The 144,179-nt window shown below is 38.3% G+C and overlaps 1 protein-coding gene across 1 annotated transcript; it reads right to left on the bottom strand.

Moving 5' to 3' along the window:
• Nucleotides 1-72,456: 72,456 nt before the first annotated feature.
• On the bottom strand, nt 72,457-134,649 carry AHR (aryl hydrocarbon receptor). Its single transcript, XM_037383435.1, has 11 exons — nt 134,115-134,649; nt 126,167-126,354; nt 95,316-95,431; nt 91,555-91,644; nt 89,624-89,747; nt 84,472-84,602; nt 83,373-83,575; nt 81,579-81,688; nt 79,965-80,106; nt 77,869-79,147; nt 72,457-73,847 (listed from the first exon to the last, which is right to left on the bottom strand). Exons 1-11 carry the CDS (start codon nt 134,168-134,170, stop codon nt 73,692-73,694), a joined length of 2,595 nt encoding a protein of 864 aa, XP_037239332.1. The 5' UTR covers nt 134,171-134,649; the 3' UTR covers nt 72,457-73,691.
• Nucleotides 134,650-144,179: the final 9,530 nt, after the last annotated feature.

Below are 144,179 nucleotides of genomic sequence, written 5' to 3'. Positions count from 1 at the left end.
TTCAGAAAGGTCAAATCCCCTGAAAGCCGAAACAACTTTGATAAGGGAAAGGGTTTCACTGACAAGAAGGAGTCAAGTGGGCACAACTGAAGCAGATAAGACTTCCCGCTCCTCAGTGGGTTTCGCTTGGAAAAGGCATCTGGCCACATCTGTCTCCTTTTGCAAAACCACCATCAGAGTCAGAGGTGTTAGTCACAGGGAGACTTGTTGTGAAAGGCGCTTCCTCAGAGGATACCACTGCTGGGCCACTGGTTTAGTTTGTGCCACCGTCCTAAAAAACACCTCTTGTGCAACAGTAAAATTCACACTTTTTATGGTTTGAAAAATATTTTGACCTTCCAAAGACATTGATTTACCGGGTCTTGGCTGCTGCAGTGTGAATTATTTGCTCCCACTGGTGACTAGTAGCTGACCATGAGCACTGTGTTGGGTAAAGGAGTATTAGCTGAGTTTGGGAAGGCAGCTGTCTTTGAATGTCTTTACTGTCTGCATGTCCACTGGTGTGCGAGAAGGGTTACTGTCCTCATTTCACATATTAGGACCAAGTAATCTGCCCAGTGGCCACCTGGGGTAATGAGCAGAACAGATTTCCCACATCCTAAGTAAATTCCTTGCACACTGAACTGCCTTCTGTCAGAAGCGCCCTGGAAGGATTTGGTCAAGATGGACTTGAAAAGGAAAGGAGCTACTCAGCCTCACAGATGGTTGAAGTATTCATGGTCAATAACAGAAAAGAGGAAAAGAAAGACAAAAATCCAAACAAGAGGTCGTTAGGTAGTGGTGGTAGTGGTGCTCCTAGCCCACACTGCAGCAGTAATTCAAGAAATCTAAGTTGAAAAAAGCTATGTACATGAAAATATAATTTTCTTTGTAAGCACCTATGTTTAATTTTGTAGTATGGTTCTAAAACCTTGGGTTTTGCTGCTCAGAAATGCACCAAAATATATCTAATCAGGGAGACAGGTAATAAATAATTTAGCATAAAGCAATTTCTGCAGATTATTAAGATTTTAGTTTTCAAAACTATTCAAAGGAATTTTATTAAAATGTAATTAATGGTACAAGAATTATTTTACTTTTAAGTTGGTTTCTACTGTTAAAAATATACCTAGAAAGTGTTATTTGTAAACCATATTTTTTCAATCAATTTTTGGCAGGGGACTATAAATTTTAAATTGCTCTGTTTAAGGACTCACAGAAAACAGAGATGGAGTGAAAAATTAGGTGCTGAAGTCAGGCATGTTGAATGTTCAGCTTGTATCTGTTTTCAAGAATTAACAATGCCAAAGCCATTTCACTTGTGACTTATTTAACAGCTGTCTGCAATTGGAGATCCATATTTAGTCTCTTATCACATCTTTTACTTGTGGGACTATTTAGTCCCTTAAAGCAAAAGTGATCCAAGCCAACAATTTTTCCCAATAATAAAAAATTTTCTTTTTAGCTAAAGCAGGGACCTTGCTGGTATCCCTGCCAAACAAAAGTCATCTCTCTACCTCTCACCAATGTATCTGAAATTTCTTCAGTGGTTATAGCTCCAAGGATAAAGGGTTTATGGTCTTCATACTTGCAGGGCCTAATACAGATAGAGGTGCTGTTCTGTTTTCCTCCTCAGCTACTCAAATCATGGAAAAAGTCCCTTCAATCACTCTACACCTCCATCCCAGGCTGCTGTTTGGCATTTCCCTGTGGTGACTTTTACATATGACCCCAGGGAAGGCCTAAGTGCCCAGGATGTGGTACAGCTCTGTACTTCCTGGGGAATTTGCAGATGGAAGTTTAAATGTGCTTCACTGTGCAGGTCTCGCTTTACAGCCAGCCTACATCTCCTGTGCCCCTGCATCATCTTCTAGTTCAGCTTCATCAACAAGCAGCCCAGTTCACATACTCTGAACCCAATTTGCTCTGTGAGCCAAAGCACAAATAAATGGAAAACTGTATGAGTAATTTTAAAAGTGCACCCCTAATCTAAACTGGATTTGGTAAGCATTAGTTGTAGCTATAACCACATAGCCAACCTGAAAATAATGAATATTAAAGAGCTTGCTGGCAATTCTTTGGCTGAAATGCATTTGTATGGAGAAAGTCCTAAATGGAAAAACAAATCAATACAAATCTAGGTCTGTTTCTAAAGAATTTAAGGACACAAGCAGTACTAACTTGTTGGGTGTTGTACATGTGAGAAATCAATTCATTGTCATTAGCAGTTGGCATAACAATCCAAATGTCTTTCTTTCACTCACCTGGGAGATCCAGGTGAATATGTAGACCATTAATGTATAAATTATATAGCTCTAATGTCAACTCAACAAACCAGTTGCTAAAAACTGGCCACCTGAGAATGAAATCAGCATTTTTATGCAGGGAAGAAATCAAGTTTAAGCACTCCAAGACAGAGGGATTTGCTCCAATGTGAGTGTATACAGAGGAGTTTGCCTCTAAGTTAGAAAATACAGAGGGTTTCTGGAATCAGACATGTATTTAATAATTGTAATATGGTGTCATATTTCCGTAACAGCATATTAACCTGAACATATTACAGTCATACCTTTATTCTATGAACCTGGAAATACACTGATTTTTTTTTCAAGTGACATTTAAGAGAAAGGATCACTGAGGTTACCTGAGTGTTGCTCTTTCAGAACCACTTATTAGTTCTGTCTTTAAAGGTCACCAGTAAAGGGTAAAGTTCCTGGCTCTTTGCTTTTGAGAGTATTTTCCCCCTTATTTTCACTTAATGGAGGATGTTTTAAGTTTCTGTATCCAAAGACAGGAATTTAGAAAAGTACAGCAAGATAAGTGGCTGTCAAGCCCACCATGCGTTTTGTAGCAGTTGCCCATAAAGGACATGGTATTGAATGGTATTTTTTTCTGTTCAGTACTGGTATGTTCCATCTGTGCATCATACATCTCTATGGCTAGGCTGAATTAATTATCATTTCAGGCATAAGCTTATAGTAGGAAATATAGAATTAATTTGTGTCCACATGAGGACCACATTTAGTTTTCAAGTAACTACTTCATCTCTAACATTTGTTGATTTTTAATAGTAATCCAGTCTGGACAGAGAGAGAAAGCAGAGATCACAAAACATTGTGTAGCAGCATGCAGCAGTGTCTGATGTGCAAGGATAACAGCCCATTTGGGGAGTATTCCAGGAAAAAGGTAGAATGTAAGATGGTTCTGATGAATATTACAAAATTTTGGACCAAGCAGTAAGCTGTGGCTTTGAAACAAACAGGGATAACCCTGGAGGATGGGCAGCTGTAGAAACTTTCCATGTCTGTACACTTCTAGCCTAGGTCTCATTTGCATGTAATTGCTCCTTCCTGAACAATTTAAGCAGCTGCTTGTGGCTCTAAGTTACATTTTTAGTACTTAGAGACTGCTGAGTTGAGGAAGGACTTTGTTACCTCAGTGACAATGAGTTGGCCACTGGGAGAGCTGAGATGATAAAGAGGAGAATTCCAAATTTTGCTCTGAAGTCAAGTACAGCTGGGATAAATTTTGTCACTGATACTCGTCTCACCACCATTACATGCAAATGACACTATCAGAGTTTTAAAAATAACAAATGATAAATCAAGTCATAAAACAACCATTAAAATATCTGCCAGTTCCTCATCTGATCTACGGAAAACACTCTTTTGACCATCCACTTTCACCAAATAAATCTAACTGATAACAGTAATTCAGTTCTTTTCTATTTTTGGGATAGCTCATACCCCAGCAAGGCCCAGTTCCATAAATGCCTACATGTAAATACAACATATATAATGGCTTTCCATTAATGAGCAAATCTGTAGTGAAGCATACAAGAAAGATTCAACAGCTGGTTACTTGTTGGATACTTACTACAACCACACCATATAACACCAACAGATATATTGAACACCTTATATTACAGCAATTTGGACATGCCTAAAAGATTATCGCCTTTGCAATTAGGGTGTCAGATCAAGAGGCCATTAAACACCAAATTCTGAATAATATTGTTTATAACTATCTGACATGGACCTGTCTTTAAAGGTTTATGGAGTATATCACTAACCACATTCACTAAGCTCAAGCATCAAGTCTGTGAGCTGTGAACATGTAACCTGAAGTCAGCTTCTGCAACAAGTTTCATTTACAGGAGCTTTTAAGAGTCTGCCACATGTCTACTAATCAAAAATTTGAAATAAAAGGGTAAAAAGTGAATGCATGTGTGGAAAGAAAAAAATTACCCAGTCAGGTGATATCAAAATATTCAATACATTTATAGAGAAACATAAGAGGGCTTTGTTCTATGTTACCATACCTGAGATCCTTGGAATGCTTAAGAAAGGCTATTTTATCATTAAAAACAATTGGATAACTTTTCTTTTTCTAATAACTTGCTGCTTTTTTTGTTAATGTATTTGCATATTGTAGTCCCGTTTATTATGATAGCTATCACTAATAAAAGAAAAACAAATGGTCTTCAGCCTGCAGAAAAGCAATGTAAATTTACTGTAACCAACTTGCTTAGATAAAACAAATTCAATATATCTTAAAGATCAGCTGTTACTTTTTTAACTCCTTTTTATATGAGGACACACTTGTCTTCTAGATAATGACCTGTGAACTCAGAAATAAATATTTTTCCATTAGGTATTTCACTATGACATCTACATAAACTCATGTAGTTTTATATATATATATATAAATAAAGAAAGCATGTGTTGCAAGAAATATGCTACCATTAAAAAGTTTTCCCTTCTTGCCGTTCTCTTCCTCTTTCTTTCCTTCTACTGGACTTCTGTTTATAGTAGGGATATGCTTCTACATGATTTATGAACACTGTGCTAACAAGCAAGGTAAAATGTGCCATAATTAAAGAGGAAATTAAACTCATCCAAAAATGAAAGCCAATTAAAACCCCAAGTGCCTCAGTGGAAAAGATATGGTGGCTATCACTGGAAAAAGATAAGTGTATAAGAACTGGATATCTTGTCAAATGAAGGAAACAGGAATGCCTGTAAAATGTGACAGGTCAAATGTAAACAGAAAATTCAGAGAGAAAAAAAAAAAGAATTTGAAAAGGCTCTTTTAAAGGATGTTGAAAGTCTTAGCAAACTCTAATTATATCAGAAAAGAAAACCAGCTAGGGAATCAGTGGGACCATACAGTGAGAAAGATTAAAAACAAAGTACTTGGGGATGCTAAGACCATAATACAGAAACTCAGTGAATTTTTGAATCGGACCTAACTGCTGAACACTCTGAGGAGAAGCCTATATTTAATATTTCCTTTAGTAGCAGATGGGTCAGAAGAGTATGATGTACAGGAATTCTTAGGTGAAATAGACATTTTAGAAGTCATAAGCACTAAATGAATACTGCAGGAAATCAAATGTGAAATTTCAGACCTGCTGGCCAGGTTGTGCTATGTATCATCACAAACTGTTGCTCTGCTGAAAGGCTGGACATTTGCAGTGTGTTTGCTGTCTGGAAACAAGGCTGCAGGGAGATCCTGGAAACTGCAGACCAGTGAGTCCGTCTTCCTTCTATGATAAGATGGTACCATCTAGAACAAAGAATATGATGATGGAGCACATGAAGAATAGGTGCAGGTTGTTGGAAAGAAGTCAGCATGGCTTGTATAAAAGGCAACCTCACTAGATGGGGTCAGTTGGCCCTCTCTGAACGTGTTGATAAGCATGTGGGTAAAGAACAGCCACTGGAAATCTGAAACTTGGATATTCAAAGAGGTTCCACACCAAAAATTACTAAAGGAGCTTAAGTTGCCACAAGGTTGGAGCAAATATAACTTTCAGCCCAGGGGTTCACCTGCCTATGATTCGGATTTCATGCATCACTACATAGCTCAGTTTTGCTAAGGTTGTTGTTAAAAGTGAAGGCACATGAACTGAAGGTATTCAAGATAAGAAAAACAGAAACAACAAATGGACGAGATAGTAACTGCTGAGATAGTAACAATTAGGAACTCAAGAATTCAAGAGGAAAATTACTGACATGAAAAGGTATAACTTTTAAAGAAAAAAACCCCAGAGATTTGTAAGAGGGTAAAATTAGCAAGACTAAGGATCAGTGCATTCCAAGGGGGAGTGGAGACGTGAGTGGCACCATCTAGGCCAGGAGACGCTCAGTGGCTGTCTTGGTGCCTAGTGCTTAGCCTAGCAGTATTTATTTGCTGTGTGTATTAGCCAATAAAAAATTGGCACATACTCTCAAGTTTTGTGAAATTTCCTTGTGCATGGGAAAAGCTGTTAATGCCAAAGTGGCCAGAAGAGGAATGATTCTTTTATGGACTGAAAAAGGCTAAAGGACAGAAAGCAAAGGGGGTCTTAATGGTCTCTTCTCAGAAGAGTTACTAATGGAATCTACTATACTATTGATATTGGGACAAGTTTCATTCAACATCTTCATCAATACCTTGGGGGGGAATAGTAAGCTCTTCTGTGTAGTCAGATGCCATAATGCTCATGGTGATGAACTCCAGAAGGGCCTTGCTTGAATGAGCTGCTGAACAGAGAGTAGATGTAGATAAATGCAAGGAAATGCTTCTAAGGTTAGATATACAGTGCTGAATTTGGAAGAGGAAGTCACAACTGAGGAAAGAGGCTTTTGAGTCACAACTTAAAATTCTTAGCAACCTTTGCTCAATTTAAAATGGCAGTCAAAAAAGCCAAGAAGGCGTTGTTGAGTAGTGAGATGAAGACTGGAAAATTTTGCCATTGTACAAAAACATGCATACCCGGGTCTTGATTATTAAGTGCAGCTCTGGTCTTCAAGACACTGGGAGAGTGAAGTCAAAGGCACAGACTTCAGCTAAATCGCTTTAGGGATAAAGCAACTTGCCTTCTGTAGAGGGACTAAGCCAGCTGGGATTCCACCCTGCAGAGCAGAAGGCTGGGGCAGGATATGATCAAAGTTTACACAACTGTGAAAAGAGTGGATAAAGAAAATGTGGAACTCACAGTAAAAGGACAAGACAGAGTAGGAAACTAATAAAGGGAAGTGGATACCAAAAGAAAAACAGGCAGAGATACACATTAACATGACAATTCTGAATGCTGGGGGGAAATGAAAATGGTATGCCATAGAAAGTGTCCACACTAAGGTGCCTGATTCTCCACTCATTACAATTCCTGAGCCCCAGTAGGAGTGACCATAATGTTTTACAGGAATCCGGTTTGGGGAATCCGTTTGTAACGCTACCATGGGATTCACACAGTGAAGCTCTGTAGATGGCTCATTTCCATATTGTATCTCTATCACATTATGGTTTTCCGAGAGAAAATAGAGATGTCTAGGACCACTGTGATCCCAGACTTCTAATACAGTTGTCTAGTATGTGACTCCTCCTACCTTTTCTAACAAATTCAGCACTACTGAGTGCTGTTATGGAGATCTTCTACACTATTGGCTGCATTTTATCTTATGTAATATTCTTCAGAAAATCTGTATGAAAACTTATAAGCAATTATCTAGCAGAACCACAATAAGTTTCTTGTGACTTTACCTCGATGCCTATATGCAAAAAGAGAAATCAAAAAAGAAGAAGAAGGAAAAAAATCCTATGCCTGAAAGTTATTTGCACAGATTTTTGAGAGATTTATTGCAACACTACATAAAAGCCTAAGAATCATGTCTGCAGGAAATTAGCTATGCATTCCAAGGGACATTTTAAGTGGAAATTCAGAACTAACTCCTCTCTAATCTACTCTATGAGAATACAAGACTAGAGAAACTTCCTGTCTTTCATCCAGTGCATTTAAACAGAAAAAAAACTTGACAAAGAACATCCTATTTAATCTTCATATGTAGCAAAAGTTCTTTCAGTGTCTATCAAAGGTCTAATCAGCAGTCATTGTATCTCTGAATCTTTAGGATAGATTTATAATGGCACTTCTTAAAAAGGAGCATGGTGTAGTCCATCAGAGGTCTTTTTCTGTTTTTGAGGACACAAATGGACTCTAATAGCTCCTGTAATGCTCAACTGGAGTTGCAGCGCTTTGCAATAAAATAAATAAACATGTATCTTATTCATGTGTCCATAATGAATGGAAAAGGGGCAAAATGAAGTAAGAATAAGTTATGTTTGACGGTATGTCAGGTTGGGAGCATTGAAAAGGGAAAAATTTAGTGAGCCAGATCTAGCATAATTGTTTCACCTGGGTACTCACCGGTACCACCTCTCCATCTTACCCAGATGCTTTGGAAGAGCCCTGACCTAACCCCCACAGCCTGCAGCACCCCAGCCTCCACTGCCCCTGGCCCAGAGCAATGACAGGATTCTCTACACATTGCTCACCACCACCACGAGGCAGACCTCACACCCCCATGGCCTCCCCTGCTGCAAGGGACTCCTTTCCCTGCCCACCAAAGTGCTGGAGAGGACTAGCTCTCCTCTGCGTCTGGGATCACTGATGTCTGTGGGTCAGGGAAGAGAAGTGTGTGAGGGGAGGGAATTGTCATAAGGGAGGCAATTTTGTATGCTGTCACGCAGCTTGCAAAAGAAGCATGCAGCAGAGCTGAACAAATCTGTGAATGTGATTTAAAAAGAACGTTGTGTCTCTGCAATCTTCTGAAGCATCTCTCCTTCTGAAACATCTTCCTTTCTGCTCCCCAGATAATTTTCCAAAAGACTTAATATTGTCATAACAGATGATAGTACCGAGATGCTTTTTATAGATCTCAGAATTGGAGAAGTTTCATATGGCACTCCATACTAATTTTGATTACAGACTTGGCTGACTGACTATAAAATGAAGTAATATCTCCAATTTTTATTATTGTAAGGATCAGTTGTGGCTTTTACCTTGGGGATACAGAGGCCCATTTCCCACCAGAAATTTATAACATGGTAAAATCTTTCTGCATCTTATTTCCCTTTTCCCCTAAGTGCAGATGGTATGTATGCTTACATCAAGTCTGGCAGCACAACCCATGGAACCGGGAAGCATATTGCACCTGCTTGTCAGCCCTACACAGGTAGTTCCCCAGCTCACCTGAAATCAGAGACAGGCATGTGACATTGCTGGTTGCAGGTGGAAAAGGTCATGTAGGACACAGAATATCTTTTTTTCTGTTTTCTAACATATAAGATCTAAATATGCTTGACTTGCACTGTCTTGCTAATGCTTTGCTAATTGCTAATTGCTTTGCATGTTATTTTCCTCTTAAATTCTCATTAAATGATACACAGGCACACACTCTTCTATTACAGGTGGCATTTTTTTTTGAGAACCCTACCAGCTAGAAAGCATTTAGAGATGCCACAAGTAAAGTTTGTGTCCACTAAAAGTTAAACACACTAACTAGTGGGTTACATGTTACATTCACTGCAACTCAGCTCTTCTCCAGTATATTACCATAAACAGTTTCCTCTAATACTTCAGTGTTATCAATCTTCTTTAGTGTACATTGCACTGGGATAACTAAGATCAACATCAGTCAAGCAGCTTGCAAAAAAAGTTCAGTCTATTCTTCAGAGACCAGACTCCTGTAGCAGTGCAATGGAAGCAAAAGCAGTCTTTAACAAAGAAAATAGAAACTAGTTGCCACAAATGTATAAATTAAATTTTGTGTTCTCCATGAGTTGTTGAAATTGGTTTGGGGTGATTTCAAGCAACCATTGTCTTCTCTTTTGGGTTAATATATGTTGTTAAGACAGACTTAATTTGTTGTAGTCATTGTCACCAGTCTTGAGAGAGGACCACATAGTAATGTAGGCTCCAAAGCAACCTTGGCACGGCTTACTTGCCAGGGCACATATGTGGCAGGTTAAAATCAGAAGGTTTACATTTGCTACTGAAAAAACTTACAAGTTAGTTACCACTAATGAAGACCATTCCTGTTAACAGTGAGATTCCACAGATACATCCTGAGGCAGTCTGGGATGAGCTGGATGGATCCATATGAAACGATAGTCCAGGACTACTTCTGCAAAGCTGACTGTTATATGCTTACACCACATGTGCAGTGGTGGTATGTTATGAAGCACTAGCAGACATAGGAAAAGATTGGATCAGAAGGTTTATGATATAATACACGATTAAACAGAGCTGGCTATCATCCAGTTTTGTGTGCGACAATCAGTAGCAGGCTAGAATGGCTGAGTAACAGATGGCTGGTACGGATGTTAGAAAGGTTTGTGTTTAGGCACTCCATGCTAAGCCAGCTAATCTACTTCACAGATGTCCTTGCTTTTGCAGCTGTTTTCTTTAGATGTCCTTGAAAGTTCAAAGCCTGATCCAGGGCTACTCCTAGATACACCTGATATGACTTGTATTCCATGTTGTTTTCACAGAGTGATAAATCCAGTGTTCAGTACAAGCACTGTGAAGATGTGGTGTGATGGTCGTATTTGGCTAAAACTTATCACTGATCCTAGCATAAGGCCAGATTGTTCATCTCAGCAGATTATATCTGAGATGCTCTAACAGAGAATTTACGTAAGAAAGGGATTTTTTTCTACATAATGTTAAAGAAAGTGATATATTTAATCGGACAGTGTGAGACTAGCAGATTTGTTGGCTAAGGCAACTGCTATCAAATTCAGCATCCCATCAGGATCTCAGGGTTTCTGGGGTAAACAGAAATTAAACAAAGATTATAAGAAATAAGGCAAAATGGCAAACAGTAAGACAGACGATCAGGTAGTTGTATCCGAGATGCTGAAAAGGAATACACTTCCTAGGATGGCTCTAAAACATTTGAGTATTTCTAGATAAAAGACCTTGCCGAAACAAAGGAAAAATATCTATAGTGTATGAAGCCTACAGGTTCAGCTAGAGCTATGGGTGCAGGAGAGGCAGTGCTGCTTTGCCAAAGACGGTCTGTGTTAATGGAGAAGGGCCCCATATGCAGTGGTATTTTAAGAAGTTTCATTGCAACATGTAGCTGTCAAAGTGCTAAGGTATTTTTGATGAATGGCATGCCGGTCTGTAGCTACATGCAAATATTGGCTGCTACTTACCCATTCAGATACCAAAAGGCTGTGGAAATGGCATTGGCACTAGTGAATGAAAAATGCAGAGATTCTCATGTCAGTTAAATTTAAACACAGATCTGAAGATTGTGAGATTGCATGGATCCTGGATTTGCAAGGGTCTGCTTAGATAGTGGAAACATTAACCATAATAATAGAATTTTAAATACCTGTTAAGCATGGTGCTACTTTTTTCTAGATTACAGAAAAGAGGTCTTTGATATATGTATTGTAGTATACTTACTTTTGAGCATATGCTAAAAATATCTGTTTTATTTTCTGGAAAACCTCCAGAGAAACAAATCTAAAATTTAAGCAACTTGTAAGATAGGGCTTCTAGGCATTTTTTTTTTACCTTTTTCTCCACTGAAAATTGGAAGTGTTGCTGCATCATTTTCCAGTAAAGACAGAAAGTGTCATAAAATAGTGAATAGTAGGACAGAATACACTGCAGCCAGCAAATTTTACAGAAACTGTAGTTTCTTCTCAGAGCTACACTGAGCATGACCATTTTGTGGTAACTGAAAGAAAAACTACCATGGGACTTGGAACACACTCAAAAAAGTGATTTGGATAGGATTCGAATTATGGTAAGTTGAAACACTTCCAGAAGAGACTGCTTGTATATCAGCGCTTTATTTTTCATTATTGATAATCTATTAAGTTATTTCTCTCTCTCTCTCTTTTTTTTTTTTTTATTTTTAACAGAAGATTTAAGTGTGTCTCTTTTAGACCTATTGGAACAAAAAATTAAGCTACACTGGATTTATCTTTCACTAGAACTAATGAATTCAGCCTGCTTTTTAGGTAGCTGAAAGAGAGAGCTAAGGCTATGCTTGCACAAATAAACCCCCAAGTATAATTCCAATTCAGATGATCTGTGCAGAAGGATGTTGCTTAATGGTGTTTTACTGAACTGTATATGCAGAAAAGAAGTTCTCAGTTGGAGAACAGAGAAGCAGGGAATGGAGGGAGCTTCAGAAAAGCTTGCAAAAGCCTGTCTTGGAAACAGTAGGTTTTGGGGTGGAGGTGTTGGCTGAAGGCTAAGAAAGTGTTTGTTTCGTTGTATGTCCAAAAAAGAAGGATTTTGTACATTTTTGCCATATGCCTCAGCCTCAAAACTTGGTAGGAGGCAAGGACTTATTCTGCTGTTCCAACCACATTTCTGCTGCATTTGTGCTTTCCACTGCTAGAATTTAGCAGTATTGTTTTAATTCTAACTAGAGCTCCTTCAAAGACGCCCAAGTCTAATACCATTTTTTCTCCTAATTGAAATACCCCAGCAAAAACAACTATTGGTTAGCCACTCTGGCTAGAAGGGCTACTGCTCTAGCTTTATAATACCATTTTTGCACAACATCTTTCACCATGTGCCTAGAAAACTACATGCATCCTTGAAACTCTAAGAAAAGTGGCAGTTGCCTAAGCGTCTTTGAATAATCCACTACAGTTGTAGAAAGTAAATCACATTTTCTTTTTATTATGAGAATGTGGGATGGACAAATGAAATTCTGAGCCAAACCAGAAGACAGGCTTTGTATAAAGTAATGATTTAGCTGCTGGTCAGGATGAAACCATCACCCTTAGCTTAGAAAGGAACAGTCCAGATAATGGAGCCTTGACAACCGATACATTATTTCCTTTCATGGGTTTGTATTCTGCATGTCACTAAACTTCTGGACAGCTCAGTACACCTTTTCTAGTCTCCCTTCTTGTTGCCATTATGGCCCTGGTGAAGAGAAGTTCCTCAAAGTCTGCAAGGAGCCATGAGTTGTGTTCTGATGACTTAGCCACCAGTTGGTGCAGCATTGCAGAGCTGTAAATAGTCCAAATTACACCTCTTGTCCTGTGGAAAAATGCATGAAATTCCTGAAGTAAAGCATTGTTAGAGTGTCAGCTTAAAATCTCCTCTGAAAAAGTACAATATCCCCCAGTCAAGCTGGACAGATACAAAGGGGCTCCTGGAAAGGGTTGATACTAAATAGTCCTTAACACTGTTTTTTTGCAGAGTAGTTTTTATTCTTTCCTATTTCTAACAGAGACTGAAAACATAGGTAAGGTCTAAGTGTAGGAAATTTTTCTTCAAAAAGAGAAGAAAGCTCTATTGTGAGGATGAAAGAGATCTTAAATCTTTAGCATTTTTGATCCAGCATCCACGTGAAACTTTGTGGCAGAGCAAGGGGATGAATCCAGATTTCCTAACTATTGTCTAGGACCTCCAGTACCAAACCATCCATTCATCTTCTCATTTTTCTTGAAGCTATGGCCCTGCCAGATGCTGTTTGATATAGGAGAATCACAGGCAGAGGTGGTATGGCTCTTCTCAAGCAACCTACTTAAGCAGCTTGCAGACCAGGGTGGAGTGGGCTTAGCTTAAAGTCTTTGGAATTTTAGGGATAGACCAAAGAGAGCACAATTAGTGCAGCATTACTGGGACTCACTAGCATGCTGTGTTATTAACCTGCCAGGCATAAAATCCACTTTATTGTTGGGACTTCATAATTCCACAAAATCCTCAACAATTTTTGGTTTTAACATCTGAAGGAACCTTGATGTTTACAGCACAGGTACATTCAAGATTTACCGAGAAATTCACCCCCCCGAGATATGTTACTGGCAGGTATGACCTTTTGGGGAAGCTGGTAGTCTGGCTTAATGCTTTGTTTATTTCTTCTTCAAAGCTAAAAAGTAAGTAACACAGAAAGCAGTCTGCTTTCTCTGATAGTAGAAAAGGTTATTTTGATTCTGTAGCATGGACAGTTGATTTATGGCAACTCTCACAGCATTTGTCTTTCCAGCACATGTTTTCAGAAACTAGAGGGTTTTTTGCAGTACCTGAAATATAATGGGAAAACTATGGTGTTTACATCGCAAATTTTGTTCAGATTAGGATATTGAAGCCAGTCTCCTGATTGTCCCCTGTTGCTGTACTTCACTGAGCAATGTTTCTAGGGCTTCTGAAACTGGATTCCTTTTGGATGAAGCTAAACTATGACATGTTCCAGGAGTGGAGCTGATATTGTCCAGTCATCACTGGACATTCAGCCCACTGAACCAGGCTAGAGACAGGCTGAAATAAAAAGTCCCAAAACATGTAATGTGGTCATCAGGTCTTTAGCACTAGGTGAGGGGGCCAATTACTCAACTGATCCACTCCTATTGATCTGTGCTACTTCCTAATGTTGGCATAGTCAAAATGTCCCTTACAAGACTCTATTGTTTACCTGAAATGATGTAAAAAAAATTCAGAAATTCATAACTTTTACAGAAAAAGTGAGTTCCATTTTAGTTGTGTAGCAGAGTACATTTAGGATGCAGAAGCCTGAGTTTTGTTGAAGCATTTCATATATAAGAAGCACAGATCTGGGTCACAAAAAATAGTGAGTACCACTACATGATAAAAACTGTACATTAGACAGCTAGGCTATAGCACCGTAGAAGGGACTATGTCTATAGCTGAGAATATATAATAGCTCAGATACCTCCGATGTCATTTATGTACTTTAGGAAAGCTGTTGCACCTTCAAGTAGCATTGGAAGCACACAGTAGACAAATATGAATTAAAAATAAAGCCTCTTCCATTTCCTATGACCATCTTAACGTTTCTGGATTAATTTACCCTAGAATATGATATACTAGCCATACTTTTCTTTCTTTAAGACAAAACTGCAAGTATTTTAAAGGATTTGACATAGTTCAGATGATATACTTAATATTTTATTGGATACAGTTTGATACAGACAGAGGTACAGTGATACGCTGTTGGGAACAATTATTGAATACAAGTTGAAGACTTGTATTATGAGAGATTTTAGATGGTCCAAATGGTTCCTTGGAATGCTGGTACCCATGAAAATGTTTTCTAGTTTTCCACCAAGTGTGGAGGGCTCAAAACTTCATGCTATCTCATGCTGTCTGAAATTACAAGATTAAGATCAGTCAAGAGAAAGCCACGCTTACAAAACATACCAGCCTCCTTATCCTGTGTTTAGAAAATGGAAGAGAGAAAACTGACATAAACACTAGATGTAATGTATTTCTTCAAATGTACATTAGGAAAAGTTAAATATATTAAAATCTAATTTGCTTTTCTTCCCAGTGGTCTTTTTTACCAGCTAAGTAAGTTGTGCTTTATGTAGATACTTTTCTATCGGGTGGTAGTAATTCCTGGAGTTCCAGTAGTAATCAGGACCCCATGATTCAACAGCTCCTGCATCTGTATCTTCAGTCTAAAACTACTGGTGAAAAAAATCACAGCAGAAGAAAACAATGGGATGAAGTGATGTACACAGGATTACATAGATCTATATTGCAATCTTTACTATGCATGAAGTGCCTGTGGGACTATGAGAGACATTTCTTTTGACAGTAATATGTTTTAAAGAAAGCAAGATGGTATGAAATAGGATCTCTCTTAATTTCAACTCAAGAGTAGAGCTTCCACAATGCCCACCCCTGCCTTCTGGGAAAAAAAAAAAAGAATAAAAAAAATCAATATTGAGTACTACTGCTCATTTAAGATGTCTATGATCAAAGTTCTGAGAAGTGTTGCTTTTTCCCAGACCATAAAGTTTTGGTTTGAACCATATGAAAGCTAACAGAATGCAAATAAACACATTTACACTAATGAATAGGGATGGACTTGGAAAACTGTTTAATAAACTCTATGCAGTTGTCTACATAGTAGTAGTTGGAAGGAAAACTGTAATGTCTCTGCAGATGCAATACCAGCTGACCACAGTTTCTGCTCAACATGTCTTTCAGACACTTCAGTCCTATGCCCCATCAACATCTGCCTTAGACATATACTCCTTAGAAATAAAAGCTGTATTAAATGTTCGTTAGATCTGCCTCTGTACTCCTAGATTTTCTTGTAACATGGCAGGGTTGCACTATTTCTATACAACGGTGAGTGTTGAGCTTCTTAAAACATGAGATTGCATTTGAGTTGTATCAATTGTGCCTGACGTTCTTCAAGGACAATCTATTAATTTCATCATTACTCTTGTCCTCCCAGACTCCTATTTAGCCTGTCACTCCTCCAGGTTATGCATCCTATTTTGTGCCACTGAAAACAAGTTTGCTGCCTCAGAGAACCCACGATCAGACTTGTATGGTATTTGTACATACATATGCAGTGGATGTTTGCAGGATTTTCTTCTGGGTGCTCTGATGTAGCAGTGGCAAATCAGTCAAACCATCAGCGATTTATGTATCTACTGACCTATATTTTTGTCAGTCATTCCCAGTTCATTTGGACACTGATTGTTGACTGGAAATTCAGAGCACAAATATAACATCTCCTTTATCCTGAGAGCTGACAAAGTAACCAGATCACGTGGCAGCAGGTTACAATCAGGCCCTTCGTTAGAGAAAAATCTCTATACAAATGTCCAGGTAGCCACAGGATTTCAGGCCCAGGTAGTATCCCACCCTTCAAAACATGCAGAGGCAGGGTCTGGCTGATGCTACAGCCTCAGGGCCCCATCGTGCTCAGTGAGGATTTCATATCTCCACATGTTTGTTTATTCATCGTGCTCCTATTTTTGCTTCTCAGTATTTATGAAAATAGAGCTTAAAGCTACATTTCCAATGATAGTGCCTTCTCAGTTTTTTGGCACACATGGGTCATGACATTTGTGTTTATGTGTGATGCAAGGCTAACCAGCAATACGTGCAAAGCAACGGATAAGCTGCTAGAGCAGGGAGATCTATTATTAGCAAGCGATTGACTCAGCAAACGTATCTCTATTTTCTCTTTGTGAGTTACCTATTGGTCCCTGCTGGATGGTTCCCAAACCCACAGAAGTGTTTCTAATGACCACTACATACCTCTGGCATGAGCACTTCTGTAAGCACATAATCATGACAGCTTCTCATCTCATAAATAACTTTGCAGATAAAACGAATGTGAAGTTTCACAGGAAGTGAATGAAAAGCAACTTTCAGTCCAAATGACTCAATTGCAGCCTGTATCCAACCAAATTTCCACAACTGTTTATTTATGATGTTTGCTACCTACAGAACATTAAAATTATACAAGGATCATACAGAACTTGTTTACTTCTACAAGATCTGAACTGTTATGCAGTTGCAAATATCCATGTCTGCACACAGTACTGGAAAGTGCATTGGCTAATGTCCTTTTGTAATGTAGTAATGCAATTAAATGTTCTTATTGTAGCTAGATCTTACAAGGCATATTTTTAAAGCATATTTCAGGGTGGTTCTTTGATTTTTGAAACACAAAAACTGGTGTCAATGACACTGCCTTTACCTTCTGAGGTAGCACTGGACACAGTGGGCATACTTCAATGAAACATTAATGCTTGCACAAGGGAAAGCTTTTAATTTCTTAGCTGAGCTAAATTCCTTACTCTGTGCAACTCATATAGTAAAAAATAGTAGGTCTGTTTTCGGGATATGGTACCCATTCAGAGCTAAAGCTGTGGCATCAGGGAGCCCGGATTTCTGCAATATGTTATTGTCTATTTTTTGTCTCTCTCCCCTTTAACTCCATCCCTATCTCTCTCTCCCCCCCCCCCCCCACCCCCCCCCCCCGCCCATCTGTCTTATTAGGCGAGCAAAGATAATAAAAATAAATGGTAGGAAATGGAAACAGCTCAACTAACAACAAATGTGACTGATCAGAAAATTAGAGGAAAGTGTCCTACTCTCAGGAGAATTCTGTTCTTGGAAAACAGTGGGGAAGCAGGAGACTGTAGCATGTTTGTTATTCATTGTCTCCATTTATTACATTAAAATAACTATCCCATTTTTGTTTGTGCCTGAAGTCCAAATGGATAGCAGAGTACAGCAAATGAAACAGCCAATACACAATTAAATATATAAGCTAAGTCAGCCATTAATAGTTCACTCTCAAGCATCTGGATCCTGAATATACAGTTATACAAGTTGAATTAATATGGTTGTTTACTCACATTCTTCCGGAGCATTTCCAGTCATCAGCCCTTTGCAATAATATTACACCCAGCCAGGCTGGAGTCTGGTGAATGGTAATTCTTACACAGAGCCCTAAGCAAACTCCTGAATAAAAAAATTAAAATACAGTATCATTCCTCTACCTTCATCTGAGATGTAAGTAATATGATTTAAAGTCTATTTAACCTTGGGTTATCTGTGTCCTTGTTAGGTATACTAAATGTAGTAGAAAGATGTCTAGCACAGCAATGGCTTGAATGTATGTTGATATTTCTTCAATTTTTAACCCCATGGAATTTTCTAGATACAGCCTGTGTTCAAAATGTTAATTTTACTTGGAAGCAAAACTGAAGCTTATTCTCCACCTGTAGAACTTAAATTTGTTTTCTTGTATCTTTCAAAAGTACCGCTCTTACAGGGGAAATTCAATCAAGGCAGTGTCATCCAGCTTGAGGACTATGTTTGCAAAGCCTCTACATGAAAATTCAGCCAGTGATCCAGCCTTTTTTTATTTTACTATCCATTTTATCTCCAAATTTGAGAGCTTTCTACAAGGCTATGTACAAACTGTTATTTCACTGGGCTCTGCAACTACCAGTGAAGTGTCAGTTCAGGTGTTAGGAAGCCCTTACACTAATATCTTTCACATTCTTCTGGAAGATCCTATCCCCTGAAAGGAGTATTACAATTATTAAAAAAACCCCAGAAAATGGCAGGATCATGTTATTTACTTCCCAGTGGAATTTAAATCTGACATCCATAGCGATCATCTGAAGACCATCTATTTAGAATATCCAAATGCCACACTAAGTCAGTGTCACAGCATACACTTTGATCTATAAAAGGAGATGTTTCAATCAGCACTGAATAGCAGCTGTCTTTAATGGCTTTAAAGATAGAATAGACTATGTCAACTATTATATAGTATCATATTTTAACATCTCAGTATTACGAATGGTAAGCAGAGACTGAAGATACATAGTATGGTATGGGGTGAAGTTAAAACATTTCTCTCAATGCAGAAATGAAAATAGCCTATGAGACAAAGTTTGGAGGTTCTGAAATTAATATTCTGAAACAACCATTGTGAAAACTTGTTTCGGGTATTATTACTTCTCATGAAGCTTTAATTTTAAAATAAAAATTATGGAAACTTCAAAGTCTCCCATGAAATAAAAATTCCAAATTTTGACCAGATTTGCTTGGGAAACATGACAGATAGGCAGTTAAATGCCATCTCCCACTTCAACACTGCAGGTAAGAGCAGTCATGGACACATAGGCAAAGGAATATCAGGTTGCTGTGTTGTTAGGGGGATTAGGACTGCAGTGCTATAACCTTTGTTTGTATGTGTCTTACAAGACAGAGTTTGGATAAGTGCTTCTTGTGAGGACCATAAGGTTAACAATCTATTGATTTAGTTCAAAGCAAAGGTTAACATTTCATTTAGTTACACATATCAGTGAAAATCAGGTTTTACAGTATGGGGATCTCCAGTACAGCTGACGAAAGCTTATCAAAATCACATGGCTTCAAAGGGAAGCTTGAACAATTCAGAGATAAGGTGAAGAACTTTGTAGCTAAGACTAGTTATTTCACTGGTACAATTTCCTTTTTGGTGCAGCCCCAATAGACTTTAAAAAAGGTTTGGAAATCTTGAAAGAGATTCTGCACTCTCTGGGTACATTGCAGGCATACTGAGAGAAAGATGAGAGCCTTTGCTATCCTGATAATCCCAAAATTGACGAGGGATTTCAGATCACTCAGGGGATACTGGAGTGGTCACAGAAAGAATTTGTTTTCACTGGGGACTGCCTTGCACTATAGTTAGTGACAACAGAAATATCATGCTCTTCCCCTGCTTTGCTCTTCCATTTTTGTCCCTAAAGGAGGAAAACATACTTTTTCTCATCAGATTTGTTTACTGCCTTCCTATGTCATTTATGACGGGATTCAAATTTTAGGGCTTTTTTTTTCTTGAAAGCTCCCAGTTTCTACCCTCTTTCCCTCACACATCATACTTTTTGACAGCCCAAGCACTTCCTCTCACCTTCTCTTTCCTTTTCTCCTGTTCCATCTCTCTCTTTTTCTCCGTGTTTTCCTTTGTACTTGAAGAAGAAAACCCCACAAACACAAAGCTTCTTCCTGTTTGCAGCCACCTTCTTCAAAGTGAAGATTACGGCTATTTCAGGTTTTTTTGTGTGATTTATCGCAGCTCTGCACAGCTTTATGCATTTGTTACCTACGACAACTTCCTGAACAGAAACACACAGCAAGATAATTTTTTTTATGATACAAAGCATCATCCTAATGACATTTCTTCCCAGAAGGCGAGAGAGACAGAGGGAGAGAGGGAGAATTTTCTGTTTTCCTGCTTCCAGCTTTATCTACTTTAGGATCAACCATTCAATCCAAGCTTAATGAAGTAATTAGGTCAGTGTGAGGCAGTTTCCCAAGGGCAGAGCCTTTTGAAATTTTTTGTTCTTTCTTAAATGCAGAAATGTTACCCAATATAGCACGGTTTCTTCAAACAATGTTGTGTAATGCACATTTAATCTGTATATATAACACAGCACCACAGCAAGTCATGATTATTCAACCCAAACCTGGCAACATTTCAATGTCTCTCTCATTTTCCTTTTTCCTCTTAGTTTTTAGGATCCAAAGAGCTTCTTTTTCTTGTAAATATTCTTGTTCTTTATTGCTACCAGCAATCCATGGAACTTTTCTCAGTGATGAGGAGATTGTGTATTGCAGCTTAGTGAAGTACTCTTTCACTGTCTAAAAGAGTACATTGTGGTTAGCAAGCCCCCATACTGTCTACACAACAATGTGCAACAAGTTGTATCTGTACAGTATATGACAGAGGTCCATATGTAACTCACAGTGCCATCAATATATTTTCCTATAAATAGATGATGCGAATGTCCCATGATATTCTATACATTGCATTTTTTCTATATTTTTTTTGTTTTGTTGACATCGGTAGTAGCCAACTACTGCTTCTGCAAAAACAAGAAATTCTAGAGTGAAAAAGATACTCCTATGTAATTTTAGCTATAAAGATTAATTGCTGGAAAGCCATAAAATACTTCTTTGCTAATCAGTTTAAGTAGCAATAATCTCTTTCTGGAACTAAAAATTAATTAATCATCCCAACTGTAAATGCAGTCTAGGCAGAAAAATCAATAAACCCCCCAACCATTCTTACAAGTTCAGATGTTACCAACTAAAACTCTGCTGGTTTACTTATTTAGTGCTGCTCATCTAGTTAGAGATAAGGCAACCACTGCTGAAAAATCTTTGCATATGTGATGATGAATTGTCATAAAAGCTGGAAAAAAGTCTTTTCAGTTTTACTGAACTTGCTTTTCTCCTCATCCTTTTCACCCTGCCACTGCCTCATTTTTGCACTGCCTGTCCATAAGTAGAGAAGTAAGTAGGATTTTAATTTAGCTTAAGGTAAAAGGGTAGTTTTGATCATTATTGAATTCATAGTCTTAACAGTCATTATTCTATAGAAGGACCTGGAAGGTTTTCCTCAGTATGGATATAACTTCTAGATGGATAAAGTTTTACATATGTTCTGGAAATTCATGAATGATTGAGCAATAAATAATTCACAGTTTCTCATAAGAAAGGATGGGGTGGGGGAACTCAAAAGGTAATAGGTGTAGAAACAGCTAAAGACATTATTTTTCACATACATGATTATAGTGTGGTACTGAGAAACACAAGATGCATTGGTACTGAATCTTAAATTGTTACAAGATTTATGTAAATCAAAAATATTTATCCTATAGAAGAATTTGGAAAGAAAAATCCATCACGGACTATTAAGCAGTATTTGGTGCCTCAAAGGCAGACTGTTGCAGATACACGAGACGCATTCTTACAGTTTTCATGCATTCTTTCCCTAAATATCAGCTTCAGACCTTTGGCAGAGTCAGGATCTGTCTTTAACATGAGTATTTCTTATCTTCTGCCCTAGCTTTTGTATTGCATGACTCACTCATCTGTATTTCTGTCAGCAGATGGCATTACTCAATATGACCCATGAGTGTAAACAGAACAAAAGGGAGTTGATTGTTTCAGAAAAGGAAGTCTTCATCAGAGTACGATAACAAAGTAATCTGATCTATTTTCATTTTGGAAATCTCACTCTGAAAGTTATGCAAAAGAGAATAAAATGGTTCTCAAATATATCCCTTATAGCATTATGTAATGTGAAGCAAGAAACTGATTTTCTAGGAAAGATACAAATTGCAAGTGCAGCATTTAGCTCAGATCTGTCCTTGAAGTGTAAATTTAACAAAACCTCTCCAGATTCCATCTCTCAGGACTGTAATAAAAAATTTTGCTATTGAAATGAATATGCATTACCAAATAAAAGAGTCTATTCCATTAAAAATCTAATGATAAAGAATTCATTTTACCAGACTAATGCCTACTTTTGCCATCCTTACCCAAGTTACAAATATCTTGCTATATGAATACACCTGATGAAACGTATGTGACTACTTCTTCTCATAATGATGTGGGTAGAGTTCATTCTTTCTTCAAAAATTATCCTGATTCTCAATGAAGAATGACCACGTGAGGTTGGGAAGATAATCTTGGGGAGGGGGGTGGTTGTTCTTTTCAGCAATACTGTTAGAGGTTTTATGAATATGTTAATTCCCAAAAAGCAGAGCAAAGACCAGAAACAGAATGGCATTTAAACTGCATAAAAAATTGCATTTAAATCAGGATTCAAACAGTGTGGCTCACCTCTGCCTACACTGGATAAAATAACCTGTGGACTTTTAAAGAGAAAGGAAAACATATAGCTGACCAAATCACAGGTTACGTAGTTTACTCACCAAATGAAGTCATTACTCTGTGAATCATTCCTCAATGTTCTGGTCTCTTCCGGAAGGTCAGGAACTTTCTCGGCAAATGTGCAAGACACCTGCAAATCTGCAGAATCACAGAATGGTCAAGGTTGGAAGGGACCTCTGGAGATCATCTAGCCCAACCCCCTGTTAAAGCAGGTTCACCTTTTTTACAGGCTTTCACAAACTGCTTTTGGTTGATCACAATGTTCTCATAATAAAATTAAATTGGCTTTCATTCTGTGTTTCATGTTATTTAAATTGGGTATTTGGGAATATTTACAAATACAGGGAATGTGGTTGACATCATGTTGAACACTGGCACTGGTTAAATCATTTCAGACATCTAACTTAGGTACCACTTCTTTTCCTCCCCCTTTTCCTCTCCCCACCTTCTGAAGGTTTCCGCCATTCTCACTTTGACTATGAGAAAAGATAAGCCTCTCAGTTCATTGGAACATGCCTAAACACTACAACTAAAATGAGACAATGTAGATGGTGAAAATACCCATTGCTGTAGAATCAATGCAGAGCAAACCCTTTGGAAAAATGCACTACTAAGAATTTACACACATATCTCATGGGCTACTGAAAGAGAAGTCTTTCCCTGGATGAATGTTTCAAAGCAATATTTTTTTTTTCTTATAAAAAGACCTCACTGAAAATTTAATGGGAAACTTTTTAAAGAATTTACTTCATTTATGCTGTTTATCTTTCTGAATGTTTTCAGTGAATGAAGATGCTCAACAGCATAATGCCTACAAGGATAATTTAAAATGTACATTCATTAATGTACAGTTATGTTTAAAAGCAGAAAAACTCTGACAAGGTTGGGGTTTTTTTTTATCTTTGCCTTAAGCTGGAGTATTTCAGCTAAAGATACTATGCTATTCAGAATGTAATTTACATTGGTATTAAAATTCTGTTTACAAAACCGAATGTATTTAAGAATGCAGCTGGGCAGGATGATTTCAGAGTTCATTTATTCAACTCTGTAAAAATATGTAAGTCATATTCTTACTTCAGGAATTTCTTTCTGAAAAGTCTTTTTTCATTGACTGTGTCTACCAATGAGATAAATCCTCTTAGGTATAATGAAAAGAATTGCTGCAGTATGTTTATTTTTGCTTAAAAAAAAAGGCAGTTTATTTACACAATCTTTTTATGTAAGTTTTGCTAAAACTGAAAATGCATTGCAAACTTTTTTTGCTCCTACTTCTGTAAAGTTTTAGGGAAATAGTTTTATTGAAATCTTCCTTGTCAAGAAATACTCAAGAAAATGAATCCTATTCAAACACCTGCAGCTTTTTTTGTGTATTCCTAATTTGGCAGATCTTGCAGGTGTGATTTTCATAATGTGCTTAGCACCACCCTCAGGAAATCTTCAAGATGTCTCCCATAGAACTGGAGAAATATCTTATCACTACCTTTCAAAATACTTGTTTATTTCTTTCTACCAGGGAAAGCTAATTGTATGCAACATATGAACAAGCATGAGAACTCATGCATGTTCCAAGCTAAAAGAAACTTACAGCCTGAAAAAATCAAAAGAAGTATTTCCGTAACGGGTAAGATGAGCAGCAGGTGAGAAAAAGATGTATGGGGAAGAATTGCCTATTATAGCTACCCATAGCTAATTCCTGTTTAGATGAAACATGTGCATCTGTTTTCAGCAATTAGTGTGGAGATCAATAGAAAACATATATATTTAATTAGACATATGGTTCATTTTACTGTAATTGGAACACCATGTCACTTCTGGCTCTCCATATGCAGTATGGTCTAAATTGTTTTCTGGGGTGTATTTGCATCATATGGAAGGTGAAGTGCAGACACCAGCTGATACTCAGATCTCATTGTCTTGTGGTGCTGTTAAATGTAGGCATTTACGGTGATTTAACCAGACCAGAAACCAATAAAACTTTGATTTTGAATGTCATTTAACCCTTTCCCTGATGACTGACCACACTACATGTCTTGTAACAACCACAGTTGTTAACATCACATCTGTTCACCAGTGTTCAAGCTTACGAATACTTTGAAGAAAACTGTTTTCCAAAACTCTAAAAATTAAAGAAATTTTCATTTCAGCCCTTCTAAGAAACAGGTACATTCAGAATAGGGAAGAATGGTAGTGGAATTACATTATTTTACTAAATTAATGCCTCTTAATCACTGTTTTCAATTAAAAAACAAAAGGGGGGGGGGGATGATGGACGGACAGGGAGGGAATAAAAACAGAAGAAATTCTTCCAGTAGAGTCTGAATAGACTATCTCATCCCAGCTCCTCAGATTTTTTCCATTTATGTAATACCTGGTTACTGTAGGTCAACCTCATATATATTAAACTGTAAATGAGGGGAAGCTTCCTCTGCAGTGTTCAAGAGGAGATATAAAAAGCAAGAGGAGATATAAAAAGCAATAGAATTGAGGAGGGAATTAGTAAAGCTTCTTATTCTCAGTGTCCTAACTGCCTGTTTGTATATGTGTGATACTATAAAATGTGTTCATAAACATTTTTGAGTGTTTAACTCCCATGTCTAACTTAGACTATTTTATATGCTAATTAAAAGACTCCAATACTGCTTACTAGATGTTTTATTAATTCAGCAGATAGAAAATGAATGAAACAGGAACAATTTAATGAAATGCACAGCTTTCACAGAGTTCTTGCTGAGAATACTTCTCATTGTAAGCATCTGTCTGGTTCAGGCTAGTGGATCTATTTTAAGCAGAATGTCTAATTAATAGACAGCAAGAAAGCTCTGTTAGAAATGGTAAGAGAAATGGCAGAGGGAAAGTTGCCTCATCAGTAGCTGACAACTGTTTCTCAGACTTTCATGTTAAAATTTCTGTGCTCAGTCTAATAAAGGATGCAGACACCAAAAACCACAGAAGTGAAAGTATTCTTTTGAAAGGTGCCTTTGACCTGTTAAATGACTCTGTAGCTAAAGCTTGAAAACAGTAACTAAGAGCTGAAGTAAATCAGATCTTCTGTCTGGATTAAAGATTTCAAAACCACATATCAGGAGACCAAGTTTGGAACCAGATATGGGATATTCTGGGTGAGGGAACTCTCAAAAAGTGCTTTTGTTTTATGCTCCGATAATGTCAGGAAAGGATTTCTGTTTCATGGGGAGAAAAGAACAGCAAAATCATTAAAGTGCTGAATCTTACCTTTTGTTCCCTTCTATCTATCTATCTATCTATCTATCTATCTATCTATCTATCTATCTATCTATCTCTGCATATAGCATATATACATAGCTATATATATATATATTTTTATATATATATATATATATGCATATACATTTTCTAAAGTGAGATGTCCAATGTGCATGAATAGTCTGTATCCAGGATTATGTTTCAGGAATGGGAATCTTTGAACCAGACACTCTAAACACTGGACTCAAAACTGAATATTTCCTCTCAGTGCCCTTCACCAGAATGCTTGATCATATGCACTAAGAATGTCACTTTTCAGTCTACCCTCAGTGTAAGCTAGCCATGACTTCACTTTACCTTAATGTACTGGCCTAAAAGCTTTGAAGTCGCTGAGCAGCCTTTTTATAAGAGGTAGAAAGTACAGATTTGGCATTCCTCAAGTAGAGGAAAATTTTTAACCTTTCTTCCCACTTCTTAGGGAAACATTCTGAACTAATAGTAGTCACCATCACCACTATTTTTGTGAAGTCTGGTCCTGCCAGAGAAGATCTGGGGAATTCTTCTTCTCGGGTCTTTTATATGGAAAAATCTCTCCATATAATTATTATGGGGAAAAGGAGGCAAAACATTCTTCAAAACAAAGCAAGGCTCGATTTTGATTGCCTGAAGCACGTTAAAATTAAAGAGGAAAGGATTTGTGGACTTAGAAGCATTTATCAGGAAGTTTCTAGATTGCCATCTTGGGTATAGGTCCTGAAACTCTATCCATGCCCCTCAAAAATTTAAGTCCTTTTCTTAGACACATCCCTCTGTAACTGCACAAGCTTCCTAAGATGGCTTTGGGCTCCCTTTTCCCTGTCTTTGTTCACTCCATATCGGTAGAGTCCAATGACTCAAGAAACCTTTGGTAACAAGGCAACAGCTGTATAAAGACACACTTCCAGCAGACAAGTCAGCTGCATTAATTTGTTTTGTCAGAAAGTTGTTCTTTGTCTTAATTATACAAATGGGCTCAGAACAGAGCAGACAGGGAGCAAGTGTTAGAAATGCCAGAAAGCAGTGTGTAGTTCCTTTCTCATGCACTGCTTCTAAGATTCACTTTGTCCTGCCTAGTATTTTTCTTTCCATCCTGGCCCTTTAAACTGAAACTGTCCAGATCAAAAGTATTGTCCTTGGACTGATGACTATGAATATTGTCAGTAATTGCTCCAATTAATAGGAAATTCCTAACTATTATTGTCATTGAATAAATTGCCATCACTATCTGTTTTACAGGAGGAAATTTCTTTCACTGGTACCTGAATTTTTGCTCACCTTACCTCATGCTGCAGCCTCGGATATTGTTGCTGGACACAGGCCTGGCCATGGAGTGCACTGAAGGCTAAAATATTCTTTTTAAAAAAATTCTCACTAAAATCTATTGAAAGTGAAATTCTGTGTGTGAAGTTGTGAAGTTTGTTTTTTTTTTGCAGAGTGCAGCTTTTGGCCAGGGGACAGAGAGGGCTGTGCTGAATCCTATGTGATGCTCCATCTGTGACAAGAAGAAGGGGACAGCTCATGTGACAGTACCAGTCTGGTCTGCAAGAGATACTAACAGTGGATTTCCTCCTCTCCTACTCGGTTCAGAATGATTGTATAACTCATGATAGCATCAGCTTTGTGGCTGACAAGGCCAGGTTTATTACAAGGGCCACTCAGGCTACTTTTGCACCAAGTGCATGTCCCCACTCAGGATCTGCTGGGCTTCCCGACCACATCTTGGCTGCACAGCAGGATGCAACCCACAACTGATGGACATAAGAAAAAAGCGTACTTAGATCAAGATACATAAGTGAGGCTGGTGCTCCTAGCTCTCAGGCAGTGGCTAGCTCATTTGTGTTGATAAAAGCACTGTGAGACACTGGAGTTTGTTTCAGTAGCAGGCCATGGAGGAAGGCAGCGGAACACTGGCTGTGTGACAGTGCTGCCAGTGTCTGTCTTGTACTCATCAGAAGCCCTTGCCCTCCGACAAGGACTTAAGAACCAGACTGATCCAACACCTTCTGCGCATTTCTACCTATACAGAGATTATGCCTCTGTTCAGGCTGAAAGATTACTCTTTACCTCAGCCACTGCCACGGACAAATATTGGCAAATATTGACTTTCTCATGTTTAGCATTGCTTTTAAGGATCAAAGAAAAATTTAGTACAAATAAAAGGCTTTAGCGCCATCTTGGGATTTTTTACATGTGATGTGTAATTTTAACATTTTATGGGGAGTGATAAGCCTGTCCTCTTCTTTTTAAACTGATTTTAAAGTTCTTTTGGCATCAGGATAGGTGCAGACCAGGTAAATGTTTCTGGACATAACTGCATTGCCTAGGCATCAGAGATCCATGCTAGGAAATGCAAAATTATTCCTACCATCTCAGTGAAAAGCCCCCTGCTTGTAGTCATCTCACTAGCAGCTTCTCTAAAGACTTAGCTGCTCTGAAGAAACGGGAAAATGTCATGTCCTCCCAGCTTGAAGTTATTTAAATGCTCCAGTGTCAACCAATATTATTCTGCTTTTATGTTTTCTCCATTAGACAGCTGCTGGCTCTGCCTTTATGGGAAAGCCACCCTTGAAGTCACTTGACCTCTTGGTGCCTTAGTCAACACAGATGGAACATTGAATAAAACCAGGATGTTGCTAGAAATCATATGACTCATTTGAACTGGGGAGGGAGGGCATCTTGGGGAGTTGTTTCTCTTTGTGTAAATAAAACTTCGGCTTATCTAATCATGTGCAAAGGTGTACAGATTCTGTTTTGCAAGAATGTATTTTCACAGTCCATGAAAGGTCAACAGCAGTGTAAGAAAAAGTAGCATACATTTTGATCTGAAGCAATATCCTGGACTACTTGCATTTAGATATCAGGATCACTGTATGGGAAGCACTGGCATATAGGTACCGGCTTTATATATCAAGAATTTAATTTGTTTTATAATTCTATTTAGAAGTGTAACAGAATTCTTGTTACATGTAATACAATTTAATAAATTGAAAATACAGTATTTTCTGAGAGACAAAATATCACAACCTGCGGTAATGACTTTTTCACTGTCATGACCAAGCGGCCTTCCCAAAAGCTGCCAGCAATTGCTTGGAGGTCATGGGCTTGTTTCCTTCACTTTTTTCTGGCCTTCCGCCAAATCAGATTTGTTCAGACATTAAAACCAGCTCTACTTGCTGCTTCAATATACTAACAATGCCTGATCATCCTACTCTGACAGAGCATGGACTGGATGTACTGAAGTACCATGGGCAGTAAGCCTAAAGATACTGTGTTGCTTTAGGAGTGGGTTGAATGTAAAAAAACATGGAGCCACAAAATCAAGAACCAGGTGGAAACACAAGTGGAAGCAGTAAAGCTTGAAATCTCAAACTGTAAAAATGCATGTTATCTATTAATCTATGAGAAGGACAGTGTCTAATGGTTTTTCTCATTTCTGTTTGACTCATATTAATTAGGTTCTCCATTGTAAAGTATTATACCTAACTGAAAAGAAGTATTTAAATATTGAATTGGCGTGATGCTGTCAAATGTTAAGTGGTTCCAGAAGTCACCCTTTCATTTAGATGCTTATAAACAGGGTGAGAATTTCTGGAAGATCATGACAGGAATTCTATTACAACCTCATCGTTATGTATCTGGACACAGAAAATCTCTGCTCACAAGTGAAGACCAGAGTGGCTTTGATTGCAATGCAACCTGCTTCTACCATCATTTGTTACTGCAGTGCACTGCTAAACAGCGTGTGGTCAGAAGTTTTCCTTTCACGATCCCACACAAACCCTTTTTTTAGCTTTGGCAAAGGGAGCCTTCACCTCATCACTCCTGAGAGTTAATTTAGCTTTCACATTTGATTTCAAGATCAGAAAAGGTTACAGTGAAGCCATGCAATATTTACAGCTTCACATGACTTTTGGGACCACCAATACATTATGACAGGTTTGTGAGCTTTAGTGAGTGGGTCAGTTGACAGCCCTGGTCTGCACTATCTCCTGAAAAGATTGGATCGGGATTATCTCACAATCCTAAAATGCCTCTGACGCTGTGGCCCTCTCAAAATTCTGACATCCATTTATTGGGAAAAACAAACTCTAAAATTCATGGCTGCACACACAGTATGAGAAAACTGCATATACTGGATGACTTGAAAAGTCCATAAAAGCAGCACAGAAGAAACAGATGAGTCAGTGAATCAGGAAACAAAGGGCAATGGTTAATTCCAGAGGAAAGGATACATAAGCGGTTTAAAGTCATGGCTGGAAGCCCAAATTTTAAGAGAAAGCCATTATAGAAAGGGTGACATTAGTACGGCTAACTAAGTAGGGGCTGTGCTCAGTCTTGGGGTCTACTGGTTTCTGCTCACAGGTGTTGATGGTCTCACTGAGAAGGGACCAGCCCACTGAGAGGGACAAAGCACAGGTTTACAGCTGGTGCATATGCCAGGTTCACATCACAAGCTCAGGAGTCCTTCCTGGGAATTATTTTCACCTCTCCAGACTCCTTCAGGGAAGGTAAGACTCAAGATGGAGCTGTATGTAAACACCACAATTAATCTCCATGTTAATATGACAGATATGCTTCAAGTTAAATGTACTTAAAACCAAATTGTATTGGTAAGGCTGTTTGCTATTTACAGGGTACTCCACTGAATCCCAGCTTGTCTCAGTTAGTGTTGTGTCCTGTTAAGTACCCTATTCATAAGGCAAATAAAGTTATATTGACCGTGATCACATGTTTACTTAGTAACCCCTTGCCTATTGTGATATTCAGTGTAATTCAGAGACTTCTCTCCTGACCTACTTCAGTGATAACTGCTTTTTGCTCCATCCTTTGATAAACATCATTTCACATCTGGAAGACAGTCCCACATATCTGAATATCTGTAACAGATGTTCTGTATATAATTTAAAAATAGTTTTAAAGTGAAAGTTTAAAGAGTTGCTGCATATTACTTTTATTTTTGTTCTTATTGAAAACAAATAATTTGTAAGTTTGCTTCCTCCACGATTACAGCAATAGAAAAGCACAATGAACTCCAGTTAAGTAACAGGTTTACGCCCAGCAGAAGTAACTGTAATGAAGTTTCATAGAATAGCATTGCTATTAACCACCAATGCAAAATCCTGATAAATCCAGATATAGAACTGCCCCCCCACCCCATACTAGAGGCAAGAATTTCCCTGAAAGTTATTAAAAGTGTATATATTCCTCACAGACTGCAGGTAGACAAAAGTTATTGTTTATCAACAAACTTCATAAGTGGCTTAAACTTTGATACTAAGGCTGTTACAGCAAGGATTATTTTGTATGCAGAAATGCATTCCTAGGCATAAAACTTTGAGTAGACTTCACCCTTTTTCTTTCATTGATATTTTTCCCCACTAACTTTAAAATCTGTTTTCATGATTTCTCTTTAATTCCTAATGAGGCATAACAGAAATCAGTGCAGCAGATGATGCCAGTAGGCCTTTTATTTGATATCTTAAGGACAGGGTAAGCATGGGAACAGTGGTATTATCACAGACCTCTTCGACTCTCCACAATCCACAGCTCAATCACACTAGTCAGTGGCTCTGTTGCATCTGTTCTGTGCATTTAAGGAGTTTTAATCCTCAGTGTGCTCTAGATGGTACACACTGTAAGGGCACATGAATCCGTTGAGGAAATCCATTCTCACCCAATAGCATAAAAGTAAAGAAAAAAGCTGCACTGCTCAGTAAGTGTTAAAGTGGCTAAACTCTGTTACCTAAATATAAAATAGGTTTGTTCTCTTTACCTGCATCTCTGTTGCCACCCAAAAGTATGGCTTCATAAAGTTGCTGAATTGTTCATTAAATTAGCCAAAGAGTTGCTGAACTTTATTGTTATTGGGACTGAAATAGTTATTCACAATCCAAATATTCACTTCTTTAAAAACAATAAAGAAAAAGAAAAAAATCTTCATTTTGCAACAATAATAGCATGAATATGTACTGGAAAGTTTATTACATTATAAATCACTGTTATAAAAGAGTTTTCTTTGGAACAGTTATAAAATAAATTGATGAAAGAAGATAAATAGAATGATTCATATGTTCATGTGAACTCTGTTAAGCTACTTATAAAGTGAATGAGAATTAGTGGTTTATAAGAAGTCTCTGCTTTCTTAGCAATGAAGTTTTGGTGTTTGATGGAAGAGTCTGATTGAAAATAATGACCTCATCTACTGATTTACAATTGACCATTCTGTTATTAGGGATTTAATGAGGCTTTCTGCTAATTATAGCTTATTGAGGCTCATTATCTAGAGACTGACATTTCCCATAAAATGAGAGGGTATGCTGGAGACATGTATGTCTCAGCTATAGTCTGACATTGTGGTATCATTTGAGGACTGCAATTTTGAAAAATAACTGAAGACCTCATGGGCTGTGAAGAGGAGGAAGCAGACAGTATAAAGGCTGGGCACTGTGCCACTGTAAATACAGAAGTGTTTGCCATCCATCACATCACTGGTCTGGGCAATACCCAGAGTTATGCCTCCAGGCCAAACTCAAAATCAGGTTTTGTGGCTCTCAAAAACTATTAACTGATTCTGCTATTTGTTTAACCCCTTATTGCTTATGGAACTTAAATGAAATGTATCCATAGATCAACTGCATATACTGGCTGGCATTCATGTAAGCCTAAAGAAAGTAGGGTATAGAAAGTTCAGATAAAGAGCTTTCATGCAAAAAATTATTTCTTCCTAAATGTGGGATCATAGAGAGTTAAGAAATCAGTATTTGATCCTCAAATGTTGCAAAGAACCTTCTAGAATAAATATAAAAATGAGTTTTTTCTAGTTCTGCTTTTATAGGGTTTCCAAATGTTCTGCAAACCCAGTGAAGTTTCTTAGGTATAACTGAGGTGGAAGATATATCTTACTGAGCTTTGTCTTGCTTCCTCTTTTCAGAGTAAACGTAGACACCTGTAATTATGAAAAATTCCTGTCAAACCATTTGTATTTTCAAATGTTTTTGTAACATTTGCAAACAAATCTGTGCAGTTTTGGCCCTTACTCTGTTCTGATGCTTGAAGAGTGGTGCATACTTAAGGTACAAACGTATCTCTCGTGGCTTCCTTCTGAGCAAAACAATGATTAACCATACATTCCTTTTCCTAACTGTGTAGAATATCTTGGCAGATTTCCCACCTTTAAGTATTTGTATGTCTCAGTGGAGGCATGCAGTCTGACAGCACCTTTTAATATTAATACAAACCTTGCCATAGCAACATGAGTGTTACCACAAAAAGGTCACTCATGTCATTTAGAAAAATAATTTGAATTACTATGGGGAAAATTCCAGATTAAGCCCAGCTTCCCAAAATTGTTGTAAGACACACAATTGTTTCAGTCCCAGGCTCTGGCTCAGTTTTGCATTCCCTGTCCATTTGCAAGGAAACATGGCTTCATTTTTCATTACATCTTAATAGCAAGAAGTAAGAATAGAATCATAGAATCATTTAGGTTGGAAAAAACTTTTAAGATCATCAAGTCTAGCCAAAAATACACAGGACCGCAGCTTTAATTGCCAGTAATTTGCGGCACTTATGAGTGATTTATGGTGAACACATACAATCACCCCCCTTAACCAGACCCTCGTTACATGCTCTTTCACTTCATGGCAGCTCTCAGGGAAGAGTCTCTTTAAGGGTGATACACCTCCCCCAAGTGCTTTGGCGAGGGGATGGAGGGAAAGGACTCAGCCCTCAGAGCTACTTCAGGCAGTTGCAGGAACCAGCTGGTCCAACTGTCAGTACTTTAGCTGATCTGTCTGATACACTGTAGGACACAGAGGAGGGAACTAATAAGAAATATACCAAAATGTGCACTAAGAAATTACCAGTGCAGAGCTGAGATCTGAATCAGGCAACAGACAGTTTTTATAACTATAACTTCTGAGTGTACCTGACTTCCCGCTCAAATAAAAGCAGGGGACTGATGTTGTCCTATGTGAGTCTGACTAGCATTTTATTACAAGAGCATTTATTACAGCAGCAGAGGAGAGGCCGGGTACATAAACAGTTCACATGATATTTCTTTTAATCTGTCCCTTCACTTACTCTCTGTTCTGTGAATCACCAGCATGAGATTTTCCACAGGAAAAGTTGACGTTAATAGGTGAAACCCTTGATGTGAAGAAAATGTTGAAATCTTTCACCTCCAACCCCATGCTACATAACTCCTACGCCACTCTGTGGTTCCTGAATTCAGGCCAGAAGACAGCCAGAAATATCATGAGAAACCATCCCTGGTTAAGCCATGCTGCCATCCTGCTGCCCACACCGTAATACAGGCTAAGGTAAATTGTGAGGCAAGATTCACTGTGGCCTTGTCTTCAGTTTGCCCATGCATTAAAACCAGGAACAGAAGAGATGTCAAAAAACACAACCAGAGGAGGGAACTCCAGCTGTACTCTGAGCTCAGCTACCCTGAGGAAACAACTCTTTGCATGCTTCTTTGAGAACACTAAAGAAGCAACAGGCTTCTGCTTTTAAATGAGATGCACCATACAATTTAACTAGTCTTTTTTTAAGCTTTGTAAACACAAATGCCTTCAGAAAGATTTTTCGGAAAGAAACTGTGGGCTTTTCAGAGCATCTCTGCTTTGAATTGGTGCTTAAAGATGCAAAATCTCTTTGCCTTTTGAAGTCCACTCATCATTTGTCAAGAAAAGTACTGAGGAAAATTTATAGGATGTATCTGTATCTGTATGTTTGAGCAAACATGAAAAGATTTATCAGAAACAAAAGAAACCATAAAGTTTACTTTTAGCATGTGCTCAAGGATCAGAAAAAATATTTCACAAGAATCAAATAGCTGGATTGGGTGTGGTTGATCTGAAGCAGCATGAAAAGACAAGAAAATTCATCTGTGCTGGGATCTTAAGCTGCTGCTTGGTGAGTATTTTGTGTGATGATGACAGTTTCAGTGCTGAAGCTATGGAAGGTGCTACAAGTGGCTGCTACAAGATGATCACGTACAGAGTCTGTCACCATTGCTGTTGACAGCACCACAGAAGAACCAACTATGAAAGCATTATTATCCATGTGAAGTTGTGGAGACCACTCTCTTCAAGGGACCTTGGAGCTGAAAATTGTCCCAAAGGGATCCACAAATAGCTAAAAGAAGGCATCATCCTGGACCAGCTACATCTTAAAGTTTTGTCCTGAAAAACAAGCAAGCTAGAAAATTACTGATCTGTGATGCAGTTATTAAGGCTGCCAACTGAAGCATGGAAAAGAGTAATCTTAACAACCAGCACCACCCCATGTATGTATGGCAATAGGGATTTTAACTAACTAGTTTAATTGTTTCTAAGACCTGCTGACTTGTTAAGTGTACAGGATGGTGATGAAAGAGTACTACTGAAGAAGTCCAGGTCCTCCAGTATTGTTGTTGAGACTTGGAGGCACAATGCCAGGACCCACTGTGTGCTCCCAGATTCCACTGAGTTAGGAAGCACACAGACCCTATCCCACATAGGCACTGTGGTCCTGAGGATCACAGGAAAAAGCAAGGGGAAAAAAAAAATCTCTCTTGACTAGCTATCATGGTTTAACCCCAGCCAGCAGCTAAGTACCATGCAGCCACTCACTCCCCAGCCCCCTCCACTCCTGGTGGGATGGGGAAGAGAATTATAAAAAGGTAAAAACTGTGAGTTAAAGCTTAATAATTGAAATAAAGTTAATAACAACAACAACAATAATAATTGTAATGAAGTGGAGAGGGAGAGAGGGGAAAAAAACAAATAATGCACAATACAATTGCTCACCACCCACTGGCTGATACCCAGCCAGTCTCCAAGCAGTGATTGGCGGCCCCTAGCCAACTCCCCCCAGATTATATACTGAACATGATGTTCCACGGTATGGAATATCTAGTTCAGGTCAGCTGTCCTGGCTCTGCTCCCTCCCAGCTTCTTGTGCACCTGCTCGCTGGCAGAGCATGGGAAACTGAAAAGTCCTTAACTTAAAGTAAGCACTACGTAGCAACAACTAAAACATCAGTGTTACGAACATTACTCTCACAATAAATCCAAAACACAGCACTGTACCAGCTACTAAGAAGAAAATGAATTCTATCCCAGCTGAAACCAGGACACATGTTTAAACAGTTTGCAGTAAATATGGCTGGGGACCACACACTATAAACACACAGAGAAATCAGATTTTTGAATACCCGCTTATTAGAGACACCCCATCCACAATGAGCATTGGACAAGGCAAGGGTGATCTGGAATCCTACCTTAATGCATATGCACAAAACAGCTGGATTACTGTCACAAAGACAGCCCTTAAGTCTAACATTTCCTAACCTCTGAATTATGTGGCTTTTAATATTGTGTTTTTTCAAGATAGGCTGTGTGTGTATAGTTCTAACATACGGCAGCCAAAGAATTCAAATGAGGAGATCCGGCCTTTCTATAAACCTGCTGAGAACTTTTCTCTTCCTTGCAAACCACAAGAGTTCTTGCCAGGGGTTAAATGGATTTTTGTTTTAGTGTAGATTTCTCACTAGAGCAAGTGACTACAAATCAAGACATCTTCTGTTACAAATCCAAGCTAGGAATATTTGGAGAGATTGATTGAACTTACCTTCATGTTCGTTCAGCTCATACTACTTCCTAACTTACCTATGATGCTTAAAGTCTTCAGGGCCTTAATTCTTGCATGTTTCTGTCTAAATCCTGACATTATAAAACATATGTGTAACTCATGACTAAACTCTAGCACATTGCAGAAATATGTTAGCACGCCTTCCCTCTCAACTCCTTTTGGAAGACTATGTGATGCTTTTTAAGCACAACACTGATTAAAGCCCATGTCTTCCCCTGTTCTTCATCACTGAGAAGTAAATATTGAGAGGACTTAGGCAGGATGGGGATATCCAAGCGCAGATCTTTCCTCTGCCTGATTTGCGTGTGGGATTTAAACCTAGGTCCTTTAACCACTGCAAAGCTAGAGATGTTCAGTTCTGATATCCTCTCAGTCTCTCTTGTCCTACTGCACAAAAAATACTTAAATATTCATTGAGTTTGGACAGAGTGTTAAAATGACTATATTTAGATCCCAGCCTCTGCTCATACAGCTACTAATGTGTGTGTGTGTGAAGTGGACTACCTTCAACAAATAGAGACTTTGCTCAGCTTATTCTATGGTCTAAGTGTAAGGGAGATATCTTGGGAGGAAATCAATTTTATTTCAAAATGTTGCTTTAAATCAGATGTAAGGAGGACTTGAACATAAGGATTCAATGCTTTTATTTCAGCTACGATGACAGGCTTCCTCTCTTGGCTTTCTTTAACATTTTTGCATCTATCCTACTTCTGAAAATTATTTGTGTCTGTGAAATATACATTAAAGGAACCTTCTGTCTCCCAACTACAAAATTTGCAGATGAACCACCTTTTAGAAAAGAGCTAAATCCTGCTTTTGCCTGGGAATTCCCTGTTGGCCAGCTTAAGTTGCCTCACATGCATCTGGCTGTCTTTTCTGAGCCTCATGGGCTTCAGATATTTAAATGCACTCTGTCAGTTGCCTGGCACTAATCCGGCTGTTGAGGATTGCCCATTTGTGCGTCTGGGACTCAATTCCCCCATATGTGCTCGGGCCAGACAGGAGGCAGGGCAACAGCTCTAGTGGCTCTTTGGAGGTTGCAGGGACAGCAAGCCTGACACTGCCTCCTTGGTGGGGTACAGCACCTAAAAAGGAAAAATGCTGGGAGCCCCAGGGTCAGGGGGTGTCACCAGGTGGGGCACAGACCATCCCTCCCTCTGACAGCATCTGGGGCACAACCCAGCCCTGCAACATCAGGCAATTGTGCAAAAGCCAAGTAGAAAACATATGGAAAGAATGAAATCAGGGAACCTTGTAAAAAGACTGCATTTAGAAAGATGAAAAACATGGAGAACAACCTGAGAGGCTTAGCCTGAAGCCAAAAGCTATGGGTACTGCCAGCCTTTTTCTGTGCAAATAGAAACCTTTGGCTAAGATTTGAGGAATGAGGTAATTGTTAGCAATACCATGGCTAACCAATATCAGATTGGTACACTTGCAATATTTTCATTTTAGAAGGCCTGATTTTAAGAAACAGAGTGAAGCTAGAATTCCAGAACTTCTTGCACTTGACAAATGCAAAAGAAAATAGTTTTCGTTCCTCAAAATTGCTATTCACATTTTCCTCGCCAGTTCCCATACCTTCATGTTCCCATAAGAAAGTGTGGTGTCCTAGACTGTGTACCAAGAAGAAGCTTCAGCTCACCCCAGGTAAACTCTGTCAGGATATTGCCTCCCTGCTCCGTTTGCTATTGCTCATTCTCTTTATTTGAAAAGAGAGAGGTATGTGTCTTGCCCCAGTGAATCTCCTCACCATGGTACAGCAGAAACTCGAACCAGTGCAGCTAAGCTATTCTCAAAATACTTTGCTAAGCCATCAGCTATGGCAGCATGCCTTGCATCTTTCATGGTGATCACAACTGAAATAAAAGCTGGCAAAGGTAGCGTGCTGCTCATGGCACAGCTGTAAGCACAGCCACAAGTGTTCACAAATATTTTGTTTTGTGCATACTACAAAGATGAGTGAAGAAGTTTCTTTCTTCAAATCCAATTGTCAGTCACCCTTCAATGCATAAAAATGTTTTGGGACACAGTAAACTGTAAGCATTGAGTTATTTTTTGCAGTTGAGCTGCTTAGCAGATTTCATTTGTACTTATATTGCACAGGTTCTTTTATTTTGCTTACTGTTCTACGTTTGTTTTATGGTATGTAAATATATCACAGGAAGGTTATTGTTAAGTGATACATGAAACTAACATTTTCTAATTAATAAATCAAGAATCAATAGTGGATTGCACCTAATCCTTCTGAGAATCCATGTTGGAACTTTTAAAGCTGATAAGCGTACATCATAAGTGAATAAAGCTAGCAATGATCATTTTCCTTAAATAAACCATGTTTCCCTTCCACAGACAAATTTAAGAATCTTGCTTAAATAACCAGAAAAACTAAGAGAAATTATTTATGCAAAAAATGATTAGTGTTTGAAGAAGTACCACACACAAATTAAACAAATGAACTGATAAAAGAACATATGTTTAAAAAAAAAGACAGAGAAACCCCCAAAACTATCCAAATTGAAAAAAATTGAAAAGACTAGCTCATGTCAACATAAAGCTTTCAGCTAGTACACCTGAAATGCAGTGCATATGTTCTACTATTATCTGTACCTGTCTGAACTTGCTGTACTACTCCAGGGCTGCTTCTCCACACTAGCATGTCTAATGTCTTTGCTTTGAAATAACCAGCCTATATTGTGAGAAATAAACAGGTCTGTGGCACACCTACTTAATTATTTTGTTATGCCTGTGTTATCAGAGAAGGAATGTACACATTGCAACCTGTCCTGTTTTCTGTTAATGTAGAGTGACTATAGAATTCTTTCTGGATTACTCTGCAATCTGCAAAAACAAGCAATTACAGTAGGTACAAGGTATTACCTATCAAATCCAGTGTACTTATCGTGTAAGCAGTGAGTGCTTACATGATAGCTGTGCTCTGTAACTTAGTTATCTAAAACCCTGTTAAATGTTTTAAAGACCCTTTCACAGCATTCCCCACCAGTATCAAAAAGAAAAAAAATAAATAATGTCAGCAGATGATATGTAGCAGCTGTGTTTTTAGCAGGTCTGGGCACTGAAAAGCACAAAAGATAATGGTTTATGAGACCCAGACTAATTCTTCACTTAAAAGCACAGTGGGCATTCTATTACTCAATGCAACTAAGATGAAAACTTTTGCTTCAATAACATAATTGAAAACATCAGAAAAAATAAACAAGTTAGTCATCTAAAATGAATGCAAGCCATCTTTGATCCTCAGTTCGACAGTTCCAGGAGTACTTTTCATTCTGATCTAAATTACACTGAGACATCTAATTTTTTATACTGCAGTGTGTTTTCAGCTCATTAAAAATAGACATTAATAAGCATTTCCCATGTTGAAAGATATTTCTTCTGGCCTTATAGCCAAATCCTTACCCCATGGTAAAGCTGTGCCATCTATGCTGTCACCACTTTGTTGAATTAATATTACCTTATTACCTTTAATAAGAAGTATATTTCTTAATAGGCATTTGATTTTTTTATAGGCTATTCCAGGATTTCTATAAGCCAGTTATTCAGGAAACATTTCTGTGCATACACTGAGATAATTCTGATAAATTTAGCTTAATTTTCCACGTGTGGAAGAGTACTTCAACCACAGTGGACAGACACCAGGTGTACATGAGGATTCAGGCTCTTGTAAAATTACTTTTCAGCTCTCCTAGGAGTTGTCAGAGCCTCTTCCACTCACATTTGTAACCCTTTAGAGTTGGGATTAAATTCCACCAGTAGTAGTCAATTTCTTCACATAGGTGAGCCTGTGATTCCGCTGGCAGTGCTGTCCAATGAGTTCCACCAGGTCATCCTTTGCCAGCAGAGCACTGTGTAACCTACTTTCTTCCCCCTGTCAACTAGGCAAGAAGACTTACTCTCCCCTCTCCTAACTCCTACAGGTGTGCTCTTGGACTGGTGGGGGATTGAGTGCAGGGAGCTGAAAGATGTTCAGGCAGAGCAAAGAAAGCGGGGACAGTTTATCACATTGTCGGCTGCTGATGGAGAGCTTGTTCTTGCCCAAGAAGTTCTGTGTTCCCTGTAAAGTACATGCATATTACTGAATATAATGAAAAATAAAAATATATGTATCTTTGCAATGGCATATGATGCATAAAACACCTATTCTTGAGCCTCCATCACAAAAAATCTTAAGATCAGCATCTTCCCTGAGATAACATCTGTCCTTCATTATCTTCACATGCAGGCTTCTCTCTTGTGTTTGTGAATAGCTCTTTTTTTTCTGTGATAAGCCTGACATTACAGGAGTCTCACTTACAGTAGAAAACAAGGGTTCTTTTTGTTGTATTACTAGTACTGAGTCTTTCAGAGTTATGTTTTTAATGAAAGTTTCCATAGATTGTAGATTTTATTTGGATGGCATTATACTTCCATAAAAAAACAGTAGGTCTTTATTGTTTCCATATATACCTCTTACAGTTGTTTTTTGAGCTGGTCACAGGAAAAGCTGATGTCATGTAAAACTTCTATGAAGGGGCGTTCCAACATTTTTTGGACTAGAGAAGAAAAGTATCTGAAAGACCAGAGGAATTCTTACTAACTTACCTTTCTCATATTGAGGTACAAGGCTCAGCTTAGCTGTTCCTGGCCATGCTTACACTCACATGAGCCACAGAAAAACCAGTGAGTGTGGTGCTCTCTCTAGCCGTGGTTAATTTTAGTGCTAGGTTTTAATTTCACCTATAGTCTTTGCAGAACTCTACACATAAAACTTCTGTACACTTACATATAGTGAGTTCTAGGACAGTGTATAGCATGACACAAGTCCTATCTGCTTCCTGTTCTCTTGATTAAAACAAGGATGAACTGTGCCTGTAGTTTCAGCTTAGTTGTGTCAAGTACATAGGATCTCAAACTCCACGTATCTGTAGAAGATATGAAGGTGTTACTGTTTTCCAAACTTTCTGAAGATACTAAAATAGCTACATGAAATAATTTTGATGCTGTTAGGCAAGGGTAAGAATTTTCCATAGCAATTTAGGGAGGGGAGTGGATTAATCTCTTACGGTTTTACCCATGTAAGTAATAGTCGCTGTGTATAAGCCTAGGCTTCTTCTGCAGGTCCTAGAAAGAGATAAGAACATCTGTGGGGCAATTTATCTCATTTAACAGCCATCAGCAGCCTTTGGATCTATATAACTGCCACACTTTGGGGTATAAAACTGCACTAGGCACACTTAAAAATGTACCTATACCAACTATGTTGCCGCAAAGCTAGGGAGTCTGTGCTTACATGTACTTGAAAATCCATCCTTCTTATTGGAATCAGTGGACAAATAGCATAATTTGCAACATGATGGAATAAGTGACACAAATGAGGCAAGAACTGAAAGAAATGTTAAGCATATCTTCTCCCTATCCTTAAGACTGTTAGATATACATCAGCAGAAGTGTGCATGGTACTTTGCAGGCATAAGAGAGCTCCCAGGGAATTTACCATCTAAGGTTATTTGTCAGTGCTTTACATGAAACCAGTAAACTTGGCAGGATCCATATTCTTTTCTACTATTACGAGGGATAAAATAAGCAGCCAGGGATCCCACAGACTGAGTAATGTTAAAAGGAGGTGTTTTATACTGTAAATCTGGCACCCTCCACTTCTGTGTCTTGAAAGTCGAGATGCATCTGGTCTCAAGATGGCCTGGAGTGGAAGTGGACATCATGGTCATGTATAAAATTCCTCTATCTCAGCTTGAGAACTTGGCTGCTCCTGAGCCGCAGGTGGTCCTCTGCTGGGGACACCACCTCTTGCCAGGAGCCCTTAGCTGAGATGGGAGAAAGGAAAGCTCCAGAGTTTCCTGTTTTTTTGAACTGAAGTGTCAATGACCATTATTTATTAACTGACAAAGGGGCCTTTTTTCCTCTCTTTTAATTAGAAACTACAACAACTTGCTTTTCAAAGCTGAAAATACTTGAAATGATCCCAAGTAATATTCCAAAACCACTAGCCTAAAGCTGGCAGTTAGAAACCTAATGAAATCTGATCGACTGGCTGAGCCCTCCTTTTCCTACACACATACTCACATGCGCACACACACTCGCCTTGCCCCAGCACCACAAAAAAAGACCCCAGACAAGGCGACCACATTCCTTTTGAACATCCATCTACATTTGTTACACAGCGGATGACTTGGGATCTCTCCATGAGGGATTACACGTACTGCTTTGAGATGCAAAACCTCCTTCACAGAACCTCACAAAGCAGACTAAGAAAAGCACATTCATTTCACAGGCTATTTTTAATTTTATTCCAGGCTCATCCCAGGGCTTTAAAATCCTCTTCTGTGGGGAATATCTTCATGGTTTGCACTCCTCTTTAGTGGGGTAGATTTAGCATTTGCTGTGGGAGAGGGAGAAGCTAAATGAAGCTGTGCTGAGTTGCAGCAGCTGCTCCATCACAGGCTCTCTCCTTCCCTGTTTAGCATGATTGCTATTCTAGCATAGGCCTCTGCAGCACACACACACCCTGGCTCACAAGATGTGAGGGTTGGGGTTTTTTTTCATGGCAGAGTTTGACAGACAGCTTGCTGCTGAGTTTCAGCCAGATACAGCTGGTCAAAGCAACGCTGCTCATTTACATCTGTCTCCCATGTGCTGAATTCTGTCAGGTTTTATTTGTCATGGATGGAGTTAATTGCGAAATGCTTGATACTGAGAGAATATGGAAGATACAACATAAAACAAGCATCTGTTCTATGAGAAAAATGAAATGCTGACACAAAGCTGGCCTAAAGCTCAAGCAGTTTAAATGGCTGCACAGGCTCCATGCCTTTGAGTGCTCCAGGATTATGTAGTCTGTCCCATCCAGTCCTCTTCCTAGTAAGTTCCTCTGCTGTAGCCTGCCCATGGAAAGAGCTCCTGAGCCCCTTCTTGCACCAGGACATTGCAAGAGGTGCTTGAAGATTGTGGTAGGATACAGATAAGTAAGGCTATGCCACAGCTGTATAAACAGTGATAAGGTTAGAGCTGGTGTATGACTGAAAGAGGGACTTGTGGGGATGCAAAGTGGGAAAAAGTTGGGGAGGTTGGACATGTATCAGTCACGAGACAACATAGAAAAACACTTTCAAAACCTGAAGCAGCACCTCCTTGAATTTTGTTTAAGGCGTGGCCCCATCACCTCAAGCCTATCTGGTGTGGATGATCTATGCTCCTTCTGCACAAGAATGCCTGTCTGCAACGTGCTTCCTTGAACTGGGGTTAGATCATCTGTGTGTCATCCAGTTGTTCCTCTTCAGCAACAGCAGGATCACTGTTAGCTAGCCACAGAGCCTTCATGATATATTTACCCCCAAGTGGAAAATAATTTTTAAATTTTTCTGGAGATCGTATGTTTCCCAGAAGTTTCCACAAGGTTATTTAACCTCTCTCTGGAGGCGTGGAAAAAACTCTTCTCTGTAGACCTTCAGTCAATGACTGTCTCTAGGAAATGATGGTTTGTAGGAATATGTAAAACTGGCATGTGGCACTTCTCACACAGTATAAAGACCTTTTCCAAAAACACACTATTAGAAATCATGTTCTATTTCCGTTTGCACACAGTTTTACCATGTGTTGTTATATATATGCTTGATTATATCATGTTTGATGTCTGTCCCTGAAAGCAAATCTCAAATGAGAAACTTTCAAGGATACTCATACTCTACAGAGTTGGAGTATACTTTTTCCTATGTTAGCCTTTCTACATGCACAGAACCATCAACATTTGCAAAATATTCACAACATATCACGTAATGCATGTGCCAAGACATAGACTTAAACCCTATTGATTCAAGTGAAATTTCAGAATTTTAAGTTAAACACACACTTAAACTCTGCAAAATGGTACCTCAAATACCTGTTAAAGCCTACCTATTTCATACCAAAGCATCATCGTAATTTGGAGTTAGTGATGCCACTTCTAAGTACTTTGATCTGTGTAGCAGACTCCTCCTTGTTTTCTGCTGCACATCTGTTTATCTTCTCACCCCTGTTGCACTTCACAAGAGCCTGTGGGCTCATCAGAAAGGCTAAAAACATCGACACTCCTGAGTTGGGAATTAGAAAATGTACCAGCTGTGAAGAGAAACAAATCACAGCTAATTGCAAAAAACTGCCAGCAATCCACGGGAAGATGCAGAACTCAAACAGGAAATCCCACAAACTTCAGGAACAGAAAAAAATACCATCTAACCCATGGCGTCTTTACAGTCCTTCTTAAACCCAGCCTCTAGTGCTTTTAACGTCAAGTTAGCTATCCCTTTGATTCTTTTGTGTGTATCATTCTTTGCTCCTTTTTTTCACAATCCCTTTCCCATCCTCCTCCTTACCTCCAATAATATACAGGTAAATAAATAAGCAGTGACTGTGACCTCTCTCTGACTTTTTTCTGCTTTCAATAGAAACATGGTGCAGGTTGATGCTTGAGCAGAATTCATGATAATTTTAATCCTCCTGAAACAAATGTTTCCCTGCTTTTGTCACCTGGAGCCTTAGGATAAATATAGGAACAAGAATGTGCTGTCTGTATTTGTTTGCATTGTTTTCAAGATCTTTATCTGTATGTGGTTTTATTTGTATATAGTATATTGTCTACTACCAAAAAGAGAAGGGGGAGTCTCTGTGAGTCATGGATGTCTGTGGTAAATCATTAATTTGTCTGTGCTTCAGAAATTTTAAATTCTTTTCCATGTTTAGGGAGTCAAACCCCTTCAGCAGATCAGCTTCACCATCTTCCTGAACAGAAAAAGCAATATTAAACCTGTGCCAATCACTGTTTTTTTCCTTTGCTTTGAAGTGTGGAAAGCCTGTATGGAAGCCTGTACAAACAATAGATTTTTTCTTAATTTCCCTATCTTTTTATGTCAGCAATTCTCCACCTTTTCTGCTCATATTATTTCTCTCACACCAGCAGTTCCAGAATAAGAAAACCTGTCTTGTCTGTCAAAGATGTGTGAAACTCTGCCACATCAATAGAAAGGCAGCTTTTTCACATTGATAAAGCACTTGACACATAGTAAGTAGACCATGTGAAAGGTGTCACACACCAAAACTGTGTGACCAAGCACAGGGCTGTGAATATTTCTGTTCCACAGCTTTCACAAGTCCATTCTGAATGCAATAGGTAACTGGTTTTGGACATTTTGTAGGGTGTTTTTCCAAGGGACATATGGATTGCCTGGAATAAGTGAACTGGATTGCCAGACTGTGTCTGTGTCAGTTAGTGCTTTCTGATATTCTGTGCTGGGCTCCACATTGCAAGTGTGTGCTTGTGGGTTCCACTGTAAGATAATGCAAGGCCAGATCTCAGCTTGTCCAGCTGGCAAATGTCAATATTTACACTTCCTTGTCTACATTAGAAATTCATAACACATTAATTTAGAGCACTTTAATGTAGGTACCTAATGTGTATTGATTTCTTTGGGCCCATAAATACAGTTTCTTGTTTTTAAGAAATCAGAAGAAGGATTAAATAAATAAAAACTAACAAGTGTACTTCAAATTTGCCCATACTTTACTAGTTGAATAAAAAGCTTTAAATGTGTAGTTATTTCTAGGACTTCCAATACCAAGTCTGAGATATAGCAATTTAAAAGAACATAAAATTTATTGGAACCATGTTTAGCTTGTTCTTGAAAAGCAACATTTTGCCTTATAAGCTCAGATCATTTTCATAGTAAATTAATGTCTACTGCTAGTAGCTGGATTCAATTTCTAAGAAATTACTTCTGAAGGAATCTTCTGATAAACAGTTAAAGATCACTTGTGAATTTATCACATGGCCTAGATTTAAATTTCATCAGGTTCCCTAGTGTCTTCTTTTGTGTTAGTGAGAGCTAATTCCAGAATTAGGGGGCTTAGCTGGTTGCAGATTTTTCAAGGACAAGGATCATGTTGATTACTATATGAACAAAGCCTAGGAATTTTGAAGAACTTTGTGGAATTAAAGACCCAGCTTGTGGTGGAATGTAGACACCTAAAGCTTATTTATGTTATGACTGAAAGATGTTTTGTTACAGTTACCTTCTTCCAGAAATGTCACGCTAACTATTAATTAAGTCTTGACTAGAGACCTCTGTTGTAGGCAGCAACATGAGAAGTGCATGAGCCATATGCAGCACTGTCTTTCTAGGATCTCCAGCCACAACCCATTAACGAAAAAGCCAGGCATTAACCTGTGCCAGGGGAAAGCTTCTTATTTCACATCATACTGTCTTAATAGGTCGTGGATGTGAGCAAAACAGGGACAGCTGAGGAGATGCAAACTCAAGGTAATGGTCAATGAGTACACGTCAGCTTCTGCCACTCCAGTAATAGTTTAATGGTCTCAGCTATTAGAACATCATACTGATGTTGTTCTCATCCACCAAGAATTGCCTTAACAAAACTTCAGGAAGAGATGGGAATAAGAATAATAGTAGTTTAAACATGAGGGAGAATATAATAAAAATGTCTTCAACTTTATTTTTTCGTTTGACATGCCCTTGCTGAATCCTCAAGCTTTCCCTTAAAGTGTTCCTTTCAGTTGAAAACATGGCACTGCACAATCCTGTATTTTGGGTATAGAAAAAAAAAAGGTGTTTATTAATGCTAATTTCAGCCAGTTTTTGCAAATCAAGCTGTGGTGTTTCTACTTAGCATGTGACTGTCTGCAACAGAGCTCTGCACGCTAGTTTGTGATGCCATTCACAGCTCTAAAACATTCTCCTCAGCTGTGCTGGCTGGGGCAGTGGGAGCTGTAAGGTCAATTAGGCATCAGTATTCGAACCTGATGGCTGTTAGCAGTGCCCATGAATGAACAACACTAAAAGTACTAAGTAGTTCTTTCAGTTTCTCCCCCGAACCCTGGGTACCCAAGAACAGCAACTGCTTAGTGAAGTTCAAGATCAGGCAACATTTCAATCAAACACACCGATCTAAAGTAAGGGGGAAGATGTCTTTGGTGGGACAATAAGTTTGGTGATGGGAGACAGGAGTGTGAAATGAGTCTTTCCACTGCTGTATAGTACAATGATTTTTGAGATGGACAAGCTGTGTAATGCATAGCTTATTGCATTAATTTTATTGGTGAGGTATAATAGGACGTTATCTGTAGACTTATGGGATTTTTCTCTCCCATAAAAAGGGAACTTTTTTAGCTGTAACTAATAATTACAGAGCATTAACTTGGAGTTCTGGTCCAGCTCCCAAATAAATTGTTAATACAACATTCACCAGATGAGGGCAAGCTGAATGCCCATCTCGACTCGGCCACAGGTGATAGTCAGAAATCCTGACACTTCAGTGTTGCTATGTCCAAGGTGCAAATGTAGAACTGGGAATAAATGACACAGTCAAGGTGACTCTGGTTACTTTATATGTATCATCTCAGGCCAGGCTGCTGTGCCAACCACCATCACTGTATTTTCCCTTGACTTGGATTGCTAGCAGTAGCATCTTATGAACTGGTCTTGTCTGTGTTACTGACTGAAAAGGTGAATATGGACCACCAATATTTTAGACCCATTTTTAGATCACACTTGGAAAAACTCAAAATGGTTAACATACACACTCTCACTTCAAATTATGTTTCAAATTGAACTGACCTCTCTCTTTCCATTTACTTTAAAAACAAATAATAAATCATTGACATTCCCCAAACGAGCAGCTGGCTATCCCTATTATTTTTCTTGAGACGAAAAATACCCGCAAAACAAAACCTAATAACCAAAACAGAACTAGTTTACTTGCAACACAATAGACTAAGATTTTGGCTGTAAACCCTATTTGTGGTGTGCTATAATGTTAGCAATTCTTCTACCCTGTGGATAAGACAAAAATGAATATGGTTGTTCTAAAGCATATACACACAAAAAAAGCCCCGAACTTTATTCATTTTGGATGTGTTTGTGCTTATCTAACCATAATGGTTAAAACTATTTTGGCAGTGTAACAGTACATTATACAGTTTATTGCTTTTTGTTTTGGAAAATGAAAGCTGCTAAGATATTGTGGTTTGGAAGCTGTCTGCAGAGCGTGTACAGTGTTTCTCACAGGCATACACTTTCACTATGTTTTCGTTTTCTCAATGGATTACAGACATGTCATATAGTTAGACTTTTATGTACCTTTTCAAAGCCCCTTAAAAGGCGTAGGTAGACTCTCAGCTGGTTTGAGTCTCTCCTATGATATCAGGACAGCTATGTATTATACCACAATAAAATTAATAATAATGCATTATACCACCACAGGAGCTATTGGGTTTTTATGCATTATTATTACAGTATTTGGTTATTTTCTTTACTAAATCTGTACACCTCTTATCTTTCCTTAAAGAAGGTTTCCTATCTATAAAAAGATATTCCTTTCTGAGATTTATTGAATAAATAAAAGGAATTAAATTCCACTATTTTTTTTATTGTGTGTAGTGTCCGATGCCAAGACACATACAGAAGAGGTGAATAGAGCAACGAAATTCAAGGGGAAATGACATGAGGGGTGTGTGGTGGGAGCTGATTCTGATGGGATTGCAACAGCAACAACAAAACCACATTTCATACTGAGGAAGAATCACTATGTCTGTGGCACATGGCTTTTAGGTTATTTTTTCAGGGCACTGAATTTACAGAAAGATATGATGAGGGATACTGTCAGGATGGAGCAGGAGCTCAACACTTATTTGAGGTTGGAAAGGCTGTTGAGTAGCTTTACATGTATAGACACTGGGACCATCAGGGTCCTGCTTTGCCTGAAGACCTGGAAGGTGGCCTGGGGTAACCACTGGCGTGTCAATGGATCATATACATTGTTCTCACCAGTACTTTCAGCTCTTAACAGGAGTGTTTTAATTACCTCTCATGTCTTTAAATCAGGTTTTATCTTGCACTTAGTGTGCTGGATGGTGCTGGGGAGACTCCTTCTCTATTTTGCTCAAAATGAATTCAAGTGTGGTAAGATTCTGAGTATTACTAGGAGAAAACCAAGATGTTTCAGTCCAAAGATTATAGCAGAGGTGCAAACTCTGTCAGGTCTCCATGGACCAGACCTCTAAATTTCCCAGCATGGTCCTAGTGGTAATTCCTAGCTTGGGGTACATAAATATAGACTGAGGAATCTTTCACAGATTTCTGTGTTTCCTGGTCTTTACAAATGAAAAGGCAAGCTGGCATTTATGCCCATCTCAGCACCTTCTTCATCCTTTTTCCCTCCCACTTGTTTATCAACTGTCAGTGGAGCAGCAGCTTGAGCAAGAAATAACTGATAGGTTTTTAAAAGGATAAAAATGTTCTTTGTCTGCGTTTGTCTCAGGACAGAAAGACTGGTGAAAGTACAGGGAAATAAATGACTACCACTTCTCAAAGAGAATGGACTCCCATTCTGCATATTCTGACACGAGAGTTGAGAGGAAGTGGGGAAATATTTTTCTAGTGGAAAAATACTATCTCCAAGATAGTAATAAGAGTGAGCAGAGTCTGAGCATTGCAGGTGCCAGCCTCCTCCCACCGCAGCCATGTCTCACAGGCAGCTTGGCTGCTGGCTGTGCCTGGCAGCAAGGTAACCCCCAGCACTCTGGGGCAGGCACCCCAGGTTATGGGCTCCAGGTATGCCTGGGGTCATGTCTGCAGGCACACAGTACACGGAGAGGAGTCCGGACATGAAGAAAGCCTGGTCCAAGTGTGGTGGAGGCATGGCCAGAAATTCAGAGCTTGAGGTATCACCGTTTTTGAGTGAGAATATAGGTTTCAAAGACTACAACATGTGGGGAATACAGGCTGCATTTTATATCTGGTTAAGTAAAGCATGTACTTAATAACACAATCAAACAGCTACTGCAGTGACTATACCCACGGTGGTTGTTATAACACTATTCCTTTGTAGTTGCTTTCTGTTACTGTGGCCATGCATTGACATATGATAAAGATATGTGGGTTTAAAAAATATAAGGGTGCTCTCATCTATGGGCATGCTGCTGAGGGGAGTAAAATCAATAGTGATAGAAAAGGATGAGTCTTAGAGCATGAAGCTATAAATCAACATTGTGTAAAGTGTAAATCATGTTTATTTGGTGATTTTACTACAAAAATACATAGCAATAGGAATTGGCTTGCATGGGACACAATAGCAGGTAGGGCTCACAGCCCCACCTTTACGTTCACTGCCAAGGTCAGCCCCTGCCGACACAACTGATTTACTAAGGGTCTCCTTTTTTACGCTAATCTATCAGCACCCACGCATCTGCACAGGAGTCCCTGACAGGCATGTGGGCCAGCAGACACCTGGCGATGGGAGCCAGCATGGCTGGCAACCTGGAGAGACACTGATGTTGCAGCAGCACTCACAGGCGATGCTGCTGGGCTGATTCACCCCCTCTTTCACAAAAGCATCCTCTGGCCTGTCTCTGCCACAGTGCAGCCACGCGATTCCCCCAGATCTGTACAAGATACTAGTCCAGGTGGGGCCCACATACTCCTACAAACTGGATGCAAACTTATTTCCAACACCTCTTCCAGGGACCATAGCCTGCCTGCTGGCCCGACTACGAAAGATAAGTGTAGTTCTAGGCTCGGTTCCCAGATCCTGGAGAGAGCTGCTGGGGGAACAAAAGTGCTCTTCTGCAGCCCAGGCAAGTGCTTAAACACTGCGAGCATTGCAAATGGGCCCCTCAGCTCATGGTAGTGTTTAAAGGGAAGTGGCAGTCACGAGTGTGTTCGGCATGCTTTGCAAATGCCTCTCCAGTCGTGCCCCTTTGGGGATTTAGGCCAGGAATGCCTGGTTTCCAGCTCCCAGCTGCTCGGTCCTGTCAGAAATGGGCCTTTTCTGGTAACACAGGGAGATGTGAACCCTGGCACTGGGGAACCGCAGCAAGAGAGGAAAGTGCCTCTGGCGTTTAGGTGCCTGCAGGCTTCTGCAGCAGCTGTGCAGTGGTATTTGGTGTCCTAATTTTACATTCACCACCCAAATTCTGTTTGAAACCCCTAGCTTGAATCCAGGGTCTGGTTGCCTCTGATGCGCTCAGAGTGCCTTCACCGGTGCACAGAATCATCCCTTCCCTTTCCCAAATGGATCTTTGCTTCTCTGTCTGTTTATATTGTTTTATTTCACCTCTTGTTAACTTCATCCCTCCCTCTGGCCCCTAAACGTTAATTCCTCTCCTGACTCGCAGGCCTGGTCTCACCCTGGCAGGCCCCAGCCCTCCCTGCAAGGACCTCGTCCAGACCTGGCCTTTCCTCCCAGTCTCCCTCCCCAGAGCCTTTCCTGGCCTCGGCCATGCACCACACCTGCAACTGATCTGCCTCAGATTATTCCACAAATGTCTCCCAACTTTCTGTAACGTTGCAGTCAGGATCCCTCCATGATCTCCCAGTCCCAGCAACAACCGCTGCTCTTCCCCAGAGCTGTGGAGAAAACCTGAATTTCCAGAAGAAAGGGCTGATTTCACAAAGGAACTGAAGATTTAATTTTTTTTCTTTATTAAGTGTTTCTTTCCTGAAAGTCTTCTCTGTGAGGGGACCGCAGGTAACACTCAACAGTATATTGTGTAACCTGGTGCAATTATGTGTTTTCTCTGGTAAACAAACAGGGCGCAGAACCCAGCCAGTTCCCAGATTTCATACTTTCCCCAAATGTTTTCACAGGAAAGAATTCACATTTCACTTCCTCTGTTGTTGCAAAGGTTCAAAGCATTCATACTTGGCATATGGTTTTTATTTTATTTTGAGTTTTATTTATCCTTGTTTTCCCTGAATATAGAAGCCACCATAACTAAACTGTACTGTAATTTAAATACATGTTTAACTACATAATAAAATAATGAAAAGCAAATCTAAACAAAAAGTAAATGATCTCGGCACTAAACCACAGCATATTTCCAAATGAAACCATTACTGCCCCACAGAATCATTACATTGCCTGTGTGGTGGGATAAAATGAAAATTACCTCCGTGAACATTTTTCAGCAAAATGACAATGGAGACCGTATAAATATATTTATGTATGTATATATGCATATATATAACAAAAATAACATTGGATAATATAATTTGAACTGTATTCCTCTCTATAATATCCTTGATTACACAGCCGTTACCTCTGATTTATGTCAATACAAGTGAGAGAAGGACCATGCCCTACCACTTATACGCAATCCTACCATCATGTTCTCAAACGTAACCTCTGTTACAAGCATGTTTTCCATTACTTCTTTTTCTTCTCATATTGAGAACTGTACTTCATATTTATCTCTCTTGTGGTTTTGGGGTTTTTTTACTTCTTAAAAACCGATTCCTTTGTGGGAAGGAGGAATGAACTGATTTAAGCAGCTGTTGAAATTTTCAAAAGTAGAAAAAACATTTATTTTCTATCATTTCTAGTATAGGTTTATATGAAACAGATAATTTTGTCTAAAAGTCATATTTCTGAATATTCTGGAAACAAACTGTACATCGCACAAAAAACCCTGAGCAAGAACAGAATACATAATCCTACATTTTATTCCACCTGAGATTCTTAAAAAAAAAAAAAAAAAAAAGGCGGCAATCTTCTTTCTGTGAAGGAGTGAATTCCCTACATTAGGAAGATAATACTTTTCTAACTAAAATAGCATTAGACATGGGATTTATTAGTGCAGGCAGATTTCAGTCATTCATCCTATTTGTTATTACTTCTTTGAAGCCAAATGCTAGATGTGGGTTAATAGAATTCCTACCAGTCACAAAAACCACTGTTCCAACAGGAGAAGAAAATGTTGGCAAAAATATGGGAGAGTCATAATTAATCTCATGGAGAACAATGAGTTCTTCAATAAAAAAATGGGAGTTCCTGCACTGCAGTAATTTTATATCCCCCATTTAAAATGAAATAATGATCAAACAATTTGCTGTGCAGATGCATTCTCATTGCATTAATTGTGGCAGGGTGAACAAGTTCTAACAATATGGTGATTAAAAACGATCATATTTCAATCCAGAGCTAAAAAAGACTGGAAGGCTTCAGAAGATAAGTATTGCAAGACAGTGTTTTTCATCTTTCTATAGCTGGCTTGAAGCAGCCCAGGTCAGTAGTAACCAAAAGTTTTTATTGTCCTTGATAAAGATCTTCTGAAGTCTGTTGTCTAAGTGAAATGAAGCAGCAGTTTCAGTTCCAAGGGCCAGTAAATCTCTCACTGTCATCACGGGCTAGCACACTAGCAGGAGTTTAGTGTTTGGGATGTGCATTTACTTCTCACCCCTAGAAGTACTCACTTCAGGACAGGTTTGGGAAAGCTTGCTGTGGGAACATCTGAAGGACAGGCAGCGTTAAAGTCACCCATGCTAAACTAACATGTAAAATACACAAATTGTTTCAAATAATTATTCTTTTTTATTTGACCTGTTGAGACCTGCTACAGACATGCTACAGACCTGCTGAGCATCTTCAGACGCTGCAGGAAATGTACTGTAAGTCACATGCTGAATGATCTTAACATGAAACTGGAGAGCATAGGACCTTCACCTTCTGCACTATTTCTGTTGGTTGGTCTTTTATATGTGAGTTATATTAAAGCTCAGTGAGAACCTTATACTGCTTGTTCCTGAATGTAAACCAGTCAGGAAAAGGTCTGCATTAAATTTAGAGAGAAAGCTTTGCCTTCTTTCTTTATTAATGTAAATGGTTTTGCTCTGAGTCAACACAAACCTCAGAGCTTCAAGACTTACAGGAAATAAGTAGACCTCTGCTTTGCATGTAGGAGAAAAAGGCAGGAGGGAACCCTCCTCTAATATATTTGTATGAATGACAGTATTTCTCTTTTACCATGCTGCACAGTGCTTAAGGAAGTCTTGTTGCAGAGCTGACGTTCTAGTTATGGAAATGGCATGCTATAGTGAACCTAAGTAGATCTACAAACCTGGTGGCAAAGAGAAGAGCAGCTGGTGGGAGGGCAGGGACAGTGCGCATCCCTGTGTAAATAGGTGCAGGACTCTTGCCTGAGTAAAATACAGCCTTCAACATGATGAACTGGTTGACACAATTTTTTCGTCTTGTCTTGAATCACTCAGCCCTATTTAGATGTTACTCCTCCCACTGAGAGCTTCTCCATGGGACTGCTCAGGCAATAGCTAAATTAACGAGCTAGATTTGTGAAACTGGAGCATATAGCTAATACCACAGAGATATCTCAGGTCAGACTTCTCCTGCCTCTTTGAGTAGTCCAGACAGACATGTAAAATCAATTTGGGGTGAGAAAGAATTATTTTATAATTGTCCTGCAACTAATCAATTAAATTTTTGGACAGCAGATTGGACTGCATGCCTGATACTTATTCTCTTCTAGTTTCAGATTCTTTAAATATCTTCCCAATCAAAACCAGCCTGTATTTCCAGAGATCTCAGGATGCTTTCAAAGAATCACTGAAAACACCACAGGTGGCAAGGACTGCTTACGACCCTCCCTCCTCCAATCTCAGCCTGAAAATGACCTTACAGGAATTTCCCATGTGCTGAGAAAACCAAAATGTTCCAGAGCAGACAGACAACTTGCCCTCTTGGGTATATGTCCCTGTCACATCATGTGCAATGAGGACCAAAAAGAGGGGAGGATATGAAGTTAACTCTGCAGCTGATATGTCTTTTGCAAGTAACACAGGCAGGAGCCTTAGAGACAGACTTTTGCTTCTGCTTTTGAACAGTGGTAAAAAAATGTGTTGGACAAAAGCATCTGCTTAACTATTTTCAAAGTACAAAGTGTATTTTTGGAGAGTTGGAAAATAATAATAATAATGATAATGATGATGATAATAATAATAATAATAATAATAATAATAATATTCCAGATTAAGGAAATTTAATCTTTCAGATTATGAACAAAGCACTGGAAGTCTTTTAAAACAAAGAGTTTAAAGAAAATAAGCCTGATAGATACACAAACATTTTTTTGACAGTTGCTGCTTATGCTACCAAGGAAGATGAGAAAATCAGAGGGTCACTTTGCACAATATCACTTTCTAGTCAGAAATTGCAACTCTGTGAAGACTTTTCACTCTGAAGGCAGAAGCCTGAAGATACTTTTCTATGGTGCCCACAAATATGCTTAAGCTTGGGCAAGAATGAATTTGATTATAAGGAAGCTGATTATAAGGCAACCAGAGAAATTAAAAGTACACATATTAGAAGTGTTCATTCTGCAAATGAACCCCATTTTGAACTCTAATGGATTCTGTTTTGGCTACAGCGTTGTGTGCAAGCTTGATTTGTAATGTTTTATGTACATGCAATGGTAGGTTAAAGTTACATGTTTATTAAAAGAAAAGCTACAGGGCTTAGCCAATATATGATCATCCTAGATAAAAGCTGATTCATTTTGGCCCAAGGGCAGAATCACTGGAATAAATCCTACTAAGCGCTAAAATCAGAGAGAATCAAAGCTACAAATCTGGCATGCAAGAGCTTTAATCTAGAAGCACTATATACATTGTATTATAGTTTGGATTTTAATGTACTCATTGCTTGAGGAAAAACCATCTGCTTTATATTATGCCTATGGTGCAGAGTACATTGATTTCATCACATCTCTGTACAGAATAACAATAAATGGACTGTGAACCATTCTTCAAATAACTTCTTTAGGACTACAACAACTAGTATAATAATTCAAGGTATGAAAACACAAAGAGAATGAAATGGTATAACTGTAAAAGTGCACTTTGAGAGCATGTTTCAGAACTGTCTTGGTCCTGTTCCATTTATTTGATTCTTCATTTTGACAGTTGGCTATCTTCAGCTGTCACTGAAGAAATTGATTCGGAACTTTCACTTTGTTCCTATATTAGAGATGCTGTATTATATTGGGAAGAGATATTCTTCTGCAACATGAAGGCTGCAGGATATGTCCTGTGCCCCCCTCCCCTTTTTTTTTTCTAACAAGAAAGTTATTACTTACAACATTAAGGAAAAATTTACCATAACTTAAGATTTTCAAGAATAGATTAAGGCAGAAAACATTTGCTAGACTTTACAAATAGCTGGGTTTAGAAAAAGCGGATGTCAGGTTGCTTCCTGGAACAAGACGACTTTCAGAGCAAAATAAAAAACTCAAGAGCGCGATGCCTGCAGGTGTTTTGTAAAGGAAGTTGGTAACATGTTTTGATACAGAAGCAAATCTAACTATCTGGAACTTTCAGGAAAGCAGAATAGATGTGATGGTGGGCATAATGTTACACAAGCTGTATCATTGTACAACATAGAGTAACATACATGGTTATTATGGTCACTAGCCAGCGCAAAGAAAGTTCAAAGGATGAGGTGAACAGTCAACAGAACAGTTTTCCACTGCTTTGATGAAGAATGTGGGGTTGCTCCATGCAATGCAAAGCAACAGTATTACATCAGGAACTCATCCAGAAAAAATTGTCAGATCAGAGCCTGAAACTTCTGTAGTAGTCAAAACAGTACTGAGATGGATGTAAGTGACTACATGATATGAAGAGCAAGCCCTTAAGTGCTGTTGTTCTATCACTGTATGATCTGGATTCCCCTGCTGTAGAGGATAAATAATCATTGACGACCAAGATAAGGCCAGTAATTAGAAAATTTGTCCTAGACATCAGAAAATTCAATGGTGCTTGATAAATTTGTGTGTGGGATGATATGACCAGATTCCTTTAACATTGGAGGGCTAGCTCTTGTGACCCAGAAGTCCTCCTCAACTGGTATTGGGGAGCCACTCTGTTTACACTAGACCAGATTCCAATGTATGAATCACTTTCCAGACTTCACTGACTGTAGATTGAGACCTTTGCTGACAATAATAATAGAAGTACTGACACCAAGGTCCCATGTAGATTCTAAAATTAGGTGTCTTCACCTGGTGCTGACTCCCCACTCATTCACTCCGCCATTTCTGCTGCCCTTTTTCAATCATATGAGTTAAGACAGCAACAAGTTATGGCCAGGCAGACCAGCTGGCACAGATCATTCTGATTCATCCACGAATCTGTAAATCAAAAGAAGTTTCAAATGCTCAGTAAAATGGTCTCAGATACTGAGGTGTGCATACAGGGAAGGGAGCATGAAAAAAAATATTTGACTCAACCTTAATAAATAATAAAGGGCCCTATATTTAAGTGGGGAACTAGAAAGTAGTTACATTCTGGCACTGGGGTAATCTCCAGTGCTTTGGGTCAGCCCCATTACATGACTCAGTGCTTCACAAGAGAGCAACCAGGACTGCAGGTTCCTCATTTTCATCAAGACTTAGTCATAATTATGGGGGAGGTGAACAGCTCACTTAGGAATGAAATCTGCTTCTTCAAAGGCAGTAAAAGAAAAACAAGTAACCTTTTCCATGGGGCCCACTCATTCTCCCTGCTCAGACCAGAAAGGTCCGTCTCTAGCTGTTGTGCGGGGTTGCTCAATGCCTGTGCCATTTCACACTTGCCCCTTCTCCTTCCTGATTTCATGAAGCGGCATTGATGTCTGCCTACACAGTCTTGAAAAACAGAAAGTTTAGAAAAAAACTTAAGCAGTTCTGACTTCAGCAATGATATGCCAGAGATGGTCAATGCTGACTTCTTTGCAAGAGAAAAAAGGCGATGGGGATAGACAGCAGTAAGTACCTGGCATCAGCACACCTGAACACAGGGATTGTTTTTCCATTTTTTTCCAGTCCTCTCTCACCACTTACGTCTGCTCAAAATCTCCTCTTGTTCAAGCACCACAGCACCCCTGCCCCAGTCCTGCTGTGCATGTCTTCATATCCACCATCTCAGGTGCTTAGCAACTCAATTTCTACCTGGTTTTGGAAGTCCCACTGCTGCATCATGTGCCCTGACGTTACATGTTCTGGCCCATGACTGTCTGTTGCTGCTGCCCAGCAGCTTATCTGGCTGAGCCTGATTCTATCAGGAGAGAAAGGACCAGAGTACTTCCGTGAATACGTCAAAAAATTTATTTGAAGCTATTTTTGAAAACAGAAAGAGCAGGAAATGTCTAGTAAAAAATGAAATATAGGTAATAGGACCCCAAACTAGTCCACATTTACATTTATTACTTCAAATTTTATTTTCAGCATGGAACTGAAAATGAGGTTGATGCAGGAGATAATAGAATCATAGAATATCTCAGTTTGGAAAGGACCCATAAGGATCGTGTTATACCCTAGACCTTCATTTTTCCATTTTGTGGCTAATGCACACTTCTTCAGCTGCAGTAGGCAGAGGAAGTAATGATACATTTCTCGTTCCCTTTTTGGTACCCAAAAAAAGACTGTGAAATTAAATGAAATTTTGCTAGCACTTTGCCTGATGTGACATCGTACATATTCTTTTATTCCTCAATGTAAGTCAGTGGCTTTCAGCAGAAAGCAGAATCCAAATAAATGTAATAAATCATGATAAACATAGATTCAAATACAAGAGAGGGCTTTCACAAAACTAACCAAAGTGATAGGGAAAGACTGCTAAATGAGTCAAGGGGATGAAAGCAAAATATCATGCTATCACGACACTAAACACAAAGAAGGACCCTGAAGACCTCACCCTACCTAGCATCCATCAGGGCCCAGATGTTAGAACATATCTGTGATGCTGAGAGTCTGGCACACATCAGTGGCTTAAGAGGACAGTCATTTTATGTGTAGGACCCCAAGAAAAATGTGTCAAAAAAAACCCTCCTACGTAAATGACCTTTCTGGCAAGGATCATGTTGGCATTTCAGGTAAATCAGACTGTGTGCAAAAAAAATGCAGTAAAACCTTAATGAATGCCTCTGCATTTGGCACTAAGCCAAAGAAAAATGCTGCACCACTGCTTTTCAGAGAAAGTGAGTTATTCACTTCACGGGTGTGGGATAATTATTACACACTTCTTTGAAGCAAAACTTTTTCAAGAGCAATTTAAAGCATCAGGTAAGTTCCACATGTTTTAAAAATAAAATACCTCTTTTACTGACGATACACATATTTGGCCAGGAGGAAATATATAAAAGGAGCAGATTTTTGGAAGAAGTGACAGAAAGGTTTTCTAAAGATTAAGAGTCTATAAAATACTTTTTTTTGGTGACTCTTACTGCATCTTATTCCAGCGAGCTTTCAGTGGGAATTTGGTTCCTGTATGTACATGTGCGTATGTGTGTGTTCATATACACACACACATATATATATATATATATAAAAAAAAAACCTGATTCCCCAATGAGCCCAGACCTTGGTGAGCAGTAGGAGTTCTCAGCATTGTTCACTTCATGGAGGGGATGCAGGTTCTCAGTACACTACCTGGAACCCTTCTGCTCATATTTTGAGTCTATTTAGAGTAAAATCTTCTCTTGTATAGGCAGCCTGAACAATTTAATCACTTGAAAGAGCTAATATGAGGACTTACATTACACATCTGTCCCAGGCAAACTTTTCTACACACATCTCTGAAGGTTTGACTCACAGATCAGCCAGTTTGTAAAATTGTGCAGAACTGACCACAGAAATTTTGGCCTGGTCAGCAAGCTTGTCTTTGGCCAATTACCTCATTTGCAAATAGAAAGACTCTTCAAAATGAGAAATAGGAGATAAGAGGGGAGCAGTTATGGCAGAGCTTCTATTGGAGAAGTGGATGCATCATCTATGAAAAATATCCAGCACTGTTCCAACTAGCTGACGCTACCCAGATACATGCAAAGCATATGCTTGAGGGATCACAATCAGCTTTAAAAGTCTTTGCTTCAAAAATGTCTCTTCAGAAATGTTCCTCTTCCCTGACCAGGCCAGAGTGCTGGAGGAAGAAGAATTAGCATAGAAAACCGAGCTGAGTGCCAGCAGTTCCAGCAGAGCTGAAGTGCAGTGCTCACTGTATCTGGCTTTCATGCCTGCCTAAGGCAGCCTGGACCAATTGCTGTAACACCCACTGGTACTGGCAAACAGTCTGCACCATGTCACCGTAAAACCTTTCTGGCTGACTTTTTTATCCCCTGTCACAGAGAAGGGAACAGGCAAGATGACATCGGCAGCAGCAAGGTCTTTTGCTCACAGAACACTTACAAGCAGGATCCAACCTAGCTGAATGTGTTGGATAATTGATCAGAATGGTTTTATATTGAAGGCCAAGCACCGGAGGTCAGAACTGATGTACTATCATGTAGCCAACATTTGGACAAAAGCACTCCATTTTCTTTAGTGAGATGTGATTGGCCTTTTTTTGAACATAAATATGTAAGTTGCTTTGGCATTCCAGATACTTTGGTGATACAATTAACTTCTTCAGATTTTAAAAAGTTTTATCAGTACAATGTTAACCAGTTAAGAGCACAAAAGGACTATGACCTGGTGATGGATTAGAAAAATAAGATGATACTGAATTCAGTTTTTACCTCCTAATTTCCAGGTGTGTGAGGATGTAAAATGGATGTAATTCTGATTAATTTGTTTCCTCCTAAGTGTACCTCAATAATCCAGAATGCCCCAATGTGGCAGTGATTCCTATGCCTGGCATAGGCATCAATCTGTTCTGGCCGAACAGCTGCAGCTGTAAAAGGTTTTGAGATTGCTTATATAGATGCTTTGGATAGCCTATAGCTAAAATGGCACTAGATGCCTGTGTTTAGGTCCCTGAATATCTTCCTGTGTGTAATTCATTGATGTGGGTAGGAGATAGAATTTACAAGTTCAGAATTTCAAGATTTGTGTAACTACTAGCTATGTATATGTTGTGTAATTAAATGGCTGATCTTGATCTTATACCTTAGTCATGATCTTGATATTCTATAAAATACGGGAGAAAGCTATATCTAGCATTACATCTGGTAACAGATCCTTTCGCTTTGCAATAGTGAGGTATTTCAAATAGTCGCTCTTCATTCCTCAGAGTTAAGAGTAAAATGAATGATGACATTATCGCTGAGCAAGAAGGAAAGGATACATACCAGTAAGACTGTGTCAGTAGATTGTTAATACAACAGAGATTTCAATTTCTCAGTGAAGAACAGGGATTGCATTCCTTGAAACTACACAGATGCTGAGGAGAGGCTGAGTAGCTGAGGAAAAAAATAGAGAGGGCAAACCACAAAAGCTGATTTCTCCATCTGTAGAAAAGATCATCTTCCAAAGGTGTTTAGAAAACCAAGTACAAAATTCTTTCTATTTCCAACCTCTTCAAATAGTATATCATAATTTATGAAATATATTTGTCTAATGGGCCTAGTAGTGGCAGGACTAAAATGTGGAAATAGCCTAGTTTTGTTCTAATGTCGTATTTTCTATCTTTTCTGCTTTGGTGCCAAAAGGGTTGTAGCACAGATAAGAAAACTAGGGTTAAAAAAACCCTAACAGTCAGTTTTTTCCAAGGTTGTTCCATATTCATTTTTAAAATGGGCATAATAGCTTTTCTCTGTTTTGCATGAATGACAATCTTCAGTTTCAGAGGCAGTATCCATTACTGCTGGGATGGGAGCAAAATTAGGACACCCAGAGGTGAAATCCAGAGCCAGAGACCGCCAGAACTGTTTTAGGTGCAAGCGGAGAGTACAGTTATTTAAAATATGGTCTGTATTTTTCTACATGGATAGGCAGAAGTGATCTCTTTCCTGAGGCATACAGTTTCTAAGTAGGGAAGGCTACTTCTAAACCTACCTGTCAGCTTTAAACAAGGTAATTTTCTTACTTTGCAGACTGAACTAAATCCGCTGTGACTGGGCCTCCAGGTGAGGAAGAACAGTTAGGGTGCAGACACCAGCAGACAAGGAGGGGAAGACAGAAAGTGAGTGGGTAAGTCTATACTTATCTTTTTGTTTGTTTTTTCCCATAGGCCAGAAGGATTCCACAAAATGTTGCCAGAATTATTTAGAAGTAGCAAATGCAGGATTTACATGCAATTTTTGTAGAGTCTCAGATAACTTATGCTGCAGTTTGTCAGGTTCCATGAAATAAAACAGTATCATGAGCAAAGGAAGATGTATGTTCAGCTGCTATGAGAGCATCTTGGTGATAGCTGGGAACTCTGCTGCAGGCTGAGATATGACACACAAAGGCTGTCAGCTAGGGAGTAAACACCTTCCCTTTCCAATTTTTCTGGATGGATTTTGAAATGTTTGGGTGAGTCACATCCCAAGGTTTTGTATGGTTTTCAAAAATACATGAAGCCAAAAACAAAAAGCAATTTGGCAGGCAACTATGAGCCCTTTAAAAACACACAGGCAAGCATCCACTATTGGGCTATGCACACATGTTTTTCCCATAGAATGAAAGGCCCCAGTCATGGACTAAGCAGAGTCATGAATAAAAGATGGGAGAAATCCATTAAGTCACATAGATTGTTCCCAGAGTACAAGCTAGCTCAGTCTAGGTCTGAGTGCCCTACACAATGGCACCTCTAACTAACCCTCAAGGGACCATCACTGGGTCTTCTATTACTCCCCCAACCTTCCTTAATATTTTGGCCTATCTTTCTTCCACAATTTTATCTAACAGCTCCCTCCTGCATCCTCTTCTGTCAGAACAGTCCTCCCTTCCCTTTTTATCTTTATTGTTTGGGAAATGCAGACTGTCACCTCTTTCAAAGTATGAAGGAAACAAAGAAATCTTAGTGATGGAGAAAGACACACTGGATAGGCATTTGACATGACTTTGCAACATAATGTTCAGTAGAACCAGACCAATATAAATCTGGCATGCACAAGGATTTTCTTCATATAAGGAAGGAGACAAGAGCTTTTCCCATGTATGTGTGTCTCTAATACGATGAACAATCGATTCAACCAATGTCTCTTTGTCCAGCACTGACATAATGGACTGTATTCAGTTTCAGAAAAAAACCCAAAACCAAAAACCCCTCGAAGACCCAGCTTGCTGAAGTGAAAGGATTTTGGAAAAACAATAATAAAAATGCCCTTGTGTACCAAGGGAAAGGACTGAGGATTTTTGTTGAAAAACTTGCTTGCTTTGCAAGAAAAAATAGTGGCTGATCTCCTGCCACCTTTGTTGGATTGGTCTATTTCTTTTCATTTCTCTCTTTATACCAGCTATATTTGCGTGTTGTATGGAAATACCAGTCCCTGAACACATACTGTTCAACTACAAAATGACTAAGGCTAATAGTCAAGAAATATTTTGTTGTGTGGCTGGGAGGCAGTATCTTGAGATACTCATCTTGAGGGTGAATGAAGGGAAATCTTTCTCCCAGGGAGAGCTTGTACAGGCTAACCATACTCTTGAGTGAATAGGACTTACCACAGTTGCCCTAGTCAGACAGATGAAGCCTTTATACAACAAGAAGGCATCCTGTTCTGTTGGTGAGAGAAGAGAGATGATGTAAGAGGTCTTTGCATCATTCTGTGATTCACTAGTAGTATTTCTGTTTACTGATGCAGTTGATTAATCAGGTGATGTATTTCTACTAAAGGCTTTGCTGTGAAATAACACTTTTGAAGGTTTCTGACTGATAAGCAGAACAGTCTGATCACAAGCTACAGAAAGCCATAGGTCACATCTTGTTTATGCAGCTCCTCAGGAAACACTCCAGCAGAATGATGACAACATTTTACGTAAGCTGAGTAATGAGCACAATATAGCTGCAATTCACAGCACTTGACTATTTTTAGTTTCTAGTGTGCCTAAAAAGCAGGCTTTGAGACATTAAGAATCAGAAAAAATCAGAACAGGATGCAATTTATTCTGCAAGGCCCAAAATGTTAGCCTAGAGATCTGTTTAATGTGATCTTAATGGTACTGTACTGATATGAATAATTTTATTTAGGCAGACTAACAAAAAAAAAAAAACCCAACAAAAAAACCCCAACCTTAAAAGCCACAGAGCCTGCACTGTGGTTACAAATGAGCATGATCCTAGAAGCAGATAAGTAGTTGATTTGCTCCCAAATGTGCAGGATCTCAAAATACATTCATGGTGGGTGAGACTTTTTTAATCTCCAGCCAAGAGTTACTATTTTTTCCTCCTTCTGCTACTAGGCAAAATGTGCCTGGACATTTTACAGTGTGTCATAAATTAAAGAACACCAAAGGGACCTTTCCTCTTTATTATAGCAATCTACACCAAAACCGCAGTCTGATTTTATATTGTAAATAAAACAACATATCTGGTTTCTAATTCCAGCAAGCTGAGCAGCTAGTTGTTAATGTGGTTCTGAAAAAGCATTTCATGCATGATTTAAGAAGCTCAGTGTAGGTAATTGCATCTGAAATTATACTACTAAAAATATAGTATGGTAAATGAAAGGTCAAATACTGGCTCTTGAGGGATGGAAGGAGGTCCTTCATCATTTGTTGCATGCTATTTTTGAAGTAGTGTTTCTCAAATTTTGGGTTACAACTCGGAAGTTATAAAAGGCTTCAAAGAGGTAATGGGTGGAAGAAGTATGTATATGTTCTATTCCTCTGCTGTGGGGAGTGACGAGGGAACATGAGTGGGCTGTAATACCTGGCTGGGTATGTTTATCTTAGCCAGGGAATTGCTACTTACCTCTCACATCTGGCAGCGGCTTGGTTCCTCCCGGGCAGAAGAATTGACTCAGGGCCGCACGGAGACTGACAGGCCAAGAAGTTGAGAAAGATTGCTTTGAGGGAAGACATGACTCAGAAGTGACTGGCAATAAGAGAACTGAACTATTGCCTCAAGTCTGGCTCTGGGGCAAAGTCCCTATTCCCAGCATGCAGGGGGCACAGGAGGAATGGTGATGACAAGGGGCGCACCTAGTACAGGCATTCTACTTGCCAACTCTGCTGTAAGACTCATGGCCAAGGCCTAAAAAAACCCCAAAAAACAGTCTCAACACTAAAGGTGAATAAAAGACTATTATGCAAAAATTCCCTGTATGCTGCAAAGTAGGAAAAGCTGTTTAAGCTAACACACATAAACATGTATGTTAGTTAACTGTGTTATTTTCAGCGTTACCTGCTCTGAGTTGCCATAACAGGAACCACTCACCAATGTGCCAAGGTAAAGAAAGCGGCTGGCAGAGCAAGGCAAGGAAAGCAGTGAGAGGTTGCAAAGAACAGTAGCAAAGTGTGGCAAAGCTAGAAAAAGCAGGTAACACAAGCAACTTAGCAGCTGTTCAAATTGAGTCATGTTACCCAACAGGTTTTATCAATTGAGGGCTGCTACTTAAGTGATATTGCAAAGTGGACAAGAGTTGACCCAACAGTTGCCACATCAGATGAAAACAGACTCTAAAATAGTTTGGTATTTGCTTTAGGCATGAGGTGTTATAAATCATCCTGTTTACCCTGGCTGTTAGAATTCCTCCCCCTTAAATAACAACTGTTAAGTGATCTGTGTTTGCAAGCAGGGAAGTCAGCTCATTTTGAGCATCAAGTAATTCAGATCAGTTATTCAAGTTCCTGGGTGTGAGCTCAACTGGTGTGTTTGTTGCAATGCCTTATGATGCTCTACATTTGAATGCAGTTCTTCCTGCTGCCAGTCAAGCCCTGGCAGAAGGGTTGTACTAGAACCACAAGGCTATTGCATAAAAGGCACTCACCAGTTTCTCCACAATTCTCTCAGACAAGTCTGGTCTAGGAGCTTACAGTTGGCTCTGGGCCTGTGCTGTGAGCAGTACTTAGCAATCCGGATCTCCCTGCAGTGCCTATAAAGGAAGAAAGAGCCTTGGCAGCAAATCTGAGCCGTGTTTGTCCTTTGCGTGTCCTGTTAGTGACTTCAGCGACTGTGCAGCAGGTAGCTGCTGGAATCTGGCTACCTTATTCCCCGAGGAAATGCGCAACTGCTCCAGCCATGAAGCAACTGTTCTTGCTATGCAGACTCCCATAGGCTATCTAACCAACTCGATCTGGGAGCAACCTGCCAAAGTGATTTGAACAGACGTTCATACTATGGCCCTTTCTATGGAAGCTACACAGCTGTCTTCATTAGGAAGCAGCGAAGGATACAAACAACATTGATAGCATCTAAATGAAAAGCTTAGATTGGTCTTATTCTGCTAGCATCTATTTGAGCAGGTTCTATGCAAGGTTTATATGACTCCTGAGAGTAGGTGGACAAGTGGGTCCATTAATACACAAATACCCTACTTCTAAAATGAAATAAAAGCTATGAAAAAAGTTCCAGTGGTACATCCGCTCAGATCTGGATATTTTGCCACATGGTCCAATCTTGCCCAAATTTTACCAAAAGAAAGCAACTGGCATGCTGACTTCAAAGTATTTTGAAGTTCTACAAGTTTTAAAGTCACAGCTGAATCAGAAAATCTGTATTTCTCATCTGTAGCAAGAAACATTTTAAATGCTAGCTTTAGATGTCTGCAATACAAGTTGGGAATGGACCAAACCTGATGAATGTGACTTCACACAGCTGTGTTTGAGGGGAAAAGCAAGAGTTTAGAAGCATGTTAGTGAGGTTTACCTACATTCTTTTAACTGATCATTTCTGTATTTCTGCTTAACAATAATATTCTTGTTCTGAAGTTCCTGCTGTTGTTTTACCTAGCAATATTAAAATCAAAGCATTAAGTTAGCAAAACTTTTATTTGCCTGAGAATTTCCTTTTATTTATTTTATTAAGAACTATTGAGGGACTGAAAGTAGAGCCATAAAGCTAAGTACATAAAAGTTTATGTGCTGATTATAAGTCTAGGTCTGAATTTTAATGCAGATCCTTCTTTACATTGAATGAGGTGTCACAGGCTGCTCTTATTAGCCTTTCAAGGTTTGATTAGATGCCAGTGTAATTAAAACATTCTTTGGCACATGTTCATGTGCCTTCACGATCACAGGCTGCTCTGTGAGCTTGCATGTGCATGTTACACAGCAATGCTACCACCACCCACCATGGACTCACAAACGCTGTACTACTTTGTCCAGTAATTTTGGGGACCTCTGTAAGCCAAGGACTGCTCTATTTTTTTATAATGATTGGCACTACTCTGAAGCTCTTACCAGCTCTTAGCATTGTATTTGAAACTCTGCTGGTAGAAAGTCATTCTCCTCTTCTCTGCAGTTCCATTTATAACTTGTAAGAGCAATCTGCAGCTTCTGCAGAAACACATCTTAGAGACACCAATGATTATAACGATGAGAACTGGGAAAATATGTGCTTCAAAAACCATATACAGCAGCATGGACAGCTAAAATCAAAGGGAATAATCTCTGACAAGTATATAGCATATTTCAGCTACAAAGATCCTTCATCTGCTGCAGATGTACAACCAAGCATGAAGGTCAGGCCATTTTTGTTTTGTTTGCTTGTTCTGGGGCTTTTACATTTCCACCTCCATCCAGAATTGAAGATACTTCTCTCAAGAGAACAACAAAAAAAAATGCTGGTGAAAAGCAGAATGACTGCCCTGGGCACCCAGGACCTCCTACTGAAGAATTCAGTTGTCGTAAATGCATGTCCTAGTTCCTAGACTAAAGGATACAAATCCCTTGATCTGTCACTCTCTCCAACTGGAAACATTTAAGAGGACAGTTTGTTTCATTTCAGGGTATCCTATGAACCACTTTAGAGACCTTGATTTCATTCACATCCCAACTCCAAACAATGTAGAGGATGGAGCTAATCTGTGTGTTTTGCTTGTCCATTAGTTCATTTTGACAGAAGACTTTCTGCCCTGCTTTCTGTTGGACAAATTTCTTCAGTGTGTTCTGAAACCACTTACTAGTTTGGGCCCCACAGAGATGCAGGAAACACCTGATGTGCAACTTCTTGAGGGTTTGGTAGACAAGTAGCTCAGTGTTGACAGAAACTGAGTGGTTATGGAAGAATCTACGTAGCTGGCAGCCAAGTAGAGACTGAAAATTTAAATTCTGCTCTTTAAAAAAAAAGTATGCCTAATGATTTGAAATCTATAAAAGAATACAAATACCCTCAGACATCTTTCAAGTACATGAAGGGTGAGACCATCCTGCCTCTTCCTCCACTTCCCTCTCAAAACTTCACTGACTAGTGTAACAAAGCAAATTCTATACTGGTTCCTAATCTGGCTCTCACTTTTATTAGCAAGGAGCCAAGTTCCTCTGGCTCATACCACCTACCAGCAGATGCCCACTATTCCACATTGAGGGAAGTTTCTGTGTCAATGGTCAGCAAAAGGGGAAAATCTGATCAAAAATGTTTCTCTTTTCCCTTGTTATTCTGTAAATACAGAAGGAATTGTTATATTTAGTACTATTATTATTCAGTATGAAGGATTCCAATTAGTCCCACCATTCCTCAAGGCTTCCTCTTCTGTTTCCATAATATTTTCTTATATATAATGGAACTTTGCAAATTTATTTGTATGGGTTTTAGACATTCAGACAGTTATCATTACACACTATCTGCAAAACAGTGTAAAAAATCTGTTGAAGTTATTAATTTCTGAATATTGCTTATACTTTTATTTGCAGCTGGTCTGGATTAAAGAGAAAGTAAGAGCCTGATGGCGTCAGCATAAGTTATAAAAACCACAATAACTTTAATGTTGAGGAACCTCTTTCTCAGAGACTGGCTACTTCAGAAACTAAAATGTAAATAGCTTTGTTTAATGCCAGTAACATTCCCTGTTGGACCCTGACTAGAAAGGTTAGGTTATAAAGAAGAAACCTCATTATCTCATAGAATGATCACATCTTTGATTTCCTATCTGTGGTTGAATCTTTGAAAAATTTGCATTTCAATGCTGATGCGCCTCAATATTATGGTCCTTCTTTACTTGTCAGGAAGATCAGCTTGAGGAGATCAGAGGATTTACAAAACATAGGTCTACCACAAAAATCAATGCACCAGAATTGCTTGAGAGGAGGAACGGTGGTTTTTTTGGGAGAGCTGGCTCAGTTTCCCTGGTAAGCAATCAAAATGAGCATTGCTCACTAGAGGTAACAAATGAAAGGGTAAAAAGTGAACAGTGGCCCAAGCTGGAAATCATTAAATGTTCAGATTATGCAGAGTGTATGACGGGTGGATTTTCATTATTAGGTTTTGATGTCAACTTGTATTCTGGATGTCTAAAGCTGTTTTGGTCTAGTATTACTTATTAAGCACTAGAACCGTCAGCTTGCAGGGAAAGATGCCTATACAGAGAGGGAAGAAGGCTGAAAGATAATCTGTCAATTTAATCAATGAACAGAATAAATATATTAACAGTGGAATCAGGCTCTTATTCTAGATAGTAACTTTAACCTAACTTAATAAGTCAGTTCTCATGTGAACAAAATCACCTGAGAACAAAACAGCTCTCGGTTTAAGTGAGTGGGAAATGTGGCTCCTCACTAGGAAAACGCATCTCCAAAAGAGCTACTTAGGAAAGTCTCCCTCTGATAGAGCCTTGAGTAAGATGATTACTTCCACCAGCAAACTGCCTGAGCTCACGATGCAGTGACCTACTGCAAGTTAGGGACCACTATGATTAACTTTTATGTTGCAATAGAAATACAAGTGGATTTCCATAAAACATAAAGCAAATGGCTTAGTCCAAAAGAAAATATCTTCCTCATTTAAACAAAACTGGACAGTAAGGTCTTACACTTCTGGTAACAGGTTGATATGTGGGCTTGAAGGTATCCTTTTAATAAATGCAACAGACTACAAAAATCGATGGCCTGTGTTGCTTATATTATTGCGTATTTCCAGATGTTACTTAATAGATTTGCAGCCTTGTTGAACTACTCTTGTATCTTAGCTTGTCCTTTTGTGCTATACAAAAGTAAACAAGAGGACCTACGTACAGAGTTCAGAGCCTACTACTGAGTCTGGATATGACCGTGTTTCTTAATATATTACAAGATAGTAATGTAGTTGAAAACAATTAAATTCTTGTCCATCACATCACTAAACCAAAGAACTATTTTAAGTCTAGTAAACTGCATAGAAAATTACAGTGAAGCATTTGATTCAGCATAACAACTGATTTTAAAATATTATCATGCAATGCCAATATAGCACATAGGAAACAGTAATATCAGTAATTAGAAATAAACTAATTGTTTTCTTAACTTAAAAATCACTATTTATGAAATAGCAATAAACCATGAATAGGTCACCAATGACCAGCTACAAATTTCAAAAGAGAAAATGCTTATTTTTAGCAGCATCTATACAAAAATCTATTCCTGCCTCAGTACTGTTCAACTGTGAATTTATTGTCATTAAACAATGAATATAGAAGCCTTCCAACTGCTAATTGTGGCTTACTATTTACACAGTTTATTTATAAACTCATTTTCATGCAAGTATAAAATACTAATTCCATGGACAAATACAGATTTGTTCACCACTAAATTATATACATTGTATTTGCATCTAATATTCAGAAGTGCAAAGTCCACAGTGACGTAAATAACAATAGTTTTGTAAACTATTAGATGACAAGCTCTCAAAAGGTCTTAGCAACTGAATGATCATGTATTTTTTGTATACTGCTGAAGTAAAACATTTTTGCCGTAAAAGAACATACATTTCAGCTACATTCAAGTGATGATTTTATTACCATATATTATGTCTTACAAACTTTACTGGAGATGAGCAAGAGCGCTACAAAACCATACTTTAACACAAGAGGTGTATTGCATGGTATGTGCAGGCATAGCAAAGGAGAGATAAGAATTGGAAAGAAAAACAAGCTAGAAAACTTGTACAAAAATGGATAGTAATACTGACTAACACTGGGTTATAATCTTACTTATAACAGACCTGAAGGGCTAATAGAGATGCAATTCAGAAATATCTGTGCACTGTAGGTACAGTTTGGTGCAGAACGAGAGTGCACTAATACAGTCAATGTTGTACGCATAAGATAATGCACAAAATACGCTGATATGCATATAAACAACTAATTTGTTTACAGTAAATAGGGCAGCACAGTTGTAGTACTGCATCCCGGGCACTTAGTGATAGGACAATATGTATGTGGTTTAACTGAACTCATAAACAAGATATATACTGGTTTGTAAGATGTAAAATTTACATTATCCCTTTGAACCTTCTGGTTTTTTACAGCATTTTTCCAATTTTCAAGTTCAAACACAAACATGATACACTACCTAGATATGGAAGACGTTTCAGATATTGGCTTAAAACAAGACCTTCAATAAAAAAATGACAATCACAAATTAATTCAAATTATTTTAGTTACTGATGGCTTGTGCTGAAAACAAAATCTGAAACGTTAAGAAACAAAAGCAACCTTGTAATACAACCCACAGTGTCTTTATGGGCTTTCCTGAATAGTAATTCCTTCCTTAATGTCCCTTTCATATATGGTAATTTCACTTAAAAGAACTGCTGAAGTTATTAATCTGAAAAATTCTAATTGAATTAGAAGTTTGGCCTAGCATATCATAACACACAGAATGGAAGAAAATATGCTCTTCTTCAAAGAAAGCATGTTTCAGCTATGAAAAGATTCCAATTTTAAGTGATTGTCCTTGTACTAAACAATATTAACAACCATCTGGAGGGATCCAATTTACTTTTGCCCGTTTTAAACAAACTGGCTAAATTGGCATTTTATATTATATATAAGAAATGTAATAAAATTGTTCTTAACATATAATGATGTAACACTTTAAAATTAACTGGTTTAAAGTATTTTACAGAGACATTTTATTCTATATGAACTATACAACACACAAGAGTATGAAATATTTCGAACATATACATACGTATTTTTCACGTAGATTATTATTTTGCACGAGAAATTGGTGTCTGCAATTCTAACAATCCTCTTGGATAAAAACAAAACAAAACCCCAGAATTTTTGTGGATGCATTTTTTTCCTGAAAATAAAACTTATCACAAGGAGAACGTCTCTAATGACTTTTTCCTTTTCCCAATTTCATATTTTGCACAAAGATTTTCAAATGGACCAACACACATAAAAAGAATAGCCTTTCTGTACTTTGCAGTGCAATTTGCTAGGGATAAAGTTTAAACCAAAACTGACTCCTTCCCCACTATGAACATGGAAAACTGCAGTCAAAGTAAACGTCAAAACCAATCGCTATTGCGACTCCTTTCCCCCTTATTTAAAATGCAATCCTTTTCAATATCCATTTTAATGAAAATATTTGCATAGAGCAGCCTTGTATTATTTCTAAAGAACATTATGAGCATTTTAACACAAGATAAGGCACATGTTTTTCAGCATTAATAATCTAAAACTAATCCTGAGGATCTGCTCCTCCCCCTCAGCAAAATCTGCTTTTTAATATACCCTGTGTTACCTGAAGAAAGCAGAAAAGCAGTATAGAACAAACCAAAACTCTTTAGTTGAACTAAATTAAGAACACTAATAACACCTGATAATATTGTAACAAATCCACAGATAAAGAATTAAGTCATTCTCTAAACAAGTTATCTTTAGGGGGAAAAAAAACAAACAAAAAAAGATACTGCCAGTAGCACTGTAGATGTTAGATAAAAGTTCACATAATATGGATGACATTTATAGTGAGTTTTGCTAAAATAAGCTCCCATCAGAAACAAGGTAGCTAAATTGTGAGGCACTTAAGGTTGACAAGAAAAGGAGGAATGCAAAGGGATCTGTTTCATAGAAAACCTAAAGTTGCATATCATATCCTTGTATTAAGCCTTCTATTAAAGTGCTAGGAATGGAGACTTAAAACAAAAGGATTTAAATATAAAATAAGTGATTAAAGAGCTTAGTATGCATTAAAATTAAGTGCTTTTGAATCTCATGAATTCAGAGCTTTTTAATAGTTTTTAAAAATAAAGTCTGGAAATAATCCACATGTGAAATCATCTTCCTTGTGCCATTGATGCTATTTGTAAAGTGCCCAATTATTTTCTAAACAACAAAACCATTTGCCTTATCTTATGTTGTATAGCATGACATAGTCTGTAGTACATATGTAATCCATACTACAATGACACAGTCAATCCGATGGAAAACAGCACATGCATACTTCTAGTCAGAAGTTTTAAATGCCACCGGTCACTCTAACAAGCCAGGTCTCGGATTACATATCCACCCCTATATAGTGCAACCAAACTCATATTCTCAAAATGTAATTTAGCAGTTAAAGTCCGATGCTCAAAGATAGACTTATCGAGCTTTTCCTCACGGCATCCTGATGCCCAGACAAAATCACAGATGGAACTCTAGATCTGAATCACATAAATCCACTAGATGCCAAATCTGAGAAGGATCTGGGTTCTGTCGGATGATGAAGAGGCTGAAGATGTGTGGCAGTCTGTGCATTACTGATCACATCTAGCTGAGAGGGATATGCTTCATTTACATTTCCTCCATTGAAACCGTTTTGGAACTGGCAGGAAAAAAGACAATATAAATGGTTAGTATGGGAAACCAATTTATTTATAAATTTTACAAAATCCTCCTAAAGACACAGATGGGATGAAATAATCTTAAAATACAATGAATAGCTTTAAAATGTTTTCGGTTGGTTTGTTGTTTTTGGGGAGTTTTTTTAAATGACAAATGATAAGAAGTTAATTTGCATTAAAGTAGGGTCAGAATCATCAGTGAAACCTACCCACGTTGAAGTCAGTGGGAGTCCTACTTCTGGCTAGGTAAAGAAACATTGCTATTACCTAAAGCATAATACAGTTTCCATTTGTCGAAAGTACAGTTTGACTGAACACTCCTGATTTCCACATCCAGCTGTTACATTTTAAAAGCAACCTATTTACATATTTTCATGTCTGCAATGGGATCCAGACTTTACAGCTCTTCCAGGAATGCACATGCAGCCCTATTACTAAGCTGAAGTGTACTGCATTCAATCCAAGGCTGAGCTGTTGTAGGGTGGGCTTTTTTGACAAATGGTCTCCATATTAACAATGCCAAGCAAAAGCAATGAATTGCTTTCATCAGTCTTGACATAATTATTCATAAGGTTATTTTAATCATCTGATGTAACGCTTCCTGTCATGCTATGGAAAAGTCACTTTATCTACAAAATACTCCATTCAGTCAGGCGTAAAAATACAAGTACTTTAAACACTTCCACCATCTCTTCGGGAGTAGCTCATATTGTAAGTACCCATTCATTCAAGGTTTGTCCTTAAAAACGTACATCATAAAACATATAACATAAAAACATCTATCAAAATATGCTGGGGTTTGGAAACTTCTGGTTTTCCTTGTATGCAAACACTGACATTTGGCTAACTGTACAATTTGTCTGAGTTTTTAACAAGACTACAGCCATGTGAAGTATGTTTTTAATCAAAGTTGCCATACTTTTACAGACAGCTACAATAACATAAGCTAGGATTACTTCTGACAGAAGCAGATTATTTCAATATTCTTCATTAACAAGATAAGCACGCTCATTAACATTTCTAAGAAAGTTCTCAACACACAATCTAGCACTTGGTAAGATTTCTCCTACTTAATAAAGGAATACTGACCTTAAACAAGCAATCAAATTACCTAAGGCCCTCCTGCCCTTCTCCATCACTTGAAAGTGTTTTTAGACTACATTGGCTATGATCCTACCACAATTACCTTTTAGGCAGAAGGTCAAGGCAGATGACCACAACAGACCCTTCTGGATTTCTAATCATCTGGTCTTTTCACATAGAAATCGATGGGAGTTAAGAAGGCTGAGGAAAGGATAGCAATCATGGCTTGCATAGCAACATCTGTCCTCTCTCCAGACTCCAACTGCTGATAGGGTTGTCAGTGTGCTAAATCCAGCCACAAAGACTGCCCTACTTTGGATTGGCTGTGTGAACATAGGCTCTGATGGTAGTATCCTATCTGCTTAATGGCATCCTTACTGAAGTTATCAATTAGCAATAAAATCAAACCTTAAATTTATTATCATAAGCAGTGATACATTCTCCCTATTTACAATAAAGAAATGTACATTATTTGCAATCATGCCTTTGGCATATGTGATATTTTACAAGATCACTTCAAGTGCAGCAGCTATACTTCTGACTTACTAGTTCCCATAGATTAACATACGTTAAAGTTCTTAACTCTTCTGATACAACACTAAATACGATTTCTGTAATATAAGCATATATAAATATAGGGTTATCTTTCTCTGAAGCAATGACATTTCTAGGCAAAAAAATATATTTCTATATTAAAACATTACTTAACATAACAACTTTGGTTTATATAGAGCCTTACTTTCCCCTCTACCTATAAAAATGTTAATTGGCAGATGTGACTAGAAGTCATCAAAACCGAACACAGTCTGGTGTAAGAGATGTTGGATTTTTTTCACGTGAACAATACCTAGCAGTATGGGCTGCAAAAGACAATGCTACTTCGTTTATGTCTCTTCCCACCCCTCATGGCACCCAGCTGGCATACCTAAGGTTTGGACCCACAAGGACTTGGAGAGCTATCAACTATCTATGATCATTCTTTTTACAAAAGGAGTTGGGGAAATAATCCTTCCTTATCTCATCAAGAAGCATGCTCCTCAAAATCATTTGGACAGATGCTCAACAGTTCTCTTCAGAGGTAGACAGAAGCTAACATGCACAGAGGTAGCATCAGCTCTGCACTAGGCTTCTGCTCATGCAACACTATCCAGATCCACACAGCATAGGTATACAATAGCAAGAGGGGCTGGATTTGCCTCTGAACTACTTAAGTAAGGATAACTTTTCACAAAGTGGCCTTTTTTAATTTATTTTTTTTTCTGGCAAATAAGCTAAACGCAATATTATTACTGCAGCTCAGCATTCTAAGTAAATATGAAGTAATAGATTATTTATTGCATTCACAGATGCTTAGTCATTAGTCATTAAACTTTTTACAGATGAAAAGAAAAAGTAAGCAAGAAAATAACAAAAAGGGGGTATAACAAAAATTATTAAGACAACATAACAACAAAATAAATGTAATTGAAACCAACCATTAAAATCAAAGAAATCTAATTGCTTATGCACTGGCTGTTCAAAACATACATCACAGTAGCATAGCTTCTGTGAAAAGAAAAAGTCTGTACTATAGGGACAAACTTGCATGATGCTGGAACTACTTTGCAACCCTATTACCAAGCGCTATGAAGAACTGCTAACAGTGACCACAGGCAGGTGACATACAGCCAAGCACTGTGCAAGCTTGCACACTGCAGTTTGCCAAAGTCACTTTGTGATATTTCAGCCCTTGGGCACTCAGACAGAGGCTATTCATCTTGTTGAGCTGTCCTATATTTTAGCTAAATTTCTGCAATTCTGCAATTGTATTTTTGCCACTAGTGAGGTAGTTTTAAAAAGGACATGTTTTGTACTTGTATTGAGCACACTGAAAAACTGGGTATGTTCTACTTGCATTCCTCACCTCTGTCTTGTGTAGGTTAAATACCAATTAGTACTTTAATTCTGTAAATGCTTATGCATGTGCACAAGCATTTGTAGGATCAGTACTTTAGAACATTAACTCATTGAGGTAAAAAAAGAAAAAGATTTGTGGCTCTGTACTTGAGCAGCATTAACAGAAATTAATGGTACAAGTTAAAGTACTTCAGCAAAGGTTATTCAGAATTAGAAACTGCCTTAGTAATAGAAATTTTTTTATTTCTAAGTTAATTTTACCTATGAAGAACTGTGCTTTAAACTGTAGTCTGTGTGTACAGCCAGGCTCCTCTCTTCTATAGCTTTTATTGTGCACCCTCCTTCGCACGGCGTGAAAGGGTCCAACTCATTTATTGTGAATATAATTTTTTCCTGCTCTTCCGTCTTCAGCAGACAACTTAGCAGCTTGAGGAACAAGGTGACTTTCACTTATGGCAATATATATAAATATTTTTGCAGTATCATTATGTGTAGAAATGCAATAGTTCATAGTATTTCATGCTATTTCTGTGCTATTATAATCTGGAACTTGAAGTGATCCTAAAATCAGTGAAGAATCTGAGTAACTACAGAACCCAAGTAACTTTTAAACCCAAGATACTTTCCTGGATCCTTACAGTGTATTCCATGAAAATTAATGTACCAGACAATATTACTGACATCATTCCACTCCTCTAAAGAAGGTGTATAAGCAAATTCCAAGGTTTTGACCAATCTGCTTTTCCTTTGCTCCTGCTGGGAAAATCACTGGTAGGTACAACAGACTAGTTCGCTCCTGCTTTACCACTGCCAAAGAGAGCTACCAGGCTGTGGATAAATGTACATAAAACCAAATGCAACTCTCTTCAACTTAATGAACAAATAAAGCAAGGACATTCACACATTGCTAACCCATCAAACTTAGTGATTCAATTATGACAAACTCTGTGTCATGGTAGCCACCCAAAACAATAAAAAACACGATTCAAAATGCAAGCAACGTAGCAATGCCATTTACCTTACCTTGTTCAACAACGTTTGCTGACTTGCCGTCATAGGGTCATACTGCATTTGATCCATGCAGCTGGGCTGTGCTTCTTGCGTGCACTGGTACATAGAAACAGCACCTGCATAGCACGTTTGAGGAGTTAGCATAACCGACTCAGAGTTTATACCACACTCATGATTTTCAGGGACTTGCTGCAAACAGCTAAGAAAATCCTCCAGGTTGGAAGAAGCAGAGTAAGTCGATCTGTCAAAACCTGCTACAGGGAAATCCATCTGAGCAAAATTTGAAAGCTGCGGCATCATTGCTGTGGGTTGCTTGTAAGGAATAAACTCTTGCCTACAGGCATAAGGGGAAGTGTTTACTTCTGATTTGTAAGCGAACTCGGATGTAGTGGCATGCATGCCAGGGAATGCATATTGCTGGGGCGGCTGCGGCTGCTGCTGTGAGCAGCTAAGAGGCATGCTGGTGCCAGAGCTCCAATTTGTGAACATCCCATTGACTTGCATATGTTTCATCTTTTGACAGAGCTGCTGCTGCTGCTGCTGCTGCTGCTGCTCCATGAGCTGTTTCTGGTGCTGATGAAGTTGATGTGGCTCTAACTCTTGCTGTAGCAAGCAGCCTTCATTCTGGACAAGGGGTTGCTGCTGGTTACAGCCTGAATATAAGAAGTCAGACTTATTTAAGGAATCCTGAACATAAGTCAGGATTTCGTCAGTTATGTTGATGTCCCCAATATCATCTACATCAGATAATTCAGTTTTAAAAAACTCCTCATCCTGCTGAATACACTTTAGATCTTCAAAGTCAATACCCAGATTTTTCATGATGCTGTACAAATCACTGGTTTTGTTATCTTGAAAGAGTGCTGCACTGTCTTCAGGAAGCGGAACAGTATTGTCCTGGGAACACTCCATTAGCTCCCGTTTGAGAATGTTGTGATTTCCAGCAGGTAGGAGATTATCCATCCAGCCACTGTTAACAACACTGCCCAGTTCATCCCTGCTGTCTGCAAAGAAGTTCCGCTCAAAGGAAAGTTTATGTGATGCTGGAGGGCAGAGATACACAGACTCATCTTGTCTTAACATGGCACCTAAGAGGGAGTTTGGGTCCACGGAATCATTGTGTAGCGTTGCTTTGGCTCCTTTTCCTGTTGTGCTTTTGTTCTTCGGCTGAGAGGGATCCATAAGGCTCGACATAGGGAAAGACACCTCATATAACACAGCCTCACCAGTGGCAAACATGAAGGGTAACTTCATGTTACGCTTCCGTAGGTGTTCTGCCCCTTCTTCATCTCTGAAAATAAATCAGATATATAGCATAATACTGCAGTACTAAACAGTTACTGTAATCTTTTTGTCCCCTGGAATTAATATTAAAAAAATAATAATGAACTATTCTATTTGTAGGCATTTTTCAAATTCCTAGCTATTCCAGCTCAACTTGGCTGAGTTAAATCAAGAGACAGATTATGAAATAAGGAGCTTATGACCATAATACCACCTTTAGATATTACATTTGTAATTAAATCTAGATAGCATACACCATTTTCTGTGCATTACGAGCTGAAATGAAAGTAAGTGGGCTTTGTTCCATGCATTACATTTTTCTCGCCATAGCAAGTAAATGAGTACTTCAATACTGAAGTCTCTCTCTTTCTCCATTTTACAGAATCGTTAGCAAAAAATATCTAACCTGTATAATAATGCTGAATTCTATATCATGTAGAATCTAGTTCAGCACCATAAAGGACATAATTTATGTTATTTGTTGTGTCTTCTACACAACTGCAGTTACATTTCTTAATTTTTGCTAACAAGCATAATGAATTAAATATAGGTTGGACGGAATAACTTGGTGCTTGTACTACCTGCTCTTATTCTTTATATGAAATCAAGATGTCTGAAGTTTTACACGTACAGGACTATGGAACACAAGTACTGAAATATTGGAGCTCTTTTCAATGTTTGTTAGCAGACGGATAGAGGTTTTCTTTGTGTAGTTCAGGACTTAAAGGGGGTTTATTTAAAATTGAATAATTCCTTTCTGAATATAAACAAGCTCAACATTTTTCAGCTTTTGAAGCATACTGCTTTATGCAATGATGACTTACGTAAGAGGTCTTTGCGTGGCAATGATGTAATCTGGTCTTCCATTTTTGTAGACAAGACGTGCATTTGCCTGTACCCAGGCCCATCGATTTTCTTTGGTTAGAAGCCTAAATACAGTCATTCCACTCTCACCTGTCTTCATCACTAGAGAGGAAGCATACCGTTTACTGTCCAGTGAACAAAAATAGGAACATCTGGCATGGCATGAAATTAATCCCATTTGTAGAGCAATTTTACAAATCTCATGTCCTCAATCACTCATTTCTGTGTGACACTAATGTGCTTCCAGTGAAACAGGATGATTGATCACTTTAAGAAGTCTACTTTAATTTACTGGTAAAACAAGAGCCAAAACTGCAAACAATTATAAGATATCCACTACAGATTATTAACATCCTATATGGAGATTCAGCCATTATTTCTGCAATAACAGAAATTAATAAATACTAGGACATGTAAATGACAAAAGCCTAAATCTCTTTTAAATCTGAGAAGTGACTACTACTAGAGAAATTAGAAAACACATTAGCTTTGATTTCAATTCTTTTACATTTTGACTGGTTAATGCAGAGGTACTTCAAAATTCATTATTTTTCACTCCCACTATCATGCATTGCTGAAAACACTGCATTTCTAGACAGAAAAATTAAATTTAAAAAAAGGACAGTTTAAGAATCCTAACAAAAAATAATCTTTGCTACAAGACTTCTTTTTTTATCTTAGCATCAGAAATGGAGCAAAAATGAGTTTTAAGACAAAAGTTTCAAATCAAAATTTCAAACCAAAGTTTCATCCCATTCTATTATGGAAGTATCTCTTTCTTATTCCTTACCAAACTAACAATACCACTGATAGGCAACAATGACTGAGCTATACTTGAAAAAGAAAACTTGCTTAATACATGTTGAGACCTAACCTACAGAGGGGTTATTTAATTGTATATAAGGGGACAAAAGAAACAACAGTTTTTCAAGAGAAGTCAGTAGAAAAGAAGCACCAAAATACCCTGAAGATGTTGCTGTAACTTTCAAAGACAAAGAGCTAACAAAAAAGCAAAGGAAGATGTCCATTAAATAGTTGTATATCAGATAGCTGATAGTTACTTCCTTAGCTTAAAACATTATACTTCTCTCCTTAAGTTGTTACTTAAGCCAAATCCAGCTGCCAAGAATCAAAACCAGAAACACAGGACACTAGCATGCTAAATCAGAGATTAATTTCTCTTAAAAATCTTAGAGTGATATCAAAAGAAAATGCTTTATTTAACTTCCTAACAGGAAAGCTATCTTAGAAATAGTCCCTTTTCCCAAAGGAAGTTGTTGAAAAAGCAGAAGTTGGACTGACCAGAGAAGGAAGTGAGAAGAGCACAATGTGACAGAAACTGGAATATATAACCCTAAAAGGGTCTAGATAGATAGATATACTAAATGTTTCTCCATCCAGTATAAGTTTTTATAGGGAGAGAAAGATCATGTGAAATGAATAGTGTTCTTCTGTTAATGACCACCTTTTTTTTGTTATTTTGTTTTTGTTTAGAAGGGTATTTTGTAGTATTTTTTACTATGAATACAATCCACACTTCGATTTTTCAGCCTTTCTTAAGAAATGAAGCTTACTTCGGACATGATTTTCAGCACAATAAAGCATATCAGCTGCATGAACAAACTGGTATCCTGTTCCTCTCATACACAGCTCTGCTTCAGTATATCCCAGGACAATCTTTCCTCTGAAAGGTAAAAACAAAAAATGGCAACGCTGCTGATGAACCAACTTACAGAATGAATGCCAAGCAAGTTAATTATGGCTAGAACATTTCAGACACAAGTGCTAACTATATTTTGTTTTAATATGAATTGTATGCAGAAGCATGACAGTTCTAACAAAAAAATAAAGTAAACCAAAATTTTTACTAGTCCCTCAAGTTGCCTTCAGTGACTAGAAATGGGTTCACAAAATCATTAGACCATTAAAAAACAAAAGTATGCCTGAAGTTCAGATGGACTCAATGCCATACTTTTGAATTTACTTGTAACAGGCAGCTCCCATTGCAATGAAGACTGTTTGCTTAGACCTGTTCCATAGCATTTGCCTATAGGTGCTTGCATGTACAATTAAGTAGTGGCTTAACTTTAGTTATCTAAAACCTCCTGCCTAAATTACTATTTTTAGTAGGTTAAAATTCAAACCAAGGTGTATCTCAGAACTAAATCCCTTTTGCTATTAAGTAGTTTGAGACCCCTGTGTTTGCATTTAATCTATTTGCCTCAGAGGAGTACCGGCAATAGTCATGTTTGACCATGAGGAGGACCAAGGGATGAAGAAGTTAACAGCATCTGTGTAAGTGTTATGAGATACATCATAGAATAAAATAGTCAAAAAGAGATTGAAATAGGAATTGGAACAAAAAAATGGAGATCCAAAGATAGCGGGGGAAAAAAGGGGGGGAAGTAGGGATGGGGAACAATATTTGCAAAAGTGTAAAATGTAACAAAAATTAAAATGTTTCAAGTGAAGCATAATAAAAAGGAACGTAACAAAAATTAAAAGGTTTCAAGTGAAGCATGATGAAAAAAATCAGAGGAAAAAGGCTGTGTTAACATTTTGTAAACTTTAACTTGTATCAGTTTATAAAACCCAAGAAACACATTTCAGTTTATCACTAGACAGAACCCCAAGTAATTTGACTTTTGATTATCCTCTAAGTAAGCATGGAAATCCATATGAGACACTCCACTGAAAACGAGTCTGAAAGTTGAAAGCATTATCAGTCAAAAATAAGAGCAAGAGGAGAAGGAAGGGTGGAGGCCAGAGGATTTTCTTTTTATAAAGAAGCATCTTAATGGGCTTCTTGACCATGTTGATTCATAGTTACATTATGTTGATCTAGTAATGCAATAGTGTTTTCACAGGTTTTACATAGGAGAAGAATGGTTTGTAAAATCGCTAAAAGTCATAATATGAAAAAGGACTCCATTTGTTATTTTGAAATAAATAACATTTCCATTGTATTTTACATCTATTTAAACTGATGGAGAAAATATGCATGCAAAACAAAATGAACACTTGTTCTATCAGTTCTAAAACTAAATTTCAGATTCATACATTAAACTTTTCTTCTTCCCTAATTCATTAGCATTCTGGTTTTTTGGGGGTTCCGTTTTGTTTTGGGAATTTGGGTTTATTTTGTTCTTTTAATGTTTGAGAGTCAGAAAGCAGTATGCCTTTTCAAGGAAGTACGCTAAGACAATCCCATTTCTCTATACTTACGAGCAGGGCTGAAGAAAAAATCCTAACAGTTCCTGAACAGTTATCAGTATTTACTGAAACAGTAGCCAGCTTTATATTTCAAATACATACTTTAAACCTATCTTATCAGCAAATTATTATTATGCAGAATAATTTACACTTACTTTGCATCACAGCCAGTAGGTGTGAAATCCAGTTTGTGTTTCGTTCTGAAGATGAAGTTTTTGGTTCGTATCTCAAGGATAGATGGTGGCTGCAGGGGAGTGGCTACTGCAAACAGAGCAAGCTGAGGAGACAAAGTAGCTCCATCTTTCCCTTTCTTGTTTTGTCCATGAAGAAACTTTAATCGTCCTTGAAAATTCATAGCCTTTGGATGAGGAAAAAAGTAATTGTTATATGTTAGAGATATTTAAGAGTAAAATATTTCTGTTATGTAAAATAATTTTTTTTAAGACCCATCAGATTCCAGCTTTGTAGCACGGCATACACAAAAGTTAGCGAACAAGTACAGAATGCTGTTGGTATACCCCTGAGTGTGTCACTTTGAGATCTGCTAATAAACTCACTGGAGGAAGAATTAACAGGTAGGTTGTTTTATGAAAAACCAACCCAAACATGTAATAGCAAATGCCAACTGGATCATCTAATATTCGAATGAACATGGCACTATACATGCATATAATTAACATACCATTATTTCTCTTGCATTTCTGTCAGTCATCAGTATAAAATATGCAAATGTGTATAACTGCAAAATCTATAGAAACAATTCTGTTCGTAAGAAGCCACCTAGAAGGTGATAAACCCATATTTCTTGTAAAATTTACAGCAAACAAAAAAAAGTATTTAAAAAGAGCAAGCACAAACTTTCCCAAGTAAGCGAATACTATGGTTTTGTTAGTTATTATGACTTACTGCATCTCATGATACTCAACAGAAAATAATCTTTGTAATGCTTTTTTATCTGCAAATCACACAGTACTTTACAAAAGCTGATGCTTATTTGTATTTCAGTGAGGAGCCATGTGAAATTTGTATTTCAGTGAGCCATGAGAAATGAGAGAACTTGCACCTGGTTGTAACAACAACATCATCATGTTGAGGAGGACAAATTTAGTGTCACTAACAAACATACTGGCTCAGGCAGCTCAGATATCTATGGAGACTTAACAAATAAAGTAAGTTGCTTTACATATTATAAGAATAACGCAGCTTTCCAACTTGCAAGTGTATGTGGAAGATTTTACCTAACTCCATACTCACCAAGAACCCAGATGAATTATCCAGGAGGCATCGTAACCTGCAGATGAAATTCCTTTCCATAAAGGAAGAATTCTCCGGAGGAAGTTGGTCTGGGTTATAATAGGTTGCTGGCTGTGAAAAGCCATTATCTCCTACAGGAAAGGATTATTTATAAGGATTATTTTTAGAAGAACACCTAGTGAAGGCTATCTATAACACATCATCTTCCGTCTCATAAACAAAGCGCTAGGTCATGAACTGAGCAAGAACAATGTAAACTGGAAACATTCTCAGAACCTATACTGATTATAACACTAGGTTAAGTATTAGTCCTTCTGATGGGATTATACTTTACAGGCTATGGCATTTGAAAACTGCATGCAATAATTTTTTTTAAGTTTGGGGAGGGTGGTGGTTTGTTTGGGGTTTTTGGTTGTTTGGGGTGTTTTAAAATGTATTCACTATGTTTGTCAACAATCTAGATTCTGGATCAGTCACAGAGAGCAGAGTTCTCAGTAGAGAGCACAGCCACATTTCTGCAACAGCACAATCTGCGAAAGGCATAGTAACTATATGAACTGGGTATTCAAAAGCACAGTAGATGGCATCAAACTGTGAAACTGTTACTTTCCAGGCAACCAAGTGAAAGCTGTAGCAATAAATAAAAAAAAAAAGCATCTTTAGCGAACCACCACAACAAGCCACCTCTAATGGATGTAAAAAGTTCCTATTAAACAGTAAGAATGTTTCTGGACTGTGCTGACAAAGAAAACACCAGTTACGTCTCTAGAGAAACCTGGAGCACTTGTGTTTTGTGGGTTTTGTCTGTTTGCTTTTAAAAAAAACCAAACAAATAAAAAACCACACCCCACCCCACCCCCCCCACCCCCCAAAAAAAAGTGACTCAAAACCATGATTGACAACTAGGATAACAACATGATATTCTTCTGCCACTTCAGGAAAAGAATTTTCTGCTAAGTGGCATTTAGAAAACAGACTTAAACATTAGCAATACAAAGTAAAATCAGAAGGTAAATCAATAACTTCAATACATACGTTTTGCACAAGACTACGTACACAGAGATACCAGAACATATCTACTAACAGCAAATCCAGCAAAGTGATCTTGTTTGTAATACATATAAAAAACCACAAACTGGTCATTCCCTAGGAATTCATACACACAGAAAATTAAGAGAAAACAGTGTAAAATGCTGTTTTAGAGTGCTAAATACTCTGTAATTTAAAAAAAAAATTGCCCATATACTCAGAGAACTGATTGCCATGTACGGGCAAAAGCAGGATAGTGATTTTAAGAAAGAATCTACATTGACCTTCCAGACTTGGAGATGAAGTCATGGACAGCACGTCACTTAATCCCACACCACATTATGTTCTTTGGAACATAGTTTTGTCTCTTGGACAGCTGAAAAAACTTACAGATAGGCTAGGTGGTTTGTACAATGGCAAATAAAACCCAAAGGAAAACACATCATGACCAAAAGCCAGTTCAAATTAATCTATTAATTCAAAGGACTGAACTGGAGTCAAATGAGGTTGCTGATGGCTCCCCAAGAGGCCTTGCAACCTAAGGCCATACAAATCCAACAAGAGTGCTGTTATCTGATTTTGTCTGAAAAGCTAGAAGATAATGTTTTTTATTTTTTCCTTACAAAAACCTGCTATAGAAGGTCAATTTTTGCTGAACAGACTTCAGGGTATGGAAAAAAAGGGCCCTATCTAATAGTGCGTATGGAAAGGAAAAATGTGTAATTACAGCCATCTGCATAACTCTGTATTAGCCAAAGCCACCAGGATGAGCTGATCCCATGCGTACAGAAACTCAGATAATTGTAGTCCAAGATAGTTACCACCTAACTCTGATATCAGAAAATAACAGATTTTCACACTTGTTATATGTATGGTTCTCAACAGACAAAAGCAAACTTATTTCCTGACTTTCTACTGCTGCAGATTATTTTTTTTTTAATTGCCTAATTGCTGGTGAGAATTGTCAATACTTCTGAAGCAGTGCTTCTCTAGGAGGTGCTGAAATGGGTTAGATGCTCTCTGACAATGCGATTATGAAGAAAGGGCATCAAAGCAGCAGACTGCAAATCTCAACTCATCTTTCAAAAATGCCAACACTGACATCCTTGAGAATCCCTACATATACCTTACTCAAGACCTCCTCAGAATAGTTAAGACTGCATGTATCAACATTAGCATTTCACAAGCATCAGCACCACAGAAGCCACTAAAATACTTCTTTCCCCAAGCAACCCCAATATTTGTGTTCCTTTCCTATTACTACAGCTTTATTTCCTGCAAGACCAGCTACTACTGAGAATGATGTCAGCTAGTGAAGTCAAAAGAAAATTGCTATCAGCAGTTGGCTACTGTTAGAAGAAGAGCTGACTGAAATTGCTGCCAGCCAGGCAGGAGCATACCGAGAGCACCGAGTAGTTCAGGGTGCCGATTCTTTCATGGAGATTAACAAGACTATGGGCAACTTCTTGGAGGGGATGTAGGGAAAGACTTTATAATTGTTTAGTAGCAGGCTCCTCAAAGGGCTCCGATTAAGTCCTCTGACTCAGAAAAATCTTCTGGCTGAGGAGTGCCTGCTGATTCTAGCTCTAGTATCCCACGAGCAGTGCAAGGTTTTCTGCTGGCATCCTCGGCACTGGCAGGCGCGCCCTTCAGCATTTCTGACACAGGACAACTGCTATTCTTTTGGCAAATACAGAGCTGGAATTTGAATGCAGGGATCTTACCTGGGTTCTCTCAAGTGTCTGTCAACTTCCCTAGTGAAAAGGGCAGTTCACAAGAGCGAACAAGGTTTGGGTGGAAGAAGCAACACAGTCTGTAGCTCACAAGAGGACGGGAACAGAACTCAAACCAGGAGGGAATGGGTTTCAAGCCCAAGCCTCCTACACTTGTGAAATGAATATTACTGCACTTTCCCAGGCAGACAAGAAACAGAGGTTTCAGTGCCAAGACCTTGGAGAAATGACTCACTGTAAGAAGGCAAAGTCTTACAGAGTGTCTGCAATCCCTGGAGCAAAACTCCCAGTTAACACTACAGGGGTTAGAACCCATATCCCTCATGAAGCTCACACTGGATCTCATCAACAACATGGAGCAATGCTGTACATTGAGTCCTTTTCTTTTTCTTTAAGCTCAAGACTATACATGTTGCATAGCAAGTTAACTTTAAAATATAATACAGACTTACAGCCCAAAGCAGATATTTGGGACTGAAAAATCATAATTTTTCAAGCTTCTCTGGGAACGGGACTGGTAAGCACAATAGCAGTAGGAGGAAACCAGTGGTCTAGGGGAACATCAGAGTACTGAGTGAGAAACAAACCAGTCCAGACTACCTGAAGCAGAATTAGTTCCCAGACTCAGGCTGGAATCTGTGCCTAAGCCTGAGCACAATTAGAATATGTCTAATTATCTACATAATGCCAGCTGAATGTATTAAAAAGGCAATCGATTAAATGAGCAAAAATGGAGGGGATCCTTATGGTCATTAGCATTATCTTTTGTTATCAACCTGAATTCAGTTTACAGATCCCCAGTGTCCAAATATTTTATACTGCTTGGGGCCCAAAAATAATTAGCAGCTTTTAGTAAGCTAGGAACACCAGATACAAAACAATCATTTGTAATCCTGTTCAGCACTTCCCACCATTCAGTCAAATCTGATGCCAAGTCAACTTGGTGTCATACTTTTCAAACACAACGTTTTGTAAATTCATATATACTTGCTTAAACGCTATAGAACCCCATTTCACTCAAAGGAAACGGTAACCCACAACATAAAAACCTGGTTTCTGACTACCAGCAGCTGTTTGCTACATCAAATTGTGATATTAACTAGTTGTGTAGCATGTTTTCAATTGGACTGTGGAGGCTGATCCATAGATGATATAACAATGTTGACCACTAAATGAAAAAATTGAAATATAGTGAGCTGTGAGCCAAACAAGTAAGTAACATATTCTGGGTTTTATGTCTTTATCAAGTCATGGCATTTCAATACTGTAAAATATGAATTTGTTAGAGTTTTAAATCAAGTTGCTTTATGAATGATAGATTTACTATAAAATAGCATGGACTTTTTCTGGATTAAAAACCAATTATTATCAAGTAAATTACAGTAACAGAGAGCTTCACCTACATATTTAAACAACTGTTGTGCAAAATGGAGCATTGCAGTTGTCTCAGCAGTTTTGTCATTGTTATGAGGCAGGCACATGCTTCCCATATTACACGTAACTACCTGTACCTACACATCTCTTTACCAATACATAAGCAATGTGTTTCTCAGTACAGCAGGTCACTTAAGCATCATTCAATAACATGAAACAATCTGATCCTATAACAAACATAGTATTTGGTCTTAAAGGCTCATCTATTTCATCTTTTATTCCTCTTCCCCTTTTATTCCCATGAAAAGTACTGTTCTGTGTGGCAGCCTGCACATAACTAACTGGAAGTGTAAAACTCTTCCACATTAGGAAAGCACTATTCCAAATATTAACACCGTAATAACACATTTCTTAGTCAGGGAGTCATACTAGCCTGAAGAGCTTAAAGAAGCTGTCATTCCCGACTGTCTGCTGGCCTTCCTAAGGTAATAAATTTGGTGTCATGATCTGTAACCAGGAGTAGCAGATGTAAAAGAGAGATCATTACTTCAGAGAAATCACTTTCTCATTCAGTGATTAAAGACAAACCATATAATTGAGGCTGAACACAGAAAAATCAAACTTCCTTGTTTCTTATGTCACCAAAAGATACTGCCCGCTCCTGACTACCTTATTTGCAACACAAACATGCAGGATTACCTGCTTTGCTATTTACCACAGGACTACTGATCAAACATGCAAGACACTCAGTCATTTATGCTCCAAATGGAAGTCTTCTAATTTAAATCATAATTAGTATTTGAATGGTTTTGTGCTGTGAATAGCAGTTCTTTTTTTAAAGTTGAAAAAAAAAAAGTAATTCCCACTGTTGGCTACACACATCCATGAAAGTCAAATAATTTTAAAGATGTTACTCCTTTTTTTTTTCATATAAAAGAATCTAAACTTTTTTACATAAATTAAAAAGCCCCTCATCTAATCAGACAGGCAAACACATAAATTGGCTGCAATCTCACCTTGTATGCTTGGTCCAGAATCTGCAGACTGGGCAGGATTTAATGCCCAATGTAGCTGTCGTTGAAACTCAGGTCTGTCTTCTGTGTGAATCAATTCAAATACACTCTGGTGTATAATATCAGACTACGTGCAAAAAGGAAAAGGGTGGGAAAGAAAGAGAATCAGAAACTTACATGACAATATGATATAAGTTGCCTGGTTAACAACACTGCTATGGATATAGCAAATTCCATTTTGCTTGGTGATAAAAACATACATTTGCATGCAGGTGACAAAGCTTCGCAAACCAATTTTTAGCAGCATAGAGAAGAATACAGTCACACCCGTAACTGCAAACATGAGAAATAATAAAAAAAAAATATTACCTTAGAAAAAAATAACATTATGTCAAACTTTTCTTTACCTGCTTTTATCTGAGCAAGCCTGGAACCGTTATGCTTAGGTTTTGTTTAAATCATTTAATATTGTATACTGGTAAATAAAGTACTTGCCAGCTGGTACTTGCATCTGACCAGTTCTAGGTGCTACAGGAATATAAAAGGAAGCCAAAGGCCCTGAACAAACAACTTCCAAAACTAAGCCAAGTAGATTATGAGCATCGGTTTTGTTTTCCTGAAAGCTTTGTCACTCCTTAAGGATCCATTAAAATCTGTAATTGTTAAGCTCTTATATCACCACCAACTGCATGGTTAGGAATGTGGCAAAGCTACAACAGCCAGGATCAGTGGTTGAAAGAAATTACAGGGAAAAACCCCCACCAAAAATACTTCAGAAAAGCCTCAGTCAACTGAGAGGAGTTAAATAACCTGTTTTCTGTTTGGATTGAAAACCCAACCATAAAATAATACATAGATCTAAAGAAATTAAGATGGGCTGGCAAAAGCAGAAGCCTATCTCAAATTTTGCTTTGATGAATTTCATAAAAGAATCAGTATTTTTCAGAATAAATTGCCAGAAGTGTAATTTTAATAACTTTAAGACTTCACTTCTATATAATGCACTTGATTTAGTGACATTACTATGCAAATTTTATGCCCAATTTGTTTCCCAAGCTCTTTTCTCCATTCCCCCACACCAAAAGAATCTGTAACCCCAGGAATAATATTTTGTTTGTAATAACAATGTTTTGTTTGGAATATTTTGTTTTACACAAACATTCCCGAATGTCTTATCAGTTAGCTAAAACTGCATACCAAGCAGAGTTTTTCCTTATTTTTAGACTGCAACTGAATCTATCATCATCCAGTACTCAAATATATGAACTGATAACAATAAACTAAGCTTCTATCATCTTAACATAAAGTAATCCCAACAGTTCTGTAAGGAAGGCAACATGGGTTCACTGGGTCTTGGTCTTTACTACTTTGGTACCAGGTTTGCAAGCCCAAGGAAGTTAGCCATACGTGATCTACACCTTAAATTGAAAATAACAAATGCTTGTTTTGAAATACGTACATAAATAAGAGTGAGAGAACACTAAAATTCTAAAAATAGGAAGATCACTCAGTTGCTATTTAAAACCTCAGGGCATATGGAGTTAATTTTGTATGAAAGGTTTCTATTAAAATAATTACCTTCCCATTGAATTATGTCTCATTCAGCTTCAGAAACTGAGTAACACCACAGTATAAATTTCAAACAGTTGTTCCAGTAAAGACTAATTAAGTGTGAAAATTTTCTATCTTGCCTAACTCAGCTTTGGAAATTATATCCCTGTTGTGCTTGGCCGGAGGTCCCATTTCAGCTATGTAAGCTGATAGAAAAGTAATAAGGTTTCAAAGTAATCCAACCCAAAGTACCTAACTGAGATTTTTATTGCACAAACTATCAGACCATAAATATGAATACTGATGCTCTCTGAAATTAAGCAAAACCGGGGGGGGGGGGGGGGGGGGGGGGGGGGGCGGGGAAGAGGAAAAAATAAACTTACTTGTTGGAACCCCAAATAGTCTTGGATAGTAGAAGAGACGTAAAAGACCAGAGCATCGGCCGTAACAACTAACACAAAACCATTTAATGCCTGGGGAGGAAACACACCAATCTGTCAGCTTCAGAGACAAAATTCCAGGTAATTATTGTGGCTGAAAGTCTACCAATACCCTAGTTTCCCAATAAAATGTGAAGCATGCAAAACCATATCATTATCTAACAGCACAAACAGAAGGATTCTTCATTGCATCTCTCTACAGTATACATGGCACAATGAAGAAAACTGCACCTAGTAAAAAAGTAAAAATAAAATGTTCTTTTGGAAAATTCCAGGGCAGAAGCCAAACCCTGCTGATGACTTTTAATTACTCTTGATTGTAGGAGGTGAGGGACAGCAGTGTGAACTACCAGTTTATCTAATATCAGCCGTAGCTCACGATGCTTGCCTGGCTCAAGCCCTCGGTACACTGCTGCTCGCAGCACGAGTGGGAGCCATGTCACAAACCTGTTCCCTAAATCTGTTTTATTCATAGCACAGACAGGCCTAAGTGGACAGGAAATCAAGTGATCAAGATCCCCTATATAGTCCAAGAAAACATTTTATAGCTTACTTAAAATAGAAAACCTCTGCACAAGCGGACTGTTGCAAGTAAACAATGTTTTTGAAGAGATTTCCCCCTTCACGAAGCAGCAGACTAAGCGGCTCCTTACTCAAAGTCACACAAAGGGCATTTATCTGAACTCCCAATCAATACAGTTCATGGCGATTGTTGTGATAGCAAACAGTACATTTGTGACTTGGCAGCTCATCTGAAAGGTGCTGATTTACTTCTATGGATTTCAGTCAAGATTTAACAAAAGGCTGTCTTGAGGGACTGGATTAAGTGTATTGTGCCACTTCATTTCCTCGGCTGCATTCAAAGTCAAATTTGGCCAGCACACTTAAAATGCATTTTTAAAAATTCTTTATTATGCAAAATTATTATAACATAGAAAATGAAAGTAAGTGAAGGATACCCTCTATCTTACTGTAGCAACACACAAATTATTTTTATTATAAACCAACATCGTTCTTCCACAAACATTAACTCCCATAGCCCCACACTATGGTTACTACCACAGTTGCTTTTCCATATTTTGCAGAGCTATCGTCTTACTATTTCTTGTTCTTTACTAATACTGTCTAATAAGTCAAGTTAAATATCTGATTAAATGACTGGTCTTTAAATGCTGTGAACCACTCCTATTTAATGTGTAGACATTCCTTAATCTATTCCCATAACCAGCTGTAAGCTCTATAAAACTCCTTATATAATTTTAGTGAACGTCCCCTGAATACAGTATGAGCTAAAAAAAAAAAATAATAATAATCTGAAATTAAATAGCATAGCCAACCCAAGAAATCTTGAGTAGTTACATAGAATCCTTGATTGTGATGAAGTTCACAGTAATTCCAAGGGAGCAGAATGCTGCAGTGGCAGGTGCTTGTGTCCTCTGCTGACCTCTTCTGCAGGGCATTTCACCTCAAGTGGTTGATATAAAAAGTCTGCAAGCTGCACAGTATCTAATTCTGGCTCACGTTAAAATTGGTTATTCTGCTCTGTTTCATACAAAGCTACGTACAGCTCCTGTACCTGGAATTCAGTCAGATTTTACAGTGGCTCTGGTATACAGTTCATCCTGAAACAGGGTTGTTACTGCAGAAATCAGATGCCTTCTGTCAGCCAAAAATTTCTGTATAATGCAAGCTGATTGCTCAAAAATCTAATGCAACAAATTACTGGAAGTTCCTTAAAGCATACAGAGATCCAGATACACCAATAAATGGAAGACTGGTTCTGATAGACATTTTGGCAAAATGCAACCCTAAAATAATTATCTTTAAAGGCATAATGAAGTTTCGCAGTGAGTTTATTATTCTGGAGGTTGGAGATAATGTTTGTGCTTCCACAAAAAAACCTTTCACTATTCCTAATACAAAGGCAATTATAAAACTGTTCATTACTGGTGAGAATTAAGATGTTTTAAAAATTTCTTAGGTCATCATTTGACTTGCAGTTCATAACATAAAGTTGCTTAGACTGTAATAGATTATGTATCCAAAATAAGAATTTGAAAGAATTTATACAATTTTAAAGGACATATAGCCAAATTTTAAGGAAGGCACATGTATGTATTCGATCTCTACTTCCCCAATATATTGAATAGTAAGACAGTTTCTACCTTGGTAATTAAAGAGAGAATTTTCTGTTAGAAAACAAGAAAAACACATCTAATAAATGAATAAAAAAATATAAACAATATCGTATACATTCATACCATCTTTGCAAAAAATAGAATGAGAATAAAAAGGAAATGTTCATCACCAGTTATAATCTAGGGAAATCTGTGTGACAAAGACTTCCAATCTTAGGCAGAAGGGAAAGATTTTACCAATATTTGTATCTTACTGATGCTCAGTATCTTCTAAATAATTCCACTTTCATCACTTCTTACATTCCCTATGAAAAATCTATCTCCATATTCATTCTCATATTTTTGTATCTATATATATAAAATATTTAAAAACCAAATTCATTTAAGAAATTCAGTTCATTTACTTACTTCCCAAGGGGGCAGAATTTACAGTAAAAAGCACATCACACATTTAATTTTCATAATGGAAAGTTGTTTGCTATAGCAGTTTCCTCATATAACTTCCATTCAGAAGTCATAAAAAATAAATAAATTTAACATCAAATAGATTCTCTGATATAAACAATATATTTTACCTTTTTAGATAATTTCTGTTTAAAAGAAAGCTCTTCACTTGCAGTAACTTCATAACAGTTCTTTGTCAGACTTCATTCAGGTTAGAAAATTGCATACATGTCCTAGTTTTTTAATTGGTTAGGAAACAGTTTTCAACTAGTATTAGTTACAGTAATTGTTTTGTGGGATTCTTAGAAGCTGTTTTCATTTTTACCCTTTGAACATTTGAAAATGTTGTTCTATGCAAACCATTGGTTCTGACTGACCTAGTGATTTGCCACTTCTGACAGGTACATCAGTGTGAAACCTGTGTACAAGAAAGATCAACAACATATTTCAAATGGAGCTGCAGGTCATAGTAAAATGTATTTTGTGCAACTGATTAGAACACTGGATTACTTATATTAGTCATTTCTTGAGTTTAATCTGGACCTACTATTACATTGTTCTATTTCATATGCTTTGATACTCTACGACATTAAAACAGACAATATAATTTAAAAACACCTTCTGGTTTTCGTTGATACTTTCCATTAGTTCACATTGCTAACAGTTACTGGCAGTATTTTAAAATTTGCCCTGAACCTATACTATGAACCCAGTTATTTCAAACCACTAAGAAAGCAGGATATTCCAGCAAGCTCAAGGTCTTTTACAGAGAATTATTTTTTAGACAGTTGGTTACCAAATGTACAGTTGAAGACTAACCTATCTGACTTTCATGAAGATTGTTTCCTTATATTAATATCTTTATTAACAATAGATGCAATGAGATGGGAATAAACAAGTCTAAGAAATTGCTCCGTGTTAAGAGGACCAACATGCACTCTTCAAAGTCACTAGTACCACCAGAGAAAGTGCAAGAGCTGTATAACATTAACCTAGAGAAAATGAGGAAAGAATCTGATGATAAGAAAACTTTTTTCAACCTTATCAGTGAATAACTGGTATGATAAATACAACATAATCCTTTCAAATATTTTTTAAATGTACATCCACTGCAAAACGTACCTGCAGTAAGAGTTCTCCTTCCAGGATCTGCATCCCTTCTCCACATTTTGCTGTTCTACAGTTTTCCTGAATGCCATTTCTTTCTGGTCTTGTAGAGTTGGAAGATTTTAATGCAACTAGAACAAAGAAAGAAAAAAGTTGAGTCGTCTTTGGAAGTCTCACTGGACATTTATGTGATGATGTGCTGTTTTGTGTAAGAAAAAAATATATTTTAAAAATGCTTATGAAGTCAATCTAAAGAAATATTTCTGTTTCGGGTTCAGGCTTTTTCCTTACCTTTAAAGATTATACCCAAATTTGTCATCCATCTCCTTTCTAAACTATAATACTTTCAACAGCAGAATCAGCATTATTGAAATAAATTCAAATCACATTCATTTTTTTTTCCTTCTCCTTCTCTCTACTATAAGGCTTTTAGTTTATCACTCTTGTTAATAAAGGACATTTTTGTTTTCATACAACAACCTTCTATAACATGATAATAGCTCTGCTTTAAGGTTTGACAACACTTACACTTATTCTTATCCCATTCAATTTCACACATCACACTATGGTACCTCAGATATAAGCCTGCTCTAGACCTAAAGGTCCCTTCAGATAATGGAAGGAAAGAAACAGGAACTCTAAATGTGTATTATATTACACATTAAAGAAAACAAAGAAAGCCATTTCAAACTCAAAGGTGGGGGTTTTTTTCTGCCATAGTTAAATTTTAACCATTTAAGCAATTAAGCAAACTTTCCAATTTCAGATAAAATACTAGAACTATGAATCATCATTATTCAGGTCACCAATACATCCAATTGAAAGAAAAAAATTGCTCAGTGAATAAGGGATGAAAAATCAGACCAAATTGCTACTAAGTACCTGAAAAAGATACTACCTGCTATTTCTGCACCATGCCTTCTAATAAACAGGATGCTGTCAGGTAAAAGTAGATACTCAAAGATTGTCCGTAACTCAGAATTTATCTACCTTCCACATAGTTCTAAAAAAAAAAGTCTCCGAATCTGAAATCAGTCTGAGTGGGTCTGTAGTGTCTAAACAGCTTAAAATTACTTGAGTAATTGTTCCTTAAACATTTACTGTAAAGCTAAACACTACTGCCACCCCCAATCCCAAAATATTTAAGTTGCAAAGCAAGGGAAATTTATAAAAAAAACGGCACTTCTCCAAAATACCAACAGTTTGTCTTAATGCAATGAGATATTCACCCTAAATTCCAAATGATTTTTCAACCTGCTGAAAACCTTAATTTTCCAGCTGCTCAGAACTTTAGTCAGGAATCCCAAAGAACTGCTCACTCAGTTTTCAACTAGGTTAAATGATATTTTATACAAAGTTTATTAACTGAAAAGAATTACGACTTTCAGGTTTTTTTAAGCTATCACTGCAGCTAACAGCTTTCAAGCCAGACAGTGGTCATTAAAATAACCCTCAAAGGCACCTCAGAGGAAAAACATGGTTGAAAAAGACATTAACTGATTAATCAGTCAGGAATTTATCTGAGGATTTGCTTTGAAATTAAAACCTTAATGCTCTTCTTCCTACCAGTCAAAAAGCCCTGTAATAGGCCACAGAGAGCTGCAATTGCAAATTCATTTTAAATTCAAGTGAGTGGAAGATTTAGCCATATTTTTTTCCTAAGTATTATTTTTGAAGGATACCTAGAATAGTCACTAAACCCCCCTGAAATCCAGTCAGTAGAAGAAAACTTATTATTTTTTTAACTCATATTATATGATTATTGAGAAATCCCACATACAGCTTTGGAAGTTACAAGTAAAGATATCTAATCACACTTGCCATTCTGAAAAATACAGTTACATAGAGGTGGGCTTTTTTCCTTTTATAAGGTGCAAATAATAAATGAGGAGGAGGAATTACAGGTGGTTGACTAGCGAATGATGACTAGCTCTACACCTATCAATTAACAGAACTCTAGAGGTCAAACACAGCTTATGCACTGGTATGGCTATATTCTTCCTTATTTTCAGAGAGTGCAATAGGTACATATGAAATCACCTATTTTGCTGAATTGGAACCTATACCTTTTGCAGAAATCACAAGGTGTACGAAATCAAGCTGTTGTAAACTGAGACAGATGGAGAACTGCTGAGAATCTGGGTTAAAAAAAAAGGAAGTTACAGTGGAAGTTATAGCTGTATACGGCACTGGGTGTACGCAACTCCTGAATAAAAAAAACAACCCAAAACCACTAAACTCCAGATTTACCTTGTTCTGACTGATAAATCACGGGCCTGCTAGTGCCTGTGGCAAACCGCCCAAGTCACTGGAATTTCTCACTCAACAGCCATAGGCAGGGTGAAGAGATAGCACTGCAAAGGACTTCACATTCTGAGATCCTGGAGGTGCATCACTGACAGCTCTAGAACGCCCACGTGCTTTTAGAGACTAAGTTGGAAAAAGGTTAATGGTTCCATCTACAGAAAGGAAAATTTTTATCATCCCTCTTCTTGATTAATAGAGGCCCACCAAAACTGAAGTGCAGATGTTGCTTAGGTACATGTGATTTCATTAAAACTAAATTCCCATTATTAAATAAAGCTAAACTTTGCTTAGCTGGTACTAGAAAAAGCCAATTTCATAAAAATAAAAAGACAAATAATCTAGAAGCAAATAACTGCAACAACAAAATTGGTTTCTTGTTAGGTGGAAGTGATAAAAATACAAGTAATAATGTAGAAAAAACCCAGGAAAGATGACCAAATGTTTCTATTTAATAATTCTGAAAGTAACAAGTGAGATATTCATACTTCATGATGAAAGTCCTTTTAGTCCAACAGAGGTAAACAGAAGTGACTCAGTATGGGTATTTTAGATCAACAAGATTTGATAACTTTTAGTCAAGATTTTTTAAAAAAGCTTGTTGAATTTCCTGCTGGGGAGATAAGATAGTGGAATGGATGATACAGAAATTTGAATAATAAATACTTTTTAAAAAGCAGTACTAAAAAAATAATCAGTATTCAAACCAAGTATACGCATTAATAAAAGAAATTATAAATCAGAGTTGTAAAGTTTACAATGCTAATATAACTAAGGTATGGTAATTAAGAGCCCTGTGTGATTAAACTTCTTTATCAATACTCTTCAAGAAAACATTAAAAAAAAATTACTAGTAAGATTTTAGGTTGACAAATACTACAACAGTAACACAGAGACAATATGGGTCCCTGACACAGAGCAACCCCGGCTAGCTAGATGCAAACGGGCAATGTGTGGTTCCATACAGTCAAACTGAAGGCTACCAGATCCCAGCAGCAAGTGGCCTCACAGGACGGGAAGGCCATCTGGCTAAGCAACAATTCTGAACAGGCTTAGTCCCAGCACACTACACTGCTAAAAAGCATACCTCATCCAAAGGTATTACTACAGTTAACATCACCTAGTTTAAAATCAGCCATGTATTCTGCTACTTCTCATAGTCTTACTCATGTAGTCACACAAAATAATCCCAATAGTTCATTGCTTTATCATCATTGAATCTCTGAATTAAGTACAACTCATTTCAGCCCATCCCCTCTTAATTTTCAACCGCAGGAAATTAAAACATGAATACTTTCACAGAGTAAACAGAAAAAAATCTGTATACATACTCTGAAATACATGAAAGACACAATCAAATTACTTCTCAGAATTTCCATTGATAACTTTAAAGCAACAAAAGTAAAGCAAAGTTGTTTATACCTGTAAAAAAAACAAACAAAAATATTTGCTACAGAATTTTAGCAAGAGGGCTAGATTGCAAGCACTTGCTTTCCAAGTAGGTTAATGAACGTCACTTAATCCCACATCCAGCAACAAGCATCATTTCCATTGCCCAGACTTTCCTGATTTGAAGTAAAAGCTAAATCCCAAAGACAACAAAGCTACATAGTGACCTTTAATAGGTTTTTCTAGACACAGAACAACATTTAGTTTCCGGTACATTTGGTTTACAGTTGTGAAATGCCTTAGCACCAGCTCAAGTAATAGTTTTACATTATATCTACAAAGGCAAATTAAATAACAATGGTAACATCAGTGTTTACCAGCTTCTTATCTCTGGTTCTGTTACATTCAGGTGATGAAAAATTTGTAGACATGTAGTGTACTTTATTACACTAACAGTATGTCGGGGGGGCGACAGGAAGTCTGACATACGACTAATTCTTAAGGTCTGGAACAGAATTCAAGCAGTTGAGTTCTAACTACTGTCAAAAGCCATCTTTCTTTTTAAAATCATGTAAATATTCATTAAAAATTATTTTCAATACCTATGGACAAGAGGTATTATGCAGTCTTACTCCTTTCCAGGGAATATCATTCACTATGAGAAACAGCTTTGGGAAATATCCCCATGGGATATATGCACGAGTTATAAGCAGCATGCTTATAATATAATAATATATGCTAGATTAGATTAATGAACTATCTACTGAGATATTCAGAATTTAATTTGAGGAAAATTATTTAAAATAAACCGAGTCTATCCATCATCGCATTTAACCTCCATGCTGTCCCCCAAGAGAGGCTCTAGACCAGGATGAAAACAGGCCTTTTTCACCTTCAAACACTTGATCTCTAGGGTTTCCACCTGGTAGATATGCTCCCCCCAGCTGCAACCCACAGCAATTGTTGTCCTCTTCCTTCAGGGCTGTCACTCCTGTTCTCAGCAAGAACCTTTGCCATCACTTCCTCACTTGACAGCCAGCCACTTTGAAATTCCATCTCCACTGTTTCACCCAGTTCAGCTGGTAAAAATCAATGACCATGCAGCTATTTGTAGCTACCAGAGCACCTTCAGCAGAAATCCTGTAAATGGTGATTCCGTAGTCTGTTTACCAGAAGTTAAAACAGCAGAGAATTGTAAAAATGTCACAGAGCAAGTGCAAATACACTCTATTGACATACTCAACAGGGCACACTACCTGTTGTAATTGTTGCAAAGTATTGTTATTAATACTGGAGACACAGAGAATGCAGCATAAGGTATACGTCAGCAACTATCTAGCTGACTTTCTGACAGCATTCATATAGAAGCCTGATTTAACACAAAAATGCTTGAATTTTCTACTTTACTGTCACTTTAGGAAAAAAATACTGACAGTGAAACTTGCTGAAGTAATACAGACAGGCATTCAAAAACCATTCCAGTTCCCCCTTCCATAAAAGAAGTGACACACCTACAATACTTGTACAAATATTCCAAAAGAATATCAGTAAAAATGAAATATAATAAAAATGTCTTTAATCTGCATGTGGTTACTGTCTTATGGAATATTTGGTGGTCTGGCCATAGACCAACAGATTAGCATCCCTAGCAGTGTTTATCAGGATACTGGTAATACTCAACTCAGCCAAACCAAGTTCTATTATACTGTTTTCCTCGAATCTAGAAACTACTGGGGGGGGGGGGGACGGGACAGGGGAAGAAACAAACAGAAGTGAATTTTTGCAAAGCATCAGAAAGACCAAAATAAACAAGAAAAAAATAATGGCAATTTTTTCTGTGTTGAGTGAATAAAGGCATTTTTCTGACAGAAATGAAGAAAATATACCACGTTTGCTGCTGCTCAGCCATGAGTCCGTAGAGATTATTCTCCTCTGAAACCTGAGCATTCTCATGTCAAATGTCTCTCATTATTATTAAGGGAGTGAAGAGATGTATGATTAAACAGACTTTCCATCTCAAAATTCATCTAAACCAGCCCCATGTTATAAAAGTGATGAATACAAACCAATTCAGTGATTGCTGGCTGAAAAGTTTCATGGAAACCATACCAAGATACTCTGCAGCAGTTAGACCTTTTCTCTTTCCTACCTTTTCTTCCCCAAAGAAAAAGCACAGCAAAAATTTTTTGAGGACCTGGGGCAGCTCACCACAGAGAGGTGTAAAGAAAGGAATTTTAAGATGCCAATTTTTAACTGGGCCTTTTAAAATCATACTGAGATGCAACAAATTACTTAAATTAGGCTGGAGATAATTTTTACTTTTAGGTGAATAATCTGTTCAAGCCTAAAACTATTGAAGTAACACTTGCCTAATATCACAAGTATATCATTTGCACATCAGTCATGCAGTCCTGGAATTTAATCTTTAAGAGATTCCCAGAACTGCTTTATATCAATTTTTGGCACAGTTCCCACAATTTGGCCGAACAGGTCAAAGTTTGCACTCAGAGCCAATTTAGAATGTTTCATAACCTTTTCAGTAGAACTATAAATTCAACTAGTCTGGTCTAAATTGCTTTAAAAAACAGCAGTTCTCATGACGGGGTGGTCTTACTCGCTTCAGCCACAAATGCTAGCCTCCAACTTGAAGTTCACCAGCCAAAACAAGACAATGAAGGCACTACTAAGAAAACCAAGTTTAATATTAAACTATTGTCTAAATCATTAACATATGCTAAACTTTATACTGGCAAAAGATCCATTATAAGTGGGAGAAAATATTACATATATGTATATCTCCATGTATCTATATGCAACATTAGCTGTCTGCATCACTTAAGATTATATGAAATATTTTGCACCTGCTATCTCTGAGACTGTAGAGGGAAAAATGTTTATGAAAGTTACTAAGTAACAAAGAGGAAAAGCTACTAATATTTTTTCTAAGAAAGATAAAACATGCATTGATTGCATACTTTGTAAACAGCTACACCCACTATATAGCATAAACTGTACATTTCATTAATAACACTTGCTAATGACTGCTCTGTACTTAAAAAATAGACAATAAATGCCATTCAGAATTATCATCACTATTTCTAAAGTTTTAGTTATGTTACACCGAGAAGTAAGATAGACTTCTGTATAGGCTGCAGGTACAAGTAAAATGTATTACATACGGGGGGCGGGGAGAAGCATTTTCACCACATTTTGTATACTTAAGTTTTGTATTCCCTAGCTCTTCATTTATGAATCCTGAATAATTTAAGACAGCTCTATACTGTTTATTTATATCCTACTAAAACCTGAGCAATTATTTACACTAAAGTACTAAACAAAATAAAAAGAAACGGCAATGTATGGTAGACACATCCTTGCTCCTAACACTGACAAGTTTTTTTATGATTGAAGAGTTCCGTATTTTCATTTTCTAATTCCAATATCTTAGCCTCCAATTATTCTGCTATCTATTAACAATTAAATCTGAAAGCTGTGACATGCATCAGCCTTTTTATTTCTTACATATATGATGAGGAAATCATTTAAGGGCAATCTTCCTTATAAGTTGTATTACAATTTATAATACAGCTTGTAAATTACAGTAAATTGTGGATGGATGGATAACAACATTTATTTTCCATTACTATCAAAATACCAAAAACACAAATACATTAATAAAAACATAAAAAAATACATCACTGTTCTGACACAGTCCAGAGCAATACATGCAGAAAACATTTTACAAAACTAGTCATGGAAGTTGAGTAACTGGATTTTGTAAACATAGGCAAAATGAGGGTGAAATTGTACATTTGAGAGCGACTGGCAACAAAAGGTACCTTTTTTCCTCTGAAGCATGTGAATGACTGAATGTGCCCAATTATGACAATGCTGGAATTGCTTTCAAAGAATGTATTTTAATTTTAAAGCAGAAAAATACTAATAAAACATATGCAAGAGCTGCCTGTATTTGGTATTTCCATAACAAAAGCCAAACAAAGGTTAAAAATTTAGTAACAACCAACCTTCAACCTTAGAGGACATGGTGTTTTGATTCATGAGCACATTTGCAGCTAATGCAGGGACATATTTAGGAAAAAGAGCTGAAAGAACCTATGAGCCATGGGAGACAGGTATTTCTTGATGTGGACTCTGACAAATTATTCATGGTTCAAGAGACAGAAAACACCACGAAACAGCTATCGCAAGAGGATAAATCACACCACCATGAGTACTTTTAAAGAAATATTAGTAGGTTATAGCTGGTGAAGGAAATAAAAAAAAGAGACTGAGGGGGAATAACACTTTTATCAGAACAAGTTTTAACAAGAGAGATGGAGGGAAGCCTAAAAAAATTGTTTCCATCAATTAAAAGAAGAGAAGAGAACAACGACGAAAAGTAAGTGGTCAGGTTCTGGGAATTTCCTGGGCTTTCTGAGCATCAGTAACTTAACTGCTGTACAGATACAGATCGCCTACTGATGGGTACAAATCTCTAGAAATTAAGAATTTCCAGACACGTGTCACATTTGCAATGCAGATTTTGTTGCAGTGACTCAAACCAGACCACTCAGTCCCACAGACCTGCACTGAACATGACACAAATACTGCGCATGTGCACGCCTCAATTTCCAGTCATCCAGTACTTTCTAGTTCAACCCAAATTCAAACCAAATAAAATGCAAACTCATCAGCTATACAGACATGGCAGAGAGAACACAAGTCTACCCAGCTGTGAGAATGTTCAAGTATACAAGAAACTGTTTAAGGGAGGAAGAAATATTGGATTTGCCCAAAATGCTTAGGCTAAAGAGAAAACAGAACACAAGGGTTAAAAGTGCCTTAATACAAAAGGTTTCATTAGAACCTATTAGGAACCTTTAGATGTTGCCACCAAAGCAACTACTACAATAAAGCTGTATGTGTTTGCTAGACTAAAGAGAACTATTTATACCTTTGGGATAATCAGGATAAAGAATTTCCATTATTAAGGTTCTATTAAGAAACATCCTTGAACATTTCACAGACCACAGATGAAAACAGACTAATAAACCACAAATAAACCAGTAAATATTCTGTCAGCATTAGACTGAAATTACTCAAGGTACAGCTCCAGAACTTCCCAAGGGCCCACTGTACTTACACTTCAGACATGTCTTCATACATATTTTACACTCAAACACAGAAAAGCACAGAAGTGTTACACATTACTTGAAATGCTGCAGGAGTCTAAAATATTCTCTTCATTGCAATCAATATATAACAAACGCACATGAGGAATAAAAAGAGTACACAACATTTTTTTCAATGCCAAGGTTTTTGAATGTGTGATATTTCAGTTTCACCTAACAAAACCCATTGATTTTAAAATGACCTGGGGTTTCCCCCACTACATAAAAAAGGTCCAAAGTGCAAAATATAATATTCCATTTATCTGTGATCAAATACTATGCTTTAATAATTTAGCACAAAAGCTATTTTTGGCATAAGGAAGTCTGTTGCTTGCCCTTTCAGAAGTGACATGTCTGTGAGCTCAGACCAGTGCTACTTGGTTTCCAGGTCTATAGCAAGGATACTGTTCTAATGTTCATAGTTATAAATCATAAGACAGACTAAAACTTGGCAGGAGTATCACCTTTTTTTTCTACCTAAACTTCAATGAAAATTCACTGGCCAAGACTCAAAAGGAGCCACAAATTTCCCAGAAATTAAATTTCTGGATCAAGATTATTTATGAGACGGTAAATGAGTTTACTGTTCTATTTAGGGGAAAAAAAAGATGTAAAATCATTTTTTCATAAAACTAGTTTTGCTCCTAGTAACAGCAGGTAAAATTTACCAACATTAACAACAAACAAAAGCATAAAAAAAACTTTTCAAAATCTTTCTGTATGCCTATTGTTAATAAGCGACCTTATCTTGGAATAGCGTAACATAATATTTTAATTCCCCTTTCTTTAGTCTGGTTTTGATACATTATACATGAACACTGCATGGATTTGAATTTATATCTTGAATAAAAGAGCTGCATTTAAATTCATCATTTTTGTCATTTAATTATTAAATTATTAAAAAAAAAATCATGCAAATGCATATCGGCAACTTTTTAAACCATCTTGAAGTTTTACACAAGGTAAACAGAGTGGCTTTGTTGCTGTTTTACAGCATGTAAAGCTATGTGTTTACTGAAACAGTTTCAATCATAAAACTAATTTAATAAAACTGGAAGATATATTTTAATAATCTGTTGTACTGACAAGCGATTGTTCTGCTAAGTGCACAACTACGTGGGTAAATACTAAACAGGTGGAAGAAAAAAACACAATCCCCTTCTTTCTAGCACCTGAAATACAGGAAAGCCTCTACAAAAAAAGCTCCAGCTCTCCCTGCTATTATTTTTATACCAGCAGAAAGCCTCTTAGAAGAAATGAACCTTAACCTTGCTCTCCTATGGAAAGCTGAATAGGTAACGGCAGGTAACCAGGACAGGAATTAGATCTTACCTAATGAGTTTATTTGAGATTGGCAACTTCCCAAGGCAGAACTTGGACAAGACAATGGGTTTCACTGTTCTTTTGGAGAAAGATCACAAACTTCACTGTTAAATATCCTAAAAGAATGATGTTTTAACTGCAACAGTCTCCAAAAGTGACAGCTGTCTTTCTACACAGCTTCAGCCATGGCAGCATTTTAAGACAGCAGAACTACATACCCAAAAATGAGAAAGGCAATAAACAGTGCAGCATCTGTGGCTTAGGTATATATTTCACATGGTAACAGGCCCTTTTTAAGTAAATATAGGATCATAAAGTACACTACAGAATATAGATGTGCGTATACGGGTGTCTGGTGAATGGGTGAGAAAAAGAGAGGCTGAAGACAAGAAGGAAGTTATCAAAAATATGCCTAAAAGATGAGAGGATGGATGGTTTCGTGGTTCTGACACCGTCTTCCTGTGCTATGTGGTAGAAACCATACAGGCACTTCACACTTCTCTTCCATAACTATGAAACCAGAATAAGAGCACCTTAACTCCAGCAGCCCTGCAAGGATAAACGCAGTAAAGATTTTGAAGTTCAGATTCTCTAATCGGGAGAGATGCGAGTGCCTTACATGAAAATCATACCAGACAATACGTAGTTTAAAGCTTATGATTGCGTAGTATTTCAATATAATCTTCCTGACAACTTTGTTTTGTTATACTGAACTGTAGGGTTTATGAATTAAAGACCTAGGAATGGTTATAATATAAATATAACACAGTAAAAATGTCAATGGCTTTCTACATAAAGAGCAAAGAAATGGAAAAAATGTCAGACTGGATTTCATCCCAGGCACTTTTATTGAAGACTGTGCTTAGGAGGTCACACAGGACAGTGGCCCGTAATTTTGATCAAGCATCAGAAAGCAGAATTAGCAGCAGCTACCATTACGTAACTTATGTTGTTGAGGGTCACACTGTGATGCAAAGGAAAACTATATTTTATTCATTACAACCCTACGGAGAGGGGAAGGAGAAAGGCAAGGAAGGCTGTGAAGAAGGTGAACTGGAACAAACAGGTTAAACTCTGGAAGAAGAGGATTTGAGGGAAACAGGAACCTCTGCCTCCTGTCACCTGCTGTCCCCCACTGGGATGCATTCCACAGACTGCCTTTTTTAGTCCATCCATGAGTGAACCTGTGAATACTTCCATTTTCAGACAGAAGTGGTCTGATAAAATCACAGACGTACCATGGCTGTAAGTTTTGCAAAGCTTACTCCATTAATTCTAATATTAGAGGACTTTATACTACATATTAAAATATACCTTAGATACATTACACTAAGTATTAACACACACATTCAACTGGACAACTCATTTACTAGACTTCCAGAAAAGTAACTGCTCAATTGAGTGGGAAGTGATGAAGCCACAGTAAAGAGAAAACAAAAGCCTAGTTTGATTAGTGCGTTACCAGGCACATCTATCAGTTCTCATAGACAAACCCCTTATTTTGCCTTAAAAATATTTTAACGTATTTTATGTTCTTAAGATTCAAAATTCAATCTACAGTTTTACTTATGATTTAAATAATCATTCCAGTTAAGGCTCTATTCCAGATAATTCTAAATACAGAAATTATACACCCCTTTCATAGCACAACCTTTTCAGTAAACTAGAAACTACATAAAATTGTCTCAGTATTTGCAATACTTCCATTCTATTGTTAAACTGCCTCAGAAATCAAGATAGATACTGAAACAGTATTCATTAAGCATCATCGCTTAATCGATCCACTGATACACATAAACAAAGCTCCTGCCTTGAGAAGACTGCCCTGGAGAGCAATCACACAAAACCAAAAGATGAATGAGAATATCTGAAACTTCTAGTACAGGATTTCAGCATCTTGTAGTTTCATACTGTAGAAGAACTAAATGTCTTATGACAACTTGCAGAGGTTTTTTAGGGGGGGAAGGGAGGGGTTGGGGGGGGTTTGTTTGTATTGGGTGTATGTGTGTGTTTTCAAACTATTTAGAAATGCAACTTACTGTGACAATCTGACAGTACATTGGACCTTTCCAGAGCTGTGACACTACCTGGCCATGCCACTGATAAGCTACCCGTGATGTGTTGTTGCACTAACTTGTATCTCTGGAGCTGACAATTCTACACCACAATTCAAAAAGGATTTCCATCTGTTTCCACATTACTTTGTTCCAGTTTTACAGAATATATGAGACTTTGCTAGATGCAGAGAAAGAACAACCCACTTCATTGACTGTTTCACACACATTCCTTTCTCATTTGGGAATTCCATATATTCTTATTCCTAAAGAAACTTTGACATTTGAAAGGCTGTACATAAGTAACTACCATTTCCTCTTGAAATGCTTTTTGAAGAATATTCAACCTTTACTGCAGCTGAAATGCCATTAGAAAGCTAAGCTGGAAGTTGTAATGTCTTAAAGGTGAAAAAAAAACCTTTTCCAGTCAGTAACTGCTTTAAGAATTTAAGACTTGAGAAGTACCACATCACCACAGTAAATATCAAGCTAAATCTTTAGAATACTTAGTCCCTCCTCTTTTTTTCTGAAATTCCAGTAAGGCTTATTTCGCTACTGGAAACCTTCAAATCTCCAGTGCACATTTCATCATGTGCGGTTTATTCCTATGTCCTCCTGTGACAACACTGCCCATTAACAGCGCTCCTGCCTTCTCAGCATTACCCTACCTGGTATATTCATTGACAGCAATCATAACCCACAGCCTTAATTCCGCCGTGCTAAGCATGACAAACTCAGAGTCACCTCTTGTAATATACACTCTATAGGCCTTCTCTGCACCCATTCCAATTATATTCATAAGACCCTAACTTGATTTTACAAACAGAATGACATTTCTTTCTCTCAGATCTTCTAGAGATTCTCACTTGTTTTAAACTGAATTTGATAAATGGGAGTAACCACGTGCTATGGGAACACACCATCCAACACTGTCTCCAAGATTGCTTCAAAAGACTCCACCAAAAGCTTCAGAAGAAAAAAAGAAACAAAAAGACAACTAGTGCAATTTAATGAACAGTCCTCCCCATCCCTGTATCTAAGTCCCACCAGAAAAGCTGGAACAAGAACAACCAGTTTATAAAAATACTTTTCATTGGTATTTATTAACTGTAGCTACTGAAGCAAGAAACATTCTTAACATTTTAGTAGATGGTCTGAACAGTTATTATCTGGCTCCCAGACTTCTGAAAACAGTTACATAATAGGAAATCCTGTTTTAACGTAGACAATTGTATTAGAGGTCAATATTGATATAGACTAGAATACTGTATATCTCAACTCCAGAAGGCCAGATCTTTATAAAAGACCTCATAAATGAAATTTGGGGTTCTACACCCCATGTAATATTTAAAATCTCACAATCTAAATACCACACATACTCAGTTTCCTAAGTTTCACCATAAGCTCCACCATGTATAGCTGCCATACCACCCTCTGGATGGGAAAGAATGGCTTGGCACCCACTTTATCCTGACCCCAAGCATGGTCCAGAAACTAGACGTTCCCCTGACTCTCCCCCATATGGCATAAATTCAGGTTCTTCTGACAGCTGGTAGCCACAGATTCTTATACATGTCTGTAGAAAACTACATAGCCCTTTTTTACAGTATCAGGCTATGCTAAACCCAGGTTTCATTCACCCCTCCGCTACAGGTGGTTCCCACTCCTTTTTCCACTGCAGTAGAAGTCAGTCTTAAAGCTGGGGGTACAGGTAATATCTACTCGTCCTGTTTAAAATTTTCTATCTTACAGAAAAGAATAAAAAGTTTCTCAAGCCTGAAAGTTAAAATCGGAAAGCAGGGCACTGACCACAAAGGACAAGATCAGTCCCTAATCCAGTCCTCGCTGAAAGGGCTATTCCACTCTTATGGGATGCAGGCTTCATGGGAAATGCATAACCTAGTCCAGAAAACTCAGTTTTAAAAGGACTTTGTATCAAGTAAGTTAATTAAGAGAAATCAGAAGTCATTTAACAGGGCACATACTGAATTATTCTTGACATCGTATTTCTTATGATGTAAAAAGTTGGGGTTTTTTTTTATAGATAAGATTACGACATCAGTACGGGTATCTGGCCACAGAGTGGACACGGCAATGGAGAATTAGCATTCACCAATTTTGGCATCTGAATAGAAAAGTAAAACACCATCAAGCTTAGAGCCAAAACTTGACAGCAGCTTTATTTATAATGAATGTAATAATGTGCATACATTTGATTGTGAACACCTGCATGATATTAAACTTGTTTTTACAGTTACATAGATTGTTCAGGTTCTTACCAAGATAAATGTACTTTGGTTTCTTTGCTTCAAAATTTCAGTTAGAAGTTTGTGCCATGCCTTTATCAAGTATATTCAGATTCTTATTAGAGTAAGCACAAATCAACTCATATTTTAATGATGCCATCTGTGTTGTTTTTTTTTAATCTTCTGCCAATACAGTGGAAGATCAAATGGAATAAAATCTAAACATGAGGTTTCATTTACCCTGCCACAAGAAATAATGTCCAAGGTGGCAAAGACAGATCTGTTTGATAATTATGTATTTTCTGCTAAATTGTTCCATATGCTTAGAATATTTGGGGGTTAGCCAGGAAGAAAAGCAAAAGCATTTCTAGTAGTTGAGCAGTTCCTCCCCAAAATGTGTGTCAAGTTATCTTTGCACAATTGATTGTTACATAAAGCAATTTATATTAATTATTTCTGGTATTTTCTGATTTTCACCAGAAAAAAAATTTGCAATTCCAGAAATATATGCATTTAGCCTAACAGTTTAAAATATGAGCAAAAAATTGTGCAAAAATACTTTGTCATACTCTATTGACAATTTCTTGAATTTTCCAAACATAACTGGCATAACTTAAGGGCAAATTATAAATAAACTAGATGGAGTTCAGTAATGTATTTCTTAAGAAAGGAACTATGGGTGTTTAGTCTAGTTAGTACTGTAGTAATTTACAACTTTCTGCTGTTAAGTACCAAATGGCATTTCCACCCTTAGATCCTAGTGCCAAAAAAGTCTACTATTTCATTCCAAGTATTTAGCAGTATTACACCAACTGTGCATATATAAACATATAGCTGCCAGCTTTGCAGAATAAATTCAAGAGACAAAATACTTTATAACCGTTCTGTTCCCTGGAAGCAACTTATTCTGCACGCAAAACAGCAAAAGCTTCTGCTATAAACAATTAATCTTGATCATAAAACTAAAAACCGAATTTGGGTATCACAGCTGATTACAACCTTCATTGTAGCATGGCACAAAAACACAAAAATAATCAGCTTTTATACCATTCTTTATTTGCATCTCTTAGTTCCATTTATTTTATGGATGTAACTTCCTTACACAGAGCCTTTTAAGTGCAAGGACAATTCATCTTTAAATTCAATTTGAGAAACACGCAGTCTATGATCACATTCAGAAGGAAGACAGACACAACTACATCAAAAATGTGATGCTGTAGCAACGTTATATTCAAACATTGCATTAGCTAACAATTTACCTGGTTGAGATTAATTTTTGAGTTACCAGAAAATACACAAGTATCTTCTAAGTGTAAATCACTTAAGGCTATTATCAATGCCTTGAGAGGAAAAGAGTTCAATTTGTGGTCTTAATATACACCTAAATGCAGTAAATATCCCATAATATGGATTTGTTACTTCCTAGGCTAATTTTTGACAAAAAGTATCATTTAGTGGTTTAGTGCTTTGGTTCCTACTGATTGTAATGATGAAATCACAAACAAAAATATAAAGCTATTAAAACACAGAACTGATTCTCTAGACATCCCACAGATGTTGCCAAATAAGCTGCACCCTCTCTTAAGCATCAAGTTTCTAATTAAGGAAGATTAAATCCTCCTGTGCCGTATCAGGGTGGTAACACTGATGCATGTCTTCCCAGAGAACCTTTCACAACATATCTAGACATCTGAAGTATAAAATGGAAATCATACCATTGAATAAGTCCCTCAAATGTGGAATTCAAATTCTTCATGCTAAGAATGGTCCTAATAGCACCTACTGGGTTGTTTTACCAGAGAAGATGAACAGAAACGAGAGAATCTGACCATGGCATATGAGGTCAGTAAACACATATATGAAGGCAGGAACTCCAGAGAAAGATCATGGAGCCCTAGAAAGATCCCTGTAAGAATCATGTAGCTGTGCAGATAATGCCATCATGAAACCCCCACGTCAGAAAATCTGAAAGTGTTTGAAATATAGCTGTGTTCTCGCTGTTGTAACTTGCTACAGAGGGAAAAAAAAAAAAGCGCGAAATTAAAGCAATTCCTCCAAAAGTTTCTTGAACCTTCCATTTAATTTGACATGGTTCTAATTTGACATTTACTTTAATATGGCTGTGGGTGTAGGGTTGGCTAATGCAGCCAAAGAATCTTCAGAATACTTGACAGATACCTCAAGTATGAAAATATTTATATACAGTGTAAATTCCCACATTTTATTTTCGTCCTGAGAGGAATGTGACCCACTTTACAAAAGAGAGCAACTGTAGGCTTGGGGGGCCATTACCACATCAGAAGGGAGACAGATCTTTTCCTATAAAATTTCACACAGATAACATCCCATAAAGTTTCAAGCAGCACATGACTTCGAACAGCACTGAAAGATTCTGCAAAGGGCATTTTCTGAGACAGGTTTAAAGCAGAAGTGTTTCTCCTGCTTCTGGTTATAACCATCTCATAGTGTATCATTTGAATCTGCTCGCTTCCACCTGATACCGCCTTCCCTCCCTGTTAATTTCCATTTATGTTCCTTAATAAGACAAATCCCCTCCAAGAGATTATAAAGTAATTTATATATGGGTTTCCTGGGAAAGAAGAGGCAAAAATGAATGTGGCTGTATTCTTTCCTAGGACAAATGGGGCTCAAACTGGGAAAATAAGGTGAAGGCCTAAAAACGAGGGAGAGTCTTAGTTGTTTATTACCAGACTAGTCACTAAGTCAGGTATGAGACCTCAAATAGAGGAATGCTCAAGACTACATCAGATAATCTGTCCCCAGTCTTGTACTTCAGATAGCGTCTCTCTCCATTAAAAGACAGAATGGAAACTACCTATAAAATGTAATAACCTTCCCCAAAACATGGCTTTGTAGCAACTCATTTGAGCCCTGCTGTTCCAGAGATGAGATGCATTTCACAATGCAAGCTGCTCCTCAGCACTGCTACTTGACCTGCTGAATGGAAACATGTTTCTGGTGCTACCATCTACTTAACACATCCTTTGCACAAGACAAATAGACAGAAATGGATGTTACAAGTGACATAAAATGACAGCAAAGTAATCTAAAGTTGAGAGGAGTGGAACAGAAACACTTGCTAAGGTTCCTCTCAAACACAGCCATGTTTCCCCATTTTGTGCAAGTTTTTTGTCGCATTCTTCTGCTTTGTTCTAATTCAGACAAATTCAAATCCTGCAAGAAAAAAAGCTTGTAAAATTCCTCCAGTGTTTTTGCACACATAACAGGTAGAGCTTGATGCCATATTATTTTTAAAAGTTTGCCTGCTCAGGCACTTCCTCTTCTGTCATTAGTATCTCCAACACTTTAAGTTAGAAGAGGTAGCGTAAGTCTTTCTACATTTTTTACATTATTAGTAATCCAACTCTTTGCTTGAATTTTTTTTCCTATATAGCTAATAATAGTTATTACGATATTCCACCATTCCATCTTTTCCCAGCCTTCCTTATTGCTTAAATTTAAAATCTTTCTTAGTCTAACTATGCTTTTAAACTTCTCATTTGTATACACAAATTTTATAGCTTTCTCTGTTTTACCGGGTGTCTGCTGTATTTAATTCTGACTCTCTTTCACCAAGTGCCTGTCCTATTTCATTCTCTGACCAAGCATCCTAATTATTCTGTAGAAGCATCCTCTGCTTTTATCCACCCTTGGCTCCAAATTCAGTTCAAATATACAAAACTCATAACATCGGCAGTATATCCTCTAAAATTTCTTGACAGATCTCTTGACCTTTGAGGTACCAGAAACATCACAAGTCTGAAAAAAAAAAAAAAACACCCAACAACCAAAATCTACCAAACAACTCACATTCTACTGCTAGACCCACTAAAATGGAAAACTAGCATAAGATCAGCAGTATAATGCCTGAGCTCTACACTGTCTGTCTGCTCCTCCCACCCTGACAAATCCTACAAACTGTAGGCTAAATCACACTCCTGAAGACACAGCTGCTACCATCTATAAAATTGACTGCTACCAAGTAGTAAAGTCATATTAGTGACTACAGAAAAATTATGACCAAAATTAATGAATTGGGGTTTTTTTTCCACATCTGTAGAATTAATTTCATTTTCAATATCTTGCATAATATTCTAGTCCTCCATGTGAGACACCAGAAAAGGGATAGTTTGTCAAGTTAGTTACATGGCAGATGATGTTAATCAACCTACTGGCTTATACAAAAATGCCTGCTGGGTGCTTAAAGTAAACTGTTTTGCAAAATACGTATTGCAGAGTAACTGAATTCTTTTCCCTACAATATCACACCCACATAGAGCCAGTGTCTCAAAAGCATTAACAGCAGCCATGGCATTCTTTAACACGGCTGAAGTTACGACATTGAAGAAACACATTTACTGGTTTTAAAAGCACTTTACAGAACCAAGATATTAGATTTTCCTAGATTTGCTTAATATAAGTTCCATAAAGACTTAAAAAGCTGTTTTACAACATTCACATACCACAAGAACCTGAAGTTTAACCAGATCATGTATGAGATTTTTCTCAATTTCATAAAATACTTTCTTTTGAGCCATTCCCAAAATGCAGCTCAGCAAGCCCTGAAGTTCATTGAAGCAGATTAGTGCTTCTCTTAAGACAGTTAAGAGATTAAAATAAATAAATTTTGAAAATCTCCTATTAAAGATCTGAAAAAAAACATTATACACCACTGGATTGCTCACAACATGCATTAAAACCAACTCAAGCTCTGCTATACAGGACAGCCAAACTCAGGTTATCATTTTTAATGTTGCTTTTTAAATAAAGAGTAGCAGCAATATCAAATGTGGAATGTCAAGTGTCTATGCAGTAGTCTCCCTTAAACGGGGGACATATCTTCATTTGCCACAAAGTGGTACTTAACTCACCGCTATGTTTTCTTAAGTAGAAGCAAAACCAACAAGCAAATTGTGTATTTTTCCCCTGAAGTGACTGAGTGATGCTGAACTTAGTTCACAGCCTGCTAATTAATCACTCCAGAAACACCACACCAAGTCAGCACACGCGTACCTCCAAAAATGAGAGTTCAGTCATTGCATGTTGAAGACTCAAGACTGTTTGCAAAGACTTGCACTACCTAAAGCAGATGTTCCCAAACTGTGCTATGCAAGACACTTCAAAGTTATTTTATGTGTGTGGTAGGCATTAAGAGCCACTGAGCTGCTGAGGGTGGGGAGAAGAGGGGAAAAAAAGAAAGGAGGGGGGGGGGGGGATCAGAAGCAGTCACAAACACTATGCAACAAAAGCTCTCTCTTAAAGCCTACAAGCATGTGAGTGCTTCTTGCTCAGAATACCCCCATCAGGCTCCCAGACTTGGAGAATGTAACGGGAGACAGGATGAGATTTATATGGGAGTTGAAAGGCAATCAGCCATTTCTGAGAGCAAGAATAGGCAGAAGGTTACAGGACGATGAAGTGTAAGATCAGGAATAAACTATTATGTCTTTCTCTAAGAGGGTCAGCGGTATCTATATGCTGTCTGGGAATTTCTGAGCTTCTAATACATCAATGGTAGTTCTCTTCAACTTGGAGCCTGGAGCTGAGAAAAAAAGACAAACCCTGAAGAATTACTGCACATGACATAGCTATAATGCAGCGGAACAGCAATCACTGTGCAGTGCTTCTACAGCTAGCCAGTTGTACCTAGTCACCTGATGCCAGAATTTTAGTTCTTTTTTTTTTTTTTAAGCACACATATGGAATATAACTTTACTTTTGCTTTTGTCATTTACTTTAAAACAGAAAAATAAATCTCAGGAAACAAGCAGTTGTTCAAATTTGTGAACTCTCACTTGGGCTTTGAAGCTCAACAACCACATCCCAAACTGTACAGTGCTTGTGGTTTCCAGATTTAGAGGCAATGAACTCTTGTTCCATAACTATCACAGAGGTGACAGTCACCTGCTGAATCACCAAAAACATGTCCTGGCACACCTGTATTTCTTCTGAGATATTTCCCATTCAGTTGCTTGTCTGGGTACATCTTCCTTGCTTCTACAGAAAAAAAAAAGTCATCAAGAGGTGCATGCTTGTAAATTGTGATTTACCATCAGACCTGTTGATATGATATTGCTTTAGCAACAAAAAGGGGAGGAAAAAATCTTGCAAAAATTTTTGAGGACAGGGATAGAAAGTCAAAGAAGGTGGTGAAGTGATTCACTTCCTTCTGGAACGAGGTGCCTAGATGCACAGAGGCACCTATCTATCACATTTTTGGGTTTTTGAACCATTTGTTCCTAAAACAGAGTATTCTTTTCCTGTAATTTAATTTTTCCATATGTTAGAGCAACACAGGAAGTTTATATACATAAAGCTAGTTAGACATTATTACATAATTAAATAATCAGACATTATATTTAAAAAACATTTGTTATGCTTTTGATTTGTAGAAAAGACAGGTTAATACCAAGCAGAAAATGACAGTTAACACTACAGGTATTTTTTTAAATTAAATTGCTCATTCCAAAACAAATGGTTAAACTCTTGCAAAAAAACCCCAAATCTTACGAAAACAGCTGTTCTCTCAGTATTATACATCAATAGTCATTTTTTATTATAAAGCCAGGAATCTAAAGTGATTTTTAAACTCCTGTTAGAGTTCACAGTTTCTTACATATCAGTTTCAGTAAGGAACTCATCTCACTCAACCTGGACCTGGTAATCACTGATTAACTCAAATCTGGTTTGTTTGTTGGTTTTTTCCCTACTGAAACAATGTCTTAATTTTGGCTTCATCCAGCTGATAGCTTAACAGCAACTTCATAGAATTTTTGTCTGGGGAATTTCTGTATGATTTTAACTGAAAAAAGGAAACTGTTACATTCCACATATGAAACAGTACAGTTTCATTATTTTACTAGTAAAGTGTGATGATGAGTTTTGCCACTATTACATTAAAAGGGTATGGAAGTGGTTTGAAAGGTTTCTTTAGAAGATAATTCAAGTTCAAACCTTGCTATATAAGGGTACTAGTGAATAAGCACTTCCTAACAGAAATATCCCACTTAAATGGATGAACAAAACCCCATACATACATTCCACCAAAAGAAATGAAGTTGTGTTTTTATGCCAGCTCAAAACTTTTCAGCAATTTAACAGAAGACTTTCTGCAACGACTGAAGCATGGCAAGGGAATCAAGTGGGCTTTTGGAAGGTTGCTTCCTTTCCAGTCCAAGACTTTCTTTTCTCTACTTGGGGTATGAGACTTATTCCCAGTTTATTTCACTGTCAAGGTCCATGGATGTGTTCTGTTGAAGCCACATGCATATCCTCATTCTGAAAGATGAGTCCTTCCTCGTCCCTTGCAGAAGCCTCTAGTCACCCCCTGTATTTCAAAGGTTGCCCTTGAGGTCAACCTAGTTAGACCTGAATTGTACTATACAGAGGGGAAGAGGAACAGATCACTTGGGACAGAATTAGAGGGATGCTCTGGAGAAACCCTAATTCACCAACCTGGTGATACAAAAACAATGAGAGTCAACACTGAAAACTTTGTTGAAGTCAAGGGAAACAATACCACTGCTCTCCCATTGTCCGCAAAACCAGGTACCCTTCATAAAAGGCAGGTAGGTTTTGTCAGGCATGATTTGCCCATAGTCTACAGATGCAGAAGACTACTATTCTCAGAATGTAAAAGCTGAGGAAGAATGTCTTCACTTAAGGCAGTAGCCATTTCAGAGTAGTACATCCATGTTACAAGAAACAGTGAGGGGTTCAGGGTAGCTGACACTCCCTGCACTGAAGGTAAGTAATTGCAAGGATGTCAGAGGGCCCACAGTCCGCTGATACAGCCTGAGACAAGCAGAGGACAGAGGGACACTTCAGAAATACTCAGGCTGATATATTCCTAAAAACTCTTACAGCTGCAGGAGAGCATAAGCCTTGCATTATATCTTCAAATGCTCATGTGATGCACGAAGAGGGGCAATGTTTTTTTTCTTTCCACATCACTAGGTTTAATTCATTAGCATTTATGACACAATTAGCATACCAACCAGGAATTCATATTTGCATTTTTATCCTTCTGAAGGATCAGCTACAAAACACAAAATCTATGAGGCTCCACCAGTCTACAAAGCTTCCCATTAAATAGGTCAAGAAAGTATATTAACAAAAACCTTCAGCATCAGAGTGCTGTATCATGACAGATACATTTCAACATCCTTTAATGTGATCAAATCAACAGCCTGGTCTCCGGTAAGATACTACATACAGCACCACACTGAGCACGATGGTATCAAAGGAAAATTAAAAGCAGTTGTGAGAACAAGAAGGAAAGACTGGAATTATTTGTTCTGGCATGTCTCTTATCATTGTCTGGTAACAAGTACACCAAACAACAAATGGTACAAGCGAGGAGGGACACTAGGGGCTACCCTTACGTTTTCTTCCAAGCATGGAAAATATTTATGTGGCACATCCTAAAAAAAAAAAATAAAATAAAAAAAATAATAATTAGTAAAGGAAAGACTTCATCCTTCAACAACTTGTAACCTCCATGTAGACATCAAGGGGCAAAAATTAATTCACTGAAATGGAATACTTCAGTAGAAAAAGCTAGTGTCTTGTGCTAACCCACAGGAATTGTACTGCTGAAGACATGACAATAGAGTCTGATGGGGAGTCAGAGTATTTGCCCATCTAGGCCATGGACTTGCTCCAGTAAACTCCTACTTTATACAATCAGAATTTTTCTTCAGGGGCCAAGCACGTCTGTCTTTCAGCTTATTAGATGTTATATGACTCCACACATAAAGTGTGCATTACTGAGCAATTCAAAAGGCAGATGGGTTGAATTTCAAGAGGCAATTATTCAGTGGAAAAGTGAGCATCTTCTTGTTTAATTAAAAGCAGAGTTTAGCATGCATCACTGAGGGCAACTAATTCGTATTTGTATGTCCCCTTTAATGTTCACAGCTGGCAAACAGCAAACCTACATTTTCTCAAGACAATTTCAGATAATCCTATTGTGGTTCTTACAGTTTACTTCATTTAAGTTTCTAGAATAACTAAGTTTTATCATTAACAGAATACCTGTTAAAATACAGCTTGGACAGTCCATCACTGTACTGAGGTGCAGGAACTCCCAGGAGGCTTCTCCCAGGAAACATGAATCAATACACCATCTGAAACTCTAAAGAGCTCATTTGAAATTGGTTATTTTTTAACTTTTTCAGATTCTCTTAAAAAGAAATTATAAATGAACCTGTTACAACCACTGAGCTCTGGTAACTAGAATTAGCTTCCAGTCTTCTAGCTAGATTTCCAAAACTATCCACAAAAGCAATCATTCTTTAACTAGTGTTCTATCAAAGCACGTATGGAGCAGAAACTGTTTTAACAGAGTTAAAGTTTTTGTTTACTGAGGCAAAATAAACACTGTTATAACTGGTTCGAACTGTAAACATCTACAGAGCTCAAGCACACAAGCAAGTCTTACTTCCTTATCAGAACACAGATAAAGTCTAACAGGAAAAGCTAGGGCATTTCTCCTGTCAACAAGCACACACAGGAGGAAAACTGCAGAGTTATAAAGGCACACAGTATTAAAAGCTATTCCAGTAATAATAGATGATTTCTACAAATTTTTAAAGTGTATCCATACCAAAGTCTTAAATTACCAGGACATATTTTTAAAGTCGTAGTCAAGCTAACTACACTTGGACAAATTCAAATGGGTGAATCACAAAGCCCATGGAAGACAGATCTGGAGAGCCTGGTGCTAGCTCTAATCATACTTCTCCACTCAAACTGTCTTTGGAGGAGGGATCAGTTACCATGATTTGTCTAACAACAACAACAACAAGCTCCACATCTCATTATCTTTAGGTGCTACAGCGTAGTAATAAAAACATTAACAAAGACTGCAAGATTCGGAATACACAGTGTCAGAGAACCAGCAGTAGTTCCCAAAGCCAGGCTTTTTATCTTGGTACCCATTCTGGGCTTGAATGTCATGCTAACCCTAACAACGCCAATCTTCAGAACACTTACATGGTTAGCATAGGATAAACTGTATTTTAGGCTCTGATCTTGCAAATGAGAGAGTATTCACTGCAACAGGTATTCAGAGCAAAGCCCAGAACAGTATGCTGTAAAACTAGTCTCCCTATTAAAAACAGCTATGGGAAAAGACAAATGCTCTGCATACTGGAACAGGGTTTTGAAGAAATTTTACAACAGCTTTGTGGAACATATGAGGCTTCTACAATGGCTTTCCGTATGCCTTTGATTAAAACATACATACAGGGCAGAGAAGAAGAGATAACCTTTATTTCTCTTCCCTGCAAAGGGAGTTCTAACAATGATTAACATTAATTGCTGAAATACTAAAGTGCAACAGGAAAAGAAAATCCAAAGAGTATACTGTCAGTATTTGTACCCAGTTCCTCCTTTTTAGCCTACAAATATATTGACATATTAGGCTCTTACTTTGTGATATAAACAGAATTTTCAATTTTAGACATTTGTCTTAAGGTATATTAACGCCAATTACATCAGTCCATAGGGGTATAGGGCTGCCTAGCGAACACAGCAGTCCTAAAAATAAAATGCTTCCGAGAGAGCTAAGAATAAGCATGTAACAATGAAAAAACATACACATTTTGAGATTTAAGGTGATGTCACAGTTACATGGCTCTAATAATAATTTTTGAGGATCAGAATTTAGGACTTCAAAGCCTAAATCCCTACTTATGTTCTGTTACGTAAAATACAGGCTAAAATAGCCTGTAGCAGACAGTCACAAATGCTCACTATGAATCGCGGGGGATTGGGGCGGGGGGAAGACAAGTACAGCAGCATGGAAGAACAAGCATGGATTAGGAAATAACTTGAATGGTATGATTGACTGAAACCAAAATAACTACAGTTCCAAAGTTCAAATTTTGTAATAACTTTGGGTTGGGGCCGGGGGCAGACAGTATAAAAGGACACATAGTGGGTTTGTTTGGGTGGATTTTGCCTTTTCTTTTTTTCCTAACTCTCAGATAAGATTCAAAGCAGCTCATTCAAAAACGGGAAAATTAATTCATGGTAGAAATTAGAAAGAGAATGACATAACTTTCAAGGCCGGAAAACAAGCAAATTTAAATCTGAATAATATTTTAACAGGATGATATATCTGCTAGAATAATCACCAGGAGATGTGGTGGATTCTCCATTTAACTTCTTCACATTGAAATCGGATAGTGTTCTACAAAACCCACAAGAAATCTGTCTCAAATACGGGCTCTTTCCTACCTTGAGAGTACAAAAATGGCTCAAGACGGAGTCATAAACTAAGTAAGTCTAGTCAAGCCCACCAGAAGCTGCTGGCAACAGTGAATTCCTATATGGCATCAGCATAAACACTTTAAAGCATTAAGTGCAGCCTGATTCCACTGCTCTGCCCTGGAGGGCTTTAGTTTTTCCTGATGTGCGAGTCAGGAGTGTCCATGTAGGCAGTATGAGGAGCAGGGAAAGAGGGTAACATGAAAGCGTAGTCACACTTTCAAAGAATACATGAGGAACACTGCATTAGACAAACATGGCAAGTAAATATAGTAACAGTCTGAAATAAAAGCAAGTCAGGCCAGACCTGCTGTATTATCCTGGCCTTAACAGGTTGAGTTGTAATCAGTTGTTCCACCCTTTCAGGTTTCTGTTTCAGAGCACCACAGAACACTTGGCAGCAAGGCTATCTACATGTTGCAGCCTTTCTCAGCGCAACAGAATGTATACATTGTCTCCCACTTTGCCCGTCTTTCCCATCTGTACATCTTATCTTAAGCTATATTCCCCAGAGCAGAAACCACATTCAGTCTGTTCTCTGCAATACACAGTATGATAGAACAGCAGGCATCACAAGAAAAATACATTACATCAAAGAATGTATTTTATGTGATGACAATGGGTGCAAAATTTCAGCTATCTTATGCCAAGGAATGTGTGTTAATTATATTACAAAGTAAAATTAGGCAACACAAACTTACTGGAAAAAATTCTTAATTATTTTGTTATTGCTGTGCTTGCCAGAATCACTTGCATACAACATAAGAAACCAATTCTAAACTAATTTTGAGCAGAAACTTTCTTCTGTAATTGCAGAAAACTGTCCAATAAGCAAGAGGGGAAAAAACACATATTTTAAGCCACAGGAATTCTTAGCTAAATGGATGAAAGGATAATTAATAAGCAACATGTTAAAATTTGTTTCTAATGTATCGATACATACACACAGAGCACAGCTACTTCATTTTAGATCCTGCAAGGCTCTCCTTAATTCTCAGTATACCTTTAAGATGAAAAATCATGCCCATACTATTAAAAAAAAGTGATCGATCACACAAAGTTTACTTTTATCTCTTTAATCTAGCTGCTTCACCAAAACCCCAAGATGACTAATTATAAATGTTCTTCCTTACTGCATTAAAGTATTTAAATGATTATCAATTCATTATATAAAGACCAAAGCTAGAGGCAAAAGGGCTTTTTCCTTTAGCATGTATCGGGAACAAGGCTATGCCTAAATGACTGTCCAGTTGTGCTCCAGATGCTGAACTTGCACTAACCTGCACCCACACATAGAGCTGTTGTCCCATATTCTACTTCATACTTTTCACTGCTGAATGCACACATGCACAGGCACTTAGCGTCAAAACAGGGTGACCCAATACCAGGAAAACATACAAACTATTTCTTTACCGACTGTCAGCAGACACCTGCCTGATTTATCCTAATCTCTTAAAAATAAAAAGCTTGCCTTAAGCCACTTCCAGAAAGTATCTTACATGCACAAAATAAATACTCCAGTGGTGACTTAAGCTAACCTGCTTGACTTTGAGGACTGCTAATCCACTTTAGTACAGACAGGTAGCACCACACAGCTGAGAAGCGACACCACCTTAAATCACTCCTTCGCTTTGTCTCACCATGCAATAACTTTGACTTTATAAAGAAACAGACTTGAGACACAGTATTTTAAGCCACTACTGAAACTTCCTTCTTGACTACAAGGTCAAATTCATACATATAAAAGCATGCCAGAGTGCTTGACATGGGGATACAGAAAGCCTTCTGACACCACGCGGACTTGAAACTAACCTGACCACACGGAACTAGTGTATCTAAAGGGGTGTATCTTGAGTTGTGGAAGAGGAAAAAAAAATAAATGTATACCTATTTCCTACAGCCTGAAATATGGTAAGCATGCCTAAGTACCATGTTTCAGTTGACACTATGGAAAAACTCATCTGTCTTCAGCTCTGGGGCAGAGGAAGATGCTTTTCTGTTTGATTGGTGGGGTTTTTTTTTCTTTTCCTTTTTTTAGATATATACACTTAGCTTTTAAAGTAACAACAAAAACCCTCATAGACATCTAAGTGAGGTACATTTTTTCAAATTGATATAACTTCTTGAGATGTCTTTCACAGAACAGGGCTTTTTTTTTCCTCCCCAGACTTCCGCCTTCAGAAAACAGGCATTCACTCTGGATTATTTAAACTTGGAAAAATGCAAGTGTTTTCTTTGAAAAAATATCTATTGTTGCAGCAAAAACTTGGGTTTCCTTTCAAGCAAGATCATATGATTGCGCGTTTATATTTTACTTTCCGCAGGAATTTACACACCCCCCATTTGCATCCTGTTATTCATTTAGCGTTTCCCTTCACTTCAGCACGCTGCATTAATAAAGTGGACCTGTTGGCTCAGTCTAGGCACTCAAGGTGACAATCAGTGCTCACTCCTGCATTTGCCAGATTTATTCTATAGGGCTTTCTGCATGTATTTAAGTACACAAAACAATCCTTCAAAAGAGCAATTCGGTAAGAAGCACTGCATAGACAGATCATGAAACTCTAACCTAGGGGTTTCAGGGTATTTTTGTTAATTTTGTCCTTCAGAGCATTAATTTCTTTTTTGGGGGGTAAGTTCAACTGAAATAGATTCCATGTTTTTAAGTACATTAAAATAGCATAAAAAATTCTTATTTTTCAATACTGGACCTGTCATAGATTGATTACTTTTGTTTATCTTCACTTTAGTAGCCTTTAAACTCCTTCAGCTAGATACTGATTACTAACTTGGTTGGTAGTCCTACAGTTCAAAGACCTGAAAAGTAGTAGAAAAAGGCTTTTTACTACTAAAAAAGGTTAGATAGCTTCTGTTGAAGCTATTCTATCTGAAAGTACAGGCTAAACTTGCTTTGCCTTCACTATTCAGTGTCTCGCACAAGATAAACATCAAATAATTTATCTTTTTATCATTTGAGGCTTTTTTATTTTATAAAGACGATAGGTAAAACATTGTGCTGTAATGCATCTAGTATATGCACTTGTTTGAAAAGTCCTTTCCTATGAGGCAAATCAAAATTCTGCTACTTAATTCATTACAACAAAATCAAATACCCTGTATTCTACAGCAGTGGTTCAGTATGGTGGCATTAGCTTGCATATGGTTGTGTGATGTGGGTAACATGCTAATAGTATGCTACTGAGTTGAAAACACAGGTTAAGTTTGCTTCAACTTTGGATCCACAGTAGTTAAATTAGAACCTGAAATAACTTCTCTGCCACTAAAGCACATCTAATTCATCACCATGCTAAGGAGTTGAAAGCTACCTTTGTGTTCAAATTAGAAACAAGCAACTAATGTAAATTTTGGTTTCTTTACAGCTAAAGCCACAGATTTTTTCCTATATAGAAATCATAGCCTTAAACCCTTTTATTCTAGGACCTTCAAGTGCAAATTGTCAGGGGAGGAGAAACAAGAATCAAGCATTCCCGTTGCATGAGAAACAGATTTGCTATTATCGCTCCATCCCAAAAACTTGCAATCTTTACTTGTTTCAGAAAACTATTTTTTAAAAAAAAGTTCAAGACTAGAATTTCCTCTTCAATTCACCAAGACAACACTGACAAGCCAAATCACTTGTTTTACTGCAGTCCACCTGAGATGACATCTCACAAAGACTTTGATGAACTGATGTGCCAAGAGAACTCTTTTTATTTCACAGGAGTAAATATTTTCATTTGAAAAAAACCTGCTAGAAATATTTGACCAACTCTAGCCTTGAGTAGATTCCATACTCAGAATTGTCCTGAACAAGTACAGAAATGAAGACACTTGCATAGAAATTAAGACACTTGCCTATATTCTTCAAGCAATAAAACACAGGATAGAAATTTATGAACATTACTTAATTGAAGCCAGTAGACACAATAAATGAAAATAAAGTGTTTTGTATTCCTGCAGGAAAAGCAGAACTGTCTTCTGCAGTTAGGTTTCTTCAGTCCTTTCATCCATGGTAGAGTCACTTATCAAGAAGCTGAAACACTAAATCTTCAACTGATGAGGACAGAGGCTATTTTAATGTCCAAAAACTTATTAAATTGTAAAGGTTGGGTTTTTGTTTGTTTGGGTTTTTTTGGGGGTTGTTTTGTTTTACTATCAATTCCATTGTAAGCAAGATTTCTTAGCTACAGCTGATCAACATAATTCCATCTTCAGTATAATATATACAATATAAATAATAATATAAACTTCACTGACTGGTAAAAAAAGGACAATTATTTTAATACAAGCTCCCTGGCTTATTCCAGCAGTGAAAAGGGCCAGACTATTTCTGCCCTTGAAGAAACAGGCACGAAGCCAGCCATCAGATCTCACCCTACGAAATAGTTCAGGTACCGAGGGAGAGGGGTAGAGGACTCCTTGCCCAGCTCTGAGATGGTGTAAGGGAACACATCCTTCTGGCCTGATTACTATTCCAAGTGCTGCTGTATTACCTTTGCCAGGGCTGGGGTCACTGAAAACCTGCCCACACAATTGGAGAACCTTAGCTGTCATCTTAATGCCTCATGCCCTGCCTTAATCAGGGCTTGAACACAGGAAAGACTTTGCCTCTCTTTCTTTTTTGTGATAAGGAAGTCAATTTTGTGATAAGGAAGGGGCACTAGCAATTACTTTACGTTAAAACAAAGTAATTTGTGATGCACCATTAAGCAAATCAAACAGCTAATGGGAATTCATATGACATTTTAACAGTAATAGTTTTATGAAGGTGATTTTCGGAAGGGAAAACACAAAACCGCTTAAATATCTTTGATAGTCTAGTGAAAAGGACTGGGAGACTTAAGAGCAATTATTAATTCCAAATGCAAAGGCTTGAAAGACTTGTGATTTAAGTGAAATATAAGTAGTTACATTTGGTTTTCAAGAAACTTTATATGGTTACGTTGTATATACCCATGCAACTGGATGTTCTATTGAAATACTGATAAATTTAACAGTTTAAGTACTTAAACAGCTGAAATCAAGATACAGTACCAACAGAATTTTACAAGCAGTCCAAAACCAAATAAATTCCTAATCCTTACCGTCAAAAAAACTTTTGGCTCTCAGGTAACTGACACTGAGCCTAAGGACAGACAGCTTATCCAACTTGGCGATAACATCTTGAGGGAAAGGCAGAAGGCTAGCCAAGCGGTCCAACTCTGCATTCAAGCGGTCCCTGTGTCTTTTGGATGGATTGGACTTGACTCCTTCAGCTGGAGATGGCTTTACTCTGTGGCAAAAAAAAAAAAAAACAACAAAACACAATATAAACATAATTTCTTTCCCAAAATAAAGGTAAATATTTGCCAAACCTAATATTACAGATTGCCTTTTAAAATTTAACAAGCAAAGTGTCTTCCCCAAGTGGCTTCTGTTTTCCATTTGAAAAAAAAAATTACAATGGTTTAACATCATCCCCCACACACACACACACACACTGTTAAATGAAGCAGCTAGACCCACAATGGCTATTTGAACATGTAATGAACATTTGAAACCTCTGAGATTCAGCATTTTTTATAAAAAGATTCCTATACTTTCATTCAAATGTCACTTGAATTCTTCCAAATGTTAGTCTTACAAATAATTCAATAATTTTTAGTAAGATGTGTACAAATGCATTTAACAGTACACTCTTTCACTTCAGTTACAATTTTTCACAGGTGTCCTTAATTTTTGTCAGCGTTTGGAGCATGATATTGTCAACTGAATACAACAAAAGTTTCAGTAACTTGCTAGACAACAAGGCATCCACAACTGCACAAGAAAACAAGAGATACAGCAAACACTATCAAGCTTACCCTTTAAGCCACCTCTCAGCTGACAGCATTTCGAGCACAGCATGACAAAAGCACAACTTTCTACATTAAAATGCACAATTAAAAAAGCTTTGTTATGAATTACATAAAGTTTTTGTAAACTTGCTATTTTCCATTCATGTCTAGCCTGAGCTCCCATTCCAGATACTTGGATACTCATACCTTCCCATACCACAGACACAGATGTCTAAAAGCCAGGTTAAACCCCTACTCATCTGAATTAAAATTAGTCATTACAAGCCAATACTGAAACAAAATCATTTGTCTGCAAGAGCCATAGCAGATTTTATTACATTTATTGAACAGTTTTCTAATTAGAATGATTCATTATCACTTTTCCAGTACGGCAGTTCTACTTAAGATCTACAGCAGTGACCAATGTGTGCTGCTCTCATAGAAACATTGGTTCTGCAAGATGTATCACCCACCAAAATACTACGCATAAATACTTTCAGCAGTTAATTTCTTCAGTATTTCATTTAGTCTGCTTCCAAGCTTCGTCCTTCTCTCAACCTTACAATGAGAAATTGCAAAAGCTCCAAGAGTTATTTTTGCTACTGCTGAAAGTAAACCATGCTGAAAAACAATTTCAACTGATACTTCCAGTCAAATAAGTAGCAACAGAGTGGACATACCTATTTTTAGCTTGCTTTTACTTCATATTTCAATTAGATTTCTTGTTAGTTTACATTTAAGCCCTTCTTTTTACAGGCATCACTGAATAATACAGACACTAGAGTAAGTGTCACTTGTCAAAAATAAGTCTTGCTGCCTGTTCCCTAGCACTAGAGCCACTCTTTTGCATACTGAAGGAGGCATGCTCCTTATGTGGAGCCTGGAAACTTGAGGATGCCATAATACAAGATGTTGTTAATACACATTAATATGATACATCAGCAGCAACTACTTACTCCCCAGATGAATAAAGTTAAGTTTGCTGCAGGGTAAAGATTGTCTAGGACATGGTTCTAGTAGACCTTTATCCAAAAAGCACTGGAAAACTGGGGAAAAACAATGAATCATGAAATACAAAAATTCTCTCTTGAAAAAAAGTATAGGTTCATCATCAACTGCAACGGATGACCAACTAAATATTTGGTTAGATGAGTGCTTCAGTCACAAGCCGTGACTTTGAGACCTGCAGCTCACCACATCCCCAAGTGAATATTAAACTTAAAATAATATAGTAAAGCTTTCTTCACATTCTTATATTCTGGCAGAATATTCACTTGTACAAGCTATATGATTAATACAATTTAAATATAACCCTAAAAAATAAAGTTTTAAATCACCAAACATTACCAGTAACATTAAAAGAAATTTACAAGATAACTTTTAATGTATTAAACTGCCATAAATGTAGAGACAGAATAATAAATTCCAAACTTTAAGCAGGTAACAGTTGTGTAACAATCAGTGAACAGCTCACTCAGACCTCAAACAGGTCTGCTTCCAAAAAGTGGAGTTCCCCATGGAAACCATTCAAAACACACAAACTTTTCCAAATACTATAGTTATCTGTTTTCACAACTGTCCTCCACTTTGCTTAAAACTTCTATAAGCAATTTGACAAGTTAGTTGAAACTAACTGTGCAGTTATCTTGTCAAGTTGTTAGACTTAATTGCTTTTGCTTTACATGGTAACAATTTTTCTTCCTTTTTTCCCTAACTAGTTCAAAGCATAAGGATTTTCTAAGTGTAGTATACAACATTTCTGAATACTAAGTTACCAGTATTTGCAGCATAAATCTTACCATGTTCTCTCCCTCCAAATCAAAGTGATTTTCACTAATTTTCCCCTTTGTGACTCAACTAAAATTAATTACATAAAAATGGATCCCCCCCATAGTGAAGGGAGTAAGGGCAGAAATGCCAGGGGTGTAAGTAGTAAGTTAAACCATTTTCCATCCACTTACGTAAATCCTTGATGCTAAAGACAGCCCTAGCTGCACTGCAGAAAATTATCTTCAGGGGAAACTACGTGCTATGTCAAGATTAAATCCATGCATGTGTTTTTTTTAAAAAAGTGGGAAGAAAAAAAAAAATACTATGGGAGGGAATGGATTTTAAGCTGATCTTTCCGTTCTTAATCTTTTACCTTTCACAGGAAATTTGAATTCCCTAATCAAAGGCAAGCAGTCTTGATACACTCAGTGCCTCCAAACTGAGCTACAATCTATCGTCCCAACAGCTGCAAGACAAGCCAGCACTCTTTAATTTTTGTTTTTACAATTCTAAAGGATTTGCCACCATAACATTAGCTGACTACTATTTTCACAGGTCTGCTACACCCTACTTAATCAGAATTTTTCATTACACATGCTTACCATGTATGCCTTCACAGAAATTAACACTAGGAAAGTGTGCAAGTACCTAAGTCTTAATTATTATCACATGGCCGAAATAATTTTCAATTTTTACATGCTAGCTTATTTTTTTTTAAGTGACATTGAAGCAGTTATTTGAGAAAATGAAAAGCAAGCACAAATTTAGTTTATTCATAATATGACAACAAAAACTTTGAAAAACCAAATAAAGCACTGAAAAGCATGATAACTTATTAACAAGGTATGAAACCTTTTTAAGGCCTGAAGCACGAAATGAAGTCAGGAAATAAAAGAATGTGCAAGAAGAGAGCTAAAGCTACAGCAACATGTTAAAAAAGTACAAGTTAGAACTGTTCTATTGCTTAGGAAAAAAAGACTGAAGAAAGAGCATACACGTCACCTAGCTAATGGATTTAATCTTTTCAGCTACATGTATTTTTCATTTCATATTTAATAGTACATGCAATAAAATGTTATTCTTCTATATACGATTTAATTCAGTGTAGGTCAGGTATATAAAATGCACGTTACCACTGCAGTCACCATTACAATAGGTGAAATCCTCTAAAATTCTCTATTTACTTTAGCAACTGAAAAATACTTCTAAGCATTTAATCTTATTGCCCACACCAGATTTATGATTACTGAAAATCCAGCAGATGATTCCTTTGGAAGCAAAAGATATGACACAGACTACCAACCTCTTCAATCAAACGTATTGTCAATCTATATTGAAGGGGCAAGAGACCCTTTCCAGTAGTTCCTTCAGTAGACGACAAAATCAGCAAAGATTTATGCAACTGTAGGGATAAAGTTGGTTTTACTGAACAGTCTCAATCATCAGCATGCTACTCATCTGATGCTACGAAACTGTTTGTCCTCCAGTAGTAAACAGTTTAGTTGTTTTGGTGTAAGGAAAACTCTACCAAAGTGACAGAGGCAGCCAGAACACCAACCAAGAATGAAAGTTTCGCACTCAGTTTTAACGTATTTCATTACCGTTTAAGATGACAAGCCAAGGCTATATGTAAAAAGAAAAGGGAAAAAAAAGGTATTTTCCTATTTACTGACCATGTTATCTACATTTGCCTATCTGTAGTTGCTACAGGTCCTCTTTCTATAGTATTGCAAGAAGCACTGAACAAAAATCCACCAACTAAAAAAACCACAAACCTTAAACCCTGTGAATTTTAAGCAGCAGTCTACATGTAACACACAGGTACCCCAAGACTGGCAAAGTTATCATTACATACATAGAATAAACTTACTATATAGAAAACAGCTTTATCGCCTCCTTTTCAAATAAGAAGTACGAACTGCTGCTTGTAACAGATACTGCTTTACACAAAGGAGTATCTTAACCATTATTTTTCTTTTCTGATGAACTTCCATTTTAAATCTTGTTCTGGAACTTCTTGTTCATTTACCTTGAAAGAATGCATAAATAGTTGCATATTTTAGATTACATTATCTCTGTACTGCTTTCTGAAATTACTGTCTCTCGTTATAATTAAGGATCGACTGGTCCAACATTTTCCTCTGGATTACTTAATATCATAAATACATTTAAGCTAACACAGAACAAAACCATATAATAATTTCTTATTTAGTCTGCTACAGAAACATGCCTTTATGCTTTTTTGCACCTGCATAGTATGAAACATTTATACCTCCCCAACCCTTTCCTTATCTATTACATTTATCCAGTTACGCAAAACAATAGCTATCCAAACACTGAAGAAAACCCCAACAAACAAACCAAGGCAAATCAGAGCTAATAAGCAGAAAACCATAAAAACTACAAGGTGGAGCTACATTTATCTAATATCCATCACCTAATGCTAGAATCTATCAACAGTAAGCCCCACTTCTATAAAATTTGCATTTTATCCTTCCTGCTACTAGTATCTTAAATCAGCAGTTCAGTTAATAATCACTAGAGAAAAGGAATTCAAGACTGAAAAAACAAAAACCCCAAGAAAAAGCAGGGGCCACCCACTGCTCCCCAGGCTTCATCGGGGAGTGAAACACCCCAGGGACGCGCTGCCACCAGGGGCACTCGCAGCGTTCAAATATTACGTAGGGAGGAAATAAAGGTTCCAAGGGTTTGAGAAAGTGATTTCTGTAGTATATTACACACAATTAGAATGCACATGGTTTAGCGGTTTGGGGTTGCTGGGGGTTTTTTGGCGTTTTTTTTTTTTTTTTCAGATGACAAGATAACAAGATGAACTGTATGAATAGTTGCCTATTAAGTGCCCACATGACTGCTATTCTTTTTCAGCTGTGATACTGTAATTCCCAACTAAATTAAAAAAAATACATTTCAACACTCGGCACTTTCAGGCAATAGCCTGAGATTCCCCTCTCAAGTTCAGCTCTTTCAGTTCTTTATATAACACACAGAAATGAGGAGCTGCAGAGGGGGCTTTTCTTAAACTGGCTTTGAGTTACCACCATGGCTTTAAAGAGTTATCTGTACCTGAAGCAAGAAGTATTTCTACTTAATTTTTTTCCATGGCAACTACAGCATTATATTAATAGCTTCTTCCATTTCTATAAACTAGTTGCCTGTTGTCACAGATTACCAATTATCCTGCTCTGTTTGGAATTACATACATGGCAAACAAAACATCAGAACAATTATTTACATAAACAATCTCTTCTATGAACAATACTAGTTGCAACAATGTATTACAATGTATCTTCCCCCCCCCCCCTTACCCTGAAGAGCTGAGAATTCTGCTGGGGTGAGGAAACAGCAACCCCAAACAAATTAAAATCACGGTACTGTCAAACCTTTGTTAACCATCAGCAAGTACATCTTCCCTCCCTCCCCCAATCAGTTACAAAAGCTTATTGCCTCTCACTTTTTTTGGCCTAAAGGTACGGTCTGTAACTAGTTATGTGAGAAATGGGAACCCTCTGACCCACTAGCAATGTTCTGTAAGGCTGCTCTAGAAGAAGAAACTAAAGTGCATTGCCATTTTGAGGAGAAAAGGAACACATAAGCGTTACAAGTGAGCTACATTTATCTTGCATTAAAATAATTTCTAGTAACCCAAGCAAAGCGGGTTAATACTTCGCCTCCGCTTCAATTTATGGGTGAGCAAACTAATACGAATGCTTTTATTCTAAGAAGAAGCACTTCTCTCTTTGGTCCTAAAGGGCAAAGTCCCTCAATAGATAAATAGTTGCCATTACCCTCAATAGATAAATAGCTGCCATTAGTAATAATAAAAAAAAAAAGGCTTCAACTAATCAGAGATCAGCCAACTTGCATATAGACGAGATAGACTGAAAAGGATTACTTATGTAGATACTGCAGTAACGTAACAGAGAAGGTTCCACATCCTCTGACCAAAGCTAACCAGAATTTAATAGTAAGCCACACATTAGGCTAACTTACCAGCAAGGCACAACATCTTGTGCTTGCACAATCAGAACTTAGGTACTACTAATAGTCTACAAATGCCACCAACATGCTTTTATTTCTTCATGAAAAAACACTCATTTCATTCTTAAAATCCATATCCACAGCATGAATTTAATGAGGTACCTCTACATTGTTGCTTGGAAATGAATAGTCAAAAGAGCAAAACACTGCTATTTTCATAAGAAATGCATCTTCTAACAAGGCATTTTTTAAGAAAATGTGCACTTGTACACTTTCTGTGTTAATTTGTAGGGTGAAACACCAGCTAACCCAGCTATGTACATACATTCATTCAAACAACTCCAACCGTAAAGAAGTAAGCGCTCAAGCTGATTCCCCTCCCTCTAAGCCCGTTGTCTGCTATAAATCTAAAAACATACCATTCACAATAGAATTTCATTAAATATTTGTCATTCTCTCCTTTAATGCCTTTGTAGTCTTGGCAGTCATTTTCCACCTACAGAAGTACCCCATGGAAGTACACGGGGATTTTTTGAGCTTTATTTTTCTTGCAATTCTGCAGTTTAGCTGTGATAGTTTTCATGACCTATAGATTCTTGACTTTCAGTTGAAAGTGCAAGTTAAGCAACCCCTCTAGCCTGAAAAAGCACTCTCGTCAGATCAGCCTTTGAGCAGAGCATGCAAAGCCTGGGACTCAAACCTAAAGCAGGTGCATAATACAAAATTGCTCAAGTACTAGTCAGAGTTTCAAAATTATAAATTAATAAGGAAAAAGCCACCATACGGCCAGACTTCGCCCCCCGCCCCTTCGACCGGTCTGCAGCACTCGGTTCGTTTGGAGCTGAACAAATAAAAACGTCTAATGTAATACCGGAGGGGTAAAGCCGGTTGAGCCCTCCCTGACGGGCTAAAAACAGCCCTAAACGGTGGGAATCGGGCGAGCCCTTCCCGGCTCCGGCCCCGCACCTCCCGCGGAGACACCTGAGCGCGCAGCGGTGCGCGGCGGTCGGAGCGGCCCGCAGCGGCGGGGGCGCCCTGCGCGCGGGCGGCGGCCATGGCGGGGGGGCCCGCCCGGCGCGGCACCCACCGGCGGGACCCGCTGCCGCGGGGCGAGCGCAGCCACCGCTCGGGAGCCGTCACCTCAGATGCCTCCCAATCTAGGTCAGCCGGCTGCGCTGCGTTGCCGGCACCGCTCCCTCCTTCCACCGCCTCGACCTTCCGCGCCCCGACACTCCCTTCCTTTTTTTTTTTAAAGCAAAGAGCTAAAAACGACAAAACCCCAACAGCACCCCGAGGCACACCTCTCCCGGGCGCCCCTGCACCGCACCGCGCCACCGGCCGCCCCCGTCGGGCCTCCACGGCGCGGTGCGCGGCAGGACGGCGAGCCGCCGGGGCGCCGCTCTCCCCTCCCTGCCGCTCTCCCCGCCCGCCCCGCGGGGCCGCTTACATTTTCTGCACAGGTTTCCGCCGCTTGCGACTGGCGTAGGTGACATTGGGGTTCATCCTGCCGCGGCTCCAGCGCCCCGCGCCGCAGGCTCCGCCGGCCGGGGGCCGCCGCCCTCCTGTCCGCCTCGCCCCGGCTCTCGGGAGAGGGCGAGCACCACCGGCGCCGCAGCGCTCGCCTCGCTTCGCCCGCGGGCCCTAGCCCTGCTGCCGCCGGCCGTCCGCAGCGCAGGGAAGCGCGGCGCTCGCAGCGGCGGCGCCTTCCCCGGCCGGGCGAGGACGGGAGGCGGAGGCGCTACGGGGCGGGGATCCCAGGTGATCGGCGGCGGCTACACCCACTCGCCGCTCCCGGAGGGCACAGGTGTGGGGGCGGCCGGGGCTTTCCAGCGCCGCTCGCCCCGCGCCTCCCCGCCGAAGCGACGCCGTCTCCCGGCCGGCTCCCTCTGCAGCGGCGGGAGGGCGTGCGGCGGCCTCTGCACCCCGGCGCGGCCGCCGTCTGCTGGCCGAGCGCCTGTCAGTGTGCGCGGCGCCGGGCCGGGGCGCACCTCCCCGCCTCGCCCCGCCCGGCCCAGCCCCGCGCCCGCTCCTCCCGCCGCCGCCGCCGCACGGCCCCGGCCGCCTCCCGCCCCGCCCGCCTGGCAGCCGCCTCCGCCCCCTCGCCGAGGAGGCCCCTCACGGCGGCGGCGGGGCGGAGGGAGGGGGGGGCGGCGCTGCCGCCATGTTGGGAAGGTCAGGCGAGGATGGGGAGGACCGGCGCGGCAGCGGAGGGGGCGCCGCGGGGGTCTCGCCCGGCGGCGAGGGCGTCGCGACGGAAAGTCCCCGGCGTGGGGATGGGGCGGGAGAGGGAGAACCCCAGGCCTGTGGTGGCCGGGGTGGGGGCGCTCCCGCGGCGAGCGGGAAGGAAAGTCAGATCCCAGCGCCTAGGTGGCCCCTAATAACAAAAAATAACCGGGGGGGGACGGGGGGACGGGACGTGTGTGGAGGAATTCACAGCGTTCAGTTTTGAAAGAAAAATGGTACTGCCTCAGTGTCACGGTGAGGGCTGTGTCTGTCACCTCACACACACACACCCAGGCCTGACACCTCCCCCGGGCTGGAACCGTCACGGCCGCAGATCGCCGGGCAGAGAAACCAGAAATCACAGGCGACCGCCCCGAACACCCGAAGGGTGGGGGGAGCCCTGGGTGGGAGCGCCCGCGGGCGGGGAGGGGACAGGCGCCGGGCGCCGCCGAGGACAAGGACAGCAGCGCACCTGGGGGAAGGAAGGAGGTCACCGCGGGCAGGGCTGCCGCTCGCTAAGCACCGAGCGCCGGCTTACTGGGCGAGGACGCGGCTCGTACCTCATTAGGGGATAAATCCCGGAGTTATTACACTGGCGGTTTTAAGCTAAATACTTATGTTAAAGGAAAGGAGCGCAGCACCGCAAACAGCAAGAGGTGCTGCCAAACTGGGGGTGAATAAAACCATCCGAGAGCAGCCCCGTGCCCCTCCGAGCCGCTGCCGCTTCTCCCGCCCATTTTCTTCCTCTGCTTCCCTTCGCGGCAGCAGCGGCAGCAGCGGCGCCCTTCCCCCGGAATAGCGGCAATAAATGTTGTCTCAGCGCTAAACTTGGGAGCCCGGGAGTCGCCCTGCGTGAACACCAGTTGCAGGCGGTCGCGGCTGAGACGAGAGCAGGGAAGTGCTCCCCTCTGTCCCTCGCGAACGCACCGGCCGCCCGCGGGGGACGGCCGAGCCCAGCCGCCGGAGAGCGACGGCAGCTGCGCGCTCAGCCGCGGCCCCGCGGCTCGGTCCCGCAGCCGCCCGTGCGCGGCCGCCGGGAGGCCGAGGCAGTGTCCGTGGTGCTGGTGTCCGGCCGCCCGGCTCGGGCTGGCCGCGCTGTCAGCGCCGCACCGGCGGCTGGGGGCTCGCACTCCCCCTCGCTGGTTACCGAAGCCCCGGCTGGTTGTGCAAGCGCTTCTGCTCCGCTCTGCTGACGGGAGGGATTAGCGGTGGCCCAGGTATTATCGCACGGTAAAATCCTGGGTCCGTGCGAAGGCCGCCCGCAGCCGAGCGGCGGGCTGGGAGCGGCGCCCGCCCCGCAGCAATGCGGCTGCCCCGGCGCCGCGGCCGCTGCGCCCCGTGGGACCCACCGGGCTTCCCGCCGGCCGGGGCGGCTCCGCGGGCGCTCGCAGCTGGGATTAGGCAGCACAGCGCGCGCTTGTTCACCGGCTTAATTGCTCGGGTTTAGTTCCGTGGGAAGCTGTCCCAGATGCAAAGCATGCTGAAGCTGCAATATGCAGATAAAATTAATTCGACTAAACCTTAATGATGCTAGTGTGCTTGCTAGTACAGCAGAAGTTGATCAAATGGTGTTTTGAAACGTGTCCTCAGCAAACAAAGTTTTTTGAAAAAATGTAGTAGAAGAACTGTACGCCTTAGGAGGTCAGTGCCTTGCAGTCACATTCCTACTGCATTCCTGGCCAAACACCTTTGCAGCAGACATCAGGTATTCTCTAGCTTCTGTCTCTTTCCTCTTCGCACTCTTTTCTCTCCACAAGATCTTAGAAGCATGCTGGAAAAAAGGGCGAGCCATGCCATGCACATCTTACTTCTTCAGCCCCTTTCTTTTTTTGATTTTAGGGCTGAAACTAGAAATGTAAGCATTTTCTTCACTCCAAACCCATCCATCTAAGTGCTTAGACTCTTCCAGCCCAAACTTCCCAGTCCCTTTCAGTACTCTTTTCACCACTACTCGCTCCCTACTCACTGGTTACTTTCTCTGTCAACACAAGCGTGCTGTGAGCACTCCATATACAACATAAATTGCTCTGGTTTTGTTCTTTTTGGTTACATTAACTTTGTGTTGAAAGCTTACAGTCATTGTTTAGGGCTTCTCTTTTAATTTTTGATATAATTGCTTCCAGTCTGTCATACTTCCTCACTGGGATTGAACAGTCTCTAGCAACTTCTTACTTTTCACTTGACCTCAAGAACTCAATTGTTTCTTGACTTTTTGTGCTATGTAGATACTGTCAGACACCCCCATACTTATGCTGTCTCATCTGCCAGCTCCAAATCTACTGGGGACTACATGAAGAAGGAAATATACTTTAGCCTCCCATGATGGACTTCATCTCCCAGTTCGTTTCTGGGGCCATGGGAGCTTGCATGGTGCCAGTGAGGTGCTGTGGTTACTCTTCAACTCCCTTTTTGGAAACAGAGCAAGGAAAATTCATACTGCTAGGCAGAAACCACTTCTCTACATTTGCAATCCACTGCCTGCTATCGGAAATCTACTTCTGTGGGTCAGCCACCTATTTAACAACAAATCTGAGATTTCAGATGTTCAGCACACAGAATCACAGAATGCTCAGTCAGTACATGTCTCTGGGGCCTTTTAGACACAGTTACCTAAAAATTTCTGTATTGCACTACCTGCAGCTTTTGCAAATCTGTCCTCACCTGATGTTCTTACTGTCTCTTTGCCTAATCTGTTGTCTCAGTATTTACTTTTCTATTTGATAATTTGGGTACGGTAGAGATCTGACCTCATATTCAGTATAAAACAAACAAAACCTGTACAACCATGATTCAGCAGTCTTAAAGCCTTCTTTACAGCTTAAGTATTTTTGTCAGGCTTTTCTTGGTTTTATTATTCTTTTTTAAATTAATATCTTGTCAGGTTTAACGACATGTTTGGTCTTGCACATGATGACTGTGGCTGATGTCATGTGGACAATTAAAATTATTTAATTCCATGCAGATCAGTTTCATGTGTATTGTACAGCTCTAACTAGTCTCTTCTCATTTTATCTCTAGGCTACTACCCAGGTGGCTTACTAGGTCTCCTTTAATAAATTTCTCTCAAACCATTAGCGACCACTTTTTTCCTCATCGCTCAAGTTCAGAATTTTTGCCTTGATGCAAATCATGATCATGATGACATGATCATCATGAATCATGATGACATCCAGTGACGAGGTTGTTAAGAAAAATGGGTTTGTGCATCTAATGAACCATACCTTTCCCTATCCTTGGCATGTATGAGGTGTCATATTAATGAACATATTCTTCTGTATCCAGTATGCGTTGTGGTTATCATCCTCTGAAGCTTCCAGAGCTCTTGCTTGTCAGTAGTCATACCTGCTCCTCTGACTGCAAAATGAGAAATATTCTTTTACTCCACACATCTATTCTGGCCCATTTCTGCTTCTCCTGCCCTGCACGGTCCCCTCCTCAGCTCTGTCACCTGCCCCCTCACTCATTTCACAAGATGGGAGCTGTTTGGAAGAGGAGACTTTTACAGAACAAATGGAAATTCCTGAGTGCACTGGAGCTTCACAGGATCACCATGAGACCAACAAAAATCTTGTCATTTGGGAGGAATTTATAAGAATTATAAACAGTGCTTGCTATCTTAGGGTCATCTCTGACTCATTTCTAGCCTTTATCCTACTCTTTCTATCCATGCCCAAAATTTTACTTCCTTCAGCTTAATTCTGTGTGCTGACTTGTTCTAGCTGTTTGCAGTGCAAATAACACAGAAAAAAACCTGATTTGGTTGTCTGTGATTTCTCTTCTGCCTCCCTGGAGACGAGGAAAGAGGATTGTGATTTAAAATCGTGATTTATGCAGCTCAGATTTTGGAGATCTGCAGAACTGCCAGTGATTTAGGTGTTATTTTCCATGCACCTTTGTTCTGCTAAGAAAGAGTATCTATGGTAACTCAGATGACTGTACTCATTTCAGGAAACTGATCATCTAGGGAAGTTGAATTAGAGTCAGTGAGTAGCCTATATATGGATTCTTTAGTGACTGGGAAGGTCACACAAACATTTTACTGTGAAGAACCAGGAACTCTGAGGGGAATTCTGCCTCACTTAAAAACTGAAACAGAAATAATTATATCTAGAAAAAAGAAACACAGCAATGAGACTAATGGCACACTGCTTTATGATGACTTTTCTTACAGAAGCCTCATTTGCAGGTTCTAGTTGAACTGTATATAATGAGAATTAGATTGACAAGAAACTTCCTCACATACACACACACACCTCCTATTTGTATTTTTGTCAACATAGGACAGAACTAGCACATTCTTTTTCCCTTCTCTCATCTCCACACCTGGCTCCCACTTCCACTATCCTTGCAGGTATTTCTGATATGCCAGTGTCTAAAATTACACTGGCTTTCTATTGAGTATTTAACTTGGGGAGTATTTCCAGAAGCTGAAGAGCCATATAAAGGATGAAAAATATCAAACATATTATTTGGGTAAGTAGGCTATGATCCTCATATAGTGGTTAGTGCTAAAAAGTCTTTGTTGATAATGATATTTTAAATATTTTAAATAGATTGAGTTACACTAATCCACTGAAAGCTATAGTCTTAATTGTTCCAACAGGGACCAGAAAAAATCCTCAGTAGGCAAAAAAAACCCCAACATTTAGAGACAGTGTTCAAAATTTTTCTTCTTCCAGAAAATTTGAGAAATTAATAATCATCATCTGTGAGGCAGGATCATGACTATACTCATACCCTATGATACATAAAATGAAAAGCTTGTTTCACCTGTAAGAGCAGGAATAAAGAAACAATATTGTTATAGAGGAAATATAAAAAAATCAGTACATTGCATACTATTCTTTGGTTTTCTCTCATATACAGAAATAAGCAGAAGAGAACAAGTTTATACAGAAACTGCTTCTCAGTTCAAGAGAACAGTCTTTTTTTATTCTAAACAAAAAAAGTTCTGAAGAGCTATACAGATACAGCAAGCAGCTTACATTAACCTTGCCTGCCTAAAACATTCAGCAGCCCTCTTCTCCCACAAGCATTAAAAGTAAATTTTATTATATAGCTAAAATAATTTTAAATTAACATTCCCAATGAACTTCATGGTTTTGTCCTGAAAAGTAAAGAGCCACTCAATATTTTAGTCTAACGTAATCCACTCCCAATGGTACTGAGAGCCATAAAGCAATCAGTGGTAAGATGGGCAAGTGAGGATGACATGGTAGAGCCTCTTAACCAAGACACCAGCAGTTAGACTGCCGACTGCCACTCCTTCCTTCTCCCCTCCTTCCTTGTTGAAGGAATAAGCTTATGTTTGTTACGTGAATATACAAAGAGTTAGGTCTGCAACTACAAACCCATTTAAAGAAAAATATTGCACATATTGTACAATGTTTCTGACGGTCAGACTATTGGGACTATACAAACATCTTCTGTTCCCAGGATCCTTCCCTGCCACTGAGGCTCACTGGCACACAATGCATCAGATCCACACTATTATATTTTCTTAGTTTCCAAACTAGGGTGGCTACATGCAAACTGCAAGTGTCCACTGGCCTGTGCTAGCCCCTGAGAACGATGTGGGAACATGAAAAAAAATGTGTAAAGGATAATTCTAACCATTTTAAACTACCGATGATTGGGTTTAAACATCCATGGAAGTTCCATGACGCTCATTAAATTTACTGGCACAGATATAACGTTAAAGTAGATTCCCAATGATTTTGGCCATAAATGTTACAAATCCCCTACAATTATTAGAGTGCAGAAGCAGGAAAGTTTTGGTTATAACAGTAAATCACCATGACAATCAGCAAATGTGGGCAGCATATGATCCAGCTGCACCAAAACCTTCTGTGCTGTTATACACAGAACAAATACATAAAGGTCTGATCATTTTACCTCTGCTTTAAAACCGCTACTGAACTATATTTATTATCAGGGCTTTGTTGCTAAATTGGCTTATAATATTAACAAAACCTGTGGTTTGAGAGGGCCTGAAACAAGCTTACAATTATGATGGCTAACTCAGTAGGCTGTAAATTCTCTTTCTGCTCTCATTAAGAGGAAAGGGTATACACAGAGTAAGACTAATGAATTAAAAAAATGATCTAAATTAGAAGTGACAATGGAGTTGCCATGCCAGAGCTTAATTTCTGTACCAACAAACCTGAGCTAATTTTAATAAATATTGCTAGTTCTCATGAATTTTTATTTAGCCTTATAAAGCCTTCCCATGACTAAGACAAGCTACAGGTATTGTATTAATGGAATTGCATTCTTTCTGATGGGACTTTCTATCAAATCTAGGAGGTAGACACAGAGAAGAATATGAAAAGACAGCAAATATATACACAGATGTCTGAATGCCAAAGGCCAAGGCTAAAACCGATACAAAACCTGTATAATTACACAGGGATTTCCATGAACATAATGTGTAATTAATAATAAACAAGAACAAACAAACAAGAAAGCCCAAACTCATTATTTTAATGCTTACTCAGGAAATAGTCTGCTTGAGAACAAAAATGTGCTATGTGTTAGTTCCATTCAAACTATTTTCATTGACATGACACAAAATGCAGTCGTTTACTGAGTCCATAGTTCTTACAAGTATAGTGAGCTGTACCTGCATCATACCTGATGACTAATTGTCCTTACCCATCATTTACAGCCTTCTGTCACAAGGAGGCTACAGCCTGCCCGGGTAACCTGCCCAGGGCTTACTGCTACAGACTGTTTCTCAATGAGCAATTGTAATTTTTTTAGGTTTTGTAATTTAGACCTGTAACATCTTTTCCCATCCAGAGTGACTACAACTTTCCGTCATTCTAACAGTAAGTTTTCTTTGATTTCAGCTGTGACTGAGGCACCTGAGGAAGTGTATGTAGAGAGGAGAGAGGACAGTAAGTCTGTTAGGGCAGGAAAGCAGGGAAACAACTGTCTCTGGAGCATTAAAGCCAGCATGAATCCGGAGAGATACCACATTACATAGAGCAAACAACAACACTTGAGAAATGGTAACAGGAGTAGGTATCTTTGCTACGGGAAACACTAGAACACTTTTATTCTACAAATAATAGTCATGGCATGTTATTTCTTCTGAGCAGTATAGGAGAACATGCATGTACTGAAAACTGCCCACAAAACATTTGACATATTGTTTGCCTTATCCTTTCTTTTTTTCCACATTTATCCTGTTAAGTGTCCTAAGCGGACTGTGTTTACATGTATCTCTAAGCAAGCCACAACTGTTGCTAGCTACATATCATCTTTATAGTCCCATTATCTCCAGTTCTCCAAATTCAGTCTGGCCCACAGAGTAAATATTAACACTTGCTGGTAATGAGTCTTCTGAAAACCTTCTAATCAATGTGCCCTGCATGCAAGACAAATGTTTAGCTCCTCAATTATGGTACTTACCTGTTAATTTTCACAACTAGCTATGTAGCGTCAGCTTCAATGTAGAGCCTCAGGTGCTGTCTGAAAAGTAAGGGTTTAACAATCTCAGCTATGCAGAAGCTGTCTCTGAAATGTTTGTATATTATCGACACACAAAAAAACACGCCAATGTCTAGAGTGTCCTTTTGCAGTTCAGAATGTTCTTTATTTTTCTGTTTACACTAGTATAATTGAAGATACTCGATTAGAAATCTATCTATCCAAAGAAAAAAGCTGTTCTTATGTTTCTTCTAAGAGAAGTTGCCTTATTTATAATTAGTATTCTATATTACATATGTAACATTGTAAAATCCCTAATAAATAAAATATTGGAGTGGAAAAAAGCTATCATGGGCATTCTTTGTAATAAAAGATCTTTCAAAAAGAAGTGCTTATTTTCAGTGCATGTCTTTAATCTTCTAGAAAACAGTAGATAAAAACAGCTTCAAACCTGCACGGTGCCAGTTTTTATGACTGTTAGTGCTCTTAGCAATTCCAATGATCTCAGCACAATAGTGTTCAGAACTGTTTCTTCAGTGTTTTCAGATAAATATTCTTACTGCATCTCTATAGCTACAATAGATTGCATCACCAAGATACCACGAAGATTTAGAAGTTTATCATTTCTCCTAAATAGTCAATGGAACTGCTATCTGGTCTATCTGCCTGAGATTAAAAGTTGCTCATTTCAGAGGTATAAAATATTGCTGGTTTATTTCTGAAGGCATATATTGAGAGACAGTTTGCAGTTTCTTTCATAAGGAGGGCTTACTAAAAGACATGTCCTAGAGGCAGAAAGACTCCAGCAAGCATGATTTTTTCATCCAGGTTTTCTCTTATAAGAATTCCCTGATTCAACACTTGAAAAGTTTGGATCTGGGCTCTTTCAGATTACAAAATTAAAGATGAGGTTTCTCTAGTATTGAGTAGCATGATAGATTGTCCTTCAAAAGTAGTTGAAAATCCTTTCAAGGAACACATAACAATATTTTGATGTAGAGTGGCATTTGGAAAGAAACCAAAAAATAAGCACAGAAATTGGGTGAGATGGTCTCATCTATGTTAAGAAAGAAACAAATAACTGTGAGTTATTCTATCTGAACCTTTCAGCTGACCTTCAGGCTTGGCTTACCATGGCCTGTGGTGTGTATAATTCATCAAGACTGGTGTGATTTGTTTTAAGCATGTTTCCAAAGATGAAAGAACTAATTTATGATCTTGTTACTACCTCCACCCTCAAAGAATCAGGAGTTGCAGCTGAAGGTTACTTCAGTTATTGAAGTTATGTTATTGAATGAAATGCAACAACTCTGTTACATTTTATTTTTTCTGTTTACTATCAAACATTCCTACTATCCCTACTAAAATTATAAATAGTTGTAATAATGTGCAATGAGTTTGTTTCATCCAGTTCCCTAATTTCATCAGATCAGAAAATATGGCAAATAGTCTTGTTCATGCCAAGTAATAAGAAAACACCATGTTGTTTTTGGTGCAATCATGCATTTGTTATCTGCTAAAATTAATTAAGCATCTCTATACAATCTTGAGATGTTTAATAACAAAAAATTCTTGTAGCATTTTGTCAGTCACAGACCTTTTAAAGTCTTACTCTCTAAAAGTGGGATTCATGCAGTGCATTCCTAGAAATGCAACCAGAATTGAACAGGAAGATAAAAATGATGAAAAGGAAAGAGAATAAGCACAAAGATAAGGAAATCTGGAAATAGCAATAAGTCAATAGTTAAAATAGGTGTTTATTGAAAAGAAAACTGGCAATGGCTGAGGAGAAACTTGTAACCAAAAAGAAGACATAAAAAACCCCTGAAAAGACAAAAGAGAAAATGACAGCGTT

This window comes from Falco rusticolus, chromosome 4 (genome assembly GCF_015220075.1).
Source record: "Falco rusticolus isolate bFalRus1 chromosome 4, bFalRus1.pri, whole genome shotgun sequence".
Lineage (NCBI taxonomy): Eukaryota > Metazoa > Chordata > Aves > Falconiformes > Falconidae > Falco > Falco rusticolus.
The sequence above is the reverse complement of the archived record's forward strand: the minus strand, read 5'-3'. Positions and strand labels throughout refer to the sequence as shown.

Bases quoted from the DNA above. Each gene is read 5' to 3' on its own strand.
- AHR (XM_037383435.1), bottom strand. From the start codon at position 134,170: ATGAACCCCAATGTCACCTACGCCAGTCGCAAGCGGCGGAAACCTGTG. The intron at 126,355-134,114 runs GTAAGCGGCCCC...TTTTTGCCACAG, and splicing joins CGGAAACCTGTGCAGAAAAT to AGTAAAGCCATCTCCAGCTG. The intron at 83,576-84,471 runs GTGAGTATGGAG...CCTCATCCAAAG, and splicing joins ATAATTCATCTGGGTTCTTG to GCTATGAATTTTCAAGGACG.